Source organism: Aulostomus chinensis, chromosome 4 (genome assembly GCF_037954235.1).
Source record: "Aulostomus chinensis isolate RoL2024-O1b breed Wild chromosome 4, RoL_Achi_v1.0, whole genome shotgun sequence".
Classification (NCBI taxonomy): domain Eukaryota; kingdom Metazoa; phylum Chordata; class Actinopteri; order Syngnathiformes; family Aulostomidae; genus Aulostomus; species Aulostomus chinensis.
Genome location: NC_141323.1, coordinates 18,650,601 through 18,765,600, shown reverse-complemented (window position 1 = coordinate 18,765,600; position 115,000 = coordinate 18,650,601). Strand labels below are relative to the sequence as shown.

The window sequence follows — 115,000 nt, the reverse complement described above, 5'->3', positions numbered from 1 at the left end:
GGAAATGATGTAACTACGTCATGATGCAGATTTTTACAAAGTGAGCTTTGGCATCTTCCACCACAAGATGTCAACAAAAAACTTTGTTTGTTTCAAATTAATCAAAGTGTGATTTTGTGTACATGTTACATTGTGTTGTGTAGTTTTTTTTTTTTGTCAGCATAAGGCAAAAGTTAGACTTAAGTGGACAAAGTTAGATTAAGTTGTCAGGTTAAGTGCAAATGACACCTTTGTGTCCCTCGTTCCCATTTTTACTTCCATAGGTGACTGTATTTTTGTATTTTTTTGAAGGCCTGTAAACTTTGAAACAGTTACCCATCAGAGGTTTTGAATTCTTCGGAAACACCTCAAAACTAATATCTATTATCCTATTATTCTTATCCTATTATTAGTTATCCTTTAGATAAATTCTCTCTTATTACCCGTTTTATTCCATTTTTTTTTCGCTCGTGTATTTGTGTCATGCATGTACGCTTGTTTGTATGAATCCTAAAACACTTTATAATTGTGAATAAAATGATATACTCATTTTATGCAGTAATGATACATATCTTTTGTGAGATTCCTCGCAATTTACATAGCAAAAATCAATGTTTGGTGCTAATTTTCGTGCACCTATGACCAAACTTTTGAATATCCCCTGAGTTAGTTGGATAAATTGCTAATAGAGGGTTGATTGTTATTTTCCAGTCAAAATAACCCTAAAAATAATGTTGCTTAGGATTTTTCATGCCCTCTTAACCATTATCAACCAGGCTGCTACATCTGGACAATACTCAACTGCAGTACCACACAGCTGACAAGGGCTAGATTGAACACACGCACACACACACACACACACACACACACACACACACACACACACACACACACACACACACACACAACATATCATATCAGTGTCTACTCGTTCAAAAACACTCAACCGCTTGCCACTCAGACGACCACAGGACTGACAGCTCAGACAGGTCAAAGGTCGCTGGAATGTTTATATGTGTATTACGTGTGAGCAACTTTTGTAGGCTGGCGTGTGTGTGTGTGTGTGTGTGCGTTTGTAAATGAAGCTCAAAGTTGGCACCACTTTCACTCTTCTTATTTAGCTTTCGTGAGCAGTATAAAGATATTAAATTTTGTAACATGTTTTACTGTCGTTAGTTGGCATTTAGGGCACGCTGTTTATGGGGATTAAATGTTATATGGTTATCTCTTGGAAACCATGTGCTGAGGACGCGAGTTGGTGTTTCGTGTGTTTTACAAAAAGTGACACCCATCACGTTTGTCTGAATTGAGTGAGCTCCAAGGTATTTTGTGGTTTTTCAAGGATGTTAGATGGAAACGTACAGCTTTTGTATCCTGCCTCTTTCAGCTCTATTTTATAGGATACTGATCTATGTGCTCGTAGGAGCCCATATCTCCAGAAGTTGATTGAAAAAAAAATGTCTCGATACAGTATGGCAGACAAAACAAATCACTTGGCCAGAGAGGGCATTATTGTATCACCATTCCATGATAAGATTCCTTCACAACCTTCAGTTTCCTCTCCTTAAAAAAATCCACATGCATGGCTAATGTCTTTCATAACCCGTCTTTTTTTCCCCTCATTCTAAAGCTTTGCTCTGCTTTCCAGCTAAGTGAGACGTGCTGTAAACTTGTCATATTTGCTGCGGAAGTGAGTCAATATTTTCATTTTAAACTGGGTGGAATAGGAATGAATTAGGGTATGCTTAGAAATCACTCATCCATTTATGTCTGCCTATGAAGTCAGAATTGAGTCAGATATAGTCCAGCAAGAAAGCGTTAGTCAAATGTTAATAAAAACCTATAGCGTAAGAACTGGGTTGTCTCTCACCAGAAATTTGAACTAATTTTATTTTATTTTTCTCTATGAAGAAAGACAAGCTTTCTGCATGCGATTTCATCGATTTCAATCTGTCATCTTCACAGCAAGTTATGGAAAAAGGCTGTCGCATTCATCGTCTTTCCTTGCAGCAGGAGTTTGTTTTGCCAGTTGAAAGAAGCAGCAGCAGTAGAAAATGTAGTCTGCCGTTCAAGTTTAGTGGCTTTGCTTGTTTTGCAAATGCAACCTCTATAAGAAAAAGTTAACTGTATTTTGATGCAAGTAAATGGCAGCATTACATAATCTCATATATATATATATATATACTGTATATATAAAGCAGCAGTGGCCTCGACTGGTACCAAGTGGTAAATGCAGGACCCTGGTGCATTGGACATCTGTTGCAAATGCTATCATGAACTGAAGTGATTTTAATTTTCCACAAGACTGGAATGGAGGAATGGAGGAATGGAAACATATTTTACCATAAAAGAAGAATAAAGCAATTTTAATTTCTCCAAAACTGCGGTAGCCAAAACCACTTATTTTGTGACAAATTTCAAAATAGGGGAGAAATTCATTACTGTTAACCTCTCTGTGGCAGACAGTTTAGCTGACAGCCAGGTACTTTATCAAACAGTCTTATGGGTTGATGACAGGCTGCAAGTCAGAACCCTGCTCCCAACTAAAAACATCCACATAGACACATTTCACATTGCATACTGAAACAGGAATTAAAAATAGCCCAGGGGAGTTTGTGTGTGTGTGTGTGTGTGTGTGTGTGTGTGTGTGTGTGTGTGTGTGTGTGTGTGTGTGTGTGTGTGTGTCTTTAAATATTCCCATCAGAATTCCATAAATCAGTTACAGGAGATAAAGTAAAGGGTGCCCCTCAGCACTATAATTGCAGCAAGGTTTTATGTGACATGGGTATAAATTATATTTGGGTCTGTAAATGCTTCTCATGCTCGTGTACATCTCTTTTTTTTATTTATATATGAACTGATCAAGGGTAATATATTCTATAATCCTATCCAATTGTTACAAATCTATTGAGAATATCTTTCTTGAGGAAGAGTATTTGCATATGCCTGACAACCACTGTGTGATGTCTCCACCTAGTGGTACTTACTGGATAGTACATTAGAAAAGCTTCATGTACAATGTACTCCATCCATCCATTTTCTTCCGCTTATCCTGTTAAGGGTTGCGGGGGGGGGGGGGGGGCTGAAGCCTATCTCAGCGGCTTTCGGGCGAGAGGCGGTGTTCATCCTGGACGGGTCGCTAGTCCATCGCAGGGCCAACACATGGAAACTCCACACAGAAAGACCCTGTGCCCGATCCGGGACTCGAACCCGGAATCTTTACTAGCTGTGAGGCAACAGTGCTGACCACTGCACAGCCGTGCTGCCCTGGCGTGGAATGTACTCATGTATTCAAATGGAAGACTGTATTAAATTTTAAAATGATAACGTAAAGAAGCACGTAATTATTATGGTTAATGTATCAATCATTCATCACATGTAATTATTCATCTACAAGTATTTTTTTTAAATGAAGATGTTCAAGATTTAATTAGGTTTTCAGCTATTACCAGTACAAGTTTCACTGCAGAATTAATCATAGAATTTCTTTAGCACATTTACATAGAACATGTTCTTAATCTCCCCACTGGATTTCACTTTTATTTTTTTTGGTCTAAGACAGGAGAACATGATTATTGGAGAGCAGACATGTTGGAGGACAACCTAATTCTTCCTGTTGAGGGGGAGGGAGTCAGACAGCTATGACTGACAGAGGAGAGACACTGGAGGAGGAGGAGGATGGTGAGAACTGCAAATTCCAAAAGGCAAATGGCAACACGCAATTGCAAATCAAATATACAACCTTAACCAGAGATCCACGGAAGCCATCTGACCACTGGAAGTACAAAACTGAAGAGAGAGACATGTAAATAAAGTACTTGTTTGATGCCTTTCACGACTGGAAGATGAGGGGAAACACAATGATGGCGTTGCATTCAGCTCCTCCACAGGGTTCGACTCAGAACCAGACCGCAACGATAAGGTAGGACTGCTGACCCAGAAGAAATTTGTAGCCACAGTTTTGTTTTTATTGTGTGCCAGTGTGCTCGCTATCCCTTGTCCTGTTCAAGTACCTGGAGAAGTCCATGGATCCCACAGTTGAAGGAACTGTGCAGGACCTGGCTGTGGCACCAAATGATGATCTGGACCTGCCAGTCAACACAAGTTACTCCACTCAACCCTTCAAAGAGCCAGTCAGCCTGGACACAGGACTTGGCAAGAATAACAGAGCTCTGAGAGACATTGTAGTCAATGCCAACCCGGCACAGCCACCTCGGACACTTCTGGTACCGCCCGGTGTGTCAGTAATATTGGGAGCTGTCCACCATTCACATCCACTCCTCAGTCAGAAATGTGCTGCCAAATCTCATGTCCTGCCTCCACCCACACCATCCAAACAGCCACAACTGCCAGTAATTTGAACAAGTGAGGGTGAACATGTACATGAACTCCATAGAGAGTGAGGGAAATGCAGCACGGTTCCTTTTAAAGATGCTCACTTAACCTGTTCTCGCCTCTCTGTTGGACTCATGGATGGACACCGCCTTCTGTCAGCTGGTAGAGGGCAGTGGCGGGGAGTGAGCTGCCGCCCTGCGCTCCCTCAATTCCACCCTTGGCTGCAAACCCCGGGCTGCAAGGAAGGAGTTCTCACTGGTGGATATTGCCACGTATTTCCGGATTTTAGGTCTCATTTCTGTCCTGCTGTGCTCTCATTCCATAAATTGGTGACAAAGCATTTAGAAGCTAAAGAGAGGTGTCTCAGGAAGTGTTGGAGGTGGAAACAGTTGCAGAGACCATCACAGGAATGTAACGGGCGACTTTTTTAAGCTTGTTCTGCTGCCGCCAGGTGGCCATAATATCAACGGAAACAGCAGCACGATGAGATCGTGTTACTGGCTGTGAGGTGTTGTAGCAGTCAGGGGGCAGCATGGCTCAGAGGTAGGGTTGCCGTCTAGCTGATTCGATCCTCACTTCCCCCGGTGACCATGTTGAAGTATCCTTGAGCAAGATACTGAGCCCCCAGCTGCTCATGATGGCCCTGTGACAGACTGGCGACCCCTCCATGGTGTACCCTGCCTCGCCCAATGTCAGCTGGGATAGACTCCAGGCCCCCCCCCCCCCCCCCCCCCCTGCAACCCTTAACAGATAAGCGGTATAGAAAATGGATGGATGGAGGGTGCTGTAGCAGTCATGAGGTCATCGCGGTTCTGTTAACTGTGCGTGCATCAGGAACCTGACAGCTGCCACAGATACACACTGAGCTGACAACCAGGCCACATTGCTGCTGGGGAATGTTATTTTACATCTTCTGTCCATGAAGAAGACAAAGCGATAACATATTTAGACAAGTAAGTACACAGATTTATGAACGAAAGAATTTCAAGCGTGTATGTGTGTGTGTTGTTCGTCTCAGTTCACCTTAAATAAAGAGCAGCTGGAACTTGACATATCCGTTTGGATGCAGTTGTGCTCATTTCTTTTTAATCTCATCTATATCCATACTATGTCCTAATAACTTTCCTATCCATATTATACACAAATAACTAGCATTTCACACGTGTTACGACTGGGGCAGCAAAATCAAAACTGCAACACATCTAGATACTTCATACTGCGCTATATTGATGACAAATTATAATCCCGATCTTCTTTATCCAGCCATTTACTCAGTAATCCACATACATGTTGAGATTTGAGCTAAAAATAAATTACAACCCTCACAGTTTGGTGCAGATTCCCAATTGTATCCAAGCATTTTGGTTGTTTTTTTAATTAAAATTGAAGTATTCGTGGATTACTAAACATACAGCTGGATAAAGCCAGTGTGGATTATACCAGGTGATGTACTTGAGAGTTTGTAAAAGAACATTTTTGGGTACTATTACTGTTATTTTGCTCGTTTATCTGTAAGTTGCCATTAACTTCGTGCTGAAAGTACATGGTGGGCTCTTTCTGCAAACTGGAGTCCAAAAGAATAAAGAGGGAAGTGCCTGGTGAAAAAAAACAAAACACTTAAAGGGTAAAGTATTGCTTCAGTCAGGTGCAGAACTGCAATATGAAAATATTTCTGACAACTACTAACAAATTGGAGCTGATCTCTAACTCTAACTGAGTTAGTTGGGGGCATTGACAGGACTTCAGCAGTAGAATGAGTTAAATGAAGGAGAAGACGCGCAAAAGTACATTTTTATGATCCAATAGATTAATTTATGGCACAAAACACATAAACAAGCCTTGCACACAAGTAAAAAAAAAAAAAAAAGAAGACCAAGTGTAACATAGCTGAAATCAAATGCCTCTTACTGTCAAATTCCACCAGCTACAAATACGATCTTATATAGACTTTTTGTGGTGCCTTTTGTTCAGTTCATGTGAATTTATGCCATTTTCTCCATGCACAATTATTCTATTTAAATGAAAAGCTAAAATCCTACTAATGGTGTATCACAACCATCATATGAGCAACTGAGGTACAAAACATTGTTGGTAGGTAACAAAAAAAAACTTATAAAGTTGTGTGTGCAACCTGTGAAGATGACCCCTGACCTTTTAGGGATCACACTTCATAATCTCTCTGAGGCAGATCGTGGCGTAGCAGGAGGAGTCCAGGTCAAAGTTTAAAGTGAGAGTGAGCAAGTCTGAATCGGGGTCCTGCTTCCCTTCTACTGCCGTGACACTCAGGTGACCCTCATTTTTCCTACTGCTGTTTCCTGTCGTCTCTCCTCCTCCATCGCCATTGGCTGACCTCTGTAGCTCGTAGCTGAGGTTTGCTAGGTTAGCCAGGAGGGGGCGGTAGCAGCCAGGTATGTTCAGTTTCAGAATGCTGACTCTGAAGCGACAGTTCTCTAGTCCGTCTCGAGCCAGTCTCTCCCGGTACCAACTCCCCATGGCGTTCTCTGGATACTTCACAGTGTTTCCTGGCATCGGTAGTAAAATCTGACAAAATAATTAACGCTCAGTCGCAGCCATGGCAACAAAAGTGGCATTTATAGTGCAAAGCCTGAACTCCATACTTGTGCTAGTGTGTAGTCTCCTGCTTGTTCTTCTTCGTGAGTCACCACATGGATCTGGTAAATCAAGACACAGTTCTAATACGTACAAATTCAATATGACGAGATATAATTAGGTCAATACTTAGTAATAAGGACTGAATATTCATGGACAAGCATGGAAGACAATTAAAAATGTATGCATTTCATGTTTCAAATGCCTATTAATAGTTTCATGGAGGATGACTTACTGCAAAATCTGTTTTCCTAACATATTTATGGCAGTATATACTTTATCATTTGTATTTCTAACAACAACTGACCCTAAAAAGAGAAACAGGAAGGAGAACCAAACTTATAAAGGACACCTAAGGTCATATTCATGCCCTGATGAAGGTCAAAATGGCCCCAACGCATGGGCCCGTGTGCTTTTAAACCAGTTCTTGCCATGACATATGAAAGGCTTTTTATACTTTTTCAAATCTCGGGAGTGCCTCTGCAATTCTTTTTTCTCCTTTGGATTATCACTTCACCCATCGCAGAAGAGCACCTGAGTATCAATTATCTGAAGTCTCCTGAGCGCCCCAAGCCCCTTTGTGTCTTAACAACTGACCCTGATTAGTATCTAGGCTACTCAACACAAGACATCGGCACCAGAGTAAAATACTGGTGCAGAAATTAAAATGCACATTTTACCTGAGCACTGTTGGACTCCCCACTGTCATCCAGTTTGTCTTGCCCTTCTCGGCTCCACACCAGGTCTCCTTGCCTGGCAATGTGGCCCAGAGTAGCCAACCTGTGTGCAACTGCTTCGTTCCATACTCTGGTAACAACAATCAGATGGGTCAGCATACTTATCACTGGTGTTGGATCAAAAGTTGGCTTCCTTGAATTACTAAAGTACTTCAGTCATGCAGAGTAAAAAAAAAAAAAAAATCTTTGTGAGTTCAAAAAAATACACTTTTCGAAAAATGACTCACTTTAATTTTCACTGTTACATTGAATCCTAATATGAGGACAGTAAATTCAGCAGAGGAAAGTATAGTAGAAAGCAAGTGACACTGGATTAGTATCCCAGGTTTGTGACTGACCTGCCCGGGAATACGATACACTAACCTGCTACAGTAGGCGTGGGGATAGAAAACTCTCATGCTATGTGGGAGGCTAAGCCAGGCTTTGGCACAACCATCTGGACCGGTACCGTAGCGGTTCAGGGCCCGGAGCATCAGCCGCTCCCGCGCCTTAGAAAGGGGCATCAACGCTAAAGATTCCTTTGCGTTATCTGTGGTAGGGAATACAAGAAATATACCGTAGATTTTAGAGACTTATCTGACGATATAGAGGAACCAGGTAATTGTGGTAGAACGGAGGACCACTCTGTCGTGAAAATGCCTGGACAAGCAACTTCACATCCCTTTTGCGGTTAAATGAAGTTGAGAAGTCAGCTCAGTCCTCACCAGTTTGAAGGAAGTGTCTCTTAGCTTGGCTATGAGGTTCATCGCCCTCCTCTGGACTGAAGAACGAGCGTACGGCGTTCACCTGGGGCACAAAGATGAAAATGCAGCATATTTACAATGGAATAAGCAGCCTGACAGGGAGCGAGCTGGTTTAATGTTACTGTCTTCAACACGTACCATGTCTTCCTTCAGTAGCGCCAGCCCTACTTGATCAGACTGAACACTCTGACCAGTCCCAAACCTCTGTGGCCCATAGTAGTTGACAAAACCTCTGGCCTGCGAAAACGACACTTGAGGTGAAGTAGAGACGGGTCCCAAATCCCAGGAAAAGATGACAATGAACACTTGGTCCAATTTTCCTTACTCGTAGCTTCACAAAAGTGTTCCACCGACTCAGATGTAGATACATTCTTAATGCCTCGGAGCCATCAAAAAAGGTGATATCTTTTTAGCACTTTGAGAGATTTTTTTTTTAACTTCTCCTTTGAAAAAGAGTTTGGTGGTCAAGGGTCACATCAATGCACGTCAACACTATCGATATGTAACACACTGAGGGAATTTCTCCAAATGTAGTACTCACTGATGATTTTGGTCAAAGGTCATTGTGACAGCTGCACATTGCTGAGGCATACAACTACAATCTGGCATTTCTTGTTAAAATTCCTGTAAAAGATAGGTTCTGTAGTTTTGGTTGAATTGTGAAACAGCATCATGCAATCCAGCGGTAGGATTTTTTTTACTGATTCTCCTCAAAACATAAATAATGAAGAAACCATCCTGTGCCTTATATATGTCAATAAGGCCAACTGTTATCAAATGTAAACTTCTGTGTGTGTGTGTGTGTGTGTGTGTGTGTGTGATCATTTGCGTCATTTTTCAAAAGAAATCCTGGCAAACACCATAAGCTGTTGAAATACCTTGACATTCTCCACTGCTTCCTTTACCAGTGACACCAAGCGATTGTGTGTGTCTGTACCAGAGGGGTGTGTGTCAGCGGCCCCGTGTGGTCTAAGATTACGGACGACCAGGTCGAAATGGTTCCCCTGCAGCCGTCCTAGCCTCAGAGGCTCGCTGACGGAGTGGACGTGAGAGAGACGCATCCCTCTCTTCTCAAACTCTGCTCTCTTCTCTATCAACCTTATAAGAAAGAACACGGTTATTCATGATTTCATTCTGAGGCTTCAACAGGAAGATAAAGGCTTATGAAAGAAACGCTGTGCTACCGTTGAGGTGGGACCTTCTTGACCACCATGGACTGGTAGGTGATGGCTCTTTTATCCTTGATGCCGGCGTAGGTAAAATCTGATGGCAGGACCCCGAGTGTTGCCGCCATGTAGCTGATGGCCTCCAGAGTCTCAAGGTTCTCCTTACACAGTGTGAAAGCTAAAGGGAGGACATGAGTATAGTGGTTTCCTTTCATTTGTTAGATATTTCAAGGAGACTTCCTGTTTTTACAATCAAGCCAGATTCCGGAGTGGCAGCAGATACGATTTGAGACTTACCTGTGTAGATCTCCTCTTCCTTGCGGTCCTCTGCCGTCCTCTTCTTTGGTTTGCCTCGTTCTCTCAGTCGAACCGAGATGGCTGTCCTTTCCTGGTCGCTGAAGCTTTTTGTCTCCACCAGTTTGCCAAACCTGCGGTTCAGAAAGTGGTGGACAGCCGTCCTGTGCTCCTTGTTCTCATCAGGATAAAAAGTGTACGACGAGTCTCGCACTTTGGCATCTATGAACCTGAAGAAGTCCTCTGCTTCCTCTTCTGTGACTAGCTGGGAGAGCTCTCTGAAGTCAGGGTCCTCTCTCACCCTGATCTCAGGCTGAATGGTGACGGTCATGAGGAAGGGGAATCGATGTCTGACTGCACGGTGGACATTAGCTCTCTGGTACTTGTCCGTGAAGGATCCTAGAGATAGCTCCTTGCTGGGCACCTCGTTGGCTTCCTCATCTCTGAGACTCACTACAAACTGCTCCAGCTGATCACTTACAGACTGACCTAAAATCATGCTCAGGTCAAAACTACCTGGGCTAGGTATGGTAACATCTAACCTACAATCAGCTGAGAAGTCACTATCCTGCGTGGCCTGGAAGTTATTGTCCTGCTTACTGGTGTCACTGTTTTTTGCTGGAAAAACAGAGTGAGGTATCCGATGGGCCTGTGTGTCAGCTGCTGCTGTGTTGACTTGCTGCCCATTTATGTCTATTTCAGTCACCACAAAGTCTTTGATAAACTTTTTGATGCTTCCAAGAAAACCCTCGTGGTTGGATATATAGCACGCAGGGACGTTGGCGGCATCGCTCTCCTGCTTCATCGTCTAAATGATCCCGTTACAGAAATGGACTAATAAGAGCTGTTTAAAAAAAAAATACTGTTGCCGAGACACGTTAGGACGATTAAGAAAATGAAAGATGCTTCATTTCTGCTTTAGAACATTCAATAAAATGTCACAATAAGATAAATCGGTCAATAACAACAGCGTTCTACACGTTGACTACCTCCAGTTTGCGGACACAGGAAGCTGTAAAGAAAATAGGACGCATTTCTGTTTGTTAACACCAAAATTAATCTTTTATAAGAGAAGAATCCTAACCTGACAGCTTCTACTATCAGCACGGACCTGCCTGCAGCATGTAAACACCGAACAACAAGCACGCTGAAACGATTCAATCAACTTCCGCGTCACGTGACGTCAACCAGACGAGTCCTTTTTCTTAAAGAGAGATACTCATTTAAAAAAAAAAAGAAAAGATGAACGTTCAATAAATGTTCAGGTGTTTTCACATTGTTCAGTGAGTTGATATTGTCAATACATCAAAATTCATATAGCTGAAAAACATTATTATTAAAAACTATTCTTTGCAAATTGAGTTCATTCAATGAGTGAACAAATAAATAGATTTCAGAGGTTTCATTAAAAGTTTAAATCCCTTTTAGTCACAGTTCCTAAATTGAAATTATTCAATTTAGAAAACCCTCCTCCTCCTCCTCCTCCTCCTCCTTCCACTTCTTCTTCTGATTTCATATCCAGGTTGTACTCGCCTCACCGTATAATAATAATGATAATAGTAATTATGATAATAGTAATTATGATAATAGTAAGGATAGGGGGCAGCACGGTGGTGCAGTGGTCAGCACTGTCGCCTCACAGCAAGAAGGTTCCAGGTTCGAGTCCCGGCTCGAGCACAGGATCTTTCTGTGTGAGTCTGCATGGTCTCTCTGTTCCTGTGTGGGTTCTCTCTGGTACTCCAGCTTCCTCCCACAGTCCAAAGACATCAAGAGGGGACGAGGCTGATTGATACTCTACACTGACCGTAGGTGTGAATGTGAATGTGAGAGTGAATGGTTGTCTGTCTGTATGAGTTGGCCCTGTGATGGACCGGTGACCTGCCCAGGGTGAACCCCGCCTCTCGCCCGTAGCCACTGAGATAGGCTCCAGCCCCCCGCGACCCTTAACAGGAAACAGGAATAAGCGGAAGAAAATGGACGGATGGATGGATAATAAGAATAAATATACATGTTGAAATGACACACAAATTAATTACAGAATGCAATACACAATAACATTCGATAATCCTGATAGTGAAATAATCATCCGGGATTTATGAGAATCTACCGGCAGAAATGGAGCATGATATCCATCCCACCATCCATTTTGTATACCGCTTATCCTTTAAGCGTGGTGGGGGGGCTGGAGCCTATCCCAGCTGACATTGGGCCAGAGGCAGGGTACACCATGGACCTTCACAGGGCCATCAGGAGCAATTGGGGGCTCTGTATCTTGCCCAAGGTTACTTGGACATGGTCACCGGGGGAAGTGAGCATCAAACCATTTGCTTCAGTTGCTAGAGGGCCATTCTACCTTTGAGCCATGCCGCCCCAGAACATGATATACATTATTATATTTTCATTCCTGATAATTACATGAAACTAAGAGTCTTTTGATTGCTTGCCTGGTTTTTGCTGTTGTTTATTGGAAAATGAGCCCTTATTCACACAGGGAGCTTCTCTACTTCAACAAATTCAACCAAGTTGAATCGCCATGTTTATACAGTCGCCCAGAACACACAAACCAAACACATTCATGCTTTTGCCTCACGAATTTTAAATTTTGTAAAAGGAATGCTTTCAGAAAATGAAAAAGGCGACACAAGAGGAGAGAAAAATTATTGCCATCTCTGACAAATCAAAGTTGAAGAAAAGTGAGATCGGATCTTGGCAGAATTTAAAGAAAATATTGGTGTGGCTTTTCCCTGATGGAAATCACTGATGAGGCACAAATGTTTTCAGCGTGACGTCAGGGTTGCCTGTCTTCAGCTGGACATGCTGGACAAGCCTGAAGACCAATTCGTGCTTCCATTTGTTTGTTTTTTTTATAGCATTAGAAAGTCGGTGAAGGAAGATCGTTTTATTTTCCAGCACATTTTCTCTTCAAATGTTAAGAATGATTCACAGATTTGACCCGTTGAAGTTGAACAGGATTTAGCTGTCAAAATAATATAATTTTTTTTCATGAGAGTGACATGTGATGGTGTCAACATTGGATAAATCACCACTGCTGTTTCCTGTAAAGAAGTGTGTGTGTGTGTGTGTGTGTGAGTGTGTGTGAGTGCAGGATTATCTTGGCGTCATGTCATCACACTTTGTAGTGCAGAAATCGAAACCTAAACACACCAACTCTCGCAGGCCCCGAGCAGTGTTTCAGGAAGGTAAAAAAGCAAATGTTCCTTTGAATTCTCTAAATATAAAAAGAGATGACTTTTCTTCAAACGTTTAAAAAAAACAAAAAAACATTTGGATTACGTTACTGTCCACTACGTCAACAGCTCACCTGTAACGAATGCTAAAAAAAAAAAGGGAGGAAAATGGCGATAAAAGAGAGAATGAAAAAGGAGTTAAAGCAAAGTACTCTTGAGTGATCTCTGCCCAGACCGTTCTGCAGACCAGAGCAATTACACAACTTCCTGTGAAACTTGGATTCTCTGGCTCAACGTGGAATGTTGATCACATTTACGGTAATGGTGCTGCTTTCAGCTGCTTTGGATAGAAACCCACAAAGAGTTTTCCCCGAGAAAGGAACAATGATTATATCAGTAAAGAACTTTTAAGGATGTTGGAGGCAGTTTGGGATTTGCAATGTTTTTGCATATTTTAGAAATTAAAAGGTCCCCGACAAGCCCATGCTTCGGTGATGTAAAGATATATCCGTGCAAAAGATTTGTTTTGGCAGTTAAAGTGTCCCTCAAGGTTATTGTGAGTGCAGCTGGAGCGTTGTGGCGCAAATATGGCTCACAGGAAGCAGGGTACTTTAAAACAATGATAGTTGGTGGGGAAAAAACAACAACAACAACAAAAATGTGTTCTCGCGTTCGTCTCAGAAATTAAAATGCCAACATGCACCAGTTATGAGTTTGCTCGCTTTTGGTTTTTTGTTTTTTTAAAAAAGAGGAAAAACTACAATAATTGTTGTTGCTCTTCCGGTGTTTCTGATTTGTTTCTCCGAACCAAAAAGCGAAAAGAAAAGAAAAAAAACCCAACAAACTTGATAATCATTTATGAATATGAGGAGGAAAAAGGACCCAAATATGGAAATATATATCCCATGATTTAGAATATACATTCAAATATTAGCAGCATGTGTAAAGGTCAATGCAAAAATCTGATTTAACAGATGTTGCTTAACCAAATTGGAACCAGAGATTGAAAAAAAATTGCATAAGGCTTCAAATTGTTTATCCTGTAAAACAAAAACATTCCCGAGGATCATATGTGCAAGCCTTTTCTTAACAGCCAACATACTTCTCTCATGACCACGTTTGTTTTTATATCCGTCCCTGTAATTTCTATTCCCACAAATCGAGGAGATGTTGCTCCAGTAACGTGACAAGGATGGCACTGTGTAAACCCAAGTCACACAATCAGAAATCACACTGGGAGACCTGTCCTGCAAAACGGTGGAGGGCAACATCTGTTTATAATACACTCTGTCACACAAAGATCCTTTACTAAAGCAAGATGCATCTCTCTCTCTCTCTTTCTCTGTCTCTCTCTCTTTCTCTGTCTCTCTCTCTCTCTCTCTCTCTTCATCCATGAAAGCATTTGACTGCATTTTCCCTTGAAAATGATCTATATTGGGTATCACTAGCATTCACCCAATAAATAATAATTCACTGAGGATGGAGGAGGAAGCGCAAGTCTTCAGGAAATTAATGAGCCAGTGTGTGTGTGTGCATGTGTGTGTGTGTGTGTGTGTGTGTGTGTGTGTGTGTGTGTGTGTGTGTGTGTGTGTGTGTGCGTGTGTGTGTTTGGGAAAAGCTCCACCCATGGTCAGCTTTAACAATTGAACCCTTATAGTGGTTGTAGGAAATCAATGGCAATGAAGCACGGCACTTCCAAGACAACACACAGCTGAGCGAGAGCGAAAACATGCTCCCCTATGATCCGAGCGCTGCTTTCATATCATCTGCCTTCAAATTAATATTTTTGCTCCCTGAATTTTAAATATATATATATATATATATATATATATATGTATACTCCTGACCTGAATGCTGATGTTTTCGAGGATTTGATAAAGCATCAGCAAGCCCCAAAAAAGAATAAAAAAAAAAGGATGTAATAAACTTCTTCTTTAACAAGCATTTCTGAACAATGCGCACATCTGTTCAACTTAATTCCCCTCTCTCTCCGCTACATGCACCCACACACACACATACCGAGCCTGCTTGCCAAATGGGTGGGCCTTACACCAGCAAAACAGAGGAACTCGCCTTATCCTGCCCATTTACAAACATCAATCTTCTGAGCACAGAGAAGAGAAGTTCAAAAAACAACAACCCATCTCTCTCTATCTTATTCTCAAAAGCTCATTAGCTAATTGGAAAACTGCGAATACATTGCTGCAACTTTCAGATAAACAATATGGGGAAAGTGAACGTCTATGTGAAAAGGAGTTACATCATTGTGGCAAGCCTGATGGTGGTAAGTGCTTCTTTTACTCATATCCTGTATTTACTTCTTCTTCCAAAATGTTTAATTGTACCTATATTGTTTTAGATGCTTACATCTGGCAGTTGAGTTGTGAATGTTGACATCTTCTGATGCCATAATGATTTCATTTGTTTTACTTGCGAGAAAGTTAGTGTTGACAATTAATTAGGGGTCACTGGATTTCTTAAGTCGGCGTTCCAGTGAATGAGGAAATAAAGAAGAGCAGTCCTCAAGGCAAACCCCTCTTCGACGTGATAACTGACATTCACCATCATGTCACCAATAAGCACATGCATTCAGTTCAAGATCCATCAGTGGTATAAATACAGGAGTTTTCATATGACCAGTAGTGTTGTCGTTATATATATATACATATATATATATATATATATTTTTTTTTTTAGTTGCACACTTCAAAAGGAACACATGCAGTGTGTTGCTGTCATTGCAGATCATCAGTAGCCTGCTGTTGGCGTTCACTTTGTTCAGCCACGGTCACGTCCATGGAGAAGAGGAGGTAACACGCCGTCTACGTTCCCTTTTTCCTGCCTTTGCATCTTTCGTAGAGATCAAACCTATCACAGTATACGTAGTTCTATGTTGCTGAATTACTTAGAGACCTGACTGTTTCAAGACAAAAACAAAAATCTGTTTCAATTCAAGTAGCGTATGAAATATACTAAATACGCAGAATGAAGATTGGAATGGACAATAAGAGACTTTTTGTTGAAAAGCCGACAGCAAAGTATTCCTGTAAATTTGTCAATCTTTGCAAAAATATTTCCTCTTTCAGGAGAAGTGGTTACGGGAATCCATTCCTGCCCTCTTTGAAATGAATGAATTCAGTTTTGGAGATTAGATGAATGAACGAGTTATTTATTGTTTCAGATCGCAAAAAAGTGTCTATTTTTCTCTCCGGACATTCAGAATATTCAAATCAGATTTCCTTCACAATAAACCAGGCGAAAGACAAGTTTGTCATCACCTCGAAGATAAGATTTGAAGCACTACTTTGTATCTCAAGGAGTCACAAATGTTTCTTCATCTTTCGATTCCCCTTGCTGAATTACTCAAGCCCCAAACTAATAGGAAATTATGGCGGGTAAAACTGAACCCAAAACATCTGGAAGAGTTCAATTTTGCCCGTTTGTAGCTCAAATCAAAGTGTTTGTGGAATACTGAGCTCGATAACGAAGGTGGGAACTGCACCGGACGACGCCCTTGACGGTTTGTTTGAAGGATGTTTTCGGTCGGTTTTGCTGTCGATTTTTGCTGTCGCTGTTGTTCGCTATTAGCATCAAGCTAAATGGAGCTGGCTCTTTCTGCATTCTGTCGTCACAAAGATGTCATGCAAGAGGAGAAAAAAAAGATGCTTGGGAGTTGGAGATACCTATTTGTGAGGACTCGAAAATCCAAATACGCATATTGAGTGAAGTGTCCTTTTACAGCTCAACACTTCCCAACCTCTGAACCTTCTCCCTTGATTCCAATCTCTCCACAGACAGACAACATGCTTTTAGGTTTAAAAGTGACTTATTTCATTTCCATCACAACTCTGCTCTTGCCCATCCTTGGTTTGTTTGGCGTCTGCAAAGAGAAGCAATGGTTGCTGATTGTGGTTCGTAAAGACAAATAATGACCAATGAATACAAAAACAATCTTCTCCAAGAAACTAAATGTTGTTTCTGTGTGTGTGTGTGTGTGTGTGTGTGTGTTTGTCTCAGTTTACAGTTGGAATGATCCTGTGCACTCTGTTCTTGCTTCCTCATACAGTCCTGGTAGTGGCGTTGCAGCCTCAGGTATTTCAAAATTAGTTCATCGCCGTCTCAGAGGTACATTTTGTCATGTTTTGTCACGCCAAAGCAAATCAGGAATAACGTACTTGTTTGTCCTTATCAAAACGAGGGAAACAGGCAGCAGCTTGCTCCGACAGTGTCACATTTCCTAATTGTTGTTTTCTATATTCACTTGATATTGCTTTGTTTTGTTGTTCAGTTTACTGAGGGTTTAAAGATGCAATACGTGGACGTGCATACGCTGAATGATGCTAATGAAGCTGAATTAGAAAGCCTACGGGAGACACAGATGGATGTAGGTACCACAACTGTGTGTTTGTGTGTTTTATGCAAGCTCGTATACATAAAAAAAAAAAGTGGAGAAAAAAAACAATGTTAGTTTCCTTCGTTAAAAAAAAAAACAAAACCGTTTGAGATGTATGTTGCTATCAAAGATCAACACATGAGCAAATGCTCTCCTGATACAAAGACTCACTGTTCAACTGCCTGACAGACACTGGATGTCACAAAACTTTCAGCAGTTGCACAGCAAGAGACAAAGAAAAAATTCTACTGTGTTTCAGTAATCGAGTCTGTTGTGACTGCGCACAAACACATGGAAACTGCAACTCTGAATTAACTTTGAAGTCGAAAAGAAAGCTTTCGTTTTCGAGACATCATGTAGTAAAGCAGTTGAAGCTAGACTTGGTCTTCATGTTCTAATATTTCTCCACAGTTTCAGTGTTGCGGGCTCTATGAGGGATACATGGATTGGGGTTATAATATCTCAGAATCATGCTTGTGCAGCGAAGACGCCATTAAACCATGTGTGAGTATTAAAGTTGCTTGAAATTTCAAAAAAATGTGTATATATATATATATATATATATATATATATATATATATGAAATAAAGAAATGAATACGAACAATAAATAAATAAAAAAGTTTCCTCCTGCTCCTCCGTCTGCTGCACAGAAGCAGATACCGTACCTGAGCCTCTTTACTGTTTGTTGTGTTGCAGGTGGCAGCTCCCTCTAACAGCAGTCTATACGTAGACCAGGACCATCCTGTTATGATTTATAAAGAGGTAAATATAAAAAAGATTACTCATGAATTTAGAAGAAGTATTCACCTGAGGAGAAAAATATCCCTTTTGATCATCTGAATTAATGACATTACTGTTCATGAACAAAATAACATCAAAAACAGAAGTAAAATCGCAAGTGTATTGCAGTGAGCATTGCATTCGCTCGGGAGAACAAAATTGCTGTTTTTTTTAATGAACCACCTGATAGTCTCATGAAAAAAAGTCTTTCCTGAGTAAACAAGACGATTCTCTCGTTAATTCAGAAAAAAAAAAGATCCAAAATGACAATTAAATGAAAAGTCTGATCCAATGAAAATTGTACACCTCCAGTTTTATGTAGCTTGGTGTTGGCAATGTTTTACACGTGGATCGTATTTCATTTACAATACTGTCTGCTAAAAATGTTTGCTTTACTCCAGATACGCTATATCATATTTCTGCATGAGAGGTGATATAATGACAATTATATTATTTTTTAAAATGTTTTATCCCCCTCTTCTGTTTCAGCCATGCCTTCCAGAATTGATCTCACATATCAAATATGCCTTAAACATTGGAATTGGTTTAATATTTGGAATGCTGTCCATCTGGGTATGCAGTATATCAGCGTTATCTCCCCCATTTGTCTTCCATAATGTAGCTTCTATTTTTTTTTTAATCTTTCCATGACTTAGTCCGTATTTGCCACATGAAGCATCCACCGTAAACTCAAGGGTTTCACATGATATGATTTACCTGGCTTTATTTCACAATAATTTACAATTTTTAAAGAAGGATTCTGATGGATTATTTTACCAAGACCATTTTAAAAATCAGTACTTCCAAACATGTCTATGTATATATATATATATATAAATCACAAAAAAGGATTAAAACATACAGACTTGTCTCTCCTTATCTTCCAGATATTGTCGATAGTTCTGTGTATTGTCATCCTGTGTCAGCTCTCAAAGAAGGAGGAGTCCCCTGCAGTGGTCTACAGTCTAGAGGCAAAAACAGGGAACTACACTGTTCTCACAGAGACAGCAGAGCTCACCTGAATTCAACGTTCACCCTAGTAAAAGTTCCCCTTCCCCTCCAAAATGTTCTATAACTTCACTGCGCAGAATATTGACTCTAAATGACTCTTCATCTTCATCTGCTGAGAATGAAACTTTTTTTTTTTTTAAGTTTTTGTTGCGCATTATACGATTTTGTGACAACCACAGGAACAATAATCACATTTTTATTTTTCTATATACAATTTATTACACAAATCCATTCATCACACATTGAAAAAAAAAACTGTATATAACAGAAAATAAATTGAAAATTGTAGGCAATAATGGTTTAAGTGCACAGGTAGACATTGGATTTGCCTTCTCAGATTAAATGAAATTTGACCAAAGGCTGTGAGGCATTTCAACCGCAGGCAGCTCATGCAGCAAGTTATATTAGACGTGATGTAGCATAAAGGCTGCCGTGGTGAGTTGGGAGACGATTCAGTCAAAATTCCTGTCAGAATATTTTATTTTTCTACAAAAGCCTCGATCAACCTTCCTCGCCGGCCTCGACAAACTTCTCAATCCTTGAAATGAAATTCTAAATTTCAAACGGAATAAAAATTGACTGCATGTTTACCGAATGTGCAACCGAAGAGCTTTTTTTTTTTTTTTTTCTGCCTGGAGCCAAGTTGTGAAGAACATATATTTGTTCTGTCGATGTGCTTCAATAACCGAATGAGGTTTTAGAAAACAAACACAATGCATGTAACAAGGCATCGAGACTAACAACTGTGAATGACTATTGAATGAATATTTTAATCATTTTGAATCCATGAATAAATATGATTTTCGAATCAAGAAAGGTGCTACGTAAGGATCATTCATGTTTATTTGCAGATTATTTGTTGGGTAATGCTGAAAATTCAATGAAAACAAGAAGAAATAGTTTTTCAAAAAAAAAAAACGAAAGTTTTCTGCTCCAGTTGACATTAATGGATGAACTTCAAGTGATATGTTGTGTTTTCACTGGTGTGGTTTGAATTTCAGGATCAGTTGCTGATTCTGTGACTGTGTGTGATGAAGTACTCTGGTGTTACAAGGAAAACCGCAATACTGCCCCGACCTTCAACACCCCAACGATGACGAACACAAATTAACAATGTGTGTTGTGCATGTGCCAATTATGTGATGACTCATTACGAACAGTAATTAATACTTTACAATATATATCAAATGTTAATGGGCCCAGTGTATTAAGCCTCCCAACAAATGGACTGGTTCTACCCTGCCTTTCACCCAGTGCATGCTGGGATTGGTCCCAGCCACTAAATCTCAACCACAGCGTTTTTAAGAAAACAACACCAACAACAACAAAAAAAAACAACAAGCTGGTTAATGCTTGATAAATATATTCATTTAGATAATAATTATACGTAAAAAAATTGTGAATCAGTGATATAACAATAGCATGTGAACATCTGAAGATTATTACTTAATTTCATAATTTTGCACTGATTTTTCACAGCAGTAGGCAAAATAATCTATGCATGTATAGATTACTTTTTTTAAACATCAGTTACATGCAATAAAATGTCTTTTTTTTTTTTAAAAAAACAACTGAAATTTTACTATAGCAATATGTCGCTATAGCAGAAAATAGCCAGGTTATGTTATACAGCATAATGTGTTTACTTGTGCAAATTCAACCAAGGTACAGCAGGCTCCATGGGAAGGTGACTAGAAGGCCCCCGGGACATATCTGTTCGACTGGAGAAGAGCCATGAACTCCTGTTTCCTTTTTATCTGCACCATCAGCTTGATGCTCATAACAAGTAAAACCACCTGCGAATGAAAAGACAAGTTGTATTTTACGAGGATGTCGTCGTTTACGGTTCTCCTCCGTGTGATCTTAGCTTAAATGAGCAAAAACAAGATAAAGAAGCCACGGTAAACATTTTGGGTATATATGTATATGTATATGGATATGGATATGGATATGGATATGTATAAGATTCCTAAAGTGAGAAAATCACTGCAGGTGTAAATGTTTGACATTCCGTTTTGTTCTGAAGTTTGAAATTGACATAAGATGAAATATAATAAGTTAATATGCTATGAGAGTTATAGATTTCATGTTTGGTGTATTTCAAGCTCCAGGATGGAACCACTTTTATACTATAACCTGTATAATATATGACCTCATTTGTACATTGATACGATAGAAATGGAAATGGAAATAGAAAGAGGAATGTTTCCGAACAATCCCACAGAACTGGAATACTGATAGCGCCTGGAACGTTTTAGTCAGTGTGCAGCCCTTCAAGGACAGGTGACTGATATGAGTCACATTAGTCCAAATAACGGATTGGTAGAAGACAGTTAAGTCTGCAGTTGTGCCAAAACAGTCCTCAGAGGTCAAGACTACAGGTTACAACGCAGCTGTGTGTGTGTGTGTGTGTGTGTGTGTGTGTGTGTGTGTGTGTGTGGTGGGGAAAAAAAGACAAAAACACACACCCAAAAGACTCCACTTCCAAATTTGATGCCCATCGCCAATGAGAATCCACGCTTCAGTGCAGAGACATAGATTGGTAGGCAAGCCTGGAAGTAAACTCAGCATTATTTTACAGCTGGTAGCAAAAGTAATTACAATATGAATAGTTGACCTAATTCATTTGCAATTTTGTCCACCTGTGTGTCTAGGAAGAATATTTTCAATTTCTTTTACCTCTTGATAAACATATTGGTTCTTAGGAGCCCCGAGTGTGGCAATGCCTCGCAGTCGTATCTAACAGGAAGCAGAAAATTCCACAACAGCCTATATTATATACAGAATAAAAACAAAATTCTCTCCAAACTGGTGAAAATGAGCATTAGATCTATAAGAAAAGGACACACGTATGATCTAAATCTATCTTATCTTCTCTGTTGACAACATGAGACACTCACACATTTTCCTGGATACTGACAATGACAGGATGCTGGGATAGTGGAGCCCCAGTCTTTGTAGCCTTCAACAAGACCGCAACACTTAAACTGTGGAGAACACACACAGACAAACAGGTATCATCTAAATTTTCCCCAAGAAACAAACAAAACAAATCTAAAAGTATTACATGGCACAAGACATAGTAGACACATATTTCTGCTCTAGGGAATAATGAAATAATAATAATAATGAAATTCTTTTTAAACGATGCATGTCATTATTAGTAACCACTGTGGTGAATGATTCTTCCCATACAGACCTGCTTCACATCCCAAAGACGTTGGTGCCTCCCAGTGGTGTCTTGGTTAAAGGCATTTTACCTGTGGCTATGGTGAGGTAACGTGCTAATGAGCTAACACGTATCTTTATTGTGTGTGTGTGTGTGTGTGTGTGTGTGTGTGTGTCTGTTGAGTGGAGGTGGAAAAAATTAACACATCGCACCTTTGTGGTTTGTGTTGAACACGGATATCAGCGACCACCACCCCAAAGAAACGAATACAGCAAAATAATAAGGACTCGATCACTCAACAGTGCGAGAGCCCTCTTGTTTTTCAAAGAATTCTTTTTTATTCTGTTTTTTTTTTTTTTTTTTTAGAAAAGTTCAAAAGTTTGGGCACTCTTTTTCTTAAAAGTTGCAGCTCATTGCAGCAGACCTTGCAAGTTCACAATCCTCCATCCATCCATCCATTTTCTATCACTTATCCTGTCAAGGGTCACGGGGGGGGGGGGGGGGGCTGGAGCCTATCCTAGCAGCCTTCAGACGAGAGGCGGGGTTCACCCTGGACAGGTCACCAGTCCATCACAGGGCCAACACATAGAGACAGACAACCATTCACACTCACAGTCACACCTACGGTCAATTTAGAGTATCAATCAGCCTGGAGCCGGGGCTCGAACCTGGAACCTTCTTGCTGTGAGGCGGCAGTGCTGACCACTGCACCACCGTGCCACCCATGCACATTCCTTTTTGTGGTAAAATAATAATAAGATAGGGTGGCTGATTGATACTCTAAATTGACCGTAGGTGTGACTGTGAGTGTGAATGGTTGTCTGTCTCTATGTCTTGGCCCTGTGATGGACTGGTGACCTGTCCAGGGTGAACCCCGCCTCTCGCCCGTAGCTGCTGGGATAGGCTCCAGCCCCCCCGCGACCCTTAAGAGGAATAAGAGGAAGAAAATGGACGGATGGAATAATAAGATAATAAAAAAATTATTTAAAAGTTTTTAAAAATGAAATGAAAGACATTATTATATGTTTTGTTTTGGTCCCATAGTGCAACTTCAGAACAACCACTGAAGGGTCCAAAAGAGTATCTACAAACTATGCATGCTCGTGAGGAGAACATACGAACATGCATAGTCAAAGTACTTAAAAATTAAAGTAGTATTACGGTATTGGGGTACTGTCAGAGTAGAACTTACAAAATAAAAGCTGCCTGAGTGCAACGGAAATCTTGTTTTGGAGAATGATAGATAAAAATATATTCTATTAACGAGCCCTCTTGTAAATCAGATTAAGAGGCTACTTACATGGGCTTGGATACTGTGCAGTAAGGTCCTGTTGGTTTTGCTGGGTGCACTAAGTGGCATCATGGACAGTAACTTGGACTCCTCCCGGACCACACCTGTCTGAGGAGAGAGGATTCAAGTGGAACACGGTTACTTTGACTTATTTTTAATTGCCCTAGGTTATGTATATATAAATGGATAGGTCTGGGTGTAATTCACAAATGTTTCACACCAGTACGCTACCTTTACCGACACCTTGACTTCAACCTTAGTTCTAAGTGATATCATTTTCTATACACGTTCAAATAAAACTCAATGAAAACTACATTACAAAGGACTCTAAAGTGGATTCCGCCACTCAGAAATGGGTGTCTTGATGCTCTACTTCTTGGTGACTCCAGAATGCAGGAAGAACCAGACATGTACGTTTAGCATGAAGCTAATGGCGCCCTGTAGGAATCAACGGCTTACAATGCATCGTCTGGCATAATCGATGTTTTTACCCTGCTGTGTACTCAGTAATCAAAAAAGTATTCCTTCTGAATTCTGGAGTCATCAAGAAGTAATAAAGAAGGGAACAAAACCTCTTCACGGTCTCAAGGTACCAATTTTAGTGAGTTTTTTTAGTGGCAAATACATTTTTTGTATGTCATGCTTCAATTTTCTGTTTTTATCTCGGATCTGGTAGTTCCGTCAGTGCGCCAAAAAAAAAAAAAGAAAAAAAAAAGATAGATGCAAAGTCCTATGAATGAAATGTTCCAAAAATGTCATCAGAATTTGTGTGTAAGAGAAGAGCATACTGTACCTCATAAACATCCTGGTAACTTAGTGCTGTTGTAACAATTATTGTTTGACTGGCTGCTGCCATCCCAGCAGCAAACTGCACACACACACACACACACACACACACACACACACACACACACACACACACACACACACACACACACACACACACACACATACATAAACAAATATAAAAACCAGTTTTGGACTCACATACACACACATATATATCATTCCACATGATTAAAATATCTTTTCCTCAACACATTACTACACAGATACAGGAATACTGTACATGCGCAATGACTCAAATGCAGAGGTTTTTCTTTCGTTGTTGTTGTTGTTTTTTTTTTTTACCAGAATCAAACACCATCTCTTTCCCCGACATGCCCCGAACACGCCGAGCACTGACAACAGGAGGCAGGTAATTTCTAGGATGTACATGATCACGACAGAAACACTGGACACCAACTGAGGAGGAAAAGAACAGATGTGTTAAGTTAAATTCATGACGCCAACTTGCTGTCAGAAGAGTTCAGCTGGCGATGTTTGGAAGAACCCATTCAGTTTTGAAGGTAGATAAGTGGGATGGTCCTACTTGGATGCAACGGGAAATTACATATATATATATTTTATGCTTTGATTTACCCTTCCTGGTTTGATGGGTTACTGTTACGACGGATTTAGTTAAACGCCGTTGCCATGGCAAGGTGGCCACTTTTTATTTTATTTTTTTTTTAATTTAACCACAGACTCCAGAACTGGTAGACTGTAACTAGACAACACATGGTTGGATCTTTTCCAAACTTCACATGTTTGGTGTTAGTCCTGGCCTGAGGGTGAGACAAGACAAGTGGAACAACAACAGCTTGGGCTTCACGTGATGTGTAGCAACATCGTATACAATGCGTGTAGTGCGCAGGGAGTGACTTTGCCGCCTTTATGCAAAAACCAGTTATTATTACACTTGTACATCTTACTTCACATGACAGCTACATACTGGGTTTGGCTCCCGATCTGTGTGCCTGCTATTTACTATTTGTTTTCAAGACAGAGCAGTATTACCACAATAACGTCACCATAAAAGTGGTCAAAGGTTAGGGTCAGCAATAGAATAAAGCCCTTAGCACCTGAAGATAATTCACTGTCTTCCTCAAGGACACTTTACTGGGCAGATGCTAGCAATAACATGAGCCTAAACTCTCATATTCAGAGAAAGGACGACACAAACATGCATCGCTGTAGGATGTTGAGTAATTATTGTATTTATTCCTGATTCGTCCTTGGGTATTTCTTTCTTTCTTTCCTTTGCAGCTTGAATTCCAGCAACAAACCGTGCCTGACAGGACGGGAGTTATTTCTGTCTCAGATGAATGTGTGCATTCACTTATAGGCTATTATCTTGCTTACTGTAAGGAAAGAGATATCGTTTTCAACCAAATGGGAGAACAGTCTTACTTGGCCTGCTTGTAAAAGGTCCCTATGGCCGGCTACTGTCATGGTCAACATGAAGAAGCACAATGCCTTGGAAGAAAAGAACACACAAACATTTGTGATATCAGACATGGAAGAAGCAAAATGAAAATGGCAAAATTAATATTCCATCCTTAAAACGTGTGTCATAATTCAGGGAAGTCATCACAACTTGCGGTTTACAGTTTTTATACTGCGAATAATACAACAGCCCTGCGATAAACCCCTCCTTCATGAAGACAGCAGTGTTCCGCTTTCCTCGAATCTCTTTGAGAAAAGTCTTCATATTCTAATTTCAGTTTGGGGTGCTGTTCAGTGGCTTTTAGTGGGGGCTGTTCCTTATAGTTTGTCACCTTGATTCACATACAAGTGATGGACAAAATATTAGATACAGGTGTCATTAAATTTAAAAAAAAACCCAGTGTAACTAAACAGCAACACAGCCAAACAGATTAGAAAAAAATGATAATCCTCACGAAGGTGGGATTTACTGTAGGGCTGTTGTATTATACTCATAGAACCCTGTCAGCTTTGGCTCATTGGCGTATAAGACATCGAGGATCAAGATAAAAATGAAATCGCACATGTGAACTAATAGACGGAAAATGAACCACATAGATAAAATTGATGAAGAAGACCGGATGTTGTGTGGAAATTCATCACTTTAGCGTCTGTTTTGCTACCCTTTCTTAGTTGTGTAACGATTATAAGGAGATAAATTGTAATCAGAACAATTGAAATGATTTGGATTAAATACAAACAGCTACAGAAAGCGGGTTGCACAGTATATAAAGGCAAACACATATAGGCCTCTTAGCGTAACTTGCATTCAGCCCCCCCCCCCCTTCCCCCGCCCCCCGGTGAAATCTACCTACCATATTCACAGCACATGCGAATACAAACGGTCGTTTTAGGCTGGTTTTATCCGCCACCACGACCACTGCGTTCCGCTGCATCCTGCTGTTGTCCCAGGCTTTAAAACACGCAGGAAAAATATCAAGGATTTAGCTGTGTGATTATAACGTTAGAGCATCTGTCTATCCGCACAGGACGTCACCGGGATGATGCACAAGGATGAGGGGACGGCGTTGCATTCACTTACAGTCGGAAAGAATGAAATCAAGGCGATTAGCGCACGTTAAAGCTGGCGTGAAATTCACCCATCAGTAAAAGCGTTAAAAACAGCCTCGATTTTGAGGATCAGCAGCCCTCGAGTAATGCCCCCTTCTATTAGGATTATAATATGGTGTAATTTTAGTTCATTCAATCGTTTTGAGAAAGGAATTGGGTTTTGTTTTTTTGGGGGGTATTTTGAAAGCTCTGGATTTGGTACATCTCAACTATACTGGGTTTTACTACGACCTAATATTATGTTCATCCCATTTATATGAATGAATGTGAGCTCCCAGTCTGAGTCTGTCCAACAGCACCACCTGTCCGCGGTTTCGATGCGTTAGCCGATCAGTTTAAATTTAGAAGTTTCTATTCTTGTCTTTATTTAAATTGTTTTATTTTTGTATTCAAGCATTATTCGCAGTTTTAGCCCTGTAATAAAAGGGCAACGATCTTAAACACCCTGACAGTTTGCAGTGTGTTTTCTGAATGCAAATATTAATAATAAATAGTTAGAGATGCATGCAGTGAAACACTTGGAAAAAACAAAAAAAAAAAAAGGATCATTTTGAACGTTGCAAGAAAAGTCATTTCAACTCTATCTGAGCATTTTTTAATGTCCTTGTAATGGAAATTGTAAATGCAGTTTCAGAGCTCTGGTAAAAAAAAAAAAAAAAAAAAAAAAAAAAAGCACAATTTTTAAATGCCTTGAGGGTTTAGCATGTTTTCTAATTTTGAAATAATTTGAAGAAAAACAAGCAAAGTTTCGACCATGTAGAGTTGTTTTGTTATTTTTCATTCCACATTGTTGTTGTTTTTTCCAGTAATTTCATAATTACATAACGAAATAAAATTACACATTATACAGGTTTGTTTTGTTTTTTGGGGAATATGTTTATGCATTCCACGAACCAACGGGAGCAAAGAGGATGCTTTGGAAGAAAAATTAGATTCCTCTCAGTTATGCCTCACATTGCATATTTCATAAATTGAATTGAGTTAAACAACTGGGCCAGAGGGGCGCTGAATACGCCTGTGACCCTCTCACTACATGATACTCACAGATTGGCAGCGACGTGACGCAAAAGTTCAACAAAACACGTCTTTCATCCATACTTTCCTCAGTTGCTCCCCAGCTAGAAATAATATGTTCCAAAAGTGCTCTGAGAATGTTTCCATGTAATAGTGTGGTCATGTTTTTGTTTTTGTTTTTGGTTATTTTTTTTTATTTGATTCCTCTTAAAGATAATGTTCACTAAAACATGATGAAGATTTTTAGACGCAACCTCTCTCGAAAGTTATGTATGGACAATGATCAAAATCTGTGTGAAATGCATCTTTTTGAACGACGCTATATAAAAGCTGAATAAAGTTGAATCGAGTTGGAATGACGGATCCCGAATCTGAACATGAATTACTGATCAGTATTTCAATTCTTGCCTGTTTGCAGGCTCTGCACTTATGTGAGGAATAATAACTGGGATCTGGGATCTAAAATGAAAGCAATAGCATTACCGGTACGTGTGTTTCCATTAATTCAGACCAACATAAATTTGCCTTACATTGAGATCCAGAAGCTTCTATAGATCCCCAACTATGTCTTTATTACGGGGAAATTAACAAAAAAAATCCACCATATGATCTAATTTGCAACTAGTTTTCACCACAGGAGTAGCAATTTTCCTCTTTTAGTTCCTGATAAACAAACTGCATTTCCCAGAATCCAGCAGTACAGGGGGCAAAGCCAGTTTTCTAGAACAGGTAGGGCGGGATTCTATTGTTTCCACAGGTGCTTAGAGAGAGCCACACAAGTCAGCGGGAGCAGGAGAGCGGTGTAAAGGCAGGGAGAGACACGTGTGAAGGAGACGCAGGTGGATTTGAAGGAAACCTGGATTACTGGCAAAACAGCTTGTTTTTTTTTCCATTTCAAGGACATATTTCTTTACCACGACAGACTGCTCATTAGACCCTGAAAGGCACCAAAAAAAAAAAAAAATTGAAAGGATGTGCTTCCTGTTGGCCTTGAAGTGGGTCAACACCTGAGGGGCTGAAAGGAGCAGCAGCAGAAAAAAAAATTAGTTGAAAGCTGGCCAGAGATAAGAGGATAAAATGCAAAAATAGACCCCAAAAAAAGGATTGCTTTTTAATTTAGTTAAGAGCTGAAAGAGCTTTCGAACGTTCGAACAGCATTATTTTACATCTTGACGAACAAAACTCCTTCAACTGGTTCTACGAAGTGAACAAAATTCACCCTAAGGTTAGAAATCCAACCCGGTTTACCTGCAAGTGCGTGCAGTGGAATATTTGGTTGTGTATATTTACTTTAATTTCTTGCTCCGATCATCCCTCACCAAACATTCCTAGTGATCTACCGGAGCAATCTTTTTTTTTCTTTTCTTTTCCTTGCACATTCACAGCCTTGGAGTCTGTCAACCTTTCCACAATGCAGACCCCAAATTCTGAACATGATGATACTTTTGATTTCCTGTTTAAAATCATCCTGATCGGAGACTCCAATGTCGGGAAAACCTGCGTGGTTCAGAATTTTAAGTCAGGGGATTTCTCAGAGAGACAGCAGAACACCATCGGAGTGGATTTCACCGTACGAACCATGGATATTGAAGGGAAGAAAGTGAAGGTCAGTCTGAGTGTAGGTGTTGACAACATGGACATTGAAGGTGTGTGTGTGTGTGTGTGTGTGTGTGTGTGTGTGTGTGTGTGTGTGTGTGTGTGTGTTGGGGGGGGGGTCATTACTGTTCAACCAATCAAAAGGTGGAGAAGAATCTTTAAATTTCAAAATATAATCAATTTTTGGCATTTTTTTGCTTTGTTAATAGCAAAAGAACGGATGGTTAAGGATGCGCTATCAAACCTTACCTTACTCTCAAGGGTTAAAGAAAGGACGTTATTAGACCAGTGCTGATCATCATCACCTGTAGTTTTCAGGTATGCTGAGGTGTCAGCTGACTCTTGACAGTGACAGGCTGCTCAGCTCAGCATGATTTCGGGCCTTTTGGTGAATGGAATGAAGTGTAAAGGTTGTAAAGGTCATCGCGGCAACATTTCTGCGGAGAAACTGTCAAAGTTGCCATCTGGGTGTGAGAGACTTTTCAAAGTTTGAACCAAACTGCAGCCCCTATTGTTAAAGTGTCAGTTGGATCAAAACCAGTTCAGCTAGCTGCAAGCATAAAGAACTGGTCCTTCAGGTTTTTCTGCGGTTTTGTACATAACCTGGAATGACATTTGTATGCTGTCATCAAAGAAAAGGAACTAAATGCAACCGGTATGTCATCTGAGTGGTGGCTACGAGCAAAACCATGTAATAACTGCAATGATTTTGAATTTTAACTTCAATTGGCAAATAATTTCTTTCCAAAACTGCACTTACCGCAGCCACTGTTGTGTTTGACACTATATGCTCAGTTTTTCTTTGAGTTTTGTTGAAATTCCTGCTCACAACATCGAGCTTTGCTTGACATTTACCACAACGAGGTACCATATCACCCAAGTATTTTCATATCAGCGGGACTGGCAAGACGTCAGCTGCCTTTATCAATTACTTTCAGTTGTTCTGATTAAAATTCCTATTCATCATTAAGAGAGGTTATGTTACACAAAGAGAGAGATTCGAGTAAGGAAAACATCAAGAGCTCCTCTGCCCACGTTTCACCGCGTCAAATTAATTTACCCAGCACAAACACAACGCACTCATTGCTCATTCTCTAATATTTAGTTATGTATTTCAACAGAGGAAAAAGAATATATCAAAAAATATAATATATCAAAATAATTCCGAGATGCAGTTTCTTTCTAAATGTCATACATTTTTTAATAGGGACATCACATTTCAATGAAAAAATATACATCTTTAATGGAGACAGGTTTCCTGAGGGGCCTCCACGTTTGGTCATTCTCCTCCTTGAAGCTCAGAAAAGTCTCATCACCCCCCTGCCCTGTTCCACTGATGTTCTTCTCGGTGGGTCCAAGTCGTTCTTGATTTATTCTGAAATTCTTTTTTCCTGCTCCCTTTTGTAGAGCGGAGGATCATCCTTGTTGTTATCGTCCATAATCCGATCAGGTAAAATTGGCTTCGGAGCCAGGACAGGGCAAATAGGTCCGATTGTTCAGTCCGTTATTAATATCACTTCCTGGTGGTTGAGATGTCATCAGCTGTTGCTGTTGTCACCACCGCCGCCATCGTGAACCACCGTGACGTCAATCATCAGAACAGTAGTCCTCCCCGAAGTCTCTGGGTCTCCTGCAGCTTCTCTACTCAGGACGCCATCAGTTCCTTCTACCAGGCGTTGTCTGGTGGCTGCTGGTTTGATCCCGTGTATTTAAGCCTCACTCCACGGGTCATCCGCTCATGCCAGTCACCAGGTTTCCTGAGGGGCCTCCACGTTTGGTCATTCTCCTCCTTGAAGCTCAGAAAAGTCTCATCACCCCCCTGCCCTGTTCCACTGATGTTCTTCTCGGTGGGTCCAAGTCATTCTTGATTTATTGAGTGGAGGATCATCCTTGTTGTTATCGTCGTTGTTATCAGGTAAAATTGGCTTCGGAGCCAGGACAGAGCAAATAGGTCCGATTGTTCAGCCCGTCATTAATATCATTGTCGTGGTTAAGACGTCATCAGCTGTTGCTGTAGTCACCACCGCCGCCATCGTGAACCACCGTCACGTCGATGAACTGGACGGTAGTCCTCCCTGATGAGGTCACTGGGCCTCCTGTCTCTTCTCTCATCAGGTCGCCACCAGTCACTTGTGTCCGCTGTCATCTGGCGGCTCCTGTTGTGATCTGCCATCCTGTAGCGGCCACCATCAGAGCCTCTGGCCTTCTCTGGACGATTCCAACCACCATCTTCCTTGTAATGGTGGCGATCATGATTAAAGTTCTCCCATCGAGAACTCACCCCCTCATCTGTCTCGGGTCTCCACCAGTCACTGGCTTCGCACCGTGATTGGCGACTTTGCCAGCTGTTGCTATGGTTAGACCTGTTTTGACTGGTCACCCGCTCATGCAGGACACCAGGTCTACTGAGGGGCCTCCACATTTGTTCACTCTCCTCAATTTTGAAACTCGCACGACGTTCCTTCTTTCCTTTGTTCACCGGAGTCCGGTGACGTAAAATTGGCTTGGGAACCAGTTCGTCCCTGTTGGTGTCAGGATGAGACAAAATGGCCTGATCGGTCAGTCCATTGTCTTGTTGCTCTAATTGATAACTCCAGCTGGGGGAATTCCCAAGAGGGGTCGGTCCAGCCTCTTCCTGGTTTGGGATTGGCTGGGTGGTTGTATTCCCAGGAGAGGTCAGTCCAGCCTCTCCCTGGTTTGGGGTTCGCTGGGCAGTTGAATTCCCAGGAGAGGTCAGTCCAGCCTCTTCATGGTTTGGGGTTCGCTGGGCAGTTGAATTCCCAGGAGGGGTCAGGACAACCTCCTGTGGCTCAGGCTCAGCATTTTGATGACCAATTTGTCCATTCTGGATCAAAAAGCTCATCAGTCTCAGGGTTTGCCGTTTTCGCTTCCCTGGCTTCTGACTGTATGTTTCATAGTCCATGTCAGGCTCCAGAGGATCTTCATCGTATTGGTCTCCTGAGTACCACATGACGAAATCAAGATGCTTGCTTGGTAGGATCAGCTGGTAGAAAGGAAGTGGATTTCTGTTTGTATGTTGTTTGATGATAGTGAAGCAGGGAGGTCTTATACATCCCCAGTAGTTTCAGTCAGTGTGGGACATGACTGGGATCACAGGACCCTGATCTCCTCCACAACTGTCAGGACGACTGAGGTCTGTGATGGCTGTGAAGGTCATGACTCAGAAATGCTGTGATGTCAGAAGCTCCAGTGGTGGCTGGTACCATCAGGCCCGTAACTACCGAGGTCATATCCTCTGTATTTATTTTTTTTAACTCAGAAATGTTAAATAAATTTAAGATAAAAATCCTTCTGACTTTGATTGATTGGTGGAAAATTCAGCAGCTATTCTCATTTGTTTATTCTGAAAATAAAGTCCACATAAGACAATCTTTTTTATCATCACCATTTTAAAACGTAGCTGTACAATCCGACACTTGAAACATTGTATCAAATGATGACTTGACTCAAGTTTGTTGTCAAAATGAAGATGAATAATGAAAACACCTGGAGATAGACTTTCTTAAACGGCGTATCTTTTCCATCAAAGTCATATCACATGAAACAGTAACAGCTCATCAGTGTAAAAACCCTAAAAGTAGACACGGGTCAAATGTTACACACTGATGCTGACAACAAAGAAGCTGAGGGGATGAGTCTGAATCGGTGGCCATGGCAGCAGTTACCACACAAACATGCTTTTGCCTTGAGAGGCTCAGGGACTATAAAACTCTCCCCCAGTCATTTGTCTCCCAGCTTGAGTGGATATTTTTCATCAATACCGTCAATGCTAGGCGTTTTTTTGTTGTCTGATGTATTAGCCATTCTTAAGAGATGACTTCACTTTTTTGTTCTCGCTCATATTCAAAAAATGTAGCTTTGATTGCGTGCAAATATGTGTGTGTGTGTGTGTGTGTGTGTGTGTGTGTGTGTGTGTGCGCGCTTAACAGATACAGGTGTGGGATACAGCAGGACAGGAGAGGTTTCGTACAATCACACAGAGCTACTACCGCAGTGCTCACGGTGCCATGATCACCTATGACATCACACGACGCTCAACCTTTAACTCGGTGACTGACTGGATCCGTGAGGTGGAGCTGTACGGAGCTGCTAATGTAGTGCTGGTTGTTATAGGTGAGGATGTGAAATAACATTTCATCGGCAAAAACTTTTTCGCAAAGCGACAGAATAATGGTTTTAAGCTTACACGTGGTGTCCTTTCAGGTTTGCGTCAATATCCGCTTGTTTCTCTCATTCTAGGTAATAAGTGTGACTTAGAAGATGATCGTGAGGTACAGTTTGAGGAGGCCTGCAATCTGGCACATGACAGAGGCATACTGGCTGCTCTAGAAACATCTGCAAAGGTAATTACAGGTTACTCTGCCAGGGGTAAACCTTATAAAGGAGGAATCCCTACCGCATCGACTTTTGCTTCTTGTCTGCTCTGTCTATCTTTTTGTCTAGGAGAGTCAGAATGTAGAAGCAGCCTTCATGTTGATGGCGAGGGAGCTGCTGTTACGTAACGGCCTTCCAGTCCAGCAGGAGGATTTGGAGATGAACAACAAACCCAGCATTCTTCTCTGGTCCAATTCTCGTCCGGTCAATGGTGGTATGGCTGCATTCACACCAGCGGAGAAGAAGTCATGCTGTTGAGGATGAGAGGTCAAGAACTTTGGAAGTGTGAGAATGACAGTGGATGCATAATGAGGCAGGAAAATGGAAAGATCTCGAGAAGAATGCAATTCTGAGGAGATGCACGGATGTGGAATATGGCTGGATACATGAACTGGGCACCCAGGATGTCAAGACAATAAATCAACTCAGAGTACATGTCTGTGGCTAGCGGCTGACCTGTTGCAATTACAACTGTTTGTGTTGCACAGACGTGAGTCAATACTGCGGCGTGTTTGCTGAAGACAGCGGTGACGGGTGTGATCAATATTGAAGGAAGCTGAAGCCTCGCTTCATTTTGTTGAAACTGCTCAAAATGTTCTTGATCCCTGCTGCTGCTGCTGCTGCTGCTTCATCAACAAAAGTCGGTTGCAGTTGCTTGTTCATCAGTGAATAAACCCTTAAAGAGGTTATATAATCATGGTATAATACATTCTGGGCCAAGAGGCCAGCATGATCCCACCATTGTCATGCTTTTGACCTGAATATGCTCATTTTTGACAACTACATTGCATTTGCAAGTGCCAGTTTCACTTACAACTTACTTGTCGACACGGCTCCTACATGGCGTGGCTATGAAAGGTTAACAACATTGCAGGGAAATGAAAAATGATGAACTGCAGTACCTGTATCAGCTGGATGTTCTCTTTATGCAAATGGATACCACACACGGAATGGGATGCTTGTTGAATTAAAAACAGACCAATGCTGTATTTTATTCCAAAATCCACCTGACTCCTTTTCATGAAACTTTTTTTTTTTTTATATACCTCTGGTCTTGGAAAATCTGGTACCCATTTGGAGTCCCTATATCCCAATTAGATGGAAGCTGTGGATTAAAACCGTTCATATTAAAGCATTGTGAAAAATGCACTTTGCTCTAGAACTTGCTTATAAAATGAAGCAGGAAATAACACGCAATAGGAAAAAAAGGAGAGGCGTGGTGGGTCGAGAGCTACGATCCACTACTGATTCGGAGTTTCACGTTAAAAAAAAAAAGTCACTGGAAAAAAAAAACAATGAGTTTTTCAGGATGAACTTCGCATTTGAATTTTTAATCTAAAATAGAAGAAGCAATAACTGCTATCAAAAGAGGCGAATGCCATACTTTCCTCTTCAATTGACCAGAACTAAAACGTGGGAGCTATTTTTTTTTTTAATTTCTTTTTTTTTTAAAAGCAAAGAATTGTTCAATGTCAGTAAAATGCATTTTGCATGATAGCATTCATATAAAAAGGGATGGGGTTGAAATGCGATGACAAGAGGAGTGTGCTATACCTTTATCTGAGGACTATATTCTGGTGCTTATTTGGATTCCTTTGGTCACATGAAGCTATTTAAAAAAAAGGTTTGTTTGTTTTTTTTACATTAAAAACTGCATTTTGAACTAAAATGTTAATATAAAATAAACAATGCTATAAAATGCAGTCATCGAAGGTGTGTCGCATATATATTTTTTACAAGTTTTTGACGTTAACCCTAGTGGTATCATCCAGTTGTATGGCACCACTCTGCCCAAAAGTTAGTAAGTAACAGCACAGCTGGTGCAGGGTAGTTGGTCTGGGAGGCTTTGTCGTCAGATACCATTCCCTAAATTCCACAAATTCCTTAAATCCCCCTTAAACTCATCACTTGCGAAGTTGCAGTTAGAATGAATCCTGACAGCTGAGGTAGTTCACACACGAGTAATGATGACTGGTATTGATTTGATTGAGTAATGTGAACACAAGTGGAGGCCAAACTGTATTAAGAAAGGAAGTGTGTCTTATTTGTGGATTTTCATAATAATATCTGACATGAACCTAGAATTGCTGCGACATTTGACATGAACGCTTCTAAAAAAAAAACTAATTTCACCATTGACTTAATCCTATACAATTGAAGACGTGGCGAAATTGCAATTAAAAGTGTTTTTTGCATGTCGTAATGATATGACACGTAATCTATTGTATCATCTACCTGCCCAGAATATATACAGTAAAACAGGGGAGGCAAAAGTCTGATAGAAATGTATGTCTTATTTGTCCAGTATAGTGATAATATTATTGATTTGGAAGCTATTGAAAGTAAACAATGAATATTTACAGTACTTGAAATATCAATATAAAATCACTGGAAAATCTGGATAAATAGAACCTTCTTTCTGTCAAAATATGACGTGAATCACGGCGTTTTGAAATTTCAGATGTAAGAAATTTCATTCAGTAAGTCAAAAAAAAATAGGACTAATACGCAAATATGGAAACTTGGTGATTTTGTTGTTTATTTAGTAGTTTCCGAAACCTCATCGTAATAGCAGGTCACATAATCCAGCAGTTTCAGCCATATTTTTTTGACCAAATGTCCAGGGTATGCATGTCATAACATTCACCTAAAATCCTACCCCTCATTCCTTGTGTCCAGCCGTCATTAAATAAAACAAATGTACAGAAAAAATAAACCCAGTTTTATTTCCAGAAATCAGGTCAATAATATTATACATTACTAAGGCAAAAAGACCAAAAGCTACATTTTAGGAAAAGGGTGAAAAAACTCTCTCAATCACTAGGAGGGAACAAGTACAGCACCTGCAGTTCCCTTTTTGAGCAGTTGGGGGCGATGATTGCATTAGCGCTGATACAAACTGGATTGGGAAGGTGCTGCAAAAATCTAAAACAAAAGCTAAAAGTCATCTCCTAAACCAATACTTAAATGTAAACTAGTATGACATTACAACTGATTTTCTCTTCTAATGAGTTCCTTTAGGTTCCAAAAAAAAAAAGATGCAAAATGCTGCTTAATAAAAAGACATTTTAAGCCTTAGAAACTGATTATTGTCCCAGAAATGTACTAATCACAGTTCCGCTTTAAAACATAAACTCACTGAGACTACTTTGGTTAATCCGTTCTTCAGCCCTCATTCAGACATCCTCTTGTGTAAATTTGCCAGCATACTAAACCGCATTAATGCGCTGATCCTCTCCCATTCTAACTCAGCCTTATGATCTCAAACTTATTTGGCTTCTTCTCTTTCAGCGGCCGAGGGAGAAGCTCACCCTGCCCCTCATCAGTTTCCCTCACCACCTCCTGTGCCTCCTTTTCTGTCTCCTCTTGTCCTCCCTGTCCTGGATCTGTCCCACCTGTTTGTTTATCCATGGGACATTCCCCATTGTAGGTCTTAACATAATCCTCCACGCGCCAACCCCTGAACTCCTGAGGCTCGGAGCAGATCAGGCCAGTGTAGAAGACGCCAGGATGATGCTTGAGCCAGTAGATCAGGTAGTGGATATTGTAGTCGCAGATCCAGGGGTTGTTGTCCAGTGAAAGCTTCCGTAGAAAGTAGAGATCCTCCAGTACACCATACTGGAAATAAGGAAGGCTGTTGTTGGACAGGTCAAGCTCACGGAGGTACAGCAGGCCGGCAAATGCAGCTGGTAGGGGAAGAAAAGTAATGCTTTTCATAACGGGATACATTTTTGACATAATACAAATGTGTGTTACAGTCTAACACAGAATGTTAATTAATTCATTAAATGTTTGCTGTCCACGAGTACACCCATAGCTTTGCAGGAGTGAAGGAATTTGACATTGACTATGACTCTGACAGGGTTTCATAAGTCTATGGGGTCAGAACATGTCCTCAGCACACAGTGGAGCCTGGCATCTCGTTAGATCATAAAAACAGGAGACGGAAAAGTTTTTATTTTGAAAATTTTACTTATCTGAACTTCACTTTAGTAATTTTACTCACTTTACATACTTAAATATGTTAAAAAAGGGGGTGTGACAAGAAATTCTTGATGTTGTGGAGGTACTACAAAATATTAAATGAGGTAGAAAGTACAAACCTTTTTTAAATGTGGCAAGACAGCGATTACATCACTAAAATTTGAAACGTTAACATAACCGACATGGTTTTCACCACTGAAGGTCTCCATCAGATCATGAAAACTGATTCGGTTTGAAGCACCTGGGCTTAAAATCGCCGCTCTCTGCGACTGATCATACGGCACAACCAGTCACCACCACTTTTCTAGCCCGCCAGTATTTTGGGACGAAGTCAAGTCAAGTCAATTTTATTTATGTCGCGCCAAATCACAACAAAAGTGATCTCATGACACTTTACAAGTAGAGCAGGTCCAGTACCAAACTCCTTCAATGAATTTACACCCAACAATTCTCCATCAGCAAGCACATCCTGCAACAGCGCTGACGAAAACCTTCCTTTTAACAGCTCACATTATTTGCCATTGTTAGCCGTCGGTCGCCGTTAGCTGCTAACTAAATAGACATGGCTGGCTCTTTCTGCATTCTTGAGTTAATATGACGTTATGCAGGAGTTAAACAGCTTATAACTTTATTTTCGGGTGAAGCATCCTTTCAGTGTTATAGGGCAGGGGTAAAATTTGACATGTATCATTTTATGATTCGGTGGGGTGATGGCGACGGCGGTGGTATGTGTGTGTGTGTGTGTGTGTACGTGTGCGTGGGGGGGGGGGGAGGACGCGGTTTGTTTGGACTGGACAGTTTGAATTGCTTCATGCTGTCTACTGGCCTTGAGCATAGCTTTGATCTTGACACAGCGGAAACAAGGACGGAAAGAGGAGGAGGAGGGAGGGAGGGCAAACATATAGAAGTGAGCGAATATGGAAAGGATAAAGAAATCAAGTTGAGGACAAGAAAGAGAACATCAAATGTTCACTATGAAATCATCCAGTGTCCAATTTCTATAATTGTAGAAGATAACCAGCTCATCTTTCAAACTTAAAGATGACCCAAAGAGACATATATATGTATATATATATATATATATATATATATATATATATATATGAATCACTTTTTCCAGTGATGATGTACACAGCTTAGAATTCTTTTAGTGCACTTGTAAAACTCGCAGAGGTGATAAATTACTCCCCACGCTTATTCCACTCTTGACTCATCTTGGCTATATCTGAATAACAACAAAACAAAGAAGAAAAACAAGCAGGAATTCAAAGTCTTTATTCGCCATAGACATTGTGTAAGACAGACTGTGAGATTCTTGTCTTCCTGGAGATTTTGCGGAGATCCAGATGACTTGTATTGAGACCAATTATCGTATAGTCGGAGGAAATTTCGCTCGATTGGCCTTCAAATATGTGAAGGCTATTGTTTGGTCTGGTTTGGGGGTTTGTAAAGCATGGAAAAACCACAATCATCTAGCAGACACCATAATCCAAAGCCAGTAAAAACAAATAATGCTGCATCTATTATTATTAATCCAAGTTCAATTTAGGCTTTCTTTTTTTTTTTTTAAATAATCATGTTCCTATCACAATCTGGTCCTCCTTCACATTAAAAAGCATTTCTTTTTGCGTAAAGGAGGAATTTTTTTAAAGTACAAAAATACCTTGGATTGAACTGCAGAAGAATGTTTACATGTATTAAAGGATAATGATAAAATTACGATGAAAAGGTTTCCCTCCGGGACACGACAACATCAATCCAGACATCATTGGCCTGGAGACAGTAATGAGTCATCGATGGCTGACTGCAAAAAGAGACACATGTTTGCAGAGGCTATCTGGTGTTCAGATAATCTGTTCTGCCTCAGTGAAATGGATCTTCTGAACGGGGATGAATGACGTCCTAAATTGTGACACACAACCTCCCTCGATAATTGTTTACCGCTGCTACTAGATTTTAACTGCATCTTGTCTGATGAGGTGAATAAAACTCCTGGGAGTGAGAACCAAGGGTTCACCCTGGACAGGTCACCAGTCCATCACAGGGCCAACATGTAGACAGACAACCATTCACACTCACAGTCACACCTATGGTCAATTTAGAGTATCAATCAGCCTCGTCCCCTCTTGATGTCTTTGGACTGTGGGAGGAAGCTGGAGTACCAGAGAGAACCCACGCAGGAACAGGGAGAACATGGAGACTCTGAATAAAAGCTAAGGCCCTGGTGAAGTTAAGAGAGGAGGTGGTTAGCGTTGCTTTTGTTATCTATAATAGGATTCGGTAGAGTGGAGACAGGAGTTTCTATGTCTATGTGGTCCTCGTTGTGGTTGCGTTGTCATCTGATGACCTGATGTCTTATCACATCATCCAAGTTTCCCTTCTTTCTGCAGTTTGTGCCATTCAGAGAAAGTCATTTCTCAGAGGTGTAATCACTCAGCCTGCATTTAGACCAAACAAAGCATTGAGGCAGTATCCACACAATGCGTCAGTGCTACACAGTAAACCGTGCTGCTTCCCACGGGTCCGATCTCTGGCTTTCACGATTGGCTGCCATGGAATGACGTCAAGTTGCGTTTCTCCAAAAGTTGCCAACTTTTCTGGGATGTGGCTCCATCTCCTACAACTAAAATACTCTACCCTACTCAAATCAAGTAAGCCTGCAACTTTGCTGCTTGCACTGACTTGGACTGAATTCAGCCTGAACAGCAGGTAAACATAAAAACATGTAAGACGTTTGTTCCAACCCCCTGATAGGACACCTATCCACTCCTGCCACCTCCCATGTGTGAGATATCTGTCCCATTATCTGGAATGCCTGAAGGGAATTTCTTCAATTTTCTTATCATATCTTCTGGGACTCAAAGACGAACTAGATCGATTTTGGTCGTTGAAGGTCAATGTCACTGTCAATCCGAATAATTGTGATATCTCTGGACTGTCTTGAGGAAATTTCTTCAAATCCAGTTAAAACATCCATCTAGACTCAAAGACGACCTGAAAATATTTTGGTGGTCAAAGGTCAAGGTCAACGGTAGTAACGGTGGCAGGCACACATCACGGAAGTGACAACCATGATGTAGCATCGCTGGCGAATGATGAATTAACACAACAGATCTCGCTGGTTTGAGTCAAAACACTGGATGAAAGCTGGAAGAGATGATTTTGGTTAAAACAGACACTTTTTTTAAGTTTAGTTTGACATACAGTAAAAAATACAGTTATACTAGCATTCGGAAAAAAAGATACTAATATGGTTTTGAAGCTTGTTTTCTTGCTTAGGCCAGAAGTATCTGTATTTTGTTGTTGTTTTTTTCTAAACAGTAGCTAAACTCATGCTGTTACCTGTGTCTATACGATGCAGGCTGTTACTGCTCAGATTGAGCAGCTTGAGGTCTTTGGACAGCAGGAACTGCTTGGGCACGAGATGTTTGATGCTGTTACCGGACAGATCCATTTTCACTATGTCCGATGGAAGGTCAGATGGGATGTTGTTCAACTCTGCAGGGAAAGTGAGACAGAGAAACATGAGTAATTGTATTTTCAAAGAAACTGGCAGGAGAGAGAAGAGGGAAGGAGAGACATCTAGCGAGAGCAGATCTTTTTCAGAGCTATCAAATAACGAGAAATAAAACAGCACATGTATTCATAGTCGCAGTTTATGTTAACAAATGGAACTAAATCTCTGTAAGTTCGCTGGTTTGAGGCAGATGTGCACAATAAATGAAATCAGAGTACAAAATGCAAACACCACTGTGAGAAAGAGAGCTGGAATTCTAATTGGCCTGCAACTTTATATGTTTTCAAGATGTTGAGTGGGTTGTGAGCAACATGTCACATTTTCAACTGCAGCAGCGTGTAGAACAATATTTCTTTTCCAGTGTTTCCAGCTCCTCACACTCTCTCACACACACACACGAACACGCACACGCACACACATGTCCTTTGTGAGGACTTTCATTGACGTAATACATTCCCGAGCCGCTCACCCTAAACCTAACCATCTCAACTGACTGCCTGACCCTAACCTTGACCCTAAACCTAACCTGAACTAAATTCTAACCTCGACCCTAAAACCAAGTCTTGACCTTCAAACGGCCCTTTGAAGATGTGAGGACTGGCTAAAATGTCCTCACTTTCCAAAAATGTCCTCATTCGGTTGGTTAAATATGTATTCTAGTCCTCAATATGTAGCAAGAACAAGAACACACACACACACACACACACACACACACACACACACACACACACACACACACACACACACACACCACCATTCGATTGTTGATAAAGGCTCTGATGGATGAAACAGTAATTCCTGAATATTACAATCACAGCTGAAGCCCAAGTAGAATCCCATGGGTTTTAGCATCCTGGAAACGTTTTCAGTAAAAAAAAAAAAAAAAAAATTTGTCAGTGTTAACACTTTTTGTAACCCAAAAAGAGGGAGCTGAGCAAGCACCTGGAGCTTCCACAGTCATGTTTGTTAGTTTAGTAATATCCAAAGAGCTCTCTCTCATCTGACCATCAGCTATTCATCAGAAAACTGCTGTTTCCAGATGTTTGTCGTATCTTGCTAGCTAGATTTAAGGAAGCGATCCCACTGGCGCTAAATTCAGTGTTGTGTCAGCGTTGTGTCACCTTGGTACAACTCTGAAACCTGACAGCTGAAACAAAAAAGTCAAAAACTGGAGGGGATATGATCTTCCTCCAAACTGGAAGAGTCAAAACATGCAATCCGGCAAAGATAGCCTGAAAACTTATAGGAAAGCCCTTCATAAAAGTAGAGCAGCCTATTACTCAGCATTAATGGAGGAACACAAGAACAACCCCAGGTTTCTCCTCAGCACTGTAGCCGGACTGACAGACAGCCACAGCTCTACTGAGCCAAGTATTCCTGTTTTCACGTCTAGCAATGATTTCATGAACTTTTTTAATGATAAATTCTTCTTATTTGCCTTCAGCTGACCCCATGTAATCTTTAAACTCAGAAACCTTAGAGGCAGCTGGAGGCCAAGACATATGCCTGAATAGATTTTCTCCCATTTACCTTCACGAACTTAATTCAGTAATTTCCTCCTCTATACCATCCACCTGTCTCCTAGACCCCAGCCCAACTTAGCTGCTTAAAGACTCTTTACCCCAAGTACGCGTCTCTCTCTTACATATGATCAATGTGTCACTTTTGTCTCGTTATGTTCTACAGTCCTTTAAAGTTGTGGTAATGAAACCCCCTCTCAAAAAACAACAACTCTGGTTCCAGAAGTTTTGGCCAACAAAAGACCAATATCAAATCTATCTTTGTCTCCAAAAGTCTGGAGAAAGCAGTTGCGAAACAACTCTGTGACTTTCTCCACAGCAACAGCTTATTAGTGGATTTTTAGTCAGGTTTTAGGGTTCATCACAAGTTACCAATGACCCCCTACTGGCATCAGATGAGGGGCTCGTCTCTGTGCTGGTCCTATTAGATCTTAGAGCAGCTTTTGATACCGTTGACCACCACATCCTTCTACAGAGACTGGATCATGTCATTGGCATTAAAGGAACTGCACTAAACTGGTTTAGGTCATGTCTACTAGGTTGATCTCATTTCGCACTCGCTAATGATGATCCTTCTGAAACTACTACAGTCAGTTATGGTGTTCCACAAGGGTCTGTACTTGGACCAGTCCTCTTCACCCTATACCTGCTTCCTCTAGGTTGCATTATAAGGAAACACTTGATTAATTTTAGCTTTCTTTCATCCATGTAACATTGCTAAGATCAGGCACATCCTGTCTCCAAAAGATGCAGAAAAACTAGTCCATGTTTTTGTCACTTCCAAGCTGGATTACTGCAATTCCCTCCAATCAGGCTGCATCAATAAGTCCCTAAAGACTCTCCTGCCGCTCCAAAACGCTGCTGCCCCCGTGTTGACTAGAACTGGTAGAAGAGACCATGTCTCTCCTGTACTGGCCTCTCTGCATTGGCTCCCTGTCAAATTCAGAATAGAATTCTAAATTCTTCTTCTAACACACAAAGTCTTCAACAATCAGGCATCTTCATACCTGACAGAGCTCATAGTCCCCTATTATCCAGCTAGAACCCTTCGCCCCCAGGATGCAGGGTTACTTGTGGTTCCTAGAGTTTCTAAAAGAAGAATGGGAGCCAGAGCCTTCAGCTATCAGGCTCCCCTTCAGTGGAACTGTCCTCCAGTTTCGGTCCAGGATGCAGACACCCTCTCTATGTTTAAGAGCAGACTAAAGACCTTCCTTTTTGATCAGGCTTATAGTTGGGCTGCTTAGGCTGGCCGTTAGATATGCTGCTATAGGCTTAGACTGCCAGGGGATCTCCCATGGTGCTCTGGGCTTCTCTCTCCTCCCCTCTTTCCTCTCTGTCCTCCTATATGTCCATTCATCCATCAATTTTCTACCGATTATCCTGTTAAGGGTCGCAGGGGGGCTGGAGCCTAGCCCACCAGCTTTCAGGCATGAGGCGGGGTTCCCCCTGGACCCCTGTGCTGGATCCTAAACACTTTAGAAACACCTTATCTAATGGGATAGGTACCCTGGATGGCATTACCCTGGCCCCCAGCACTACTGTAAGGAATCTTGGAGTTCTCTGTGATCGGGATCTGTCCTTTAACTCCCACATAAATCTCCACGACTGCCTTCTTCAATCTACGCAACATGACTAAGATCAGACACCTTCTCTACATTTAAGAATAGACTTCAGACCTTCCTTTTTGATAAAACTTATAGTTAGGGCTGCTGAGGCTAGCGCTAAGATATGCTGCTGGAGGTTTAGACTGCAGGGAGAACTCCCACGATGCACTGGGATCTCTCCTCCTCTCTGTCCTCCTGTATTCAAACGTGTTACTAACTCAACCGCTTAGTATTCTCAATACTGTACTAGCATGAACATGAGCATTGTGTTTGTATCGTATTTGCTGGCATATAATTGCTCATATTAAGTGCGAATTGATTGCTTGAGTAATCTGTAGATGTTCTTACTGGTAGCTAGTCGTTGTTATTGTTTGCTGCCTTTCTCCTTCCAGCCTTTTCACCTCCCCGTCTCTGTCATTCTCACCCCCTTTCTCTCCCTCTTTATCTCTGTCCCTCTCTTTCCTTCTGTATATCTGTCTTTTTCCATTATCCGTCGATCCATGACATCTGCCCTGCTCTCCTCCTCTCTTTCCCCCCAAACCAGTCCAAGCCGATCGCCATTCTCATTGAGCCTGGACCTGCTTGACGTTCCTCCCTGTTGAAAAGGGAGGTTTTCATCGCCGCTGTTGCAGGATGTGCTCGCTTAAGGAGAAATGTTGGGTGTAAATTAATAATTAATTGAAGGAGTGTGGTGCTTGACCTGCCTACTTGTGAAGTATCATGTATGTATGTATGTTGCAACCTCAGTGCAAATCTGCTCAAGTCTTTAGGTGCCCCCCACCCTCCTGCTTCATTGTGGGGGGGTTTTTTTTCGTAGCAAAACAGTTGCAGATGTGCAGACGTAAATAGGAAGTAAAGTTTGGGCAGCAAATATTTATTCTGACATAAAACTCCCTTGTGATTTTGCGGAGAAAAACAGATTGTGTAAGATATGTTTATATATGTGAAGATGAGTTTTGAATGTTGTGACTCCTTTCCTGTATGTATTTATCTACATGGGACTGTATAATTTTGGAAATTGCAGATGTTACAGACTTTCTACAAACACACTTAACAGACACAGATGTTGAATCATGCAGGCACGGTGCCATAAATCGTCACAGACTGTAAGAAAATATAATTACACACACTCACAGAGAAACACACAGATGTAGCCAGTCCACTCAGGAAATGTAATTATTCGGTGGTGTGATTCTGCGTTGCCAAATGTATGTGCAGCAGCAGGCAGAAACAATTAAAAATGCTAATATTCCACATAACCTAACATCAGCTCTCAACAGAGGAACCCAAAAGGGTTTTCCGCACCGTCTCGTCATTTCATTCCAAGCAGCTTAAAGCTGGTCATTGCTGGCTCTCTTTATACCAATGCCAGACTCAAATTCCCAGGCTCTTTTGTGAAAAAAAATCACACATCAGCCAGAATTTGAGCCAAAGACGATTTTTTTCCCCTGTGGAGAGATACAGCTGCGGTCTGTTGTGTTTTACAGACAGTGAGGATATAATATCCGATTCAGTCACAGCATGGACAGTAGATTTGGGTGTCTGTAGCCATAATGATTAGAACAGCTCTTAAGTCTTTATCCCTTACTTGTGCTTTATTATCTCCAATTGGCATGTGAAGAGCCTCTGCTCTTTTACATCCTGGAGCTAGATACTTGCGAGGGAAGTCAGGGGTCTTTATCAAAAGCATAATCTTTTAACAAAGTGTCTCTTTCCCACTTCAACATCTGTGTGAAAGGCTGCATGAGAGTTGCTGAGGGAGAGAAAAATTCCAGGAAAAGTAAATCAACCCTCTACCTGGAGCCATTATTTGAGTGCATATGTGAACATCTGTCTGTTTCAGGCCTTGCTGTCAGAAATAGGCTTTAGTACAATCCAAGGCACTCTCTCTCTCTTTGTCTTTCTCTCTCTCTCTCTCTCTCTCATCCTCTTTTGTAAATTCAAGTGTTTCACCTGATAGCAACAACGCTGTAAGTTTAGTTCAGAACCATTAGCTGATTTATAGCGCCTGCTTTGTGTCAAAGTGTCAACGTTTGAATTACCTTTTACAGACATTAAGACGGTGATTTGTCTAAACAACCCATGGCGGTTCCATTATGACTATAACACATGTACCTGTTCGTGCAACACATGAATCATGCAATGCACTTAAACATGGAGCTAAACAATGTCCATGAGTTACATGAGTTAAAAGTATGACACATTAGTCTGGATATTTACCTCACTGCCCTGCTCTAGAGGGTAAGGGTTAATACTGCAAATGATTTGCATGGGTTAAGAAAAATATGTAGTCCCTTTTTTTTTTTTTTTTTTTTTACTGTTTTTGTTGTCAGCTGTCTTGGAGCAGAGCTAAAAATGTACTGCTATGTCTGGAGGATATATTAGAACATTATTACCCGGTCTGGTCGCTCTCAGTATGTTTTATAATGTTTAGACAGAAGAAAGGGGAGCAGTTGGGGTTTTTTTTTGTTTTTTTTTGCTGATGTGATTACTACACATCCACAGAGTGTAGTTCAGTAAATTTTTTGTGGTTTTTGACTCAGGCTCCAGGCCTGAGGAGAATTATTTTCAAGTGTTTCGTTACTACATTTAGGCATGAGATGTGTTGTATGCTGTTTGGTAACACAAATCGGGCACCGATTGCCAAAAACTGAACAAGCTGTCTTCCAAAGTTGAAAGTTTCCTCCGGACTTGTATTACGGGGAAGAAAAACACAGCACTGAATGATGTAAAGTGTGTCGATATGGTTTTTAAAGGGAAAAAAATGAATTCAGCAGCAAAGAGGCAAAGAGGCAGGTGAACTCTACTGTTCTAAATAGCTCCCTGCACCAGAACTGAAAACATTTTAACCCCTGATCTTATGGTCTGTTCCAACATTAAAGTGCTACTTAACCCAAAAGTACATTTCGTCTTTTAAGTTCTCACAAATAGTTGTAGAAAGAGTCGGCAATGTACATGAGGTTGAAGCTAATTGTGACTATTAGGTAACAAAACAGACAGCAATCAAACAACAGCATTGGCTATAAACAGCAAACTCTAGAGCGTAACGCACATCTTCTTTATCCAGCCGTAGACTCAGCAATCCGACATTAAACACAAACTGACCAGTCGAACCAAGTTGGAATTGTTTTAATTAGGTTGGGGGGGGGGAAGGGGGGGCTCATTTTGTGGACCATGCCTTCAAAAGTGTATCAGTATTGTGAGAAATTGAAAGGAAAAAAAAACAACCCCCCTTTTTGGGTGATGCATCACTTTAAGTGGGCTGCTAAACTGGTTAGTCATTTTTTTTTCCCCCATAATTTGTTCCATACTTTGTGGTGTGGAACTTCCGTGGAAATGGCTATCTGGCATTTGCGAAACTTCCAGGTGGTAAGTCTGGGCGCGGTCATAGAGAAATACAAAAACGAAAAAACAAAAAAAAAACAAACCCGAATATGATAAATCTATTTTCTTCAAAGCTATGCCTGTGCTAGTCTGGATTTCTACCTAAAACAGTAACTCCCAGCATCTGATTTGTTCTCACAATGCCTCTGTGACCTTTTCACCTCATAATGAAAACATGTATTTTGGGAAACTTGAGCTCCAGTGGTCACACATCAGTAGATTCACAACAGCTGTACAGTTCCCAGTTTAGAAAAGACCTTCATAAACTGCGGCAGGAAAACTCCTTGGCACCTGGCAGAGTTAACAGATGTTAAACAGACTAATTTTTGATGCAGGGTCTCTTTCTCACCCACTCCCACAACCTGGCCTTCCTCATCCACCGACATTATGGATGGTTGTGCTAACTGCCCACTGTCAACAATCAAGTGAGAATCCTACATAATATTGTGTGTGTAGGCAGTGGAGGATTACCCAGCTCATTGTATGCATAAGTCACTTTGCTGCTTACAAAAATTTTTATGAAGGATTTATGTTACAGCTGAAACCTATGTTTTCTTGAACTTATGAGCGTATTCACGGATGCCAGATTCAATAACTACGTCCCAAAAATCAACACCAGCGTGTTTTTATTCGGGTTTCATTTATTTCGTTTTATAGGACTATGAAAGGTTTTTAAAAGTGTTGCTATTTCAATAACCTCACTACAGTAACAGCAAGAGCGCACTGGATATTAACTGAAGACCCTTTTTTTGTGCGAGTTTCATCTTTGAGAAGCAAAGCCTCAACTCGGGCCATAGCGCCGATCTCCATCGACAATGATGTGGAGTCTAAATTCTGCTGTGGTTCGCCTCACAGAAAAAGCCTTAAACCACAGGGACGGGGAACATGGAGACAAGGGAGAAAAACAGGGACAGAGATAGACAAGAGGAAAATATCGGGTTTTCCTTCATGGTTTCCAGTCCTGTGAGAAAGAAAGCCATGCATCACATTTGTTCCATTTCATGCTCCACATGTAGACACACTCTGTATGTCTACCTTCTGGACAATTTGTTTGGAAGTTGTCTTTCTGACCTCTGAATTTTTGTCAAATTCCTTCTTTCTTTTTTTTTTTTTTTCTTCTTACATCTGAAACCAACTGATTTATTTTGAACGCTGACAGTAGTGAATATTTGCTGTTTTTGTGTGCAAGATTGTTGGCGCCCCTGAAACCTCAGATTAAACACTAGTGAATTGTAAATTTGTGGCACCGCTTCAACACAGTATGAACCACGTCAGGTCCCGCATCATCAGCTGAATTCAAAGCTGGTTTCAGTTTAATAATAGCGTCAAATTACAACAAATTTACCTCAAACTGAGGATATCTTGTGGAGTTTTTGAAGATTCGTTTACAATATTTTCACAAGTGGTTCCCACATGCAAATCTATCCAAGTATTGACAGTTGGTGGTTGGTGGTAACACACAGAATCACAGCAATGTGCTGACATAGACCAAGAAAGAAAATTCAAGCTAGTAAGTATGGATTCCAACAAATGAAGATTGGAAGGAAGGGAAGGAAAGAAATGTAGCTGTGCACATTGAAAGTGAACTGAATTATTGTGTGTTATTCCAGCACACTAAGAGATAGTCAGGTAACTTTGAGGCACCAGGGAATATAAACAAGCAACAGAATGTAAAAAAAAAAAAAGGAGAATTTTTGCACCCAAGCCCCTGAATGGGTTCAGACCATGTTACAATGAGATTAGAGGTTTATGGAACATGGATAGCAATAGTTGTGTTTCCACTTGATTATTGCAAAAAATAAATATGTTAATCAAAAAACAAAGTGTTTTCCTGTCGACTGGTTTGGAGCAAATAAAAAAGGGTTTCATGATGCCTCCACAAGATGGTAGTATAAGGGAAATGATTAATGGCTGTAATATACAAAAGAAGAAGAACCGTCACTTGGTGACAAGTGAATTTCTTGAAGAATTACATTTTGTTTGACAAGTTGTAATTGTTTCTTAAGTACCGGAATGTTACTGTTGGCCACAGACAACAGGCAAAGTTTGGGAATATCCGCGAAAACGAAAGGGGTGGAAACTTCGAATGAAAATGCACAAATAAATTCATAAACGGAAACCCAATTTACAGATTTTCCACATTTTTAAACGAGACAGAGCCTAAATATACTTTTACAATGAATTTTAAATAAAACATATGGCAGTGGAATCATATTACTAAGGATTTCATGTATAACACCACAGCAACTCGAACTCTGGCAGCAAAGACTAACGAACGTAAGTTGTATAGATGATGGATGATTATGAGTGGAATCCAGTTAAGTAAAAAAAAAAACGAACAGATTTAAAGCTATCATGTTACAGTACAACTTTGTAGATTTTTTCTTATATAAATCAAAAGCATCCAGAGAAATCCTGCTTATAAAATACTTCGAAACAGCTGTCGTAGCAACATTCATGTATCGTATTTCTCTCATTTTAGAGTTAGATGTGAAGAGATTGATGGGAAAACAACAAAGGGACCTCACAGTGATTCATATAAAGAATCAATTCAAAAGTCGCTGCGGTAGAAAGAAAATAATAAGGAAAATATGCACAAAAAAAAGGGCCTCGAGCATTCAGCGTCACAGACTATTCTTTGTATGGTTTTGGCTTGTCGTTGCCCTACGAAAGATGGATTTCTGTGAAAGACAGGCTGCCCATTGATACATACATCCACTCAGTTACATCTCACGGACAATCTGCCACTTCAGAGTGGTGACAGTAGAGGCTAATTGAGCATCCAAGAAGGCATGTAGTGTTTCAAGGGGCGCATAGATAAAAAACTCTTTTCCACGGACCACTAAAATAAGAAGATGAGAGCAACCCGGACAAAAGAACCCACATAAAAGTAACACGTAATTGTTTGTCAGAAACTGTCATCCCTGCCCCCTTTGAAACCAATGCTGGGAATAACGGCGTTAAAATAAACGGCGTTCCTAACGGCGTTACTTTTTTCAGTAACGGGTAATCTAACTAATTACTTTGTCTATCGTTACAACGCCGTGACCGTTACCAACACGTCGTTGCTACGCGTTACTGAAGCGACTCATTAAAAATGCTGTCCGGCGCGGCCCACACAGACACAGTAGCCGCAAATGCGTGTTTTGTTTTGTTTTTATCCTGAGGTGCGGGGGGAGGGGCGAGATAACCGCCTAAGTCATGCTGATTGGCTAAGACAGAGTACGATTTCACGTTGAGCCAACTGGAGACATCAGGTGGGCGGGTGTTTACACACGAACACAGCATGTAGCAGCACACACACAAACTACCAGAGATGGCGAGTCCGGAGTCGCTAGGAAAGACGGCGTTTTCAAGATGGAAATATAGGCACTGCTTTAACTTCGTGGAGGTTAAAGGTAAAAACGTACATATTGAGTGGGCGTTATGTCGTCCCAGAGCGAGAGCGAAGAGGCTGTCAACGTCCAGTGTCAGCAACCCCAATTTAATGAAGCACCTCTCGACGGCCCTACTCGTCTTCTACTAAACTAGTGGCCAGAAACACCGTTGACACCCCTAATGGTGGTAGCAAGTAGGTGCCGTTAAGGTGAGCTCTGCTAACAGAGAAGGACACGGAGCCACGCCGTCCAAGCGGCCACAGCAGGATTTTTCTGCCCTGCTCCACAAAAACTTGTGACAAAGACAGAACTTAACGAACTGATAGGCCTTTATGTTGTTGAAAACAGGCTGCCCTTGTCAGCAGTTGATTCAGACTCCTTCAGAGCCCTCATAGGCAAACCCCCCCCCCCCAAAAAAACCCCCTCCAAATTCTTTGACATCTTTAAACTTAAAAGAAAAAAGAGTAACGCAATAGTTACTTTCCCTGGTAACTAGTTACTTTCATCGTGGAGTAACTCAGTTACTAACTCAGTTACTTTTTGGGAGAAGTAACAAGTAACTATAAGTAATTACTTTTTTCAAAGTAATGTGCCCAACACTGTTTGAAACACAAAGCACACTTTTTTAATGGAGGAGTGGTGACATGACATCCATGATAGCGACCTCATCGTGGCATCCACGAACAAGGGAGCAGATGTGAAAACTGGATGAGCTAAAAGCAATTCTCCCTCTTCTCTCTCCTCCTTTTATTTGGACCGACGCCTGCCAGTTTCTATCTTTACTGCTGCCTTCTACCCACGCTGAGTCATTTTTTTAAAACACAAAACACATTTAGATGCTAGTTAGTACTTCCTTTTAAAACCTCCTAGAGAATGCATTTCTGCAGAAAATAAATGAAGACAAGTTTACCAGATGTGACAGCTGGAAATCATGTGTGTGTTGAGTGTGTGTGTGTGTGTGTGTGTGTGTGTGTGTGTGTGTGTCATCATGACAAAAAATGTGCTCCTGCAGACACCTACCGAGGCTGAACAACCACAGAGGCAGTTTTGAGTATTTTGACAGGTGTTTATACATCTGTCTTCCTGTCTGTCTGCGGTTCACAACTGTGCAAGATATATAGCCGCCAAACTTTACAGGTGTGTGAGAACATAAAATTAATGCTGTGATAGCATTACAAGATGGTGAGATGAATGCAGTATATGCATAAAATACCATTATATGACCATTATACAAAAAAAATTCATGAATGAAGACTAGAAAAACACTGAATGCTAGAAAAGACAACACAGGAACAACAGAGCTGCTGGTTGAAATGTCTGGCATTGCACGTTGCAGTAAATCTTTGGATTAGTTAGTGATACTTCAAAATTTGATTTGCAATGTGTCATATTTTCAACTGGAAGGCACTCTTGCGTATCTTCACCAGGCAACCAAAACCAATTTAAAAAGCAGACTCTTTTTCGCGATGTCGACCAGATCTGCCTCAAACTTTTAACAAGTGTCTGCCGCATTGTGTTTGCGTAACCCTGCAAACAGATGCCGTCTCACCTTTGTTGCTGCAGTCTAGCAGAGGTTTGGGGAACATGTACGTGTGACACATAGACGTAGCTTCTGGCTTCACTTTGATCGGAGGCCACGGTCGCTCTCCTGTCCCTGGCCTCCTGTCCACCTGGTTGTCACCTGCACACAACAAGTCCGCGTTCAACTTCTTCAGCTTCTGACCCCTGAGCGAAAGGGGCTCCGCACACTTGGCGTAATTTCCCAAGTTGCGTTTACTAGGCACCTGCAGGGTCCTAACTAGGCTGTCCAATGGACAATGACAGTTCCAGGGGTTGTCATAGAGACGGAGGTAGATGAGGTGGGGCATAGGGAGCAGGACCTCCTCGGAGGCTGTTTTCAGTCTATTGTGCTGGAGGAGCAGCGTGGTGAGCTGGGAGAGGCCACTGAAGGCTTGCTCTTCTACCATGGAGATATCATTCTGCTGGAGGTCAAGACTCTTCAGCTGGGTGAACTGGGAAAACATGTTGTCTCTCAAAACCTGCAGGGGGGACATGAGAACCGTTGGTAAAGTGGATTTGCTTGATACAAAGTAAGTCGATGTAACCGTTGAATTTACAGTTTAATTTTCTACAGGCAAGGTTTATAAGAGCCTTGAGAATGTATGAAAATCATTACAAGCAAAAAAACAACAACAACTAAATCCTAAAGAGGTGAAAATAATCGAGTCATTAATCATAATTGGTAATAATAATAATAATATGCATTGTTTTCCAAATGCATTTCATAATTTAACATTTGGATGTGTGAAAAATATCTGAGAAGTTACACAGGCAAATTCAGTTATTCTCACCTAACGATGTACAGAGTGCATTGCCTGGTTTGTATTCCATCCTTCTCCTCCTCTATCCATCTACATCATGAAACACAGCACCGACCTAAGCTGTTGTTTGCGAGAAACGATGCATATGTCTTCATATTCCATCTATATCAAGACTCAGTAGTGCTACGTAAAGGATACATTACTTCAAGGACTGGAATTTTTTTTTTTTAAATAGCGTGTGTGTATTTAGCTCGGGTCCAAAAAAACTTAAAAAGATGCCTTTCTGCAAACTTACAGGCTAGATTTGGGGGGTATTGTGGTAACACAGTTTGAGGCTTTAAGAAAGAACGTTAAATGCTTTGTGTTTAATGCTTCATGCATCATCCAACAGAGCCAAAGATACACTTAAAAATAGAGCGAAAGCCACATTCTTCCCATCACTGCTCATTCATTCAACAATCCAGCTCTTTCAACTCTGGTAGAAGCTTAATTATGCTCCTGACCCTGATTTCTTTTTTTTCAGTATTCATGAGTCATTTGTCTTTATTTATTAACGTGTTGGCAAAGGATTTGGTTTTGTTCCTTTCAACACCTGTGACACACATCCTGTGTTCTTCCTCAAGATGTGCAAAAGCTTATACACACACACACACACACACACACACACACACACACACACACACGTAAAGGAAAATGTCTGGCTTTGATCTCAACCCCCCAATTAATGGAGCGCAGATGCTCATGCTATCAACAAACTTGCTGGGTTTAGGGTTGGAGGAAGATGCCTTAGGCACTAACTTGCCTCTAATTAATGCGAGGAAACTTTTTTTTTTTACACAGAACAGTAATGTACCTTCTCTGTTAATTATCACAGATTGTGTCTGGACTGCAGCAGGTGGTCCATAGTTTAAAAGGGTCTGAACTTGCCTGAATCTTATTTCTGGCCAGCAGTAGGTGGTGAATATCTTTCGGCCAGTCTTGCATCACGGTAGTCAGCTGCCGATCTTGGCAGTCCAGGTACTTCTCTCCTGCCTCAATGTACTCCTTACACTCCTGAGTTTGACGCCTCGTGACCCTGGCTCTACCTCTACCCCGTGTACGCTCCCCAGCTCCCCTCCCGGCGGCCCCTGACCTGGGGCCTCTCCGGGGTTCAACTGAATGGAGGAGCAGCAAGAGGCACAGGGTGGCGAGGAGACGCATGATGGGATAGGAGAGTAATCAGGTCAGCCTGGGAAGACTGCTGTCGGGGACGACTGGTGTGAAGGGACGCAGGAAGCCTGTCACAGCTGTGTGAAGAGAGAAAGGGAAGTGAAGGGTTGAGCCATTAGATTCATGCTTGAATCACTGAAGTTGTTTTCTTTGAGGACAGCACAGCAGACACTTTGAATCCTGCCGGAAATAAAGAAGTCCTTACCAACAAAAAAGAATGGCCGCAACTTATTTAGCCTTGACTTGACTGACTGTAATAGTGACAACCTGCTGAACACGGCCCCAATTTGCCCGTTATTTCCAATGGAACGGAGCAGCGTTTTGTTTACAACATTGCAAGGTAACATCTATCTCAGGATGGAACTGCTTCCATCTTTGTTTTCAACACCACACTGTCCATAAAAGGGCCATGTACAATGGTGATCCATATCCATCAAACGGGACAGAAAACATCACAAATAATGACAGATGATTTCGGAGGTTAATTGAACAGGACAGAAAAAAAAAATCTGAAGCTGTAAAACATATCCAGCGCATCAAGAAAATCAAAATAATTTAAATCGAAATGTAACAAAAACGCAAGCAGATTTGTGTCAGTGGGATATTAAAACGTGCTGTCAACTACAATGGTAACACAGCACATGTTGAAAGAATGAATGATGAGGCAGAGCGAGAGGAAAGTGGGGCAAATATGATAGGAAACAGGAAAAGACGTTTGGCGGAAAGGAGGTGTAGACATTCGTTATTTGTTTAAATAAATAGGGTTAAAATTGGTGTTTTCTGGGTTGCCAAGAGATACAACTTCAACAGACACTTATACTGTATTTTCTCTCCTCACCTCCCTGCTACCTAACCTTTTTCATCCACCTCCCTCTCAACTTTTTGCCTTTCTATCTTTCAGCATCCAGGTATTTCTAAAGGGTTTCAGCACATCCATCAGATCATTGCTCTGTCTGTTTATTGTAGTCTCATGAAGGAACATTGCGTGAGAGTCCAGGTCTTGCTGGCATGCACAAAGCACAGCAAGAATGGGTATCAGGGCTCTAAACTTCCCCAAGGCTGTCTTCATTCTTGTGGTAGAAGCCAGTATGCTGCCACCACAGAGTGATTGCATGCCCCGAGGTAATAGATGGATGCCACAACATCCGGACTTCTTTCACTGGTCTGCCATCCATTGGTCTTACCTGCCCCTTGCGTGTCTTGCACTCGAATCTGGCATCCTGGATAACCTTGCCTTTAATGCCATTGTACTGATGCTCCCAATAGCTGGAATATTCCCCATGGGGATCAAGAGAAATGAACAACTGAGCCAACTGAAGAAACAATCACAAAACGAATCAGATATGCCGATAATGAAATAGATTCAAAGTCAAAAAGAATGTCTGAAGTCTGTCTCGACTTGGTCCCTTTCTAACTTTTTCTCTCTGTCCTACAGCCTCACTGTCTGGCCAGTTCTACCTAAAACAACCCAAGAAGAGAAGACTCAAACACTGGAAATATTAATATTTATAGCTTAGTGAAATTGTCACATGTTTGTGCCACATAGCCACTTGTTCTGGACTCCCTGCTATTATTCCTGACAATGTGCGCTTGTGTCTGCGCTTGTGCTTGTGCTTGTGCTTGTACGTGTGCATGTTTTTTGTAAAATAAGTGAGTCATGGGTCTTTTATGATCAAAGGCAACAAGGCAAGGCTCACAGGTTTGCCAAGAATCACTGCGCGCACACATACACATTGACACACACTTGTGCATAACGAGTCTGTCCAACTGTACCAAACCGCAGCCCCTTTCGGTCTCCCAGCGTCACAGTGGAACAAGCCTGTCAATGCAGATGGTGTGGGTCCATTGTGAGTAGGAAGCAGGCCATGGTAGCTCGATACAGGCAGGAACAGCTGAGAATGTGTCTGGGGGATGCACTTTCCATTCCATTGAGTGCTCTTCAGCAGTCCTACGATCAATCATCTTAAATGAAGCAGAGTCCAATTTACTGCACTGCAGCTATCACACAAAATAATACACTTTTAGAGAACTGCTCTTCCAAACACAGTACAATAAAAACAAATATCTTCTTTTGGCTATTCTGCTTGATTGTGCCATGAACAAAACTCTTTTCAAGGCCGCAACTTCTGCCAGTTCACATCCGAAGAGACTACACACTGTTACTTTAATGAGGTATGGCAAAAAAAAAGTTTTCAGTATCCTCTTAGAATCTTTCTTCAAAGACAAACTGGTGTTTGATGTTTTTCTCACCAAAATTCTGTAAAGATCCTTTACTCTTTCTCTGCTTAGCTCTGACCCTGATCCATCTCACTACCTACACCTAAAAGTCCTAAGCACGAATCAATTAGAGGAAGAATAGGGCCACGTGCAGGTCTTCTAGGGACGGATACCCAGTAGGCCCATGTCCACTTCCTCATCGGTCAGACAAAAAGGCCCTTGAGCACCCAGTATGTTGCCAAACTTGCTCAGATATAAATAAATGGCTGAGACAAGTTCACCCTAAACCCATGAATGCAGCAGAACCTGTCAGACAAAGCAATACATCAGCGGAAGACACAATCTAGAGTGTTGAACCGTCTGCATCCAGCACCATGTCTGACAGGTGTAGCATTAATGTTAGCAGTGCCAGCCTGGCAACTGGTGGTGCTAGCGCCATACGTAGAGGCTGAGGGGTACGCGGAAGACTGAAACATTCAACCTCCTTCTGTCCCTGCAATAAAGATACTGTGAGAGGCTAGACTCTAACGTCTGATAATGACTCTCGTCTAAATGACTCAAGAGTATGTTTATTGCAGGGTTTCTTTGATGATGAGGTGGTGGTGACAATCTTCCATCAGTTGACTGAAAAGGGGATGAGATTTAAATCACATAATGTCCATAACGTCCAGAAACCCTTTGAGTTCTCCTTAAGAAATTCCACTGTTTCTACACTCATTCAAGCAAATGTTCTCTTTTATTTGATGACTTAACCATCCTCCTTGGTTGGACAACTCAGAACATAATTCACGCCACTGTGCCCTGAACCTACAAACTTACGTTTTGTACAGTCTACATGCTTCCCGCATGTCTCTACTTACAGTATGGCGATGAAAAAGTTTTAGAATTTGTATACTCTTATGTCCTTCTATAGTTAAGGATCTGTCTGCAAACCTTCACAACTTGTGCCTCAAATCATTTTACCATCCTCACTGTTAAGCAGGGTTTGTCCAGCTCTTCTCAGAAAACTGTGGCCACGGTGAGGCTGCAATATCCAAGACACATTCCAGCTGTAAGGTTAACCCACTCAGGCCAAGGCCAAGCCATGTGGTTAACCTCATGCCCATACCAGCCTGAATTAGCCATTCCAACTTATTATTATGTCCCACCCGAGTTCCTTCTGGACAGCCACGCCAACCCAAAGAAGTCGAAAAACAAAAAGTCCTCTCCTAGGGTCTGTAAATATTCTGCTGAAAGCTCTCAGGGCTATTTCCCTGAGGCCATCACAGTAAATATCAAGCAGATTGTTAGTCATTAGGCCTGAACCAGAATAGATTTAGTAATATGAACTGTAGTAACACATTTCTCATTCTTGACCTTGGAAAATATATGTGAGGTAACTTTTGGAAGAATTAGAATCTAGTAAACATCACTAAATGTGGTAGCCTTGGCAACCAGCGGATGAATACTTAAGCACTTTTCTGATGCTGTGATTGGTAAACATTGTGAGATTGACTCAACCTGTAGAGGAAATATTTCTCTCAGTTTTTTTGCAACCAAATATGATAAATTCATCCTATAAAACATCCTCATGAGACATTTTATTCACGTTTTTGGTACAAACAATCATTAGGAGGCTAACACAGGAAACCCCTAGCCTGATGTGGACATTCACATTTAGCTAATAGCCTCCAGGCTAAAAAAAAAAAAAAAATGGTGCTAGCATGTTTTAGACTATGATCAAGCTCCTTGCAGTGCTTTAATCTACTTTACAAGTAATACAAAATACTTTCCAGGATAGTCTGTATAATTTACAAGACTGCCTGGATCCTGTTCCGCCAAAAAAAAATCTTTGAGCACCTGTTCCATGACTCTAAACGGCAAGGCTGCACTTTGTCTGTCTTTACACTTCTCTACCAAATATTTCTACATTTTAAGAAGTTCCCTATCCTATGTAAATAGTTTGAAAGAGGTAATAAATTGTACTCATCATCATATAATAAGTCATGTATTCTTTCTGTGTTTCTTTGTATTTGGCTGACATTTTTATCAGTTTGTTCACAGCGAAGTGTTTTACAATTAGGTACATGCCAACAAAAGTGGTTTATATGCTTCAGGCCCACTCTGTTAACTATATGTTTGGCTTTTATATTGGGTGCTAATTATGGACATTTTTTTTTTGTTAACATTCCTGGCTCAATAGTCAATACTTTTACCGGGAGACTACGCTGAGGGAGCACTGCCATGTAGAAAGGTACTTGTATCAGTGTGAGTATGATTATGTCATACAGTTGGAAGAAGGATTAAGTGACCAGCAGTTACTGAGCTGGCGGTTACTGTACGGTTGTTTCTAAAACTGCGGAGCAACTGAAAAGAACCATTATGTAATTTCATTTAATGTTTCTAATGACTATTTGAACCCAAACAATTTACAATCTCAGTATTAAAACATATCAGGGACAGAGCGTACTCAAGTGGCGTTTGGTCTGGATCAAAACAAAGCACTGGATAAAAGTCTGTAGAATCTCTCTGTGTGGAATTTGTTTTGGTGAGCAGTGCTCGGGGAGTGTGTACTTAACACTCATCTCCAACTGAATCTAATGGTTCACGTCTCCTTCTGGTACCACTTTAAACATGCCTTCATGTGATGTTAAACATGGTCATGTTATGCTCTTTACTCTTTGTTCACCGCTTGCAATTTTGCAGTCGAAATTTTCATAATGCCGAGATGCTAGAAATGCATGCACAACACCACATAAATGGCACTATGCTTGAATTGCATAATGAACTGGGAAGAGAACCAGGTGGCTTGGCAAGAGTTCAGTGTTAACATGAAAAAGGGAAGTGGGACCTTACTCTGATCCTAGAAAGAACCAGAGGTCAAAGTGCAAGTATATGCCTAATGCAGATCCACTGACACCCACGTAGAGACTAGAGACCAAAACAGATAAGATCCAAACAAATGTGTGTGGGAGTTTTCTGAAATGCCCCAATGGATCATTTAGTCCCAGCAGACCGAAGGAAACACAGACAGGATGGCCTTGAACATCATCACATATCCACCTGTGAGAGGAAAACAGTTTCCCTTACATATCTGAACCATTTCAAACTTCATTTTCAGCTGTTTTGTCTTCAAAAAATGGACCGTATGGAGAAATCAAAAGTGAAAATAAAAACTAAATTGAGAATATGTGGGATACTGAATACAAATGAGACAGAAAAAAAGGATATCGAAAAAAAACTGAAGTTGGCAAATTGGCACCACACTAACAATAAATCTATATTCAGTTATATGTGCAAAAACATTTGATCATTCTAAGGTCTATATCAATAAAACTCAAACATGTGTGATATGAGTTTTTTGACTACAGTTGGTCTCAATCCGGTGGCGAGACATGAATCTTAAACCACAGGTTACCTCCCACTATTTTCCCCCACCGCTGTAAGGACATTACATAATCCCAACATATGTGCTCCTTACTTGGGACTTCATCCATCAGTGTTCTTTGTTAACAATGTCAGTGGGACTAAGTGTAATGTGGAAAGGGTCGAAAGTACCCAGGGAGGGTCATCCAACTATGCAGTTTCCTTCAGCCCTGTGGAGCTTTTTAGGATCTCATCAATTTAGTGTTGTTACCATTCGTTTTTCAGCTATTTATGTAAAAAGCCAACCTGTCTGCTCACTGACAAATGGCCCAATTGCAAAGATATTTCCACAAAAGATGAAACGAACCTTGTCTACACCTTTGAAAACACCTCCCAACTGCAAAGTCTGCACATTTGCTACCTTCAGTAGTTGCCCATTAAAGCTCTTCGTGCTCCAATAACACTGGACAGCACACTGGGGATGGAAAGCGCACGGACCTCCCGAGGAAACTGTTAAGAACACAAGGGCCACTCTGTTGTAGAAAGAAACTGAGAATCAGCAGGGGAGGCTGCAAAAACAAAACCGGGGGACCAAGAGAGCTTTGTCTTCATAAGAGAAAAATCTGAAAAATGCATCCAAGGTTGCATGCATGTATATGAAGGAAGAGAAGTGGGAGCTGCAAAGCAGTCAGCTAGGCAGTTAATTATAGAAAAAAACAGTGACAGAGAGCTGGAGAGCAGGAGCAGGCTTAAAGGTGAAGGATTTTTATGTCCTCTGCCAGCCAGTCTCCCAGTAAGCTAGTTTGTTTCCTTTGGGCTGACTTTCTTCTAAGTTATGTGTAGAGTGTGTGTCTAGAGTTAGTGGCTCGTTACCATGTAACAGCCATGCCATCCAGCTATAACAGAGACAGGAAGTGAAATGCAGGGAAGGACTGACAATACAGACTATGAGTACATAAAGAGATCAAGGGAAAATATGTAACCACAAACCTAATGTGCTAAGCTGGAGGATGAGACACATGGAGACAGACATATACTGTGTAGAGCAAGCGTAACGTGAGAGAGACTGCTCACACATCCCTGAGAGCTTAATTGAAACCAGATCATTTTGTTTCTGTAGAGAAAGAAAGGAAGGAAGGAGGGAGTTTGGAGACAGAAAATGGCACTTTAGTCAAAGAGGGTCAAAGGTGTTCAACCTTCAAGCCAAATTGTTTGGGTTTTGTGTTTTTAATACCTTATCTTATTCTCTGAGGTTTCCAACACAAGAGCAGCAACATACACACCCATACATGCAATACGTTTGTGTGCTAAGGACATCTCATATATGCAGGCACCACTGGTGTCCCCCCCTGTTTCTTGGCTGCATTTCATTGTGAATGAGGGGCTGCTGACCATTCAACTTCATCTGTACAGCTGTGTCAGCTTTTTGGACATTTATCTTACTGTTTTGTAATAGTCTCATGTTTTCAGTTCCTGGTCTCATAAACTACCTCATAAGAAATAGAGAGTAAAAAAAAAAGTCTGTCATAAGACACTTTGCAGAGTTTACGCGCACGCACGCGCGCACGCGCACACACACACATAATGTCTTCCGCTGTCAGCTAGCTATGTTGATTGGTTTGGATAGGGGCCAGACACATGTGTACCTCAAACACATGCACACATGCACACACACTCACTCCTCTGTGGTGCCCCACTAACTGCGGGAAGCTGAAACAGCAGAAATTTAAAGTAACAAGGACTTGGGCACTTTGTAATGAGCGTAAAGTTGCAAGTCAAGCTTTTTCTTCCCTCTCTTTTCTTCGGCGCAGAATTCCAGCATGAAACCACACATCGCTCCATTCTCCAATGGATGAGTCCGGAATTTTACTGAAACCTACACTCGGACATGTACATATGTGTGTAGATAGGGGTGCGCATACATATAGGCTGGAGAGCATGCACACATTTTGTACTTTAGGACTCTGTATTCTGCGGGAAAACTACAGTATCTAACAAGTTACTCAATGAACATTTGGGGGTCATAATTATCCCTTACAGTGCACAGAGGATCCAAGTGGGTAAATTAACCCCTCGCTCTGGCAGCAGAACCCACTTCACTGTATCCACTGAGCTAAACGGGGAACAGAGCTAATGATGGTAGCGCTTGAGTATTTGAGTTTCAGTCTCCGACGAAATGAATGGTTTCAATGAACCTCCATTGACTTTTTTGGGATTGGAAAAAGAAAACTTTCTTGTTAATCCTGCATCAAACTGGAACAATATTGAATTTGGATCTAGTATATAAATATACTAATTTACAATTTCTGGCAAGTGACAAATGCATGTGATGGATAAAACATGCACATGTTATGCCAGCGCACCTCTTATTGTGAAGTTCTCGTGTCCATTCATACAACTAGTATGTGTCTGCAAGCAAATCTTTGCAATGCTTGTGCACTAGACAAAGAGTGAACAATAAAATAAAATACTGTGTTCAATCTCTATCTATATACATTTGTCTATAAAGTCCCACAAACAAAGCATTTCGATTTGGCCAAAGTCATATGTAAAACCTTTATAGATGAACTAAAAAAGAAACAAACACCCCTTAAGTGCATTTTAGGACAGCACATCTGCAACCAGATTTCATAACAACATTAAAATGAATTGTGTAGTTGTTTCCTAGCCTTTGGATTTCATCACTAAGTACGTGCCAAAATATACTTGCTATCTAAATTATCTTTTGCAAGAACTGATGTGCTTTATTACAACAGGAAGTTTTGGGACCTACCTGTCCAGGGAGAGAATCTGGCTCAGGTTCGTCCACTAGGACCTGCAGATCACCGGTTGGTCCTGCGTCCCCGGCTCCTATTCCTGACATGAGCGCTGCATCCAAGCCAAGAAAATCTGCCTGGCTGCCTGTACACTTAAAGCCTGCATGCACTGAGGGACGAACAACTGGCTGCTTCTCCAATCTCTCTCCCTCTCTCTCTCTCTCTCCCCCTCTCTCTCTCTCTCCCCCTCTCTCTCTCTCTCTTTCTCTCTCTCTGCCTGCCCGTGTTGAGTGACTGACTACTACTTTATACAAGCCTCCCTTCTTTCTCTTACTCCCTTGGTTTCACCCACTCAGCTGGAGTGCAAAGAGAGAGACTGTGAACAAAGTAAAAACCTACTCTCAAAGGAACCACCAGGCTGTGTCTGGTTTAGCATTACCCACACATAAACACACACACACATGCACATGTCAGAGAGCTGCATGCCTGCACTTGTCCAGTGAACCTCCCCCTGCATATGCTGTTAACTGGCCTGATGGACAGGGAGAGAGAGAGTGAGTGAGAAGGAGTGACAAGAACAGTAGACAACAGAAGGCAAAACACCAACCAACCGCCATGACACCCATGGACTCATTTGTCTGTTTGGTTATGTGTGCTGTCATTTGCTCTTAGCATACTGGAAGATGTATTAGCAGCTTTGTTCCAAAACAGCCTTGATCAACCTCCAACATCTGCCTTTGATTGCTGCTGTAGTGAAGATCTCTCCTTTGTAAGATCGGCCTCGAATGATGTTACCAAGCATGCTGCAGGCAACACTTTTGGTTTTGCAAATAGTTTGCCACACAGCATCTGGGTTACATCACTTTGCAGGAGTGCAAGAGAGAAGCAAGTGTTACACTCGATCCTACTACTATTTATGTGTTAAAATAGTGGAACTCTCATTGCAATATTCAAGTGGAGAGCTGCTGGCATGTTTGTGGATTGATTTCTTTGACATATCTGACAAAAATGAGGGAGTTTTTCACAATAGAGCACAACATATTCCCATGAAACATTTGATATTTTACAAAAAATATGCACAATCTCTCATGCATAATCCTACAAGTGAGCGCTTCAAATTCCTGCAGTAAGAACCTCAAACAAAATTCATAAAATGCAATATTTTAAGATAGTTTTGAAAATGTTCCTGTTAGGTTTAGGCCCAAAAACCCACCTGGTTAAAATTAAATTAGACAGATATAAATGGCTGCGAATGTCCTGAAGTCTCAGTAAACCGTCCCATTTTGTTGCCAGTACATCAGTTCCAATCATCTCACTCTTTTATGATTATAATGGATGAATTATTACAATTTTTCATAGCTTTAAGTGTGAAGAGTGACTGACACTGTTTTGCACTCTTTACGTATGAAGCCGGGGGCAGCATTTTCACATTGCCTGGATTTTTCTACTCACTTAGTTTCTCCCCCTTGTTGCTTACATGAAGCAGTTGGCCTTCCTCACACAAAGCAGCTCCCACAGGAATTATTTCATCAAAAGGGCATTCAGTGTAATCATATGGCCCAAGAGGACAGTAATCCCCTATAGAACACACTCCCACCTTCAACCTCCTCTTTCCTTTCCTCTCTGTCTTCCTCCACTGGATCAACAGTGAGTGAAACAGCTCCATATTAGGACCACCACTGTGCTCCGTCTTGAATGGATTGTTTACCAGCAAACCCTTCAAACAGCTTAAGGGCACTTACCCCCGAACAACTGTTTCAAGTAGGAAAAGCCTGGGTGAAAACCTGGAGGCTTTGGAGCAAATACTATGAAACGGCCAATTGGTCTGATTTTCAGAAGCGTATCACCAACCCTGGAAATCCATCTGCAGTGTGTATTGATATGTTTATGCCCACAGCTGAGAGATGTTGCTCAATTGTGGAGTCGAAATGTTTTTTCCGGCAAGTCCTAGTCAAGTGTCAGGTCCTGAACTTTTCCCCACTCGTCTTCAGTTGTTATGCCAGTTCCCCAATTATGCCTTTTTTCGTTTAACGTGAGCCAGCAGATGGTGACACACAAAATTTGGATGAATCGTCCTGGCAAAGCTAACACGGGAAAACGCTAACTCTTTTTAAATATTCAGCTCATATCATTTTAATCAATTTCGGATCCCAGAGAGCGAAAGGCAAGCTAATGTAGCGGCAGATTATGCATTTAGACTGAAGTGAGACCTGTTTGCTAACCAGTTCAGATGTGTTCTCAGGTGCCTGACAATGTTTTATGTGGTCAATACTTTATTTTCATCATTATTGTTGTGAAGGGAGAGAGAAAGAGGTCGTTTTGTTTGTGATTTGCACGGCAGTTTTATAGCCGCAAGTTACGACAAATGGCACAAGTAACGCTGGTGCTCGCTGTGGTTTGTTTCCACAGTATCTCTGAGTCCATGTGCAACAGACAGATGTGTGAAGATACACGACATTTAGCTCGTCAGATAATTCCTCAACTCGAATATGCCAAAAACAAAGATTATTCATGAGTCCCAAAGCCTGATTCAGAGTCAGTTTTTTTATTCTTTTAAGGAAGAGGCCAAATCAAATCTCATTTCACATGTGTGTGAAAATCAGGTGCCAGAACGTCTCATAATTGAGTCCCCAATCTGATGCCAGGACATCTGAGTGTCTTGTTGAAATCCTTCCCAAGAGCCAGGTCTATGTTTGAAGCCACTTTATAGTTTCTGTGTAGCATATACATGTCTAATCTGATTAATCCTTTATTCATCTCTGATGAAAGCAACGAGTGGGAACATTTAATTTTGTCAAGCTGGTCCGTTTAAAGTCTTGTCGACATTTTTTTCTGTCTTTAAACATCTGCAGTAGATCGTGTATCTTTCACTGAAGACCAACTGAATGACAGAAAGTCAATGCAAAAGACTTCAGATTAACCCGAAACAATGACTTGCTAGGAGGTAGGGAAATTCATTTAAATGTCTCACTCTAATTGTACGGTTTGTAGAAATGTAAATATGAAAAACTGCCCTCTAATTAAGCTGAAGCTGCTTTCCCTCTGTTTCCAGCCAAAGAAAGAGCTGCAAGACTGACTACCGAAGAACAATAGTACACCTACATTACCTCAGTCTTGATCATTATCCATCTATTTCACTACCAACCCTCCCCAAAGCTGCTAGAATTATGCATTTAAAAAAAAAAAGAAAGTTGATCCTTGTTATCTGTTTTGAGTGATTTAACAGACTTCCATTGTCTCCCCCCCCCCTTTCCTTTTCTTTTTTTCCCCGTCCTCTTCCGGTTTGGTAATTTATTTATTTATTTCGTCTGTCTACACCTCTTTGTTTTTCTCAGTCAGTGTCCCTTGTTTCTCTACCTGGCCACAATCCACGCCAGACTGGAAACACATTGGAACAACACATGCGCACAAAACACAGCAGTACAAATGCAATGATTTTTAAAACAAACCAAATGACCCCATATCACCGTCTGCTCTGACTATAAACTTAAAACCAGTTTTAATCACAGTAGGACAATTTCCCTCTTTAATTTTTTTGCAATGTAAAGGAGTGGTAACCTGTGCTCTATATAGGAATTGTTCACTTCAAAAAAAATGGATGGATGGATGGAATTTATGACTGTGCATCATGAAACTTGTGTCACATCTCTCAGTCTGCATGTCATGTTACACTGTGAAGCACTGATTAAAACTAATAGTTTCACTTGTGCATTACACTGCATGTCTGGAACGTGTCCGTGGGCAAATGGACAGAAAACAAAACCAAAAGAAAAACATAAAAATAGTGAAATAAATAGACAATCAAATGAATGGTGCATGTATCTTGATACCTGCAGGAATAATTACGCAGCTCTGTTATCGTCCATTTGTCTTGGTGTCACAGTGGACTTAAGGATCCTGTTATCAGTGAGACAAGAAGAATGAAAGTTGGCTAAAGAAAATGGAAGTAGACATTAAACTTATCTAGCCAGGAGACAGGGAATATCATGTTTGCTGCTGTGATTTGAAATTAATTTGCTGTAACCTCGTCCATCCATCCATTTTCTATCCCTTATCTTGTTACGGGTCATGGGGGGGAGGGGGGCTGGAGCCTATCCCAGCTGCCTTCAGGCGAGAGGCGGGGTCGCCAGTCCATCGCAGGGCCAACACATAGAGACAGACAACCATTCACACTCACAGCCACACCTGCAGTCAATTTAGAGTATCAATCAGCCTCGTCCCCTCTAGCATGTATTTGGACTGTGGGAGGAAGCTGGAGTACCAGAGAGAACCCACACAGGAACAGGGAGAACACGGAGACTCCACACAGAAAGATCCTGTGCTGGAGCTGGGGTTTGAGCCCGTAACCTTCTTGCTGTGAGGCGACAGTGCTGACCACTGCACCACCCTGTAACTCTGTCTACTGCAGTAATGTGGTTAATAGGTAATCCAAGTTACTCTATCCATACAATGTTGATTTAATCACTGGAAGAATACAAACAGTTAAGTTGAAGCAGCCATAGAAGAGTGGACTTAGCAAAAGCGACATCACCAACTGCGTTGTGGACTCTATGAAGTCCACAAGTTCTTCATAGAAGAAACTATGAAGTTTGCCACCCTTGGACAAAATGGAGGAAGGGAGGGATATGAGAGACATTACTGTATGAGCAACTTGTTCCTGTTAAGTTTGGCGTTAGTGCTAGAAGCAGGTGGACCAAAATGCAAAGATGACCAGAAGACCAGCACTTGTCATGGTGTATGATTGCACCACCGTGTCTCGTTTTCTCTTGTGTTTAACCTCTGTGTTTTCCTTTGTCTCTTGTCGGGTCACTGTGATTGTCATTGCCATTGTCACTGACTTCATCATGGTCAGTCTCATCGTGTTCCCTGCTACTTCATGTTTCCCATAAGTCCTTGATTGTGTGTACTTTAAATTTGTCTGAGACTCAGGCCTGTTGACCCTTTTAGTTGATACTTTGTTTTCTTCCGTTGGACTTTGTACTCCCTGTGTTTTACTTTGCCTTTTTCAAATAAATACTTTTTGTTGCACTCCCCTTGGCTGCTGTCTGTACGTGGGTCCTGTTCCCCTGTAAAACCCTGACAGCACTTAAATAAGTGGAAAACTCTAATTGGGAAACAAAAAAACACACACATACAGGGAGGAATGGATCAGATGTAACATGTATAATGATCAAATAATCCAACAGCGCGTTAAGGTGGCAACAGGATTCAAATCCAAATGTAAAAGCATTCTGATTCTTCTGCTCCATTAGGCAGCTTTAAAACTTTAGCGTGTAACCTACAACACCCATGAATACATATTTTTATATATGTAGATGATAAGGAATGTCGCCCGGTATCCTTTGTTTAACTTTCTTGGTCTTATCCTCATAATTGGTCGGCAAGGATAAGAGCTGATCTGCCCCCAGGCCTTGACCTGGGGTTGGGAGTGAACCTGCGGCGTCTTCCAGGAGTTCTGTCATAATCGTGAATTTGTTGTTAGAATACTTACTGATAGTAGAGCTGATCCTTACGACGCCAGCTTTATCCTGATGCATTTGTTTAGACTGTGCGAAGGTCACATTGTGCCGGATGTTCCAATTAGGTGTTACTGGTAGTGTCCGACATTACTAGTATGCCTTTTTACAAGGGGTGGAACTCTGGTGTTCTGGGGGAGCTGACTCAACCTCATCTCACAGCAAACCTTGTACATCTGTTTTGGAAATCCATTAAGGTGTCCAGTGTAACTCACGTCTGAGTTTCCAGCCTGTTTCTTGTGTCTGACGAATTCCCTCATCACACAAAATTCCTCTACGGTAGTGACAACCTTGTCATCCATCACTGTACTAAAGGAGGTCGTGCAAACATGTCAAAAATATTCTAACACTTTTATCGGGTCAGCTAACAATAAAACAGAAGACTCTTTTGGTGGAAGTATATTTTTCTAACGTGGAGATCGTGTTGTGAAAAGCGAAGGAACATTTTTATCATCATTTTTTTTGTCTTCCCTTAATGGTCACATCCCACCTCAGAGTTATCACCATCACTGCAAAGCTCTACTCCCTAATGGGATAGAATAACATGCCAATGAGAAAAAAGTCATCTGTCTCCCTTTGCTTAGAATTTTTTTTTAACTTCACTTTATCAGAAGATATAATTGTGCTGAATAAAGCTAAAATGTATTTCTCAATCTCTTGGGACAGCTTGGCTCTCATAGGAATAAAAACTTGCAAATGTTCTTGTAAGAACAACTGGCTGCTGTCCAGCTTTATTCTACAGCAGCTGCTTGGCATTATGCGGGTTTTCTAAACTTATCTCAAGATCAGAAATAACAAGCTACTGGTCAACAGCCTACATATGTCGCCATAGCAGTTCAGACAAACACTTGAGTTACTCGACAGAGGCTAGATAGCTGTTTTCCCTGCGGGGAGTGCATCCGGACAAGTTATCTGGGGCCGGAAATTTCCCCTGCCAAGCAAACATTAGTGCAAGGAAGCTCAGTGTTTTCAGTGGCTGAAAATGGAGATGTAAACATGTAAAACTCATTTGCGGAGATAGTTTGGCCAATTTTGAAAACTTGAGTTGAGCCGCTATGTCTCAAGGAGCGTCCTATGGGAAGAGCCCTGTCCAAAAGGTCACAGGGTGTGAAACAAATTCAACTGGTAAGTATTGGAAAGTTGTTGCTGTTGTTGTTATCTTATCGCTGGTTACTGTGTCTACTCTACACTAGACCTAACAACAAGAAACAATGCACTAATCTCAATTCATTGTGTATTTTCTTCTGTTGATTTAAAAAAAATACAGAGAAAATGTTTATTTGGTAGTGTCATTTTGTATTTTACTTATAGTGGCAAGTGATTCTGAAACTTTTATGTACTCGCTGAAACGTTTACCTACACAGATGGCACTACCACAATCATCAGATAGGCTAGCACAACTTGTGACTAAGCTAGCACGACTATCGCGAGTATGCTAGCCCTGAAGTCTGTACTCTCTTCAGCTGATGTACTGCCGCCATTGAGTTTCTGATGATCCCATGGGCATCGGACGAAGTCCAATTATTCATCCATATTTGAGCAAGCAGGGAAACTTATTTTTTCCAACTCAGGAAACTGGAAATGAACAAAGACCCCCTGATGTGAATCGACAGACAACTTGCCTGTGGCCTTACTCCACTATGACTAGACTATGTTCAATCAATGCATGTAACCCTGTACTGTAAAATAGTTGCCTACTTAGAATAACTCATTAGCCTTATACAGCTTGTTGTTGCTTTCAAATCATTGCCGTGAACTGGTAGTTTGGAATCTTTGAGTCTTGTCAGCTCTAAATGGCCGTTTCATTTTTTCCTATCATACTAGCTAGCTTCACAAGTGTGTTTTATGACTCGACAGTTCTTGGAAATTCATTGAGTGGAACTGGCCACTCTGGAGTTTTCTCAAGAACTACATAAGAACTTCAAGCACTTTTATCCATGTATTAAGTATGTCAGTGGTTAGTTATGTCAGCATCCTTTCTACAAGATGGTTGTGTCCTGTGCATTCAGTATCAATGTCGTTTCACATGGGAACTACATCAACTTCCATTTCACCTGTACTGTCTCCAGAGGGTACTTGGTTTTGCAACAAGATGTGGATACGAAACATTAAAATGAACTATGATTTCCTTAAGTAGAACATACTGTACCTTTGTCAGTGTACTTGCATCGTAAAATATTTTTCCTGCTTCTGTCCCTTAAGTAAGATTACCGTGTCAGCTCCTCACCGCACCTTTGTACATAGATTAAACACACACGACAGTATCCTGGAAGAGACAAAAGCATGACTTAATAACAGTTCCTTCCAAATGTAATTGCTTACTGATTTATTTTCGCCCCCTGGTATGTATGAGTGATGGGGCAAACTTCCAAATCCTCAAATTTTCCATAGTGTTGTCATTTAATTTTATATTGGTATTCCAAAACTAGTTCCATCATTGAGTATTAAAAGTATTTCAAATGTAAATCATGTCACCTTTTGGAAGTAATAATTTGTCACTTTGGTACTTAGGTCCAGGATTTTCTGATATTTTGCCCAATGCAGGCTACATGCAGTAGTATACATACAGTTGAGCTTCCTGGCTCCTCACTGTCTTACGTTTCTGTTGACACAGTTTCAATCAGATTGAGGATCCTCCACTTACTTCATCAACAACTTCTTCTGTGTGCTCTGGTTCTCCTGCAGAGTTAATTCAATTTATTCAAAAACAATTTGTTATTTGTTCTATGTATGATGGAGGAAAGAGTGTGACTCACGAGGAGACAAATGCTGAAATCTGTGTGGTGCAATTGATGGAAAATGATGTCATTTGTAGATGGGAAATGAAATTAAATATTTAATTCAAAATCTGCGTCGTGCAGCAGAAACACAATAGTACAGTATTGAAAGCCCCCACAATAAAATGGTATAGTTGTATAGAGCAGGAGCCAGGCCAAGAAACTGTAGGCACAGGATATGTATGTTGTAAATTTTGTGGTGAAACTGCACAGAATGAAAATATGGAATGCACTCGAACGTGACGAACTGCATGAGTACATGCAATGATGGTGGTGGTGAGGGCAGCAACAAGCAGCGGTGATTACGATGAGTGGCAACTGGCAGCCTGAGTCTGAACTTTGCAGACCTGACATCACTCCTGTAATCAGACAGTATCGTCCACACACACACACACACACACACGCGCGCGCACACACACACACACACACACACACAATCACAGAGCCAACAAAGACAGCTAGAGAGACAGAGAGAGCTGCAGCCGAGGAGGCAGTCACAGGATGTCCCAGAAGGAGACGGTTTACAACCACACTGATCAATCTCAGTCACGTTCCAGGAGCATAACTGACAAACATAATAGAATATTTAAATTGAAATTTGAGTTTTAAGTGACCAGAAGATTAGAGCAGACATTCGCATGAAACAAAAAAAACCTCAAGTTTCATCAAGCACTGTGAAACTGTTTTTTTTTCTGGATATGTTTCAAAATGTATTTCATGATTTGTACTGTGCATTACACTTCAAAATAAAATTACGCAAGATTTTTTTTTTGTCTTTCACTTTTTTTAATAGAAGATGCAAAGATTTGTGTGTGTTTTTTTCAAGGCATCACTGGATATCTCTGGAGAATGTGTACATAAGCAAGGGTGTTCAGACATTTTCCCCTAGAGGGCCAAAACTCAATCTAAATGGGGGGGGGGGGGGGCTAGTACCAACCATGTACTGCAGTATTGCTTTTTGTCAGTGTACCACTGTTAATGCCTCTTCATTTTGTCATACTGAACTTGCTCAGAACGGTTGTTATCTCATCTCTTCCTGCTAACCTCTTTGTGCCTCCTGATTGCAGAGACTGCAGAGACTTTGCCAGATTGTCGACTCGGTTACCTTGTAAGTCACTTTCCGGGCACCTAGTCTGTTCTTTTCTACCATTTTGACCAACATCGACTCTGTCTCTCTCAGGTCAGACCCCTTGGCCTGCCTGCCTTTCTATGCCAATTGCCTCCTCAACAGCCTGGACTCCCTCACCAATTTCCCTCACTCAGCCTACCCATTAAAATACCATTTGAACTACCCAGCTGCCTCTCTGTGTCTTGTCTCTGTCTTTGAGTCTGCCGCTCTCAAACCTTAAACAGTCCAGTCACTCTGGTGTCTGTTTAAATTATTAAAAATACTTAATTTTTAGGGCTCATACGTATTTGAATAATATTTTCATCTCTCAAAAATGAAAACAGTATAAACAGCGATTATTTTTAGTTATTTTCTGCATCTTATTTAATTTAGAGCCTTGTGTTTTGTTTGTTTGTTTGTTTGTGTATTTGTTTACATCTGTTGGGCCAAAACAGTCCTTACAATGGTCCAAATTTTGCTCTGGGCCCACTTTGAACATTCCTGGTGTTAAGTGTGACTGCCTCAACAAATATCCCTATTTTCTGGCTGATTTGTTTTCTAATTATATATGAAGCCAGTCGATGTGACATTTCTTAAATTCTCACACAGCAATGGTTGTAGAGCTTTGTGTTCCCTACTGCTGAAATCGCTCCTCTTCAAAGGTTTAATCATGCTTTTATTTTGATAAGACGTGCGAAGTTCCCCCGGTAGCCTATTTTAGTACACAGCTGCTCAGTGAAGGTTGAGCTAATGCTTTCCATCGCTACAGTTTTACATACTTATGCCTGCTTATTATATCCTAATTTGATGCTGTGAACCATCTGGCTATTTCCATATCTTGTCTCATGACTGTAGATGGGTGTAGAAAATAGTTTTATTTTGAAATGTATTCCATAAATATTTCACATGTATCATGTTTTTAGCTTTTAATTTTTAGACTTGCCATCATGGTACTTTTCCATTATACTTCTACTCCCCCACAGACCACTATGAGCTATTTTTTTTCCCCCCAAGTTTTCCAACCAGAATCTTTCCTGAAACCCACGTTGCTCAAGCTTTGTAGCATCTCTGTTGCTTCAACAAATTAGTTATGATTCATCGGTAATGACTTCTGCGGGGCTGAGTCAGGACTTAAATTAAAGAACACAAAATCAGAATTATGAGGTGTCACTAACTTTCTTGGTGGAGCTAACATCAGAATAGCATCATGTCACTGACCTCCGATCCAAAACCCTAACTTTAATTGTTCAAATGCAACCAAATGGACCCCAGTCTCTTAATCTTTTTTGCAGACTTGGGGATGAACACTTGCCTCAGCATTACACACAAGTTGGGTTTTACTTCATCTTTATTTAGATGTTTTGTAGAGCTTTCTTTTTAAAGCTGCAATTAGTGATTTAAAAGAACGGCAGCACCATAAACGTTAGCCGCTGTGGTGTGTCATAGGGCTCTGATGGTCCCACCAGCCATTTTATCAATGTCAGCAGCTTTTTAATAGCAGTTGTTTTACAATCGCACTCCAACACATAAACAAAACTATTGCTGACCCCAGAATCAGTCGGGAAACCCCCGATTATTCTGAAGTCGTGCTCAGACTTGCTTCTCAGTTTGGCTACTATTGTTATTCACATTTTCAGTAATTCTAATGCAAACATTGAACCTTAACTTTATGTTCATTTTATCTAGGTAGAGCCTACTATGAAGGATGCTTAGTTAGCTGCCCCCCCCCCCCCCCCCTTGAAGGGCTGCATGTCTTAAACTATCTTAAAATTCTGAGCAGGGTGCAGTCCTACACAAAGTTCTTGCACAACTCGCAGCCATTGTCAAATGCTCATCCTGTTGAGGGTCACTGGCAGTTGGAGCTTATCCCAGCTGTCATCAGGTGAGAGGCAGGGTGACAGGTCACCAGTGCTGCATATGAGCGACAAACAACCACTGACACCTATTGCCAATTTAGAGTTTCCAGTTAACCCCATACCATGTTTTTGGTGTGTGGGAGGACGCCAGAGCACCTGGAGGGGACCCATGTAAACATGAGGAGAACGTACACATTATATACAGACAGGCCACGGCTGGCCGGTGGATTCAAACCTAGAACTTTGTTGCTGTGAGGCGACAGTGCTTCCACCTGCATCGCTTGCATGTGTGTCAAATTTCTCGTGCCCTTAACATTGAGAACCTATGTTGTCATCATGATTAAGGATTTGCTGCAATAATAAATCAAAAGCCACTGGCAGTGGTTGTATTCACATAAATACTATACCTTTTACTTACTATCCTAGAACTGTCTATGTGGTACATGTGTAATAGACTGGGTTTGACAAGAAGATTGATCATATTTCCTCTCTCCTCCCTACTTAACTCCTGCCCTTTTGATTTCTCATCCAAACATTAACCAAAAACCTCTCATTTAACCAACATCTCTCCTCTTCATCTCCTCTAACTTTCCTTGAATCCTTCCAAACTTTCCCTTCGTGCAGCTCACGGTAGATTCTACTCAAATCGATGTCACACGCAGGCAGAAAGCTCCAAGATTTAAAAGCATTCACTTACAGTAACGGAGTGATAGGATACATATCGTGCCAATTTTTGTCTTGCTTTTTTTTTTTGTAGTTGATTTAGCGTTATGTCCATTCTATTGCATACACTATATGAAAAGTGCAACAGTGTTGTAGTAACAGATAACAAAAATGTAACAATTTAGCCTTGAGAGTGCTTATGTTTGGACGTGTGTCATGCATACCAAAATATTCTCATGCTGTGAAATGTTCTGCAGAAATGCTTAACCCCTACCCTGGGCCTGGCTCCAGGGCAGGGCCCCAGTAACCCTCCAGACTGGGTACACAGCCTCTTACTCTTAGTCTCCATGAGGGGTCCTATGAAACATTCTTTGTCTGGCCCTTTGCCCAGAACCAATCTGCCTTGGGAGACCCTACCAGGGACAAAATGCCCCTGACAGCATAGCTCTTAGGGTCCCGGCAAGGCCAGACAGTGGTTGCCTACGGTCTGGTGGAGCACCAATGGGGAATTTGACTTTTTTTTGAAGACTAATAAAAATCTCATGAGTTCATTCTGCACTCAACAACAGAGGCTGATGCTTGCTGTCACATAATCCACTGAAATTAGCCCACGGACAAATGATTTTATCCAACAAATGTTAGTAAAAAAGAAAGTATGGTTAACATGTCTAAACACAACAAATTTATGACTGATTAGGAATTAGGAAATAAATAAGGATGCATTTCAATTTGAAAGAGTAAATCCCCTCAATATCTCACTGTCCATCCAAATACTCCAATACGCTCAACTTGGATGTCATATTTGCATTGAAGTGCCAAATTAAATGTTTAGCCAAGTGAGTTGTTTCCAGTCCATCAAAATTCCCTTAATATTCATTGCTAATATATATATATATATATATATATATATATATATATGTGTGTGTGTATATATGTGTGTGTGTATATATGTGTGTGTGTGTATATATATATATATATATATATATATATATATATATATATATATATATATATATATATGTATATATATTTATATTTATTTGCTTCTTTGTTTGTGCAACAATTTGAAGATGAGCAACCATCAAAGGACTTTCTGGAATAGCTCTGTGTGTGTGTGTGTGTGTGTGTGTGTGTGTGTGTGTGTGTGTGTGTGTGTGTGTGTGTGTGTGCGCGTGTGTGTGTGTGTGTGTTTTATTGACCAATACCTCTGGCAACATTCATACACAATAATATTTATGGCTGTTATTTTCCTTTGTTATATTCTATTTCCATAGAAATTTCAACATAAACTTTTAAACTTTGTGTTGAAGTGGTTTTATAATCTTACTTTACTACACCCAGAGAAATAAATCTGTGAAACCATGACAGTCTGTCAAATTAGCCCAACTGACAGCGTCCAAATTTTCTGCATGTCCTGTACAGCAATGGAGTTTTCTTTTTCCTTGAAGGATTCATCATCAAAGTTGTATGTTAGCTCTCAACTGATACAGACTTAAACATCATATCTGCTTGAAATGTAAAGGCATCCCACAGATTTGTTAGCAAGACCTCATAAAACTCAACGCACTTCCATTTAGCAAATGTTCCTCTTTAAATCTTCTCACAGAGGTAATGTCAACTTTAATGGATGCAGACCAGCTTACACACAAACACACACACACACGCACGCACGCACACACGCACGCACGCACATTCAGCTATTCCAGAAAGTCCTTTGATAGTTGCTCATCTTCAAATTGTTGCACAAACAAAGAAGCGAATAAATCTGCCTGTTTCATGACGAGTGACGCAACTGCTTCCTCTCTGTGATGTCTTCAATTCTGAATCCAAGTTTTGGGGATTTATGGTGTACAGTACAGTATATGTGTTGTGCACAAGTGTGTTCCTGTGTGTTGATGGTGTGTCTGAAGATGATTTACCATGAAGGGTAAGTTCTCACTGGGAACATCTGTTTTGCGGCATCGACGAGCTACACTGCAATGCAATAATGGTATTCATGTGTGTGTGTGTGTGTGGGGGGGGGGGGGGGGCAACTCTTAAATATCGCCTTCCTATTTAGTCTTTAAAGGAGCATTCCATGTTGTTTCCAATTAGCTGATGCTCATGTCAGTTTCCCTTGTGGTCTAACTTGTATGCATCCATACATGAGTAGAATACTTACCAGGTCCTACTTCAATTTGTTCTAAGTCCAGGGTGCTGACAATGTTTTACATATAGTAGTAAACGGAGCAAAACAGTAGACAAGAATGGCATCCTGTAATACCTTTTTTTTTTTAATATAGATGGTATTATATATATACTTAACAACTAAAGTACTAACTAAAAACTGAGGAGTAAAGACAGAGGTCAATTTTGGCTAGTCTGAGAATAGGTGGTGAGGACTGAGTAGAGGATGACTCAGTTGGGAGTTATGTCTACACCCGAGCTGATCACCGGTCCCCGGGGAGTGCCTAGAATGTGTTGTAGGAGGGGTATGCACCACGCTGAATAGATGAGGGAGAAAGGGAGGAGAGGAAAAAAGGGGGAGGGTAGTGAGGAGTTTGGGAGAAGGGAGGAAAAAAGGGATGGTGGGACTAGAAGCCAAGAGATATGGATAGAACTGGTTAACTAGTAGGCCTGACAGTAGATGTTCCTCAGCATTCAGCTGGTCAACATGTCAAGTCAAGACGTGTGTCTCGCTCATCTACATGGTTTCGATCATTAAAGTGTTCTTCCATTCTTACAAGGTTCTTAATCCAACAATTACAGATTTTACGCATAAATACAACTTAATCTGAGGTCTGAATTGTGCAAAAATTCCATATCACCAGCTGAATGTCTTCATGTTCAGTATGGTCTTATTCCAAGTATTTTCAGGATGTCCACTACATGCATGCTATTCCCTGGAGTACTTGTGTATCTAAATAAACCCCTAAAGAATATTCTCACAACTGCCATGAGAAAAGGAGTGGGTGGAAGGAACACATTTTCTTTTATTGCAGTTCATCTCTCATATTACTGAGAAATATGATCCACCGTAAATACTTGAGGAGCAACTGCAAGATCATGTTATGTTGTATCGCTATACCTCAAAACGCAGCACTTAGAGGCGAAGTTTTTCCTCTATAATACGTCAGTTGTTATGTCCTCGTTGTGCTGTTCTTTCCTACCGGCAGGAATTAAGAAGATTCTTGGATTTCAGACTGGATTAGAGACACAAGGTTATGATTCATGGAGACATAGTTCCTTCCCAGAGCATATTGCTGTTTTTGAAAAGAATATTCCTGATGCTTTACACTTAAATTAGATCCTTAAATGTTTGTGTTTCTTCACATCCAGGCATGTTGCACTGAAAAGCACTTATATACTCAATCACTAGCTAACATCCCACACAGAAGGGATCAAAGGTCACCAGGAGAGCATCTGGTTGACCCCTGGAGTTACATAGTTTCACAGTGATCCCCGACATGTATTAACTTGTGTGCTAGGTGTGTTCCCAACCAAATTTCTTTCCAGTTTCTGTCATAATCTTAACTCTTGCTGGTTTATGTTAGCATGCATCTGTTGAGTTTCTTCTTCTCACCATGGAGAAGTTTTAAGACCTGCCTAAAATGGCCACTAAAAGTGAAGTCTGAGGGAGTCGGGAATGCTTTTTAAGGACCAGGTAACTGTCGGGGGTCTGTGATGTTTTCAATAGAGACCAGGCAGATAGACGCCTTGTTCAGACCTGGCATTAACATGCATCCTGGATGATGCAATCACAGCGCAGACAGCTCTAAGCGCAGGTGAGAACGTACCATCACTGAAATTCTGAGGTTGTCTGGCCAGCAAATGGCTTTGTTCTCTCAGCAGTGTGAACGCAAATGGCCCACATTGCAGGGCCGCCTCCTCAATTGACATCCTGTGTGTAAGCGGACCAACAGTGTCATATATTATCATAGCTACATGATGTCTGGAAATTTCAAATAACTCATTATGTGGAGCTCCTTGGGGTCAGATGAGAGGAAGAGCCATCTGTCAATCCATGCGTTGGGTTTCTAACCTCTCGCAGGGGAAATGGGATGAGAAGCACAGGCAAAGCGATGCACAGTAAGTCACCAGAATTCTGAAGCTTCTCCTGCTGGTGGGCGTACATAAACCTCACCAGATGTCATATCAGATTTAATACATGCAGAGATTTGACTGGATTGCATATCTAAACAATAAATCAGAACACGCACATTGTGTTGTCATTCATCATCAACACTGAAAGTCACCATGACTACTCCCAGGCTGGATACATCGGCCTTTGTGTCTCCTCACAGCTGCAGGAGAGGACACTGAACTGCTTGAACTCATTAACAATGATTAAAAGGTTAAAGGCCTATATATGAAAGAAAATCCTTCGAATGGAGATATATTATAACTGTGTCATACATCTAGGATGATTTGGTTTGGCTGAAACACAGTCCAGTCTGTATTTTTTTTAATTTCTTCTAGCAGACCAGGGAAGAAATATGCCTCCTGGCAGTGAAAAACAACAGAAATAAGGTAGGTGTTTATTTGCACTTAGAGCAAGGAACTGAAACAAATGGTCCACTTGCATATGGAGCTTTACTCCGATGCCATGTCTGATTAGACACATTCTTGAAGCATGTTAATGCAGAGTCAAAATACATAGACATAGGCTTCCACTGTGTGCTTTCACAGATTTGGTGGTTTTTCTTCAAACTTACTTTTGTTCCCTTGCTTCCTCCAAGGAAGTCTGATTATGTTTTTCATGAACTGAGGTGTGTGTGGTGTGAGGACCTTTATTGTCTTTTCAAAGCCAGATGTTTGCTTCAATGCAATAGCGCATTTTCTCCATTCCCTTCAGTCGGAGCTCTCTACTCTATAATTATGGTTTTCAAATGTAGGCTTTACTCCCCATGGACCAAACACAAAACCATCCATACAACACAGTAACAGTTCCAGCTTTTTTCTGACCACAGACAAGGAAAAAACACACACACACACACACACACACACACATACAAAATAATTTGTGGATATAGCATATCGTGCAATAAAACTGAACAGCGCGTTCCTCAAGATGGCCCCAACTTCCATGGAAAATCGTAGTCTGTGTCTGTGGTTTGTATATTTAGAAAATAGAAAATGAAACAAGGGTATCAAGAAGTTCAGGGATTCTGAATGTGAAATAATTGGACAAATGCTAATGCTGAATACAGTGAGAGTGAAGGAGACAGCTATTTCCCTCAGGAACAAGTTGAGCCCGAAATAGAGGAAGTGAATAGGAGAGTAGGATTTATCTGGTGGCCAGACTCAGTTGCTCTCTGTCTAAATGTGTCAATAAAACATATTCAGGTTGTTCCTGCTGCCTCCAAGTGAACACAATAAAAGTAATTGCAAGTTTAGGTTTCTTTATTTGGTTCCCTGATTCTATTGGTCCTTTAACTGAGGTGCTGTTAAGCAACAGTGTGGTTTTTATACTTCAAAATCCTTACGAGCAACTAACTTTCGACACAAAGTCAGTGTCTTTAACACATTTCACTCTATATTTCTGTATCACTACTGGCCACTTTCCCTCAACACACTTAGACCTTGAAATAGAACTTTAGTTTTAAAAAAAAAAAACTTTAGTTAAGATGCAGCAGTCGGTCTGAGTTCTTATGTAAGCCTGGTGTAACTACTCATGTGACATGCATGTCTTTCTCTCAGTTGCCATATTCATTTGACATCGTCGTGGTGATGACTGTGTTTGCAAAAGTGTGTATGCATGAGTGTTAATGACAGACAGAAAAGCAGCACAAGAATTTAAAGCAACACAAGCAAAAACTGAAACAATGAAATTTGGCTTTGATTTAATCAGACACTCCGTCATCTTTACCATCTTAACCGTAGAGGGTGGAGTCTGCAAGGATGTGGCCGTCAGAGGATGACTGTGGCTGGGATGAAAGGGGAGCCCTGGAGGATCCCGCCCCTAAATCACAGAATCACACACACACACGCACACACACACACACGCACACACACACACACACACACACACACACACACACCGAGTGAAGATGTAAATGAAAGGTTATCCTCTGGATCTGGTGAACAGATGAAAATAATTGTTTCCATCCCTCTCACCAGGAACTGAGTAAATATGACTTCTTTCTTTCTCTTTCTCTTTCTCTTTCTTTCTTTCTTTCTTACTTTTGCGATATTTTCCCTCCTTTGGCACATGAAAACATAGCCACTTCATTAAGTGTAATCTAATCTTACAGTAATTAATTGTAATTTCTGTTTATTTTGCATGTCATAGCAGATAGTGGTGCTGTACAGGGATGCATTATAGAAAGTGTGTCTAATATTCTCCACCTCTCATGTAAATGGCCTGGCAAAAATATCAAATTGAAATTGATGATGATAGATGGAAAAAAGAATAATTTGCCATATTGTCTAAAATGTGTCCCCAAAGCGTTATCTTTCATGATGGCCGAATGAAACGAAAAGATATTTATAACACACGAGTTAATATCCGTGAGAAACAAGTCAAATCCATCCATCATTTGCTACCATTGATTTGCTTCTGTTATTAGAGTGGTAAAACAATCTGTCCTTCTGTGTTTATTTTGGATTCAACTGTTTTAACTCTCCTCAGTAAGATAATAATAATAATGTGACCTGTGCGACCTTCCTGCTTGATTCCAAATGTACCCTCGACTCCCTGACCATGAAATCCATAAAGCTTTGTGCAAAGCAGTAAAATAGATACAGGACGCTGTTGGAAACAGGAAAGTAGAAGTGGTTTTACTCAAATCCACTTGGACATTTGTTGGGTGTCCTTGGATAAATTCCATCTGAAAGGCCATGCAGGGTCAGATGACTGGAATCAATTTACTCACTGCCATGCCAGCACACGTTTTTAATCTCCAAGGATGCCAGCCGGAATTAACCTTAATGTATCTAAATCTATAAAATTGGTTGTTTTTCCTCATGTTGTTACATTTGCTGTGTTACGGTATGCGCCTCTATAATCTACCTCCTCGTGGTTCTGCATTCCTTTATCCTCCAGTATCATCCACACAAACAAAGGCACTGATTCTGTGGGTTCCACTAAGCTCTACATGGCACTGGCAACCTGGCCATTTAAGGTGAAAACCATGAACTCATGTTGATTCGGTTTCTTGCCTTGAAGTCTGAAAAACCTGTTGATTTTTCTCCCCCAGGAATTTATATCCAGTGGTCATGAATACAGTCATTGTTTATGCGCCCAGAATCAGACTTAAGTTAAATACTGATGTTAGACACCCTGTTAAGTATATATTTATAATTAAGCTGAAAGTGATTAATGAAGTGTAATAGTACCTTAAATAGCTGACATGCTCATGTTTTTGACAGTGAGGTATTGTGGAGGCTTATTATAGCTCAGGCTGCGAATATTACTGCAGTGGCTGGCTGTGTGTTTCATTGTACTGGAAATAAGCCCGTTGTAAATGCTGAGATAGCACCCTGATGATTAGTTCCTTGTTACATGAGCAGCTCTGCAGTTACACTCCTTTATGAAAACAACTCGTCGAAACCCAGGGATATGTAGACCTATATAGGAGTACACTTTGGCAAAAATGCAAATGAACATTTAAAAAAAGTATGCTTTGTCAGTCACAAATAAGGTTTCCATCAAACCACCGCATTTTTTGATTTGCGCATAAATGCCTGAATGGAAACACAGATAATCTGAAAAAACAAAACAAAACTGAAATATCACAAACATTTTTTTCACGCTTGAATTGGAAAGTGGAAAAATCGGCGTATCAACAAAGGGCAAATGGGAATAGTACAGTGGAAACAGATGAGATTTAGGGATCACGTGACTTACACATCACTCCAATAACAGTCATCTGCGTTGGAGAAGCAATGGCCGCAACAGTCACAAACATGTGGGCACTTATCATAACATGTCCAAGTGCTCATTACTGAAATAGTAGTTGATTTTTGTGATATTTTCCATATCCGTTGTGCTCTTTGCATGCGCTCTGTTGTTGCATTTTCCGTGATGTATCTCGGTAGTTGTAGGTGAGTTTGAGCGCACTACTCAGTGTCCCATTCTTTGGCACGTCATACTTGTCATTTATTGAGAAAAACTTGCAAATGACAGAACCACATAGAAGAGAACAAAGCCGCTGCATGTGTGTAGCAACCACAGTTTCACCTTTGACCACAATGTGTATTGCAGTGGTAGAGGGGCACTGTGCATGAAGTATTTGTACACAAATGCAGTATGGGTAGTGAGTAAATGAGAAAACTGGCGGCACTGATCTCTGTGTATGGTAATTCCGTGTAGCCCAGAGCAATTTCACATAGATTCAACCACCCAGCAAGGAAAAGAGCTAAACTGATACCACAGAGACGTTATATCTGTGTTTGTAATGTATCAATGACTAGCTTTTTTCTTCTTTTTATACTCTTACATGAGTTTGGGAGTTTGTGAAAGAATGAAACTTCTGAGACTTACACAAAGCAATATCTGTACAGTGAAATGCTCCCACACAGCAAGGTGGTGCAGTGGTTAGCACTGTCGCCTCACAGAAGAAGAAGAAGAAGAAGGTTCCAGGTTCGAGCCCCAGCGGTCTTTCTGTGTGGAGTCTCCATGTTCTCCCTGTTCCTGTGTGGTTTCTCTCTGGTACTCCAGCTTCCTCTCACAGTCCAAAGACATCAAGAGGGGACGAGGCTGATTGATACTCTAAAGTGACTGTGAGTGTGAATGGTTGTCTGTCTATATGTGTTGGCCCTGCGATGAACTGGCGACCCGTCAAGGGTGAACCCCGCCTCTTGCCCGAAAGCTGCTGGGATAGGCTCCAGCCCCCCCATGAGCCTTAACAAAAAAAGCGGAAGAAAATGGATGGATGGATGGATGGATGGAAATGCTCCCACACACATCATTTAAGACCAGGTCTTTTTCCAACAGCTCTGAAAGGAATTAACAAGTAGCAGACTGAACAGATTGTTAATGGTGTATAGTAAATTGCATGGAACAGTAATCTTGAACACAGCAGGCTATTTGTTACATTAGGTTGCTGGATAAATGCTTAAAATAGCAGAATAATTCACTAAAATTAATGGACTGGTTTTGAGATAAAGAACCAAATGTACAGAAGCTCAGAACGGCCAAACTTTTCTTCATCCCGTTATGTCACATGTCAAAATAACCAATTAATTCAGCTCAATTTCATTTGTTGTGAGCTGTAATGAGGTAATGAGATGATTATGGATTCATTTGTTATTTTTTGAAAACAGGATTTTGTTTTCTCACAATAACAAGACACATAAATAAGAAAAAACGTATTTAGTTATGAAGAGATAATGCAATAATTAGCCCTTTCAGCCTCCATACAAAAGTAACGAATAAGCAGATCAAATATGTAACCAGGAAAGAATGAATGGATCAGAACATTCCGCTGCTGCAAGTTGTAGTATGATTACGAACTTGAGCAAACAAATAATGAAATAATGACCACATTAACATAAGCGGTTGAAATAAATTACATTCAGGTGAAAAATATGAACGGACGTGGAACATAACCGGTGGTCGCATTGATGAGGTTCTTCATTTTATCTGATAAAATGCTGAGGATACATGAGTCAAAAAAGCTTGGGAACCACTGCTCTGCTTTATTCATTTGAGTCAATTATCATGGCATTCTTAAAATAATCTTCCAAGCCGTTTGTCCAGGTTTTTCAGAAAAATACACACAAAAAAAACCAACAACAAAAAACTGGAGACAAAACAACATAAGCTAGTTGTTTTAGGCAAAAAAAAAAAAAAAAAATCAAAAAATGACTTTTATTATTCTTTTAAGAGGGTGACGTTATGTGACTTCGCACCACGTTTCATGAAATACTTACCACAACTGCATGCATCCAAATGAACCGCTTTGACAATGAACATCTTTTGTTCATCTTATTGAAGTTTTAAACGCTCTTCAAAGATCAGGATCGTTTCCAAATGAGGTTCTTAAGAAGATTCACGCAACTGTTAAGGGCTCACACATATGGTTTTATTTGACATTTCTAGGAAACATGGTCAGTGAAAACACAGACATGGATATCCAATATGTGTGACTTTTTTTGGCTTGACGATGTACAGTGGTGCGTCGGAGGAGTCCAAGCTGGAGGGGGTCCTACAGTAAAAGTTTTCCTCTGGTGTGTGCACGCTGACACACTTTGGAACAATGCCCTGGATTCTCTGCAGAGATCCTGCTGTCGAGATGCCCAAGAATGACATCAGACCCACAGCAAGCCCAGAGGAAGTTCTAGCTTTCTCAGATTTACGTTTTAGGTAGTTAAATAAAACTTGATAATAAATGCATTTTTACAGAAAGTTAACAAAACAGCATTTTGAAATTAGGAAATATTACTTCCACATTCCTCATTTCAGCTCTTGCTGTAATCTCCCTTCAAACAAAAAAACTTCTGATATTGAAGGACACATTTGCTTTGCAAAGTCAACCAGTTAAAACTTCTATAAAACTTGGTTTCTGGGTTTTAAGAGACTTTAAACATCTGTTTATGAACTGTCTCCAGACGTTTTGTCTGAAGGACAAAATCTGTGACAAGAGACATTGTAGCAGCAGATTACGTGTATGGAAAAACAATGCTGTACTTTGTGTGTGTGTGTGTGTGTGGGGGGGGGGGGGGGGGGGGTCGGCATTTTAATTAGGACTTTTAAAACTGTCTCCCAACACCCATCCACACATGAAAGACAGGAACCTGTAGGAAGAGGACCTTGTTAAATTCCTCCTACCCCCCCCCCCCCCGCAAAAAAACCCCCCCACAAACCTTAAGTTGCATTTGTTGTGACTATAACCCTGCAATAAAACAGATCTGGACACTGTACGCAGAGGGTACAGTAACTTTTTCCAGAGGCGTGATTTGTGCTCGAGCAGAAACAAACACATGTTGGACCCTCTTACACACTTTGTGAAAACAATGATTGCTGTGCTTTTTCACTTCTCCAGGAAACCAGTTGAGTTTCAAATTCAGCAAATGTGACCCTGTTCAGAGGTACAGTATACCTCTAAAATGATATATGGTTGCAGCGGCATAGTAGCCATGTTTGTAAGTTATAAAATGGTGTTTTCTGTCACTCTGAGCAATGATTTCGTTCCAGTACATCTTTAAGAGGAGGAAAGTTATACGTAAATTAAACCATGTGAATATTAACCAGATCCTGAGCGAACAAGAAAGAAAGAGAATCATCCATCCATCCATTTTCTACCACTTATCCTGTTAAGGGTAAGCATTGTGATTAATTTTGATTTCATCAGAGGGCGCTGTATACATTTAGATTAAGCTAAAGGCCTGGTATCAACAGTTATACATGGTTCATATCAAGCTGATTCTTACTCTCCTATACAAGTAATTCTAGCTGCTGTGATGACAGAATCAGAGTTATGATCAATCAATGGCTACAAACATTTTTTTTTTAAAAATTGTAAATCATGCGGTTTTAACAAAAAGTGGACATCAAAATATTCTGTCTATTTTTGTGTATTCACTGCAGAACACAAGGGTGAGAGTAAACAAATCCACGTTTCAGTTCAGCTGTTGTTCCTTGTGTGGTCCTTTATCCAAGTCAGTGTGGCCCTCTGGAAAATAAATGTTACCCACCTCTCCTCCCGGTGAGTTATTCAACATGCATCATCCACATCTGTTAAAGACGGTTAAAGACTGTTAAACTGTGTGAACTGTGGCAAAATGTTCAAGATGGCAACAACGGTTGACGGAAAAATCAGGTGACTACTATTCAAAGGCCGAGGCGATGTCTATCTAATATCAAGGAAGAGCTGAATGGCAAGGGACTCATCTATGAGTGGGTATGAAATTGATTTTTTTTTATCCCCCCCCCCCCCCCCATCATTCCAACATTTATTTTCTATCTTAAATCACCAAAAATGGAAAGACTTGGGTGAACATGGAGAGGCATTTTTGTCATTAGAAGAGCCTGCCAGATTTGAGGAGGAAGAATATCCAGACTGTTGGAGAGGATTCAAGACTAAATTAAGGATCTGGCCCCTGCCAAAGATGTTCAAAACATGCCTTTGGGTCTTTGTTTAGATTTAACAAGTGGTGGTAAAATTAGGTCGTCATGAACAAGTTTCATTAGAGTCACTTGAAAAACTTGGATTTGTTTCTTCCGTACCTTTTTTTATATATTAAAAATCACAGATGGTGTGCCAAATAAAACTGCAACCACTGGAAGTTGCATTGGCTGACTTAAAAAAAATCCAAAACAACCAAATTGGGAGTGAGTTACTGGTTAGAGTGACCTCCATCAGAACGCTACACACAGTTTCATTCTACAATTCTACAATTCTACAATTTCATTTAGCAGACGCCTTTGTCCAAAGCGACGTACAACACAAGCAAGAATTTAGACTTAATTAAGGAAAAGCCCATAGGAAGCGCAAAAGTGCTTCAGTTGTGATTTGGTCACAGGTACTGCCATCTAGTGGCAGAAGAAGTGTTGCCCCCCCCCCTCTTTTTTTTTTTTTGGACAAACATACAACATGACACAACACAGTTAGTGCTACGTAATCACTAAGTGCTGGGTCTTGGACCCTCTGACTGATTCTACCCCACAGGACAAAGAGGAGAAGAGTCAGGTTCAGTGCCTCGGTGCTCTCTGAACAATTGAGTCTTCAATTGTCTCTTAAAAGTAGAAAGGGACTCAGCAGAACGCACAGAGTTGGGTAGTTTGTTCCACCATTTGGGAACAACAGAAGAGAAGAGTCTGGCTAGGGATTTGGAGCAGCGCTGGGCTGGAAGCACCAGGCGTCTTTCGCATGCAGAGCGTAGTGGGCGAGAAGGAGAGTAGACCTGGATCAGGGATTCCAGGTAGGCTGGAGCCGTTCTTGTGATTGTTTTGTAAGCCAAGAGAAGTGCCTTGAATTTGATCCTGGCTGCCACTGGAAGCCAGTGAAGAGAAACCAGCAGCGGGGTGACATGTGCCCTTTTGGGCTGGTTGAAGACCAGACGTGCTGCTGCATTCTGGATCATCTGCAGAGGCTTGAATGAGCATGCAGGGAGGCCTACCAGAAGAGAGTTGCAGTAGTCAATGCGTGAGATGACAAGAGCCTGAACCAGAATCTGTGTGGTCTGTTGGGTCAGGAAGGGTCTGATCTTCCTGATGTTGTAAAGGGCATAACGGCAAGACCGAGAAACTGAGGCCACATGAACCTTAAAGGTCAGCTGGTCATCAATCATGACACCCAGGTTTCTGGCTGAGTTTGTGGGTGCAAGTAGGCTCGAGTCAAGTTGGACAGTGACCTGAGGCTGAACAGATGGACAAGCTGGAAAGACCATAAGTTCAGTCTTAGAGAGATTCAGTTGAAGGTGGCGTTCCTTCATCCATGTGGAGATATCAGCCAGACACACTGATATACGATCTGAGACCGTACTGTCATCAGGTGGAAAAGAGAGGAAAAGCTGAGTGTCGTCAGCATAACAGTGGTAGGAGAAGCCATGGGAGCGGATCATTCATTTCCAAATTCATTTTTGCACTTTTTGGGGGGGGGGGGGGGGGCATTACTGTGAGTGAAAATACATAAACTACATGACAGGAGTTAATTTACGCTGACAACAGCTTTTCAAGATTGATGTTAATTTTGCCACATCCAGTCGCGCAAAAAGAAAATCCCGCACATATCAGCCAAGGAAAAACAATATGAAAAGCATCTCACTTTTAGTAATTAGAGTCTACCTTTACTAAACTTTCACCTAGATTTCAGGCACATACACTCTCACATACAAAAAAGAGACTGTGTGAGTGGAGACATTGCTGAGACGACCCATCCCTTCAGCTGTTCCTGGGAGTGAGTAATGGGACATGCCAGCTCCCAAAATGCACTGTGGGAAACAGTCTTACAGGAGAACAGCCGTTCTGCATCATCCCCATCTTTTTCACCTTGGATTCAGGTCAGTTGAGTCCAATTGCACTTTAGTGTTTTCACTGTTCACACATACGTTGTATTCATCAGCCCGTACTGCAGCAAACCTGCAGAAAAATTACCATGTACCGCCGCCTGCTGGACAACCTTTGCAAGCGTAAACTATGACCTTGGATTAAAGGAATAAAACTACCCTTACTGTTTTTTTTTATTTTAAATAATCGATTAGTAACTTTAAGATGCAAATAGAAAGTTTATTGGGAAAATTAGAATGTTTTATAAGCGCACAAATTAATTTTCAGTTAATTATTTCGACTTGGTTTTGTTGAGGATATAGTTTGTCGTTACCATAGCAACCGAAACACGCCACACTGCTCAGGGAAATCTGTGATTTGTCTTTTGCTAACAGCAGCAGATTTTTGACTTGGTCCAGACTGTTTGTTTTTTGAGGAAAACTTTGTCAAGTGCTGTCAATAAGATCTGGTGAAAGGTATGACAGCATGTTTATTTGTTTGTTCGGGAGATGAACATTTGCACTATGACTGCTGGTAGAAAAATACGTCTTGCCATGTATAGCTTCTGGTGGTAGTTAGCTTGAGGAATGGTGTGGTTTCAGTGTTTTGGCACTTTTAAAACACTTTTTAGCCACATGCATAATACATTTAGTGATGTACTATGACAATTAGGCGATAATTAGTGTTAGCTAACTGTTATTCCTTTAATTATTGGTGACTTTCAGAAGAGCTCATTTAAATTGAGGTTGTCTTTTTTTTACGAGGACGAAGAGGCGTGATTAACAAGCTTGCATCACTGTACTTTTCTTTTAAGTTACTCCTCAAACATTTAAAATACAATAGTTAAACTCAAGATTTGTTTTCTTAACGCTTTTAACTTGTGGATTCCCATCCATCCACCCATTTTCTATACCGTTTATCCCGTTAAGGGTCGCGGGGGAGCTGGAGCCTATCCCAGCTGCTTTCGGGCGAGAGGGTCGCCAGTTGATCCGTGGGCCAACACTTATAGACAGACAATCATTCGCTCTCGTCCCCTCTCGCATGCCTTTGGACTTTGGGAGAAAGCCAGAGTACCCGGAGAGAACCCACGCAGGCACAGGGAGAACATGCAGACTCCACACAAAAAGACCCGAACTAGGCCCGAACCCGGAACTTCCTGGCTGTGCCGCCCGACTTGTGCATGTTCTACTTAAAAATAGCGGAAGAAAACACATTACCTTTATCTGAGATTAAATATAACTTTGGTAACAGTAATGCTCCATTCAAGAAAAGTAGATAACTGTTTGACATTGATTTTAAGTATATAAACTAAAAGTACACACTGAACATTATTTTTGGGTATTCAAAAGAATTCAGTCTTTATATTTTACCTCCTAAGCTCATGGCAGTGTCATATTTGATCCAGTTGAGCTACTCTAACTGTTATCTTGAAGTTCTCAATATTGAGAATGTCATCATCAAATCATCAGCATTTCTCATGTTTCCTGTGCAAAATCTTTCTCCTCGAAGTAACTGCCAGGTTCAGACACGTATAGTGGGGCAAAAAGTTAAATATTTTCTGTGAAATATATTAGGTAATAGTGGAAAGTCCCAAAAAATATAAATACTAAAGTATTTCTCAAGTACAGATACCTCAACATTGTACTTAACTGAAGTACACATTTCTGTTCTTAACCTTTATCTTGCTACTTTCTCATGAAACTGCAGATATTTCTCGATTTGCTGCTATTTCCTTGCTCTTCTACCAATCTGTCTATCAACCCACTAACTATATTTATGTGTTTTTGTACCAGCATGAGTCTACCCGAGGAGCAGCAGTGTAGCTGGGCCCCTAGCAGAGAAGTGGGGACACAAGAACAAGAGGAGGCAAATAGAATGGCGGTTATGCCTTTAGTTGCCATAGCACCCGATGCTTCCATCCAAAATGAGCTGCCCCCTGCTGGTACTCCTGTCTCAGCTAGTCCTGCCCTCCAGTACCTAGATGAGGTAAGACCCATAAACGTCAGGTAATTTCCCAGACTGTAAACTTACCATACTTTCATCATTTACTCTGTAATGAGTGCTTTAAAACAAGTATACGCAAAGGGAACTGATGTCCATCCATCCATCCATTTTCTTCCGCTTATCCTGTTAAGAGTGGGAACTGATGTTATTGCCTTTAAAAAAAATAGCCAAGACAAGAGTAATATAAGGAAAATGTGTTTTATTATTTTACAGGAAAACAAAAACATTGTCATGTAGATGAATTAAGTAAATAAATGCCATACACTTTTTGTTAATCACCGCTGACATACAAATGAATACTGGGAGCTTGAAATTGTTTCGTTAATTTAATCATCATATACAGACATTAAAGTCACAATTCAGTCAAGGAGGATATGAATGTCTTTCTTTTTTTTGTTACATTTACATTTCATTTAATCATTTCTATGGCCAAGCAGTGACTCTACTCCTCGAATTTAAATGACGTGAAATAATCCAGGATGCTGCGCTTCCGTGATGTACACTTCAGTTTTTGATGCGTTTTGTATGCATTCATTCTAACTTGCGGCAAATACAGAGGATGCTTTGAAAGATGAGTGGGCATCTGTGTGATTTAAAAATGTACACAACCATGTAGAACTTTTATTTTTTCCATATAAAAAGTGCATATCTTTTTGGCATGACAGTTTAATATGAATGATAGAAAATATCAACATTGCACACGTAAAGCTCCATACACACAATTACTATGAATGGCCACAATAATACTCTGCTGCTCAAAGTCTGCTCAAATATCAACAATCATCGACCTTGTACTGTATGCATATATATATAAAGGCTATCATTCCTCACAAAGTAAAATAAATACTGTACACATCCTTGATATGAAACATTCCTTCTCCATCACAGTGTGTATAGAACGGATTAAATGATGCAATACATTTTTCTAACATTGGGTGGCAGTATTGTACAAGTACTGAGTCAGATTTTTCTGTCTTTTTTTAAACCATGAAAACTGGTGTATGGCATCAATGGATGTGCAGCATCAATAATAGTTCAGTGCACCAAGAGCTATGAGTGGAAAACAATTGTTTTTTGTTTTTTTCTTACTGCAGCATCCTGCTTCGCTGTCAAGTAGAATTTATGAAGCAGCAGTACTGCCTCATGTACCCAATACATATGTATCTGCAACTTTATAAGGGGATATTTTATTTTGTGTGGGGTGATGGTACATTAGCAAAGAGGATAATTAAATAAACGATGCTATTACTTGTGCGCCATGGTCGAAAATGTGTGCTGCGTATCACTGCCTGTAGGGTTCCATTGTGACCCCAGCTTGATGTCTTCGGCAATGAATTTGTGACCACTCAAAACTGTATCATCAGCTCTCGTATACCTCACTTGAATGGCTGCTGTTAATTATGAAACCATTTAGAGCGAAGAAAATGATAGCTCATTAGTTTTACTACTACTGTGTGCTGTCCCATGTCTCAGCTGGTTTTATAGCAGGAGGCAGCAGGGCAGAAAGTGGAGAAATGTCAGAGAAAGAGTGAAAAATCTCTCATAGTGAGTAACCCTCCATATAATATTATGGCCCCTGCAGGAGGCTGGCCTTTACACTGCTTGTGTGGTAATTTTTATTAGTCCTTCATTGTTCATAGTCCATTGTCCTTTATGGTCATCATTTTAATCCAACATTTTGAAGGCCACTCTCACCAGAGTGGAAAAAGTAATAGCACTGTATTTTTTTCACAATTATTTTTGTTATTACTGCATTCAAACTGTCTACAGGGTGTGTGGTCTTATATTGTTGTGTGTGTGTGTGTGTGTGTGTGTGTGTGTGTGTGTGTGTGTGTGTGTATGAATGTGTGCAAACGCATGTCTATTTGCATGTGAATCTACTGTCTGACAGTCTGTGTAAGTCCATCTATCTGACCATCTCGCCATAATCATGAATATTTGACCTCCTAAGGAGCATAATTCTTGGGCCGTATCATCATCTTGACGGTTTTGAAGGCCTGCCTGTAGTTGGTGGGGTAATACTCTGTTGACATGTTGTGCCATGTTCCCCAGAAGATGCCGTTCCTGACTCCCTTGTACCTTTTGTGATAGTACTTCCCATTGAGGTTAGCAGACATGCAGGCATCAAACCACCAGCCAGAGCTGTAGTAGGCACCGCAGTTTCCAGACGGGTACATGTCATTGTCGCGGTCAGGTGTGGAGAAGAACTTCTGGTCATGGTTGAAGTGTTTGTTGAAGCTGATGGCGTTCCCAGCAGTCCCACTATAATGGCAGCGATATATCAGCTGTAGTGCTCAAACTAAAGTTGCACAGGTCGTATATTGGTTTTATGCAAACACAGAAAAAAAAATACTGCACCTGTATCCACTGACAGACAGCCGGTAGCGTAGAAACTCATTGGCTACGTAGAACTGGTCATACTTCGCATACTCCCGGACGCCCTCGAAGTCCTCCAGCTCGATACGCAGGATCATATCTTTGGCCTTTGTCAGCAGATGGATATGGTCATTACCCAGCCAGAACTCACCTCTGCAGCAGAGGAAAAGGGAGTGACAAGGTAAGGATTAGGAATGGATAGAGATAAATTATGTACACCCTCATATATTTGTTCACTTGTACAGTTTCCCAAACGGAATATTATTTATTCCCACGGGGGGGGGGTGCATGAAAAGAGGAGGAGCAAGGGGAGAGCAGTGTGACAGTAAGTGAAGGACGAGAGGAGACATTATTCTTTCAGTAGGGAGGTTACATCTGTAGACTTGGCTATCAACTGGTAACCATGGTTATTTCTTATATAAAACTCCTACAGGCACAGAGCAAAGAAAATGAGCTGGAATTTGAATCCAGTCAAAATAGAGGCACTGAGATAAAACAGTGGAAAATGGCTTCTTCTATCCTTTTTCACTTGGCCCCGTTTCACAACCAGCTCTCCGAAGAAAGTATCTTTTTTTTTTTTTCAACAGAAAAGGTTAAATATCTGCCGACGAACTCCTTCTTCTTCTGTCTCATTGAAGAATCCAAATTATATGATTATGCAAATATTTTCCTTTTTGAAAGTTTTACTGCTAGAGGGAAGATTTCTCCTTGATTGTTATAAGGTCATCTCTCAATAAATGTGCACTTGAGACGTCACATTCCAACATCATACTTGTGTAATTTGCACAATTGACTTAAAAAAAAACATCATTTAATGTCAAGTCAAGGAGGGGCACTGTGTAAAAGTATATACTTATTTTATTTTTTCTTGTTATAGGCCCTTATCGCAGCAGCCATTGTTCCCTTGCAGGGTAAACACAGCTGTAATTATCCTTGCCAATTTTTGTGGCCTTTGTATTGTGCACTAACCTTGCTGTGTAAAAATGGCTACAATGAAAAGGGACTATTCTTTTGCTTCTGATTAATTTTGTATTCAGCTGGGAAATGGGAAAGTATAAGAAAGTTCTTAAGTTGATCTGATGATAGTATCAGTTATTGTGGTTGGACTGCTAACTTTATTGTTTCAGTAGGACCTTTTCACAACCAACTGTGGCTTGACATTGAAAGGTAAACACATGTGCAGCTAACAACAATAATTAAGCTCGGTAGCATGAAGTGGCCAGTGCTCTGGTATTATGCTTGATTGCTGTAAATGGAGAGACCCTGATAATTTGCTCAACTGTCAACATGTCAAAATGGCTGATGTAAAAAGGGGCTATTCTAAGAGCTTCTGACTATTTGTTTTTTTATATTCAATACATTCCAGTATTATGCTTGTTGTTTCCCTGGAATGACTGTGACAGCAAATAGAGAGAGCCTGACAACATTATTAACTACACATGTCGAATAGGCTGCTATGGAAAGGGCCTTTTCGTCACTTAGTGAATTGTCGGTGAACTAACAGTGACAGTGAGAACAGGTACTAAGATCCTCCTAACAAAAAGAGAGGGTTATAGAAGGAAGGATAAACCTATTCTGATGCAAATGACAATCTGGTGAAGTTGGTGCACTCAAGGGTGTGCATGAGTGCCCATAGATCAGTAGTGGCTGTCAGAAGTGACAGATGAATCTTGACTTAATGTCCTCTTTCTCCTTGTGAATACACTGTAGGCTTTGTATCAGTGTAACTCAACCTGCTGTTACCTAAGCAGCTGGTGGATGCCAACTGAGTGAGTAAATGACATATACAGCATTTGGGAGGTTGCTGGTTTTTGTGGTTCTTGTACTACACCCACTCTTTCAAATAGTAATTGTTTCCAGCTTTTGTCTCCCCTCAGTTCTACTGTATTAATCCTTGAGTAAATATTAGCTTGCATTATGTGCACTGACTCTTGTCTGGAGTGCTGCCCTTTAAATGACTGAAATAGCCTCTTTTCTGTTGTTATTTCCATCTTCCTCTACAAGTCAGGTGTCTGAGCCCCGAAAAAGGACCATCCATCCCAGCTGGTTTTAACTGGTTGACTTTTCAAACATCTGAACAACATTTACAGTGTTATACGAGAGCTAAGGAAAGATTGATGCGTGATACCTGAGGGTTCCAAAGCCCTTCTTATACTCAGTCCAGGTGCGATTGAAGCTGACGGATCCATCAAGTCGCTGCTGTATGACTGTCCAGCCACCTCCAAAAGACTCCATGTCACACAAGACCTCAAATGTACCGTTACGGGGATCAGGGGTCACACGGTACACTCCAGTCTTCTTTGCTTCCAGCACATTGTAGTCTGAACAGTCCCGGGGTGCTAAGATGACTGCTGGGAGACAAAAAGGGACATGTCAAGAGGATAGTTTTAAGGGGATGTGACTGGATGATATTCAATCATCTTTTTCACTTTGCTCTTGGTTTTTTTTCTTTTTCCTCTGCTGCTCAGCCAAGAGACTATATTAGAAACGACCCCTGAGGCAGAGGAAGACTGAAGAAAGGAAGAGAAAATTAGTTAGTGGGAAATTCAACTTTCATTCTTGCATTCATTTGTGGGAAATTCAAACACAAAATAGTTCAAACACAACCTGTTACTGGGCTTTTTTCCCCCCATAAACGAAACAAAAGAGTTCCTCATTTAAACCGCCAAGCTAAACTTGTCATGTCACATGTTTGTCGTAGAATACCATACTCTATTAATCATTTAAGTACACACACACACACACACACGCACACACTTTCCTTTCTCAACATGGTGCCCAAAATCTGGATCATATTGAGAGTAAGAACTCCAACATGAAAGAAGGTAATTCAAAGGACAAAGATGAAAAAAAGAGGATAGAAGTCAGGGATCTTCCACTGTGCTGCACACACAGGCCTGTTTCATCCAGCACTTTCTGAGATGTGTTCCTCTTTTCTCTTTATACCTGCTCTCTTGCTCCCTTGTGTTATACTGCATGCAGCTAGATGGCTGTTGTATGTGGACCCAACCCAGACCAAGGACTTAAAGCCTCTGCCAGTTTGCATTTTGAAAACGAAAAGACTTGTCAAAACATGGGAAAACTGGATTAGTTAAGGCCCTGCATGTCTCAGTACCTGAGGCCAAAATCATCCTGACATTGGGCAGACAGCATGTGGACCCCCTCTGAGTTTGACTCCATTACTGATACATTTGGTTGTACTGTTAAAACCCATTTGTGGCAGCATAAAGAAAGAATAATCGATTAATTGGTCCACTGATTAATCAGGGCCATATCATCAAAATTTTTTAATTAAAAAAAAATTTGAAATTTTGAGTAAAAAGCCCATTCATCCATTCACAGATAAGGAGGGGTTAGACAAAAACCATGACCACATTTAGTTGATACATAAACAGTAAGTTGCTGTTATGAAGTTTCTTTATTTCATCAGATGCAAAAAATGGGAAACTGGCTAAAGATATTGGCCAAAAAGTCAGTCATCAGTTGTCCTGATCTCCAAGTACTGGTATCCGACATGAAAAAAAAACCTACATTGGTTGACCTCTACTTAGAACAGAGAGCCAGTAATCATGACACAGAGACTAGAAGTCTACCCAGTATTGTGTTTCATCAGTCCTGTAGTGTTTTCTTGTTTTTGTGAGCAAGCTTGAGTGGATTGTGCGTGATGGCTTGGTTATTTTGACTCTAAATCAATCCACTGTCCTTTACTGTTAAATTATGCAGAATTCCTCTGGTGCAAAATGGCTGCAGCAGTTTGAGAGTATAGAGCGCGAGGTCCACGTTTATCCATTCCACGTTCACGGCTCTATCTGCACTTGGCATTTAAAGTATTGACCTGTAAATTCTATCAGTGTATCCTTTGCATTAAGTGCGTGACTGTAGTTTCGCCAATTCATATTCTCCTCTCTTTCTAACTGTCCCCATCTGTCTGCCTGGACAGTTGTGTCCCTAGACATTCAAGAGCCATCTCATCTGGCTGCCTTTGGCTCTGGGCCTGACCTAAATAACTCTTATACCAGTCACTTGCTGTTGCCAAGATTACTGTTGGCCAGTTTGCTGTCTTACTCTTGAGATGGCTGTTCATTTCATGACTTATTGGCTGGGTGATTGTTTTGCCTGATTCCTCGTGTACTGTGCTAGCCCGCGCTCTTACTGTACAACCAAGATGATTGACAACTGGATATGGTGATTCCTGTTTGATTGACTGCAGCATGATAAATGAATGGCATAAAAGGAATAGAACTGTCATGAAGAAAGAATTGCCATTTGACAACCTGTCCTCATGTACGATAGGCACCTGTCATGAAAGGAAATGTGTTTCTGAGGTGATAACTCAGTCTTTCCCCTCCAAACCAGCTTTAACAGAATTCAACTGTGAGTTTTGATGGAAAGAATAAAAAGGCAACTCCCTTCCTGTTGGAAGTTTTGTGTTACCACATTACAGACAAGCAGATGACAATGTGGAAGACTAGGGATTTATTCTCTTTGTTTTTAATTGAGTTAATGTAGCTTAACAGTAACATGAATTGCTGTCAGTTCACCTCATGGTCCTAATACATCTTGCGGGAGTGAAAAAGTGAAGATTAGTGTTGGCAGCCGGGGTGGGAATTGGCAAAGGGAGGTGAAGTAAATGCAGTGTAAGATGTAAGTGCTACAAAGCATCCTGACAAATATGCTATTAGCCCTTTTTGATTTTGACATTGCTGTTGAGTGCTGCATTACCTATGTTTTTAAATAGTATTTGTAGGTAAAGATTGAAAATCTGCTCAGGAACATCAGAATCAGGTGCTGATACTGATGTTATGCACAGATTGGCTAACTTCACACATGGATCGGATATTGAAATAGCTTGGAATAAACAATGAGCCCAGCGAAACGTAACATGAGACACATCTCCCATCGATACACAAAGTTCAAACCTTGAACAACATTTTTGTCACAATCTGGGAGCTGTATTCAGAAGTCAAAGGACTCATTTACCCTAAAATTTCAACACCAAACACCTTGATGGCATTGTTTACTAAAATAACAGTGTCACATTGGAATAAGAAAAACTCCCTCACTCTGTCTATGTCTTACTTTTACATTGTCAATAGTTATGTTGGATGAAACAACCATGACATTGTGGTCTATTTCTATGATAACGACAGCTGTTTCTTATTGTCTTCTTTTTTTGGATTCCCTTCAGACGCCATCAGGCGCAATTTCCAAACTTGTGGCAGGATAATTTGCTGCTTCTTGAGCTTAACATGACAGATTGATGTACAAAGACAAGTGTTACTGACCCCTCCTGCCATCCATGACTAATGTTAGGAAAGCCGCCTACATTACTTCTTGTGTTGTTGGCAAGAGATAATGAGAATTAGTAGTTTTATGCAGGAATGAGCACACAAGAGCATGACCTCCAGAGTAAGGGAGGTAGGGGGAGAGCTAGACAGAGGAAAGGCACCAGGAAAGGGGATTAGAGAGAGAGAGAGAGAGACAGACAGACCCAGAGAGAGAGAGAGAGAGAGTCGGAAGAAGAAGAATCAGAGTTAGAGTAAAAAAAAACGGACATGTGTTAAAAAGGCAAAAAATTAAAAGCAAAGCTCACACAGTAGAGATAAACATACAACAGGGGAAGTATAGGACTGAAGTTTGAAGGAGAAAAACATAAGAAAAAGCACAGAAGGAGAAACGATGGGATTCCCTTCACACCACTCTCTCAGCTAATCTACTTAGAAATAAGCTCACATCTGCTTTCCACATAAAAGCCCAATATAGTGTCACATTCTCTTTCACCCATGCAATATAAGGATGAAATTCCGTCTCAGACTGAAAAGTGGCCTGTTTCAACTGCTACGTTATCCATATAAGCTTCTGCATGAGAGTAATGTAGTGTTTGTTATGCTCAGCTAGTTCCCATTGATATTGTTAGATTCCACTCTACATAACCCCTTAAGTCTCAAGGGCTTCCTTTGTTTTACCGAATTAGACCTGATTCTAGTTTTGGAGACACTTCTCTTAAGCTTTTGCTCTCACTGTCTAGTAGTAAAGTTTATGCATACAAGGAGTAGTGAGTGCACTTGTCTCAAATTAGTTATATAAGAGGTAATTTGAATTCCCTTTCTGACCTTACTTGTCATATTGCTTCATCCATGTACAGCATGACCTCAACTTGAAACTATTCATCTGTTGTTTTTCTTTTTACTCAGGGGCTCAAATGACCTTGTGTTTTTTACTGCTATCAGTTGGTATATTGATTACTGAACACTCTTGACTCCCTCCTAAAACACACTGTTATTGTTGTTATGGAGAAGGCATGTTTCAACGCACGAAGAAACCGCTGTTGGCAATGTCATTGCCAGCCTCCGGGATTTTTTTTTCCTGTTTCTCAGAAAAGAGGGCCCTGTATGGTGAAGGTGATCACCCAGAATGGGTTATTTGGAGTGAGAATTGACCATGTCCACTCAGGCATAATTGGATAGATCCTTTGCCAGAAAATGTAACCTCACAGCATTGCAAAATGTTGGATGGGATTGGAGTTTTACAAGAGAGAGAGAGAGCGAGAGAACAGAAGAGAAGATAAGAGAAAGGAGTAAGTGCTTGATCATGCTCAGAAACATTACATAAAATGAAATTCAGGAGAGGAAGAGAGGCATCATTGAAATAGCAAAGACCAAACACAATGTATCACACAACAAGTGGGGGCTCTAGCTGAGACGGAGAGTTTGTGAATTTTGTAAGAAAATTCGATGCAAACAGTGGAATAAAATGATACCAAGCTAATTTTCACTTGAAGGACACTTACACTGAGGGGTGTTCTGTACTGCACACTGTGTTGTGCAGGTGGAGCTTAGCTTGTTGACCACGCCAGTGATGTTCTCCACCCGTCTGTCAACCATAGCCTGCACATTGTCCATGTTGAGCAGGTTGAGGCCCTCCAGTCGACCATGCAAAGCTGAGATCTGGTTCCTGGCATTGCGCAGGCTGGTTGACATCCTATTCATTTTCACCTGGGAAGGGCCAGAGCAAGGGGGAAGGAAATGTATTCTGTGCACAGACTACAAAGCAGGTGGATTACTGAAGTCACCAGCCTCCTTCATTGTTTCACCAACCAGTGTCAACAAACTTACCAGACAGAGCAAAAATTTACCGCCATTTGGCTGGTGTCTAACGCTGGTTCCCTGCCCTGTTTACAGTACCAGGAATTTTCCCAGGTGGTTTGGTGCCAGGTAGGACTTTACAGGTCTTTTGACATCTGCTCAGTTTGCATTCCAGCTACTTACATGTGACTAGGCATATTTAGGTAACTACAGAGTTTGAAAAGCTTATTTTTGCATTTTAAATTGGTCTGTTAGGTTAGAACTGATGAGAATCCTCTCACTTAGTAATGATTAGGTCCACTTGAAATTTCACGAGGAATTACAGAAATAAAGTTTGTTTTACACATTCTGAACATGATATATTTCATATTTCAATTGAACGCAATCTCAACTTCTCAAATTTCAATTTGGCTGTCAATTGTAGTCTTAACTATTATTGACTTAAGTTCATAAAAATAAAAAAAATAGCTTTATTCCTTGAACCAGGTGTATTAAATATAATAATATAGATTATGTGTAAAATCCTGAAATTTCATTCAAAGTCAAAAATTGCCTCTTTACTGTAGTCTGAACTGTGCCTCTTACCTGCATCTCCTGCATAGTACTGGGGCTTGGTGTGATTTTTCCAGAAAAAGAACCTTGTCCTGGTCCAGCACTGTCAGGGATCATCCCATTCTCTCGGTCCTCTTGGCTAGACCCTACTTGCACCTCCTGTACCGTCAGGTCCAGTCCAGCCACATCCCCAGCATCCCTCTGAATCGGGACCTGCGTCTGTCCCTGGTCAGCTTGCTGGTGTGCAAAAACTCCACTACCGCGTGCGCCGCGGCACTCCTGACACCCACTCTTCAGCTTGTTCACCACCTCCTTCAGGCTCTGTAGCTCCTTCATTGTCTTTTCCAGCAGCCTAAACTGCTTTGGCAGCTGAATAGTGAGAGGAGGCAAGGTGAGCTGATACGGGCAGTCCTCCCCCTCCTCTGCCCCTGCTCCAGAGCTCCCGCATTGGCCTGAGGGTCTCAGTTTAATGGGACAGGAGGTGGGGGTGCCCGATTCAGATCCCAAACTGTAGGTTCCTCTAGCATCCCATCTCTGATGTGAGTTAACCTGGAAGTCCGCTGCCCGGCTGGAGCGTGGCACCAAGGTGGCTGTAAGCACCAGAGTGGCACAAATGCAAAGCACAGTTGTCCTCATTTTTTTGAGTGAGATTCGCAAAGGAGAAATAAATATGTGTAAAAAGTGTCTGCACCTGCCTCGGATATGAACTTAAGAGCGTGTGTCTGTGTGTGAGATCCAGTTATTTCTAAGTAAGGAATATGTGTATCCAGTAACCTATTGGTTTGAGAGTGTGTGCGAGTGTATGAGCGCAGTCTGCAGGAGGGAGAGAGTGCAGGGGAACTGCTGCTGCTGCCTCAGATAGCTGTGTCATTAATATCAGGACGAGAGACGGAGGGGAGGGGAAGAGGTAGAGAGAGAGATGGGAGAGAGAAGGAGGGTGCTGAGTTGGAGAGGATGGGAGGGGCAACACTATTGCGTAATGCAAATCACCATATCAGCAGCATTGTGTAAACGAGAGGGAGAAAGACTCCAAGGGAGGGGAGAGAAAAAGGCAGTCAGTCAGTTCATGGCCTTATTCTGAAGTCGGATCATTTCCCTGAAGAGCTAAATGACTCAGTTCACGAGAAGTATCCACTCAACGGACCGAGAATGTTTTCATTCGTTACCGTTTTCAAGAACACAAAAATTGAAATGCCTCATTCACTGACCCAGTTAAGTTTCCAAAACTTAACTGAAAGCAGAGAAACGCCTCCACCTGTCACATTCCCATTTCCAAATTAGGCTCAAGTGGGGACAGTTACTGTAAAATCCACAGATAAGCAGCAGCTGTGCTAGAGGCTTTTTTATTATTTTCTTTTGGGTTTAATTATGAGTTTGCGATACTTTTGTGGTACGTTTGACTGAGATGTGTCCTTGCTGATCTTTAAATGTTCCTATACAGTGCACATTTGAGCTAATCCATAGTTAATGTGATTTTGACAGCGAATAGTAGCGAATACTAGAAACTTGCACGTAAGGTGAACTTCTGACCAATGCCACACGCTTGAGCCCGAATTAAAGCCGTAAGAAGCGATGACCAGGCCCTGACACCCCCATGCCGTGAGAGTGTGTGGCTGTTCTGTAGAAAGAGAGAGAGAAGTGGAACTGAAGTTCTCATCAAACGTGTGAAGTTTGGAAGAGATCTCATCTTATCTTGTGAGCTAAAGGGTTAAGCACTGCAGTTATGTCTAGACCCTCTGATATCTAAAATGACTATTAGAGGGTGTAAATACGTGCTTTGCTAGCCTCTGCTAGCGCATAGTCCTGTTCTTGTTATTGATTCTACATGTAACGTGAACACAAGTGTTGCTTCTTGACACGCAATTTTCTACTAAAACTGTTGTTCCGTCAGCATCATCAATGATGAAAACCAATCAGCGACTACATTAGTGTTTGGTGGCAGAAGAGCGGTTCCACTTGGATTGGTAAAAAAAGGCGTTCCCGACATACAGTAGCTGCAGAGCTCACGAGATAAGATGAGATCTCTTCCAAACTTCACATGTTTGATGAGAACTTCACTCTAACTCCAAATATTGTCAGGTTTCACCTCTCTCTCTCTCTCTCTCTGGAACAGTCACACACGCCCAAAGCCCGGGGATACCAGGGCCTGGTCACTGCAAGTGATAAGGGTTGAACTTTCACCTTATGTGCTCTCTCAGAGCAATCTTTGGTGAATATCAAAATTTGCCACTTTACATGGTAATACCATCTTTACAGTAACTGGTTGCCAAGTCCTTCAGGCGTTTTTGACCAAATTTGAGATGGATCTGGTTGACCCCCATCAAAGTGTGAAAAACTTATTTCCTGTTGTGCTTTGACCAATCTGCCCCTGAATTTAGGTCTTTCCTTGGCCTGTTCTACACCCCTCTACCCAGTCTGGTGAAAATCAGCCTCATATTGAATTTGCGTGATTCTGCTGACAGACATTATGACCTCCTTAGGAGAGGTAAATATAGCCTTCTTTGCTGTAATGGTGTCATTTATGGTTTGTTAAAATGTCCAAAATATCAAAGAAACAAATGTCTGTCAGGACCTGTTGGCAAGAAATTTTAGTCAGGATAGTCTGACCTCTGCTTATCTAATATAAACAAACTATGGAAATTTAAAAGCTATTTTAAAGCAATGACATGTAGGGTACAGCTGCAAAACAGTCATTTTGACTCACGCTGGCTCTCCTTGCTTCATTTGCTGTCACGACAGGTGTCATTAATCGAAACTTTTGGCTTCTCTTTACTTATTTTTGCTGGTTAATGATTATCTTGCAATTTCTGCTGTGTGGAAGGGATTTATTTCTGAGTATATGAAGAGAAATGGGATATTTTGGCAGGACTAACTATTACAGCAAACAACATGTCAGGAATTAATGAAGCTCTCACAAAGCTATTCCACAGTACGCTCGGCAAATGAACTTCATGCCCCCATCTGAAACATGTCTTACCCTATTCATAGCAAGGTCATATCGAACTGGAATATTGACCACATTGCTCTTCTTGTCTTATTAAAACTTTAATTGATCCAATGTCACCAGTTATTGAATTATAAATCAGTTTACGCAGTTTTGTGAGCTACTTCAAGCAACCAATATATATGGGAGTCATTATTAACCACAGTGAACAATACACTTGTGATGTGGTGGTGAGGTCATTTCTTTGTGGGCTTTTAGTAATTGGAATTGCGCTCATAGTTTCCCACAAACATTATTCATGCATTCTGCAATTTCACAGAGCATCTTATAGAAACGTTGGAGCCATGCAAGCCATTAAATTTGTTTCAGTGATTTCTGCAGTCATCAGAGTCTTGTTACAATAAATTCATTAATGGATCATTTAGGGCAGATGTGGCAAAAGTACACACATTCATTATTCATTAGTTATTCCTCCTTATTGTATTTTTTTTTAGATTGCTTTCTTTATTTACGTGGTTTGTTTCATGTTTTTAATTGCATTTATGTGTTTGTATTGTTTATGTAGGTAACGTACACTCTTTTTTTTTTAATCCAACCCTCACAACATGTTTTATTTTCTTGTTTTCATTTGCTGTTGTATCAGTGTGTAAATAAATACTTTTTGTCAAATAGAAAAAAAAATAGAGTAGAAGCAGCGATTCAATAAGTGTAGGCTTTAACTATACTCAAAAGTAAAAATGTTTTGCCCTTTTCTTTTATTTTTATAGTTTCCTGATTGAATTTCTTGCAGTCTAGTGTCCCCAACACATCTCTTTTTTATGTTTTGCGACCATCTCCTTTTCCTACACGTTTTGGGCAAATGGCAATTAACTTTTACATGCATTGCTACCAATACTGGATCCCTTCACACTTGTATTAAGTTATATAAGAATCCTCCTAACAAACACAGTTATGTGTGTCTGACACCATTTATGCAGAAAACAATTATAATCACATTACAATCCACCAAGCGTCACGCACTGTTCTGCTCATAGAGCTTCCTCTGAAAATCAGATTGACACTTTCACCAATTACAGTGAGCGACACCCACCATCGAATGTCCAGCTCTGAACAATCATCCTACACAGTGAAGCTCTAATTTAAACTGTTGGAAGAAAAGGAGAAAGATTTGGACTAAAGGGGGACTTAAAGCAAAACTCTTGTCCATTTTACATTTTACTGTTTTCACAAAGTAAGGAGTAGAAAGTACAGATATTTTTACTACTACTAGATCTACTTAAAGTATTTTTGCCATCTCTGCTTTTGGGGAAAGGCACAGAATGTTTTGTAATTCATAACACTGTGTCATGATTGTTATTTTGTTCCATACGATGTCTCATGTGCGTGTCATATTTCTAGAGAAGTGACACGTAATTGATTCCAGTGAAGTTGAAAGAGAGGAAGATATCAGCAGTGTGAGACAGCCTGGCTGTAGGCCCACCTCCAATCTAAACAGTCAATATCAGAACATGAAGGTTGAGAGTACAAAGACTGATGTGATTCTTTCCATCACGTAGTGGAATGCAGCACTGTGCCTCGTAGCAAAAATGATCGTTATTTTTCTCCTGCTGGGTGCACATTTTCAAAACCCGCAGCTTCTTTTTGTTAACACACAGATGTGCTGCACTGCACACTCATGTTATGGGAAGGTAAGGCCTGGTGTGATGTGGGTGGATAGACGGGGGAGTTGACGGTCAGGTACACTTTAATAAATATAATTTAGCGATTGTCTCTATCTCACTTCAAAGATGGTCTGCCACATGTTTGCCTCATGTAGCCACACCATAAAAGCCTCCACTGCTCTATACAGCTGAAGATAAGTCTTGGCACTGGAAGTAGAGAGACTGCATGGAAGTGCTTCAGGCTGTTTCTCTCAGATAAATGCCCAGCACACAGGCAGGATTACATCGCTAGTATGTCATCTGCTGAAAACACAACACAGATCGTATTTGATGAATCATTTAGTGTTAAATTCTGCTGTAGATTGTTATTTTTGTTTCAGCAGAATGAGATCAGTTCACATTTAATTGGAGTTTGCTTTTTTATTTTTTGCAGTATTGGATTACTTCCTATTTTGCGGGTGTAATGATCAATCAAAACCAGATGACCCACCTAACATTTCAAGATGTAACAGATAAATACTGTTAAGTACAGATCGTGTACTACTTTGACCTTGAATGACCCAGACTCAAAAACATCTGGATTTGAATAAATCTTATTAACAAGGGCCCTAATCTGATCATTCAAAACATTCATATCTGAATCTTTTCAGGTCTTGGAATGTGTTTGGGTACGTGCAAGCACATTTGACAATAGCCAGATAAGCCATATAATAGAATGAATCTAAAAATGTTTGAAGTTTGGGTGAGTTGTCGACAATCAGTGCATGTGTGTGTTTATTACTTGCTACATAGTCTGACCTGAGATAGCCTCAATCCTGCTGCTCTGTGATACAGACAAAGCCATCCCTCATTTCACCTCACTCTACCCACCTGAGTCTAAAGATAAGAATGGAACAACACCTGTCCTCTGGTTCTATCATTGTTACACACACATACACACAAGTACAGCTCCACAGAGACAAATTTAACAACAACTCTACACAGCAAAGAGATAGCGGTTCAGGTCATTGCAAAAAAAGGTAAATGATCTGCTTTGGGGCGGCATGGAGATGCAGTGGTGAGCACTGTGGCCTCACAGCAAGAAGGGCACCGGATCTTTCTGTGTGGAGTCTCCATGTTCTCCCTGTGCCTGTGTGCCTGGTACTCCAGCTTCCTCCCACAGTCCACAGACATCAAGAGGGGACGAGGCTGATTGATACTCTAAATTGACCGTAGGTGTGGCTGTGAGTGTGAATGGTTGTCTGTCTCTATGTGTTGGCCCTGCGATGGACTGGTGACCTGTCTAGGGTGAACCTCGCCTCTCGCCTGAAAGCTGCTGGGATAGACTCCAGCCACCCCACCACCCTTAACAGGATAAGCAGGAAGAAAATGGATGGATGGATGGATGGATGATCTGCTTTGTCAAAGCTTTAATCATTCTGTGCTAATGGTACTGCACAATATCAGATTTTTTGTCAATATTAGGAATGCTGTTATTTTTACAACTGATTTGGCCAATAGCTGATATTTACTGATGATTAAAATAAGTATATGATGCTCATATTTTGTACATGCAGAAGAAATTCATGTACACATGAATTTAAACATGTAAACAATTTGGAATTTCATTTCGTAAATGGTACATAAGGCATTATTTTCCTTATCATAACTGACATTTGAAGAGCTAAGAAACAAGAAAAATTTATAAATTTGCACCATTGGACTGATACTGATATAAATCACCTCATAGATACCTTGAGGGAATTCCCAAAATATATTCCTAAACTTCCACTGGTTTAAGATTAATATAAAAGATTTACCATGCAAGGTCACTGTCTCTTTACAAGGCCACCGTGCCTTTACATGTGCGCAGTGCATGCTGGTTTATCTTCAATGTGATTTTTCAGGAACACCCTCTGAGATTTCTTTTGTTTTTTTGGTTGTTTTGTTTTTGTTGCTGTTGTTGTTGTTGTTGTTGTTGTTTTTTCTAAATTTGTCTCTGGCCTCCACTAGGACCCAAGGATGAACTGCAAAGACTTGATAGTCAAAGATCAAAGTCACTGTCATGTCATGTCAATAGGACGTCTGTGGATGGCCTTGAGGGGATTTCTCCAAATTTGCCACAAATATCTATCGGGACTCAGGGTAAACTGAAAAGATTTTAAAGGTCAAAGGTCAATGTGACAAGCACATGTCACAGGCATCCATTTTTCGTTTACTCGAATAATAGTTGTTACATATGTGCAATGCGCAATGCTCTTTTTCATCTCTTCCAGGGATGGCAGATCATTATTTTCTGCTGATCAGAATCGGGTGTTGTGATGCTGCGATATCAGCTGTGAGAGTAATCCTGTTTGAGGGCATCAGGGAGTCTGGCTTTGTTTTCATCGATCAGACAGGCCAGACAGACATAAGATTGTTTTTTCCTACAAGAGCAATTTTAGTGAAAAATTCATTTTTACAATGACATAACTTGTTCAATAACTCAAGTATCAAGTCTCAAGGGATTTAATTCTCAACTTATAAAGCTGAATTTTTTTGCTAAATAGTATTACACAAAAAATGCTGACAGTTCAGAATTGTATTTATTCATCGCAGCTTTCCCTTATTGAATATTCTGTCTGAAAAACAACAACAGCAGATTGTTTTTTAGATCAATGTAATTGGGTAATATTTCTGTTTTTGTGTTCCTCAGCTCTTATCATCAGGCGAAATCAGTGAAACCAAAGTTGCCAAACTCAAAACCAACTATCGGCTACTCCGTGACACTCTGAAGAGGTATGTTTTCCTCATAAGAATACAGTACAGGAGAGTAGTAAGGGAGTCATCAGACTTGTGTGACCAAAAACGAGTTTCAAATCCAATTAAAGGTGCCATAGAAGTCTGAGAAACCATTTGTACTTGTCATTCAACTGATTACTGGAGCCCAAAATTTCAAAGGTGGGCAAAGGTGAAAGGGCTGTCAGGAGAGACTGTAATAGCTGGAAAGAAACCTGTCAACTGTAAAATCAAACTATAACTTTACATTTTCCTTCACTACTTATATCATACCTCTTGTTGTCATACACATGGCAGTGATCAACTTAACTTTTCTGCCATTGGCCTGTTGTACATATTCACTGGCCCTGATACCAAAGAATGAAAATAACTATTTTACTGTACTTTGTTGATGTATTTAAAATCTTCCTTTGGTTTGATTAAATAAATTCAATACATACCAAGAGCAATGAGAGATCTAAATGAGAACACAGTTCCCTTCAGTGACAGAACATAATGTTTGTTTGTGTGCGTGCATTCACCACAAACTCCGCCTGACTCATGCCAGCATACATTGCAAGTGATTTCAGCTTGCACCAAGTGCATCAAGGGTTTATTTTCAATTATTGTCAGTCCCTTTAAAAAAATGATCCCCCTCAATTAGCTTTGGCAGGGGAATGATGGCAGACTCTACAAAACATACCAGCAGTTTCACTGTTCTTCAGCCATGAGTATTTAAGCTTCCAGGAGGGTAGAAAGCACCTCTTTTTCTTCGCCTCATTAATGTCCTTGGCGGACAATTTCGCAGCAGACTAGTACAAGACTCCAATCACAACATTTGCTTGTCTTCCCTTCATGTATAACCAATCATTGTGCAGTTCAAGTACAAGTTCATCAGGTGTCTTGACAGTGCAAGCATCTTTTAAAATGAACATCATCTCAGACTGTGAAAAAAGGTCCATACTGGAACGCAATTTCTTATGAAAACGTCATTTGAAAATTGAATTCAGTGGAATATTTCATTAAAAAAAGCAAATATTTTATGAGCATGCAACGTGTGAAAATAAGATTCAGATTCGCATTATACAGTAGGAATGCACACTAAGGTCACAGCTATTTTTTTTTAAAAACAAGATTTACTGTTTTTTTTTCTTTTTTTCTCCATTGTTAGTGAAAAGTATCTCTACACTGCATACCATATACTTAAACCAATGTTTCATCCAATAGTAATCAGGATTCTGAGATCCAGCTCTTGGAGGAAGCCAAGAGATTTTACGCTCAGTTGAAGAGACTGCAGGCTGACGAGGAGAGATCAGAAGAGCAGAGCACCTCAGAGGAGACTGACAGTGAGGTCCACCGACTGAGGCAACAGCTCCTGCAGGCATTAAATGAACTGAAAGCTGCTGAGGACAGAGAGTACAAGACACAACATAAACTGAAGTGGTGAGCTGTATACATGCACATCGAAACATTGGTTATTATTGCAGTCACTCATGCTAGACAATTTGTTTTCAGCAGAGATTGTATCACATGAATCAAATGATCAAAATCCTTTAAAATAAAGAGAAGAAGCTCTAGCTTTGTGCTCACACAGACACACACTAGTTTCCATTAAACTCAAAGAGGAACCCAAGAGACTGAAGACTTCGGACAAAACACAGAATTGCAAATGGAGAGGCGAAGAGCGAATTTATGTTGTGTACTAGTCACAAAAACACACACAAACTAGAATATATATAGTCAGCTTGGTCGTTGTAACAGAGGAAGAGAAACCTGAATGTGTAAACTCCTCTTTGAGGGGTCTGATCCTTTCCAGCTGCTTAAGCACTGGACACCTTTTAAAATTATTTAGCTGTTATTCCTGATGTGTTTTGTGATTACTGCTCTACGATATTCCATGAGTATGCTGAGCAAACTCTGTTCAGATGACTTTCAAGTCAGATAATCAATTACAGAACAATCAGAAGAGAATACAATTTCTGAAGAAATTGCATTGTGACCTTCTTTTTGTTTTGTTTTTGCTCTATTGACTGAAATACAGAAATGTATGAAAAGTTTTTTAACACCTAGAAAAATTACATTGCCTTAGAAATAGGTTAATGTACTTAACCCTGTAACACTTCGGGAATCTTAGCTGAGACATGAGTTTCTTTCACCTCTATATCACCACTGAGATCATTTTTTGGTGAAGTTGTGATGTTTTGGTTTGTTTGGCTTATTTAACTCAACAAATGTTCAGCCAATTATTGCTTGTGCCTCAAGGAACTGCAGAGCCAAGTTTGAACTCTGGGGTCTGAGGGTGTAGAGTCTTAGTTGATCACCAGAATGGCTGGGATAACAGCCAAGTTGTTCATTCGAAACTGTAAATAAGGATCCTAATTGGTTTTCTGTCAGCACAGAATTTTGACAGATGTCAAGTCACCACGTGACAGTGCTCTTGACCTTTGTGGACCTTGCCTTCACCCTGATCCCAACTCAGAGTCTTAACCTTCAAAAATCCCTTGATCCAGTCCTCATTTTGTGTAGCAAGTATCCACACACACACACACACACACACACACCACAATGCTTTATATATATGTATGTATATGTGTGTGTATTTTTTTTTTTTTTTTTTTTTTTTTTATATGATGAAATTTAGAAGGACATGAAAGTGGGTCGGTAGTTAGCACTGTCGCCTCACAAACCCTGGGTTCGAGCCGACTTTTGACGTGTTCATGTTCTTCCTGTTCCTGCATGGGTTCTCTCTGGTACTCTGGCTTCCACCCACAGTCCAAAGACATGCAAATGGGTGCTCGGTTAATTGGATATTTTAATTGACTGTAGGTGTGACTGTGAGTGTGAGTGGTTGTCTGTCTATATGTGTTGGCCCTGTGATGGACTGAAGACCCATCCAGGGTGAACCCCGCTTCTTGCCTAAAGGCTACAGGGATTGGCTCCGGCCCCCCTGTGACCCTTAACAGGATAAGCAGTAGAAAATGGAGGAATGGATGGATGGACATGAAGGTGAAAGCGTATGACACACACAAACACATTTTTTGCTGCTTAGTGTATCACTTGGCTCTGCAGAAGTGTGCGTCTGTATATCTGAAAACATCACAATAAGAAATACATCTCCCACTTCCACTGGTGAATGTTTTTGCCAATTTTAGAGCAAATATCTCTGTTGCAGTGGAGATGCATAACTCTGGCTGATACAAACACCAGGGTCAAGCGATGTTTAAGGTTGTCTTCAAGTGTTTCCTTTTTGACGTCAGTACTTTAGAGATGTATATGTCGCACAGACCGATTCTGTACGCGTTTCGTTACGCATCGCACAACTGAACTCACCTATCGATTTTAAATAACTAAAGATTCTCTATGAGCAGATTCAGCCCTTTTACTATATGAAAAAATAAATGTGTCGCGTGTGCACAGCTTTGACACATTCATGTAACTTTTCATGATGATACATGCTCTTCAAAATAAACAGATATCCATGTCACAATTTACTATCATATATTTTTTAAAGTTTATTTATGCATTTACTCTGACATATTGTGTTTAATGTTCTGCATTGTTCATTCAGCCACCTAAGTTATCTTAAGTAGGATAGGGGGTGGGATTAAATCAATTTGTACTACTTCCCACTCCTTTTTAGAAATGTAAACCGAACTACAAAATTGTTTGCTTTGTTTCATATGACATCTCTGTTTACATTTTCGAAGCGAATAAACAAATCGAATCGAATCTAAATCTGTTTTTTTAATTTTATGGCATGCCGGTATTTGAGCACGTGATGACCTGAATTTGTTCTTGAATGAATAAAGTATTTTTTATTACCTATCTACCTACTTAGGCAAACCGCAATCAATGCATGCTATGTATCAAACCATGCAGACCGTAATATTCAAGTACTTATGAAGATATTTCCAAATTTCTTCTGGCTTAAGTTACTTTTGAGAAACTTTTTTTCATTACCATATGAACTCTGTATGAGATTTTTGATGAAGTCTTCATACTTTTAACAAATCACACAGCTTGTCATGACTTTTTTTCTTTTTTTTTAAATATACCAAATTTTGACATGGATTTCTCTGTTTATTTTTCAGAGAATGCATGGTCTTTGAAAGCAGTGTATTTGAAAATATGGAAAAATATGTATTAACAATGGTGATTGTATTTAACCTTGAACTGAGGAAGTGGGGTTTGAAGAAACATTTTGATGCTACCTTTATTTCTTGAAGCTGCAGGTGTTCCCTCCCCCTCACTGACTCTCTGGTGTCTCTGGATGTGGGTCGTGAGTAACTGTAAACGTTTTGCAGGAAAGAATTCCTTAAAAAACGTAATCTACGCTCACACTTTCTGAATGTTCCTGACATCTTTGTCAAGTTTTGTGGAAATGAAGAGGAAAGATAGGGGAGGGCAGGGGGGTGCGCTTGTTTTGTTTGAGGAAGGGAGCGGCAGGGGTTGTGTCATTCACAGAGAAACGGAGGTGCAGGAGGAGGAAAAAGAGAACAAAGTAACTTCAACGACACTTCATTGATGCCAAAAATGAAACATATCATATAGAGATGTATCCATACATTCACAATGATTTATCTCAGATTCCCTTCTAGTTTACACATTAAACCTGATGCTCTTCACACTCCGACTGTAGTTATTTCTGTTCCTCTCCTCTAATCCTTCCCTTTTGATCCCATGAGTCTCTTCTCTCATCGCAACTTTTTTCTATTTTGCAGCGGATTTCTCTTTTCCTTCCTCTAACTCACTCAGCACCACTATCAGTGTGTCGAAAGGGTCAAATATACCCGGATAAATGGAAAAGAACGTAGTCGCTCGAGTGTCTCCTCTTTTGCTGTTTACCCACTGCTTTTCAAATGTCAAGGGGAGCTTACTGGGATATTGCTAAGCAACATGATAACATTCACTGGTGTTTCCCAAACATTTTGGCTTTTGGCCCTCTAAACAAAATTTTTTTCTTGGGACCACAGGATGTATAGGATATGTTGATTTGTGGACTGTTGTTTTTTTAAGCATTGATTTCGACATTTGCACCCTCACCCTCTTGGCTTTTTGCAACCAGTGGGAACCATATTTGGACTAGACCTCGGAGCTGGTTATCACATGGGTGGAGGAACATAGTGAACATAGACTTCATAATAGTCCCACGAAAAGTGACCCAACCCTTTATGCGTTTCATTAAGGCCATTGTAAAGAACCAAACTGAAGAGACAAAAACATGTTTTGTTTGTTTGTTTCTGCTGCAGTCAGGCAGGTATATAATCTTGGTGGTTTGCCTAAAATGGCCTCCTTAGGAACTGCAGTTTGTGGCACTTCTGCATTGGCTGTACCCCTTGTTACAGATTGCTTGTCACTATGTTGCAAGGGAATTTTTAATTGTTTTTTTTTTCTGAAGTTATTATGAAGTGAATGACTTCCTGCTGTTGTAATTTCAGCATTTACACGGTTCCCTATACCCCTTGTTTTCTCAAGATAATTATGTCTAACGCTGCTCTGGTGTAAGAAACAAATACAAATCTACAATGTGACAGAAAGTGAGAGGAAAGAAAAACTTGATGTGCTCAGATCTACAGCCAGACCAGCTCTAAAATGTAACAGGTTCCTCCTTGGCTTAGGTAAGTATCAGAGATGAAGGCAGTCAGTTGAACTGTAAATGAAATGAGCAACTGAAATTATTGTGCAAGAAATGGTTTCAGTGTGTTCACTGCAAGTTGGTAAAACATCAGTTGTTACATGAGCAATTCAAATGTCATTTGGAATATGAGGATTTCAGTTGAGGAGTCAGAATTTATTCTGTCAAATGATGTGTAGAGAATGACAGCGGCTTTATTGTAATTGCTGAAAGCATTTCAAGTGGAAGAAATGAAAACACCGTAATTATCTGCTTAAGTATTGAAATGGAAGCTGACATTTCCGGTGAAAATGAATAAAAAGTGTGTGATGTGTTACTAGTTCAAGAGCTGAGACACTGCGTGATGTCATACACATTCCACACAACACGTGTCAATGACAAGATTAGAGAGGGTCTGAACACTGGATGTACCTTGAACTGGGATTACTGAGAAAGGTATGAGGAAGTTGAACTAATCTAGTAACACCAAGGACACAGCTAAAAAGTCCAAAAGAGAGGAGACATTTTTAGATCATTACAGCAAGTCTGAGTTTCGAAAAACTCATCTTGACAACGAGGGCTAAGCAGAAAGCGCATCATAAAAAGACTGAAGAGAAAAAGAGGGGAAAACTTGTAGCCTATTTACCCAGGAGCTCAGTGCCTGCTTTTCACTTACATAAAGTATGTCTAGAGTCAGTTAATACCCTAGTTCCCCATAGAAACCTCTGCAATCTCCCCGGTGTGTTTTTAAATCTTATCTCTCTATTTATTTTCTGTAGGGTATTTAGATGGATTTTGGACTATGGACTGTGTGCTAGCAAAAAAAAAAAAGAAGAAGAAGAAGAAGCTAAAGATTAGCTATATATCAGGATTTTGCTGTC

At 40.8% G+C, this 115,000-nt stretch overlaps 7 protein-coding genes and 1 long non-coding RNA gene across 13 annotated transcripts in view; 4 read left to right on the top strand and 4 right to left on the bottom strand.

Annotated features, from left to right (window-relative positions):
- Positions 1-5,394: 5,394 nt before the first annotated feature.
- pus7l (pseudouridine synthase 7 like) lies at positions 5,395-11,038 on the bottom strand. The gene is made up of 9 exons (XM_086202474.1): positions 9,868-11,038; positions 9,589-9,748; positions 9,283-9,502; positions 8,543-8,641; positions 8,366-8,447; positions 8,025-8,190; positions 7,605-7,731; positions 6,933-6,986; positions 5,395-6,855 (listed from the first exon to the last, which is right to left on the bottom strand). Exons 1-9 carry the CDS (start codon positions 10,667-10,669, stop codon positions 6,469-6,471), a joined length of 2,097 nt encoding a protein of 698 aa, XP_086058600.1. The 5' UTR covers positions 10,670-11,038; the 3' UTR covers positions 5,395-6,468.
- Positions 11,039-15,106: 4,068 nt separating this feature from the next.
- LOC147262926 (tetraspanin-8-like) lies at positions 15,107-20,084 on the top strand. Of its 2 annotated transcripts, XM_086202229.1 has the most exons (9): positions 15,110-15,336; positions 15,797-15,862; positions 16,847-16,963; positions 17,070-17,144; positions 17,341-17,436; positions 17,857-17,949; positions 18,144-18,209; positions 18,717-18,800; positions 19,115-20,083. In XM_086202229.1, exons 1-9 carry the CDS (start codon positions 15,277-15,279, stop codon positions 19,247-19,249), a joined length of 792 nt encoding a protein of 263 aa, XP_086058355.1. In that variant the 5' UTR covers positions 15,110-15,276; the 3' UTR covers positions 19,250-20,083. The 2 variants fall into 2 exon arrangements, with proteins under 2 accessions (XP_086058356.1, XP_086058355.1); XM_086202230.1 differs by lacking the exon at positions 18,717-18,800 and having other exon boundaries at positions 15,107-15,336; positions 19,115-20,084.
- On the bottom strand, positions 19,417-27,019 carry LOC147262925 (tetraspanin-8-like). The gene is made up of 9 exons (XM_086202232.1): positions 26,821-27,019; positions 25,931-25,996; positions 24,830-24,943; positions 24,492-24,566; positions 23,708-23,806; positions 22,139-22,225; positions 21,918-21,977; positions 21,707-21,790; positions 19,417-21,034 (listed from the first exon to the last, which is right to left on the bottom strand). Exons 1-9 carry the CDS (start codon positions 26,899-26,901, stop codon positions 20,930-20,932), a joined length of 771 nt encoding a protein of 256 aa, XP_086058358.1. The 5' UTR covers positions 26,902-27,019; the 3' UTR covers positions 19,417-20,929.
- Positions 27,020-28,856: 1,837 nt separating this feature from the next.
- LOC147262924 (ras-related protein Rab-19-like) lies at positions 28,857-35,731 on the top strand. The gene is made up of 4 exons (XM_086202228.1): positions 28,857-29,696; positions 33,637-33,820; positions 33,947-34,050; positions 34,151-35,731. The coding sequence occupies exons 1-4, from the start codon at positions 29,502-29,504 to the stop codon at positions 34,337-34,339; spliced, it is 672 nt and encodes a 223-aa protein (XP_086058354.1). The 5' UTR covers positions 28,857-29,501; the 3' UTR covers positions 34,340-35,731.
- A 1,051-nt stretch (positions 35,732-36,782) lies between these two features.
- Positions 36,783-63,746, bottom strand: lrrc17 (leucine rich repeat containing 17). The gene is made up of 5 exons (XM_086202227.1): positions 63,333-63,746; positions 54,716-55,074; positions 53,017-53,506; positions 41,408-41,563; positions 36,783-37,767 (listed from the first exon to the last, which is right to left on the bottom strand). Exons 2-5 carry the CDS (start codon positions 54,986-54,988, stop codon positions 37,325-37,327), a joined length of 1,362 nt encoding a protein of 453 aa, XP_086058353.1. The 5' UTR covers positions 54,989-55,074; positions 63,333-63,746; the 3' UTR covers positions 36,783-37,324.
- Positions 63,747-69,727: 5,981 nt separating this feature from the next.
- LOC147262922 (uncharacterized) lies at positions 69,728-72,901 on the top strand. Its single transcript, XR_015112595.1, has 3 exons — positions 69,728-69,956; positions 72,676-72,716; positions 72,789-72,901. It is a non-coding gene; the product is annotated as an uncharacterized LOC147262922 (long non-coding RNA).
- Positions 72,902-89,482: 16,581 nt separating this feature from the next.
- Positions 89,483-115,000, top strand: part of ccdc146 (coiled-coil domain containing 146) — a 54,889-nt gene continuing 29,371 nt past the window's right edge. For 2 of the 4 annotated variants that reach the window (XM_086202217.1, XM_086202221.1), the window contains exons 1-5: positions 89,483-89,623; positions 90,941-91,133; positions 107,762-107,893; positions 108,444-108,526; positions 109,733-109,948. In XM_086202217.1, the coding sequence (XP_086058343.1) occupies positions 90,942-91,133; positions 107,762-107,893; positions 108,444-108,526; positions 109,733-109,948 (623 nt within the window). In that variant the 5' untranslated portion in view covers positions 89,483-89,623; position 90,941. Of the gene's footprint in view, positions 89,624-90,940; positions 91,134-104,894; positions 105,797-107,761; positions 107,894-108,443; positions 108,527-109,732; positions 109,949-115,000 lie in introns of those variants that run through there. The other 2 variants (XM_086202218.1, XM_086202220.1) reach the window with 2 other exon arrangements.
- Positions 92,942-102,021, bottom strand: fgl2a (fibrinogen-like 2a). Of its 2 annotated transcripts, none has more exons than XM_086202224.1 (5): positions 101,198-102,021; positions 100,318-100,522; positions 95,656-95,878; positions 93,510-93,680; positions 92,942-93,413 (listed from the first exon to the last, which is right to left on the bottom strand). In XM_086202224.1, exons 1-5 carry the CDS (start codon positions 101,798-101,800, stop codon positions 93,098-93,100), a joined length of 1,518 nt encoding a protein of 505 aa, XP_086058350.1. In that variant the 5' UTR covers positions 101,801-102,021; the 3' UTR covers positions 92,942-93,097. The 2 variants fall into 2 exon arrangements, with proteins under 2 accessions (XP_086058350.1, XP_086058351.1); XM_086202225.1 differs by having other exon boundaries at positions 95,656-95,875.

Bases quoted from the DNA above. Each gene is read 5' to 3' on its own strand.
- pus7l (XM_086202474.1), bottom strand. From the start codon at position 10,669: ATGAAGCAGGAGAGCGATGCCGCCAACGTCCCTGCGTGCTATATATCC. The intron at 9,749-9,867 runs GTAAGTCTCAAA...TCCTCCCTTTAG, and splicing joins GGAAGAGGAGATCTACACAG to CTTTCACACTGTGTAAGGAG. The intron at 6,987-7,604 runs GTAAAATGTGCA...TTGATTTACCAG, and splicing joins GGGAGTCCAACAGTGCTCAG to ATCCATGTGGTGACTCACGA.
- LOC147262926 (XM_086202229.1), top strand. From the start codon at position 15,277: ATGGGGAAAGTGAACGTCTATGTGAAAAGGAGTTACATCATTGTGGCA. The intron at 15,337-15,796 runs GTAAGTGCTTCT...CTGTCATTGCAG, and splicing joins TTGTGGCAAGCCTGATGGTG to ATCATCAGTAGCCTGCTGTT. The intron at 17,950-18,143 runs GTGAGTATTAAA...GTTGTGTTGCAG, and splicing joins AAGACGCCATTAAACCATGT to GTGGCAGCTCCCTCTAACAG.
- LOC147262925 (XM_086202232.1), bottom strand. From the start codon at position 26,901: ATGCAGCGGAACGCAGTGGTCGTGGTGGCGGATAAAACCAGCCTAAAA. The intron at 25,997-26,820 runs GTAGGTAGATTT...TTTTCTTCCAAG, and splicing joins TCGCATGTGCTGTGAATATG to GCATTGTGCTTCTTCATGTT. The intron at 21,791-21,917 runs GTAAAAGAAATT...GTTTACTTCCAG, and splicing joins ACCAATATGTTTATCAAGAG to GCTTGCCTACCAATCTATGT.
- LOC147262924 (XM_086202228.1), top strand. From the start codon at position 29,502: ATGCAGACCCCAAATTCTGAACATGATGATACTTTTGATTTCCTGTTT. The intron at 29,697-33,636 runs GTCAGTCTGAGT...CGCGCTTAACAG, and splicing joins TTGAAGGGAAGAAAGTGAAG to ATACAGGTGTGGGATACAGC. The intron at 33,821-33,946 runs GTGAGGATGTGA...CTCTCATTCTAG, and splicing joins TGTAGTGCTGGTTGTTATAG to GTAATAAGTGTGACTTAGAA.
- lrrc17 (XM_086202227.1), bottom strand. From the start codon at position 54,988: ATGCGTCTCCTCGCCACCCTGTGCCTCTTGCTGCTCCTCCATTCAGTT. The intron at 41,564-53,016 runs GTGAGACGGCAT...CTTTCCCTGCAG, and splicing joins GCTAGACTGCAGCAACAAAG to AGTTGAACAACATCCCATCT. The intron at 37,768-41,407 runs GTAACAGCATGA...TTCCCCTACCAG, and splicing joins CCTGCATCGTATAGACACAG to CTGCATTTGCCGGCCTGCTG.
- fgl2a (XM_086202224.1), bottom strand. From the start codon at position 101,800: ATGAGGACAACTGTGCTTTGCATTTGTGCCACTCTGGTGCTTACAGCC. The intron at 95,879-100,317 runs GTAAGTGTCCTT...TTTGTCTCCCAG, and splicing joins AGTACAGAACACCCCTCAGT to CAGTCATCTTAGCACCCCGG. The intron at 93,414-93,509 runs GTGCAGTATTTT...CTGCCATTATAG, and splicing joins CTGTCTGTCAGTGGATACAG to TGGGACTGCTGGGAACGCCA.